At 54.6% G+C, this 134,614-nt stretch overlaps 8 protein-coding genes and 1 long non-coding RNA gene across 16 annotated transcripts in view; 4 read left to right on the forward strand and 5 right to left on the reverse strand.

Moving 5' to 3' along the window:
• The first annotated feature begins 4,502 nt into the window (after positions 1 to 4,502).
• EPHB4 (EPH receptor B4) lies at positions 4,503 to 21,375 on the forward strand. Its single transcript, XM_055561948.1, has 17 exons — positions 4,503 to 5,017; positions 7,554 to 7,624; positions 7,845 to 8,132; positions 8,862 to 9,258; positions 10,540 to 10,695; positions 10,877 to 11,209; positions 11,536 to 11,660; positions 12,342 to 12,507; positions 13,473 to 13,575; positions 13,797 to 13,861; positions 13,974 to 14,087; positions 14,204 to 14,451; positions 17,454 to 17,669; positions 17,966 to 18,115; positions 18,542 to 18,735; positions 18,937 to 19,092; positions 20,298 to 21,375. Exons 1-17 carry the CDS (start codon positions 4,966 to 4,968, stop codon positions 20,425 to 20,427), a joined length of 2,964 nt encoding a protein of 987 aa, XP_055417923.1. The 5' UTR covers positions 4,503 to 4,965; the 3' UTR covers positions 20,428 to 21,375.
• A 2,375-nt stretch (positions 21,376 to 23,750) lies between these two features.
• ZAN (zonadhesin) lies at positions 23,751 to 58,626 on the reverse strand. The gene is made up of 46 exons (XM_055561890.1): positions 58,563 to 58,626; positions 57,513 to 57,784; positions 57,260 to 57,347; positions 56,079 to 56,231; positions 54,051 to 54,263; positions 53,636 to 53,727; positions 53,038 to 53,116; positions 52,800 to 52,946; positions 51,989 to 52,260; positions 51,599 to 51,683; positions 50,182 to 50,690; positions 49,338 to 50,034; positions 48,421 to 48,605; positions 45,921 to 46,062; positions 45,644 to 45,760; positions 45,026 to 45,150; positions 44,682 to 44,827; positions 43,732 to 43,875; positions 43,267 to 43,374; positions 42,994 to 43,163; positions 41,737 to 41,939; positions 40,315 to 40,456; positions 39,793 to 40,040; positions 39,384 to 39,564; positions 39,027 to 39,138; positions 38,576 to 38,670; positions 38,095 to 38,271; positions 36,178 to 36,386; positions 35,773 to 35,917; positions 35,236 to 35,480; positions 34,980 to 35,144; positions 34,653 to 34,777; positions 34,048 to 34,337; positions 30,545 to 30,756; positions 29,941 to 30,082; positions 29,379 to 29,626; positions 28,187 to 28,316; positions 27,808 to 27,982; positions 27,323 to 27,499; positions 26,956 to 27,095; positions 26,379 to 26,578; positions 26,133 to 26,271; positions 25,490 to 25,630; positions 24,021 to 24,126; positions 23,881 to 23,933; positions 23,751 to 23,800 (listed from the first exon to the last, which is right to left on the reverse strand). Exons 1-46 carry the CDS (start codon positions 58,624 to 58,626, stop codon positions 23,760 to 23,762), a joined length of 8,049 nt encoding a protein of 2,682 aa, XP_055417865.1. The 3' UTR covers positions 23,751 to 23,759.
• Positions 58,627 to 67,322: 8,696 nt separating this feature from the next.
• On the reverse strand, positions 67,323 to 69,042 carry EPO (erythropoietin). Its single transcript, XM_055562611.1, has 5 exons — positions 69,030 to 69,042; positions 68,347 to 68,486; positions 68,025 to 68,111; positions 67,634 to 67,813; positions 67,323 to 67,481 (listed from the first exon to the last, which is right to left on the reverse strand). Exons 1-5 carry the CDS (start codon positions 69,040 to 69,042, stop codon positions 67,323 to 67,325), a joined length of 579 nt encoding a protein of 192 aa, XP_055418586.1.
• An 8,885-nt stretch (positions 69,043 to 77,927) lies between these two features.
• On the reverse strand, positions 77,928 to 79,569 carry POP7 (POP7 homolog, ribonuclease P/MRP subunit). 2 transcript variants are annotated; one of them, XM_055561152.1, is made up of 2 exons: positions 79,258 to 79,569; positions 77,928 to 79,034 (listed from the first exon to the last, which is right to left on the reverse strand). In XM_055561152.1, exon 2 carries the CDS (start codon positions 79,022 to 79,024, stop codon positions 78,602 to 78,604), a length of 423 nt encoding a protein of 140 aa, XP_055417127.1. In that variant the 5' UTR covers positions 79,025 to 79,034; positions 79,258 to 79,569; the 3' UTR covers positions 77,928 to 78,601. The 2 variants fall into 2 exon arrangements, with proteins under 2 accessions (XP_055417127.1, XP_055417126.1); XM_055561151.1 differs by having other exon boundaries at positions 79,304 to 79,559.
• Positions 79,570 to 91,402: 11,833 nt separating this feature from the next.
• Positions 91,403 to 103,088, forward strand: GIGYF1 (GRB10 interacting GYF protein 1). 7 transcript variants are annotated; one of them, XM_055561474.1, is made up of 31 exons: positions 91,403 to 91,533; positions 91,875 to 91,978; positions 92,420 to 92,663; positions 92,744 to 92,773; positions 92,877 to 92,942; positions 93,750 to 93,901; positions 93,982 to 94,042; positions 94,136 to 94,266; positions 94,361 to 94,490; positions 94,569 to 94,664; positions 94,802 to 94,913; positions 95,008 to 95,116; positions 95,414 to 95,454; positions 95,655 to 95,825; positions 95,943 to 96,196; positions 96,330 to 96,438; positions 96,880 to 97,017; positions 97,234 to 97,331; positions 97,551 to 97,722; positions 97,828 to 97,994; positions 98,112 to 98,212; positions 98,297 to 98,413; positions 98,555 to 98,655; positions 98,774 to 98,856; positions 98,944 to 99,090; positions 99,160 to 99,387; positions 99,604 to 99,788; positions 99,866 to 100,026; positions 100,113 to 100,276; positions 100,361 to 100,490; positions 100,578 to 103,088. In XM_055561474.1, exons 8-31 carry the CDS (start codon positions 94,232 to 94,234, stop codon positions 100,628 to 100,630), a joined length of 3,102 nt encoding a protein of 1,033 aa, XP_055417449.1. In that variant the 5' UTR covers positions 91,403 to 91,533; positions 91,875 to 91,978; positions 92,420 to 92,663; positions 92,744 to 92,773; positions 92,877 to 92,942; positions 93,750 to 93,901; positions 93,982 to 94,042; positions 94,136 to 94,231; the 3' UTR covers positions 100,631 to 103,088. The 7 variants fall into 7 exon arrangements, with proteins under 7 accessions (XP_055417449.1, XP_055417450.1, XP_055417444.1 ...); XM_055561475.1 differs by having other exon boundaries at positions 99,607 to 99,788; XM_055561469.1 differs by having other exon boundaries at positions 98,294 to 98,413; positions 98,944 to 99,387.
• Positions 103,089 to 103,224: 136 nt separating this feature from the next.
• On the reverse strand, positions 103,225 to 108,480 carry GNB2 (G protein subunit beta 2). Its single transcript, XM_055561476.1, has 10 exons — positions 108,323 to 108,480; positions 105,847 to 105,992; positions 105,595 to 105,633; positions 105,373 to 105,479; positions 105,003 to 105,066; positions 104,758 to 104,920; positions 104,612 to 104,678; positions 104,088 to 104,289; positions 103,783 to 103,999; positions 103,225 to 103,700 (listed from the first exon to the last, which is right to left on the reverse strand). Exons 2-10 carry the CDS (start codon positions 105,901 to 105,903, stop codon positions 103,594 to 103,596), a joined length of 1,023 nt encoding a protein of 340 aa, XP_055417451.1. The 5' UTR covers positions 105,904 to 105,992; positions 108,323 to 108,480; the 3' UTR covers positions 103,225 to 103,593.
• Positions 108,481 to 116,710: 8,230 nt separating this feature from the next.
• Positions 116,711 to 126,864, forward strand: ACTL6B (actin like 6B). The gene is made up of 14 exons (XM_055561731.1): positions 116,711 to 116,735; positions 117,180 to 117,256; positions 117,433 to 117,598; positions 117,898 to 117,998; positions 120,910 to 121,007; positions 121,658 to 121,752; positions 121,818 to 121,924; positions 122,625 to 122,714; positions 122,881 to 122,942; positions 123,057 to 123,171; positions 123,280 to 123,360; positions 123,466 to 123,561; positions 123,755 to 123,841; positions 126,591 to 126,864. Exons 1-14 carry the CDS (start codon positions 116,711 to 116,713, stop codon positions 126,669 to 126,671), a joined length of 1,281 nt encoding a protein of 426 aa, XP_055417706.1. The 3' UTR covers positions 126,672 to 126,864.
• Positions 125,593 to 127,363, reverse strand: LOC129637539 (uncharacterized). The gene is made up of 2 exons (XR_008707511.1): positions 126,959 to 127,363; positions 125,593 to 125,784 (listed from the first exon to the last, which is right to left on the reverse strand). It is a non-coding gene; the product is annotated as an uncharacterized LOC129637539 (long non-coding RNA).
• Positions 127,364 to 128,385: 1,022 nt separating this feature from the next.
• TFR2 (transferrin receptor 2) overlaps positions 128,386 to 134,614 on the forward strand; it is an 11,257-nt gene continuing 5,028 nt past the window's right edge. Inside the window, exons 1-10 of the mRNA XM_055561477.1 lie at positions 128,386 to 128,418; positions 128,629 to 128,881; positions 128,982 to 129,168; positions 131,693 to 131,833; positions 131,909 to 132,020; positions 132,104 to 132,226; positions 132,596 to 132,712; positions 132,842 to 132,981; positions 133,342 to 133,505; positions 134,186 to 134,305. Of these exons, the coding sequence (XP_055417452.1) occupies positions 128,386 to 128,418; positions 128,629 to 128,881; positions 128,982 to 129,168; positions 131,693 to 131,833; positions 131,909 to 132,020; positions 132,104 to 132,226; positions 132,596 to 132,712; positions 132,842 to 132,981; positions 133,342 to 133,505; positions 134,186 to 134,305 (1,390 nt within the window). The remainder of the gene's footprint in view (positions 128,419 to 128,628; positions 128,882 to 128,981; positions 129,169 to 131,692; positions 131,834 to 131,908; positions 132,021 to 132,103; positions 132,227 to 132,595; positions 132,713 to 132,841; positions 132,982 to 133,341; positions 133,506 to 134,185; positions 134,306 to 134,614) is intronic.

A 134,614-nucleotide genomic window follows, 5' to 3' on the forward strand; every position in this document is an offset into this window, starting at 1 on the left:
TTTCAATCCATTCTCCAAAGTTGTACAAACCAAGCAAGGACTTTCTATACTGATCTGACGATGTCACTTCTTTGCCTAAAATGCTTCTGGTTCGGGCTTCCCTGGCTGGCATTCAGGGTGGTTAAGACTCCCCACTTCCACTGCAGGGAGCTCGGGTCAGATCCCTGGTTGGGTAAATTACTGCCTTGAGGTTCAGCCAAAAAAGAAAAAGAAAGAAAGAAATTACAATATAATAGGATAATAAAAGTTTTTCATTAAAAAAGAATCTTCAGCTCCCCAGGTACTCAGGACAAGTGCACCCCTGGAAGGTTCCATAAAGATGGAGACTGGTTCTTGCTCACCTCCAGCTCATCCATTGTCACTGCCCTGACACCCCACACCAGGCATCGTGAACACTGACAGCTTGAGAACAATCTCACCACATCCATGCTTTTGTACTTGCTGCTCCTTCTGCCTTGAAAGCAACCTTTCCCACCAATCTCCTCCAGGACTCATTCAGACAGTGTTGTCTTCTCCAGACAACTCACCTTGAACTTGCCAGTTGGTTCCGTGTGCTTCCTCCATGATACCATAGGATCCTCTGCCTACCACCCTTTATGCTCAACACATAGCCTCCTGTGTTCTGTTGAGATTTTATGACAATTTCTACCCCTGGATTGTCAAGTCCTAGAAGGTAGAGAATCATACTGTGTCCCCAGTCCTGTTTCATAGTGATTGTTCTAAAAATAAGCATTGGGTAAATTAAAGATTAGGGTCTTCCCTGGTGGTCTAGTGGTTAGGAATCCACCTTCCAATGCAAGTTTGATCCCAGTTCAGGGAACTAGGATCCTACATGCCATGCCACGGGGCAACTAAGCCCCCACTGCAACTCCTGAGCCCACATGTTCTAGAAGCTGTGCAGTGCAGCTAGAGAAAGTCCACTCACAGCAAGGAAGACCCAGGGAAACAAACAAACCAAAAAAAAGACAAATAAGATAAACAGTCAACAAATATTTATTAGCATCTACTATGAGAGAGGCTTGCATGGGACTTCAAGTGAACACAACATGTAACCTTTTACGAAGCTTAGAGCCACATACAAGCAGATACACAGTCACTAATAAATTACATTAATAAAAGCACATGTCTATTACCACTTTGTATATGATGAGTTCAGGAAGGTTTGTGGTTGTCATGTAAGGAATGGATTCAGATTTTGTGGGCCCTGATGTTTTTACAATTTGGGGGAACCCGCTTTAAGAAAACAAAAATAAAACCATGAATATTAAATTAGGTGTAAGTTAAAGTTTACTTAGATTGAGCAATCACCACCGCCTGCAATGTTAAGATGACAGATACCATAAATATTGCAAAATCTAGAAAAGCAATACAATATTTGTAGTTAATAACTGCCAACACATCATTATAATTCTATCATGTCCTGTCTGTTAGATGACCATCTCATCATATTATGATTTTCTATTATTTTCTATTCTCTCTCTCTCTAGTATGGCTGATTGAATTTTTTTCTTTCATTATTGAGAATTTATAAAAATCTCATTGAGCTTTACAGCTTATTATTGTTACCATCAAAATCTCTATCAAATTCCTTTTGAGTAAGAGGTGTAAGATTTGGGGTCATTTCAAATGTTCTCCTGCTGTGACTAACCTTGAAAAACTGTTTAAATGGATGGTACTCATTAACTAGGGTGGTAGGAGGAGCCTGGAAGGTGAGAGATGCCTAAACTGAAAACTTTCTGAGCTCCCAGATAAACTTAACTCTAGACTTTGACAGTCAGGTGGACCTTACAAGGAGCGGCTGGGATATGGGAAAAGGAGAAACAATTTCTACAACCGATGTTGAAAGGGATGGCTTCCTTGTTGTTTGTTTAATACATAATGAAAAGAAAAAAAAAAAAAATCCTAACTCCAAGCCCACTCCAAACAACTGTAACCATGTGGCTAGCAAAAGAAAACCCTACCAGCTATTGAGGGTAGGGGGTGCCCCACACAGGTACTGCCACTGGCAGTATATCGATCATGGACAAGGAACAGGGGCAATAGCCTAATAGCCTAGTATCTGGGGTAGGAAAACAGCGAAGTACTCCAAGTGCCCTAATAATGAAGAAAGGTGGGCTTGAGACTTGAGGTCTGTGGACCCAGTGCCATGGATGCTCACCTGTGTAATTTAACTCGGTGGATACTGAATTAGCTTACCTCCAAAGTGGTTCTGAGTGGTTGGAAGCTGGAGGAAATGATCTCACACCCACAGACGAGATCAAGCATGGTTTTGATCATTTGAGTGTATCATCTCCACGGATGAGGGAAATAATGTGATTTCCACCAGAGCATAGATCTTTGAGGTCAGGAGCCCTGTTTTACAAACAAATCTTGCAAGTGGCAGAGTGATCACTTGGCACATAGTAGATGTTCAATAAAGGTTTCATTTTATTCACTCTTTGATTGGTAAACACTGGTGACTCAGTGGTAAAGAATCCCCCTGCCAATGCAGGAGACTTGGTTTCTTTCTATCCCTGGGTCAGGAAGATCCCTGGAGAAGGAAATGGCAACCCACTCCAGTATTTTTGCCTAGAGAATCCCATGGAGAGAGGACTGCAGTCCATGGGGTTGCAAAAGAATTGGACACAACACAGTGACTTAACAACAACAGGTATTAGGAACTGGATCACACGCTGTGCGATGAGGGCTGAGGACCCGGGATTGACTGTGTATTTTCTTCCCTGTGGCACTCTGCTCCCTGTCGCTGAGGGAATCCTGGTGCTCAAGGGTCAGAAATACAGGGTTTGAATCTGTGATGGGCTGTTGCATCTCTTCACCCCTCTGACTCATCAGCCCGTCACTCCATCCAGTCTCATTTCTCGGGGCACCTGGGTTTCCTTTCCATTCAGGCCATGCACCCCCCCTCATCTACCCCCACCATGATGATGAACTGGCTCTCCCATCAAAGGAGAGGAGTTAGGCAACCAAGAGCCTGAGGGGGATTGAGGGCAGAGCCCAGGAGGAGACACAAACATAACTTTTAGAGGCTGGAGAATCAGTGTAGACTGAGAGCAGAGTCAGAGGGTGTCGGGAGGAGATGGATACCCTGGAGGAGAGGCTGAGTAAGAAGGGAGACGGGGCTTGGATAGTGGAGGGAGGAGGGAATTCCCAGCTCTGACCTGGTCTGCCTGGCTCCAGCCAAGCCGGCTGTTTCCTGCCCTCCGTGACCCCCCACCCCGGAGCAGGACCCAGGCAGGGCCACGAGGAAGGGCAGGGGTGTGGGGAGCACCACTTGCAGCAGAAAGATAAGTGTGCTGGGACAAGAAGTCATTACAGGCCTGGCTGTCCTCACTGTGGGTTAGAGGGGCTTGGCAGCCCCCCAAACATCTAGGACTCCTCTCCTCTCCCTTGGTTCCTGGGCTCCTCAAGACTCTGTCCCCCTTAACTGCCTTCTGAGTCTAAGCTCTTTCCTTCCAGCTCTTCTACTGGCCGACTTCTGCAGTACTGTCTTGGTCTCCCTAAGACCCACCCCACGGGTGCCCAGACAGAACGGGGCTTGGGGGAGGAGCTGCTTTTCTGGGGCCCCCCTCTAACTGATGAGATGGAGGGGGAATGGCCACGAGAGGAACGGCCCTCCCAGACACGCGGAGGGCCCTCAGGAGCCAGACAGGAAACAGCTTCAGGAAAGACAGCATCAGACCCGGCCCGAGTCCCGGGGGTCAAGGCTGAGGGCGGCGCAGGAGCCCTCCTAAACGCGACAGTGGGAGAGTGAGGACCATGATTTGGGAATCTGGCCCTCCCTCTCTCGGATCCAAGTACCTTTTATTTACCCTTGCTTGCTCCCCATCTCAACCCAAATGACCCGTTCCTCCGCACGTTGTCAGAGCTAGGTTGTGCGCATAGTAGGTCCCCAATACTTAATGTTTGTTGAATGACTGTGTGAACGTTCGCTCCACGGTTATCTAAGCTGAGATCGCTGCCTCGGGGCCCGCTGGGCCACCCCTCCGTCCTCAAAAGTTTCCCTCCAAACACGGTCCCCTGCGCCAACTAGGGGGTGGTGGGCGAATCCAGGAGAAGAATCCGAAGTCCGCAGGAAGCATCCGACAGGGCTTGGCGTGTGCGGCCCTCCAAGCTGCTGGGTGCGTTTCTCCGCTCCCTGGTGTGTCTGCTGGGCTCAAGCCTGCCCGGGACGGGGGCGGGGGGCGGGCATCCCTGGGCCCCGGCCCCGACACGCGCGGTCCGGGCCAGGGCGCACTGCCTCGGTGCAGGTCCGGGCGGTCCCCAGCTCCTCGCCCGCCGCCCCTCCCCCTTCTCCAAACTTTCTCCCAACTTCCCGACCTCCTCCGCTCCGCGCCCCGCTCCGCTTCCCTCATGAATTATTCAGCAGGCGCGCTCCAATCAGCGCGCCCCGGCCCCCCTCGCCAAGCTACGGCTCGGGGTGCGGGAGCTCCCCCCGCCCCCCGCGCGCCCCTCCCTCCCGGCCAGGCGCCGCCCGGCCCAGTCCCCAGCCCGGCCCAGCCTCAGCCCGCCCGGCCCGCGCCGCAGTCTCCCTCCCTCCCGCTTCGCTCCTCGCTCGGCTCTCACCCTCCCCGCCGGCGCGGAGCGCACTCGGCCCGGCGGCACGAGCAGCGCCACTCCAGGGAGGGGGGGAGACCGCGAGCGGCCGGCCCACCCCCAGCAGCCTTCTGGGGCGGGACCCCGAGGCCCCGGAGGGACCCCGACTCCAGCCACGTCTAGCTCTGCGCCCGCCCGGGCGGCCGCTGCCAGGACGCCCCCCGCCTTCTCGTCTGCGCGCGCGGCCGGGACGCGGGGCCACACCTGGGCGCCGCCACCCGGTGCCCGGCGCGCCCACATGGGCCCGCGCTGAGGGCCCCGAGCGAGTCTCGCGCGCGGAGTTGGCGTCCACCCGCTCCGGCGGGGGTTCAGACCTGGGGGGGCTAGCGCCCCCCAAACTCGGATCGGATCCAACCAGAGTGAGGCGGCGCCATGGAGCTCCGGGCTCTGCTCTGCTGGGCTTCGCTTGCAGCCGCCCTAGAAGGTGAGTTCTCTTGGGGGCACCCCGGCCCTTCTGGGGCCCCCAAAGAGGGGCCTCGGAGTGGAAGGGCCGACCTCTCTCTCCCCCTAACCCGGCAGCCCAGCTCCGAACGCTCCGGACCAATAGTGCTAGCGCGGGAGGGGGGCGGGGAGGAGGCGGCTCAGCGGGGAGTGGAGTTTTCTTTTGTTTGGGAAAGACTTGGAGTCGAGCTCCGTCCCGGGACGGGCCCCGGTCCCGGCTTCCCGAACTGTTAAACTCGCGTCTCCAGACGCCCTTGGCAGCCTTTCGTTTCTCCCGACTCCAGCCTGCAGAGCTCTCTCCAGAGTTTCTGTCCCTCTTCCCACCTCCGCCAAACAGGAGGAAACATTTCTGGAGGAACAAGAGGACAGGCAGAACTTTGTGCTAGGCCATAAAACTCCGCCCGCCCCCCATTCCATAGCGTTCACACCTTGATCCTACAATTCCCCCCACCGCCGTCGGGGATGGCCGCCTTCTGCACTCAAGTCTCCAAACCTCCCAATCTCTCCCCAGTCCGCGGCCCCTGGAGCAGAGAGCCTCCCGCCCTGGCTTCCCCAGGCTGCACCCCAGCCCGTTAAATACAGCGTAGACCCTAGCCCTTGCCCCAACCCTACCAGAGTCCTTTTCTCTAACCCTAGCCTGCCTCTTGTCCCCTGAACTCAGCCTGACTTTTGTCTCCTAGGCTCTCTTAAATTTCTACTTTTTCTGCACAGTTCCAAATGTTACTTTATCCACGAGCCTCTGCCCTCCCCTCAACCTCTAGCGGGGAAGCAAGAGCCCTATAAACCCTCCTCCCACAGCCCTAATCTCCTTTCAATGAGTTGCCTCCTTCCCCTCCTTCCCTGCCTGCAATCAAAGGGGTCTCTGGGGAGTGGGCCATGGGGGGCTGCTGAGAAGAAGGAATCAAAGGCAGTTGGAAACGCGTCTTCTGCAGGCTGGGCAGTGCTGCTCTGGACTGGGGATCAAAGGCAGGGTGTAGGGGAGAAGGGAGACTTGCTGGGCTCAGGAAGTCCGAGAAAGAACCAGAGGGAGAGGGGGGGAAGGCGAAGCAGAGAGAAAACCCACCAGGATGACGTGTGGTGAGAGAGAAAGAAAGATGCCAAGGGGAACAGGGAGTAACTTTGAATTCCTGTTACCTAAGTGCTCGCCGAGCCCAAGGCCCGGTGCTGCGTGCTTTCAGTTTTCACGGTCCCGACAAGCCTGTGGTGGGAAGTATTGTTACCCCCCGTTTTACAGGTGAGCAGACTGAGACAGGCATTCAGTCTTTTATCTAAGGCCCTGTGCCCCAGTGAAGGTGAAAGATGGGAGACAGAAAGCAGAGTGACAGTCAGAGAGATGGAGGTGGCCGGAGAGCGGGGGAGAGGTGAAAGGCAAGAGAAGTGACGGCTCCAAGAAAGGGAGGCAGGCAGGACTGCGATAGGATGAGAGAAACGGGAGCCGCTTGGAGCGCCCAGGACAGCCTGAAACAGACAGTGTGTAAATTGGAGACAGGAAAACACTCTCCAGTCTGGAACAATGGAGGGTGGAGACGGCTGCCTCTATCCACCCGCTTCCCAGAACCCGGGCATCCTGTCCCCAGCGTGCCGGGCTGTCTCCTGCCACCCATGGGGGGCCCCGGGCCTCTCCTCGGGCTGGCCGGGCCTCCAGCTGACCCCTGGCCCTCAGTGGACATCACCTGGTCTCTGGGAGGAGGCCGTCCCACCCACCTGCTCTCCTGTCTCTCCTACAGTCCAGGGAGGCGGGACCTGGGCCCAGGTGTGCTGCAGGCTCCTCCCGGCCAGACCTGTAGCGTCCCCCTCCCCATGTCTCCCAGGGGATTCCCCTCCCCTGCCTCCACCCTCCTCCAGTGCAGTTCTCCTAATCCCCACCTTCCGCCAGAACCCCACCCTTCCCCTCCCCCGAGGCCAGAGCTGAGCCAGGTGTGCTCACCCCCCTACCCACACCCCTAAAATCCCCTCCCCTCTGCTTTCCCTTAAGCAAATCCAGACGTGAGGGCTCCCCAGACAGAGGCCGAGGGCAGGGAACCCCAGCGTCCTGGCCTCCAGGACGGCCTCCTCCGAGGACAGCTAGGCAGTGGGGAGGAGATGGGGGTCAGGGCTGGGGTGTTTGGTCTGAAGGATCAGGAGGTCGTATCTTTGCATTTGGGGGAGGGACTGCATAGGCGGAGGGAGACCCTGGTGGGAGGGGTGTCCCTACCCCATGTCAGGTCAGGGTCAGGTCTGGGCTCGAGTTTGGCCCTTTCTGAGCTGTTGCCCATTTTTACACTTTCAGCAGCTGTGTCTTCCCTTCTCTGGGGCACAGCAGTTCACAGAGGCCTGGCCCTGGGAGTCAGCTCCCTGCCTGCCAGCTGTTAGGAGCAGGGCTGGCGCTCAGAAAAGAGGCTTGAAACCTGGGGACGGGTGGGGGGGTGGGCAGAGGGCAGGGCAGGCTCCCCTCCTCGGCCTGTCTGTCTGTCTCAGCTCCCAGGTCTTCCTGTGTCTCTCCCAAGCTCCAACTGACTCTGTATGTGTGTCTGTCTCAGAGACCCTACTGAACACGAAATTGGAAACTGCCGATCTGAAGTGGGTGACATTCCCTCAGGTGGAGGGGCAGGTAAGAGCTGGGGCTCCGGAGGAAAGCCGATGGGGGTGGGGGGGCCACTGTGCTGCTGCTTCCTGTGCCATACACCCATCCCCCACATCTCAGCAGCCAGGGCAGGTGTCTTCTGAACCCTCGCCCCCCAAGGGTCCCCCAGCCTCCCTCCTGGCTTCATGGCAAAGACCCTGCAACTAACCCTCACCCACCGGCTCAGCAGCCCCCCTTCTCCCCACAGTGGGAGGAGCTGAGCGGCCTGGATGAGGAGCAGCACAGCGTCCGGACCTACGAGGTGTGTGACATGCAGCGGGCCCCAGGCCTGGCCCACTGGCTGCGCACCGGCTGGGTCCCCCGCCGTGGGGCCGTCCATGTGTACGCCACACTGCGCTTCACCATGCTGGAGTGCCTCTCCCTGCCGAGGGCCGGCCGCTCCTGCAAGGAGACCTTCACTGTCTTCTACTTCGAGAGCGACGCAGACACGGCCACGGCCCACACGCCAGCCTGGATGGAGAACCCCTACATCAAGGTACCCAGGTGCCCTGGGGTTGGGGGTACTGGCCTGGGGGATGGAAGCAGGAGGCCCCCGGCTTGAGGAGGGAAGCGGGTGATCTGCTAGGTGGAATGGCCAGTCTACTCCACTGGGCAAGTACACCTCGCCCCCCCCCCCCCACCTCATTTTTTGGCTGGGTCAGGACATCTTGCAGGATCTTAGTTCCCCTGCCAGAATTGAACGCATGCCCTTGTTAGTGAAAGTGTGAAGTGCTAACCAGTGAGTCACCAAGGAATTCCCTCCTCTCCCCTTCACAGCCTTTGCACCAGCTGATGCCTCAGCCCTGGAGTGCCTTCTCTCTGCCTCTCCCACCCAGCTCCTACCTGTCTTGTGATTCCAGCTCTGGGGTCCCGCCTGCCATCGCACTCATTATACTTTTAACTTTTCATTGACTTTTCATCATTTCCTTCCTTTCTGTTTCTTCGGCACAGAGTCCGGGGCCTGGCCTAGAACAGGTGTTGATAAGTGTCTGTAGGGTGAGTGAGTGCACAGCAAGGGGAGCCGGGACTCTTCATAGGAGCTTAACGAATGTTAATGGACAATGTTGGGGCCTGCAAGAAAGTGCACACTGGGAAGGGTGGAGAGAAAGTCCTGGAACAGGTGACTGAGCAGCTCACAGAGAGGGTGAGCCTGGGCAAAAGACAGTCCCGCGGGATCCTCGGGGAGTGGAAGACTGTGGCAGTGAGTCTCTTCCCACCCTGGCAGGTGGACACAGTAGCTGCTGAGCACCTCACCCGGAAGCGCCCAGGGGCTGAGGCCACAGGGAAGGTGAACATCAAGACGCTGCGCCTGGGCCCGCTCACCAAGGCCGGCTTCTACCTGGCCTTCCAGGACCAGGGTGCCTGCATGGCCCTGCTATCCCTGCACCTCTTCTACAAGAAGTGCGCCCAGCAGACCGTGAACCTCACCTACTTCCCGGAGACCGTGCCTCGGGAGCTGGTGGTGCCCGTGGCCGGCAGCTGTGTGGCCGACGCCATGCCTGCCCCCGGCCCCAGCCCCAGCCTGTACTGCCGGGAAGACGGCCAGTGGGCCGAGCAGCCGGTCACGGGCTGCAGCTGCAATGCGGGGTTCGAGGCCGCCGAGGGGAACACCAAGTGCCGAGGTGAGGGGAGGAGGCCAGTACCCTGATCAGGGACCCGCTTCTCAAGATTTCCAGTTTGAACGTTCTTTGCTTTCCTGGGCACTCAGTTACTGGAGGGTGTGTTTTCCGGGCCCCCAGCACCGTTCTGAGCTCTCCATCACTTCCATGCTCTTGCTTCTGACTCCACGCAGTTGCTCTCTGGACCTAACAGGTTCTCTTGGGCTAGGGGACCTTGTTGGACTCAGAGGCTTCGTGAACTCTGGTCCTGTTCATTATGGTTTCCTCTAATTTACTGATACTGAATTCTCACCTTATTCTTGAGAGCAGAGGTTCTTAACCTGGGGTTTGTGGATAGGACGAGGGAATCTGTGAACTTTGATGGAAGGAAAAAAAAAAAAGATGGCTTTTCCTTTTCACTCATCTCTACCTGAAACTGGTCACTCCTTTTATGGAGTGTCAGTCACAGCCCAGAGGTCAGAGCAAGACCTGAGATATGGGCCCCATTCAAATGCTGGTTTTCACAGCTCAATGGAGATGATTTGCAAGAAGGGCAAAATGTTGTTTTCCCTCTCTGTGACTTCAGAATTCCATTGGCTGTCAGTCCTGCCACTGTATCTCATTAATAGAGAAACACACCCTTTGCCATGTTGTAAACTTTTCTTCCTGTATATTTTTTTCCAAGTATCTTTATTCTTAATGTGTGTGTGTGCTTAGTCACTCAGTTGTATATGACTCTTTGCGACCCCATGGACTATAGCCCACCAGGCTCTTCTATCCATGGAATTCTCCAGGCCAGAATACTGGAGTCGGTTGCCATTCCCTTCTCCACCTGTTTTGATCTTGGGTTTTCACTTACTTGGTTTTATTGGTAATCTGTATATTTTATGGTGTACGTTTAAAATCATTATTCTGAGCAAGGGTCTTGAGTTTCACCAGGCTGCCATGGGGTAGTGAGGGGGGCACACCAGGGTTCAGACCCTTGATCTGGAGGAAAGTCTTCTCTTACAGGCCAGGTTTCTGAGCTTCTCACTCCCTGCTCCCCTCTTGGCACTTCATGCAACTTGATTTTATTTTTTTGGCCACACTATGTGGCATGTGGGACCCTCGTTTCCTGACCAGGGATCGAACTTGCACTCCCTGCAGTGGGAGCTCAGAGTCTTAATCATAGGACCACCAGGGAAGTCCCTCATGCACCTTTAATAACCACTGAATGTCATTTTTTTTTTCCCCCGGATCTCCACCCCCAACCCCACCGCTGAATGTCTTTGATGCGAGTTCTGATGGACACTTTCGCTCTCTCAGCCTGTGCTCAGGGCACCTTCAAGCCGCTGTCCGGGGAGGGGTCCTGCCAGCCGTGCCCAGCCAATAGCCACTCTAACGCCATTGGCTCGTCCATCTGCCAGTGTCGCATCGGATACTTCCGGGCCAGCACAGACCCCCGAAGTGCGCCCTGTACCAGTAAGTGGCCAGCGACCCCTGGGGTGGACCCCTCACCCCAGCCCCCATCCTCCCATGCCTTCCTCCTCTCAACCCTGGCCTGGTGCGTGACCAACGCAAGATGTCAGTGTAGCTGCCCATCTGTCCCCACAGCCCATGCCCAGCCATTTCAGCCTCTGCCTGACACCCTGGTCTCCCGCAGCACCCCCATCTGCCCCGAGAAGCGTGGTTCCCCGCCTGAACGGCTCCGCCCTGCGCTTGGAGTGGAGCGCGCCCCTCGAGTCAGGCGGCCGGGAGGACCTCACCTACGCGCTCCGCTGCCGGGAGTGCCGGCCCGGTGGGTCCTGCACGCCCTGCGGGGGAGACCTGACCTTCGACCCCGGCCCCCGGGACCTGGTGGAGCCCTGGGTGGCGATTCGCGGCCTGCGTCCTGACGTCACCTATACGTTCGAGGTCACCGCCTTGAATGGGGTGTCTTCTTTGGCCAGTGGGCCGGTCCCGTTTGAGGCTGTGAATGTCACCACGGACCGCGAGGGTGAGACTGGGGACTAGGGGCAGCCTGTGGTTGGATGGGAGAGGCCAGCGAGGAGGGTGGACAGTCTGAAGGCCTGAGGCAGGGAAAAGGCAGCAGCTGGGGAGTGGAGTTCCCAGGAAATACACTGGGTCAAGGCCTTTGGGGCAGGAGGCAGAAAGAGAGTGTTAAGTAGATGCAAAGGCGGGCTCCAGAGTCCAGAGAGAGCCGGGAGGAAATCCCGAAACAGCTGGAGGACCCAGACAAGTGTGGCCAGCAGAGGGAGAGCCAAGGAAGATAAGGGCCAGACCTGCCCCGCTCCAGGGCCCCAACGCATCTCTCTCTCACAGTGCCACCCCCAGTGTCTGACATCCGGGTGACTCGGTCATCACCCAGCAGCTTGAGCCTGGCATGGGCCGTTCCCCGGGCACCCAGCGGAGCAGTGCTGGACTACGAGGTCAAGTACCACGAGAAGGTGAGAACCAGGTCCCGCCCTGGGGGGTTGCAGTGAGCAGTGGGACCTGCTCCAGGGGCCGGGACATCTGGATTGTAGGCATCTGCCATATACCAGCTGAATGATCTTGTGTCAGCCTCTTGGCCTCTCTGAGCTTCGTGTCTTCCTTATAAAACTCTTAGGAAAAAATTTCCTGGTGGTCCAGTGGTTAGGACTCCATACTTCCCTGGTCAAGGAACTAAGATCTTGCATGGCAAGCAGGATGGCCCTCCCCTCCCCACAAAATGCTTTAGATAATGGAACCTACCCCACAGAATGGCTACCAAGACTAAACAATATAATTCATGCAATACACACAGCTCAGTGCATACATAGTGAAAATCACTCAGTCATGTCTGACTCTTAGTGACCCCATGGACTATACAGTCTGTGGAGTTCTCCAGGCCAGAATAGGTAGCCTTTCCCTTCTCCAGGGGATCTTCCCAACCCAGGGATCGAACCCGGGTCTCCCGCATTGCAGGCAATTCTTTACCAACTGCGCCGCAAGGGAAGCCCCAGTGCATACATAACCAAGCACAAAGGCCTCACCTGTCTCACAACAGGGTGGGGATGCTAGTGATGGAGGCCCAGGGCAGGGGAGGTGGGAAGAGCCATGGAATCTGGGGGCCCTGGCTTACGGCCAGCCCCTCTCCTCCGGAACAGGGCGCTGAGGGCCCCAGCAGCGTGCGGTTCCTGAAGACGTCAGAGAACCGGGCAGAGCTGCGGGGACTGAAGCGGGGAGCCAGCTACCTGGTCCAGGTGCGGGCGCGCTCCGAGGCCGGCTACGGGCCCTTTGGCCAGGAGCACCACAGCCAGACCCAGCTGGACGGTGAGTCTGGGGGGCAGGGCGTGCCTGGGGTTGGCTGTCCCCCCCCCAGGCAAGGAGGCCTTGGCTCTCCGGACCCCCAAAGTCACGTCCCTCTTGCTTCTCTTTCCACCACGAGGCATTCTGGCCTGGTGATGGGATATAGAAACTGAATCCAACAGCTGGGTGTGAAGGCCCGCTCAGCAGCTTTCCAGCTATGTGACCTTTAGCAAAAACTTGACCCCTGAGCCCTAGCTCTCTCATCCAACACTTGGAAATAGGAGGCCTCTCTCCCAGGGCTCCAAGGATTAAATGAGGTGACACTTTGATAGTTTTTATATGCTGGCTCAAGGGTTTTTGTCCTAAACCTTTTAATTTTTTTTTACAGTTTTATTGGGATATGATTCATCTACCTTATGATTCATCCATTTAAAATGTATAATTCATTGGCTTGTAATATATTCACAGAGTTGTGCAGCCATCCCCGTAATTAATTTTAGAACATTTCAGCACCTCAGAAAGACACATATACCCCTTCCATTACCTCTCAGCCCCCGGCAAACACTCATCTACCTTTTTTGTGTCTAGATTCGCCCATTCTGAATCTTTCATACACATGTTATCACACGATACAGTCTTGTGACTGGCTGCTGCTTCTCTCACGTGGCTTAATGTTTTCTAGGTTCAGCCGTATTGTAGAATATATCAGGACTTCATTCCTCCTCGTAGCCGAAAAATACTCTGTTGAGTGGCTATCGCATTTTTCTTCATCCACTCATCTGTTGATGGACGTTTAGGTTGTTTCCGCCTTTTCATATTTAGCCTTAGGTACCTCATATTCAAGTGAGACTTCTTTTGTGGTCACCAGTATTTATGACAGAACAGAATCAAACCCACTCAGGCCAGGAAACTTCTTCCCTGGCCCTGAGGGACTTGAGTGGAGCCCACGGGCCCTCGGGGTCTCCCTGATCTCAGTTCTTCTCCTCCAGAGAATGAGAGCTGGAGGGAGCAGCTGGCCCTGATTGCAGGCACCGCGGTTGTGGGTGTGGTGCTAGTGTTCGTGGTCATTGTCATCGCAGTTCTCTGCCTCAGGTGAGCATCCTGGGCACCTGGAGACCCTGATGAAACCCCCTGGGGCTGGCCGCCCGCCCTCTTGCTCCAGGTCGAGGCTCCCTGGATGTCCAGGGAAACTACCTGCTTTCACTTGGAATCCTCTCTGACTCCTGCTTCTCTCTTCCCATCCATTCCCTCTGGAACTCAGTTCCCTCTGGGACATGTGACTCAGTTTACCTTTTCTGTCCCATCCACTCCAGGAAGCAGAGCAATGGGAGAGAAGCTGAGTACTCAGACAAACACGCCCAGTATCTCATCGGGCATGGTGGGTACGCCCTTCCTGAAGGATTCGGGGCTGGGGCGAGAGCTGTGAGCCCAGGGCATCTGAGTGCAATGGGAGTCACCTCTTGGCTAACAGGCCCCATGTGATTCCCCAGGTACTAAGGTCTACATTGACCCCTTCACTTACGAAGACCCTAATGAGGCTGTCAGGGAGTTTGCAAAAGAGATCGATGTCTCCTATGTCAAGATTGAAGAGGTGATTGGTGCAGGTGAGCGGAAAACACCTGGGTGCCAGGGAAGAGGGTGGAGTTGGTGGTGGGGTGGACGGCAGGGCCAGCCAGACCCCCCGGGAGAGGAGAGCTGACCCGCAGCGTCCTTCCTGAAGGCGAGTTTGGTGAGGTGTGCCGGGGGCGCCTCAAGGCCCCTGGGAAGAAGGAGAGCTGCGTAGCCATCAAGACCCTGAAGGGCGGCTACACGGAGCGGCAGCGGCGGGAGTTCCTGAGCGAGGCCTCCATCATGGGCCAGTTTGAGCACCCCAATATCATCCGCCTGGAGGGCGTGGTCACCAACAGTGTGCCCGTCATGATCCTCACCGAGTTCATGGAGAACGGCGCCCTGGACTCCTTCCTGCGGGTGAGCCCCCCCACAACACCCCAGTCCACCCTGCCCTCCCCCAGCACAGCCCAGGACAGACGGTGGGCCCCGTGTTGCTGCCTGTCCGCCCGTCATCCTCCGCCAGGGAAGGCTGAGTCCTGGGACTGGTCTCCCTCTGGGGCCGGCCGACCCCAGGATCTGGAGGGGTTGTCAACTATCTTTGTGACAAATATTTACTGAGCATCTCCTTGTGCACCCGCCACTGTCCGGGGCCTCGGGAACTCGAGCCCTGAACATCTCTGCTCTTGGCGAGCTGCTGGTATAATGCGGGAGACTGAAAGTTAACAAGTACGAACAAGCTTTTATAGAAAGTAAACAAAATTTCAGATGTGAAAAAAATTAAACAGGCTTATAGAAATGAGAGGAAAGAGCTCATTTTTGCTACTTGAACAAAATTGTATGAAGTTTCATTATTTTTTTTAAACTTTACTAGGCATCTTTAAAAAAAAAAAAAAACACTTTTTTTTTTTTGGCTGCACCACACGGCCTGTGGCACTTCCCTGATCAGGGATCAAACCTGTGCCCCCTGCAGGGCAAGTGTGGAGTCTTAACCACTAGACCACCAGGGAAGTCCCCGAAAGGTTTTTCTACATAGCAAAGCAATGTTGCATTTAACAGAATGACAACAACCCCCTGGTATCACCTAATGCTTATGTGATACTCATATTTCTCCAGTTGTCCCCAACATGTCGCAGCATCCAGTTCAGGATCAAGCATTGCGCTGGTGGTTATTGTTTTGAGTCTTTTTACATCCCAGGACAGTCCTTTGTCTTTCTGATACGGCTCAAGGGCTGGGCCACTTGTCCATTCAAATGTCTTTTCTAGATTGATTGGATTCTTCCTCGCGGGGTCATTTAGCTTGTTTCTCTGTGTTTCCCATAAGGGAAGCTGTATCTAACATTGTGATAAGTTCAGAATTCTACGTCCGTGGCCAGCCTCCATCAGGCGGTGCGGTGTGCCTTCCACGGTACCGCATTGGGAAACACAGGCTGCCCGGCTCCCGTCATGAGGGATGCTGCGGCAGACACTGGGGCAGTGCCTTGTGGATGCGGGAGTTTGTTCCATCGTCTGGTTGCAGGAGACGGAAGGGGGTCTGTCTTAAAAGAGATGGCATCTGGGTAGATGAGAAAGCCAGCCGTAAGAAGATGGGGGCAGGGGGAAGCATACTGGGGACTGAAGAGCCCCCCAGGGTATACGGGATCTGGTGCGTTCAAGAAGCAGAAAGGCTGGTGAAGCTGAACCAGGTCAGCAGAGGAGCAATGGTGGATCACCTCGTAGTTGGCGGCTGGGTCTCGTGGTCTTAGAACTGGGGGTGTGATTAGAAGTCCAAAAGAGGAAGCTTTGGGGAGGATATCAGCAGGAGTGACAGTCGCTCAGTCGTGTATGACTCTTTGTGACCCCAAGGACTGTAGCCTGCCATGGAATTTTCCTCTGGCATGAGGAGGCAGAGAAGGACAGCCTCCTCTGTCCATGGAATTTTCCAGGCATGAATACTGGAGTGGGTTGCCTATCCCTTTTCCAGGGGATCTTCCCAATCCAGGGATTGAACCCAGGTTTCCCGCATCGCAGGTGGATTCTTTACTGCTGAGCCACCAGGGAAGCCTGCCAATGAGGAGACTGGCAGTCACTCAGGCCGTGGGGGGTGCAGTGGGTGTGGAGAAGCAGTTGGGTTTGGGGTGTGTTTTGGAGGCATAGCAGGCAGAACTTGCTGATGGATCATAGGCTGTGAACAGGGGAGAGAGAGGAATCGTGGAGACTCCGAGGTCTCTACCCTGAGTGCCTGGAAGTGAGGCCACCAACAGAGATGCAAGGTGTGAAGCAGGCGCAGGCTTGGAGGATGGGTTCAGAATTCAGTTTCTGGACTCAGCGTTGCTGGCCCTGCAGGGCTGCCAAGAATCCCCTGCGTGCTAGCTGAACCCAGAGGATGGGCTTAGTTAACCATTTGTGACTGGCAGGCTTACCTGGTGAGAGCAGACTCTATGAAGGTGAAGGTCGGGCTTTAGACCCTGGTTTTGGTGCTGCGGTTACCGAGCACACCTGACTCCTCACCATTCTCTTGCATCCTATATACAGTAGGTCCAAGAGGGCTGAGCGAGAGTGTGGCTGGATCAGTGCCAAGGCACACCTCTCCACCTGGAGACAGGTGTCTTCAGAGCACACTCGTAACTGTCATCGCTCCGTTGCTGTCAAATAAAAAGAACGTGTTAGATCCAAACTATTTGCCTAATATTTCCTGGATCGAATGCACTGTACTAGGTTAAATGGAAGAAAGTATAATCTTATTTAAATTTTCATTTTTATTATTTTTTTAACACCGAAACATTTTGTATTGAGGTATAGCCGATTAACAGTGTTGTGATAGTTTCAGGTAAACAACAAAGGGACTCAGCCATACATATACACGCACCCATTCTCCCCCAAACCGCCCTCCCATCCAGGCTGGCACATAACATTGAGCAGAGTTCCGTGTGCTATATAGTAGGTTCCCAGCTCCTTATAATTTAATTATGAGAGACTTGAGTGCATGTATTTGAAACAGGAACAGTTATAAGCATTGTGTCACGATACTGCAGAAAAGACTGAGAGAACTCAAGAGTGAAAGAAAGCAGAAGGGGTTTACCTAGGATGCTGGCAGGCCTGCCCTACAGGTGGACGTGAGATGGATCTGGAAGGGATAAATACGGTTTATTTTTTAATGTATTTGTTTTTATTGATTTATTTGGCTGTGCCGGATCTTAGTAGTGGCAGGCAGGATCTTTGCTCTTGGTTGCAGTTTTCAGAATCTTCAGTTGCAGCATGCGAACCCCTAGCTGTGGCTTTTGGGATCTTAGTTCCCCGACCAGGGATTGAAACCCAGGCCCTCTGTATTGGGAGTGCAGAGTCTCAGCCACTGGAGCACCGGGGAAGTCCCATAAATATAGTTTAGAATGTCGGGGAAAGGGGGGCGCCCTAACTGCGACCCCCACCGTGTCCATCTCCAGCTGAACGACGGCCAGTTCACCGTGATCCAGCTCGTGGGCATGCTACGGGGCATCGCCTCGGGCATGCGCTACCTCGCCGAGATGAGCTACGTCCACCGAGACCTGGCTGCCCGCAACATCCTGGTCAACAGCAACCTCGTCTGCAAGGTCTCAGACTTCGGCCTCTCCCGATTCCTGGAGGAGAACTCCTCTGACCCCACCTACACGAGCTCTCTGGTGAGGCTGGGGGACAACCGTGTGATCTAGGTTCTTAGGGCCGGGTTGGAAAGGTGGGAGACTGAGGGACTGACAGCTCTGGTCCAGGCCAGGATGTAGGAGCAGACCTACATTGTGGCGGACGTGGGGGCTGGGGGATCAGCTTAAGGAACCGGCTGCTAGGAGTCTGGGAAAAGAACAGAGTTGGGGAGCTGGCCATTTGGGGTGCCGAAAGAAAGGAGGCCTAAGCTGGGGGAGACGCAGAATGCCCGAGTCCTGGGAGTCCCTCAGCTCACCTTGTCCTCCCCTGTCTTTAGGGAGGAAAGATTCCCATCCGCTGGACAGCCCCCGAGGCCATTGCCTTCCGGAAGTTCACATCTGCCAGTGATGCCTGGAGCTACGGAATTGTCATGTGGGAGGTCATGTCATTTGGGGAGCGGCCATACTGGGATATGAGCAATCAGGATGTAAGTATCCTGTGGTCCCACCAACCTGCCCTGGAATGTCTTGTCTCTTGGGATGTGGGGCGGCGGGGTGGCAGGGGATCCTTCTTAGAGAGCTCATCACTGTTGAGTCCTTGAGGTGGTGAGAGTGGCATGGTGAGGAGGTGATCTGTGTTTAGAGTTTGATAACAGCTCATCTGGTCACAGACGGAGGCAGAGATGGAAGGCAGGCTTGGGAGGTTACATGTCTGGATCATAGCTCAAGAGCTTCTAGGACACTGAGCCACAGCCAGCTTGGGCCCTGGCAGGGAGGGCCACCCCTAGGTTAGCCCTTCTGGCCCGCAGCACCCATCCCGGCGTCTGTTAAGTCGCCATTTCAGTGGGGTCCTTCGGCAGCTTCGTTTTCCCCTTGACTCCCTCACCCAGTGCGTCTTCCACCCATCATTCCAGGTGATCAACGCCATTGAACAGGACTACCGGTTGCCCCCGCCCCCAGACTGCCCCACCTCCCTGCATCAGCTCATGCTGGACTGTTGGCAGAAAGACCGGAATGCGCGGCCCCGCTTCCCCCAGGTGGTCAGCGCCCTCGACAAGATGATCCGGAACCCTGCCAGCCTCAAAATCGTGGCCCGGGAGAACGGCGGGTGAGGACCCCAGAGGACAGGCCCTCTTTCCTGCTCTGTGCCACCCTGAGAACCTTGCTTCCTCCCCTCCGCCACCCCAGAAGTATCGGTCCTTTCGGTGGTATGTGGGATGTGCCCTTCCGCCTCTCCAGGCCTGGGCTCTGCGTCCTTACCCTGACACACGCTGGTGCTCAGGGTATCCTCCTCATCCTTGCCCCCCAGGGCCTCGCACCCCCTCCTGGATCAGCGGCAGCCTCACTACTCAGCTTTTGGCTCCGTGGGGGAGTGGCTTCGAGCCATCAAGATGGGAAGATACGAAGAAAGCTTTGCAGCTGCTGGGTTTGGCTCCTTTGAGCTGGTCAGCCAGATCTCCACTGAGTAAGTCATGGTGGGAGCTGGGGACCGGGAGGGCGGTGGTGAGGGCCAAGCAACCAGGAGGGGTGGAATCTGGGTGACCAGAGTCAGGCCCACAGTTTGAGCAGGGGCCTTTGAGGTCAACTTCTGGTGCCCGTTCTAGAGCCCCTCCCCCTGAAAACAGTAACAGCTGCAGGGACTGAGAGCTCGGGAATCTTCCAGGTCAGCTGTGCCTGCCTCACCCCCTTGCACCACCTCGGCCTTGGGCCATCTCGCTCCCGCCTTGAAATCTGTATCTATCTTTGTGCATCTATCTACATTCCAGACCCTGCTCTCACATTAACAACGTGTCAACTCTGGATGTTTTCCCACCCATAAAAGGAGAAGATTGGCCTGGGTTTTGGAAATCCTTTCCAGCTTTAATGTTAAATGGTTTTACAATTCCAGTGCCTTCCAAATACTGCTTTCCCCTAGTTGGCCTCTCCCTGGTCCTTCTTTCCACCTTTCCATTCCTCTCCCAAGGACTCCTCTCACCCTGGATTGGAATCACAGAAATAGGACTAGAAATCCAGACACAGAGGGTCCAAGAGGCCCTTTCCTTGGGAAGCCCGTCTTGTCCCAGCAGGTCTGGGCCCCTCCTGACTGGCTTGAGCCTTCCCTTGACATGGGTTCACTGACATGGGTTCTTGCCTTCCACTTCTCATCGCTTCTTTCTTACCTCAGCCTCCCTGCATCAGGACGGGGGCTGGGAGCAGTCTGTTTGTGTCCTCTCTCGCCCATTCCTTTCTCCACCCACCCAGCTCCTCTCTTTCTCCTTCCGATTTTTCCTTTTGATTCCTTTGTCTGGAAGACTTTTCCTTCTGACTTCTTTGTCCTCTGAAGCATTCTTTTGCCAACCTCATTTTATGGACTTTTCTCTCCCTTTCGTTCCTCCTCTTCCCTGATTCTCTGCCTTTCCTTCTAGTTTCAGCATCCAGGGCGAAGCCCTCCACCCCTTGTTTCTCTATCCCTGCGGGTACCTAGCCTCGCCCCCTACTGCGGCTGCACAGAACTGTGGTGTGCGCCTAAATCGGCCCCCACCCCCGGAAACTGCCCGACAACTGTTGACGTCTACCCGCTTCCCCGCTAGCCATTCTGATTGGCTGGCACGACCGAGGCGGGGACGGGTTTTTGAAGGAGAGATGTCCTGGGAGCTTAGTGGTCTCACCTAGCTGTTGATTCTTCCCCAGGGACCTGCTCCGAATCGGAGTCACTCTGGCGGGACACCAGAAGAAAATCCTGGCCAGTGTCCAGCACATGAAGTCCCAGGCCAAGCCTGGAGCCCCAGGCGGGTCGGGAGCACCGGCCCCCCAGTACTGAACTGCATCTGCACGCCTGGCTCCGTAGCTCTGGAGCGGCAGGGACTCCAGCGCCCGGGGATCCCTTTCTTCCTGGGGCAGAGTCGGGTAGGGGGCACTCAAGAGGCTCCCACCCCACGCCCCACTGACTGGATTGCACTTTGAACCCATGGGGGTGGGGAGCTGGCAGTTTGGAGAGAGAGGATTTGGGGATTCTGCAGTGTGGAATCATAACGCTCCCCCCGGGGGCTGGGGGGACCCCAAACCGAGGGTGCAGGAGCCTTTCCCTCAGGATTGGGTGTGACCGAAGGAAAAGGAGTCCCCGGAGTCGGCCAACATCCCAGGGCTAGTTGGGCACGATCTCCACAGCCTCCCTTGGATCCCCAATTAGGGCCCCCAGGTGCCCCTCCTCACCTTGAAGGGTAACAGCCCTGCAGACCAAAGAGAAGGGAGGACTAGCCTGCGAGCTCGGGAGGCGAGAAGGGGCATCATGGCCCAGTGACGAAATCATTGGACTTGGATGTCCCAACCTTGCTGCTGTCTCCACCGAACTCAGTTTTCCCTTGTAAATACCCCTCCCCCATCTGCTGCCTTCATATTGAAGGTTTTTGAGTTTTAATTTTTTGTTTTTGGTCTTATTTTTCCTTTTTTTTTTTTTTCAGTTTTTGTTGTTTTCTACAGTCCTTGTCATAACTTTTTGTGTTAGAGGGGACCTGTTTCATTATTGCCTCTTTGGCCCAAGTGGAAACAGGGACCCGTCGTTGTGTCTTGTTTCCAGAACAGTGCCTTGGTCACACCACAACCCCCCAACATTTCCCTGCCCCCCCAAGTACCCCCAAACTGTGTCCATGAGGGGGTGTCGGGCGGGGGGGAAGTGCTAGAAAGCAGAGACAGACACCGGTGCTTGGAGGGGTTCTTAAATTATATTTAAAATGATTGTTTTGTATAAATAAAAGAAAATGGGAAGTGCCTTCACTCTGGGGATGATTAGGAGTGGGAGGGAGGTGATAGAATAGACTTCTGTAGAGGGGGGCTCTGGTATGGAGGGGCTTTTGAGCCAGGCTGACTGAGGGGTCGGATGTGTGGAGATAGGGCTGTGGCAGGGGTGGGGGCTGGGTGCTTGGTTCCCAGCCCCAGGGTGTGTTTGAGGTGGTGGGGTGGGGGCACTGGAGATGAGTCATTGGCAGCTGCTTCTAACGGCTCCAGATGGCTCTGCCAAGAGCCTGGGGCACCTCCGGGGTGGGGCTGCCCTCCTTCCCCCCCACCGGCCCTGGTTTCTGAGCCCTGGCTGAGGGGCTCTATGAGACAGGGGAGGCCTATAGCTTGGGGCCATCGTCCTATAGCCCCCTGATGTGGGGAGGGGGATCTGCTGGGGTGGAGGCCCCGTCAGATGGGGGAGACAGATGTGGGCCAGATGTTGACAGCTGGGGTTGGTTTAGAGGCAGTGGGGGGAGTGTCTGCATTTGGTTGTGGGGGAGGGGCAGAGGCTGGTGTGGAGGACACGGACCCCCCATGTGTATGTACACACACACACATACGCTGGGCTGGGTCTGGAGGACAATTCCCCCTTTCAAGATGCTGCCCAGGCAGGTTCTCCCAGCCTCTTGGGAAGGGAAGGGAAACCACCTGAGTATCTTACCCCAACTTCCCCCTCCTGAGCAGGAAGACGAGGCTGGGGTCAATTCCCTGATGTCTTTCTCACCATCTTCAGTTTCTCGGCCTGCCCGCCCCAGGGGACACCTGCAGGGGCAGGCCTGGACCAGCTGCTTTGTCAAGCTGGTGCAGCCTTGCCATTTTTGCATCTCAGTTGCCCCCTGTTGTGCTGGGGTTGGTGTGTGTGAGTTGTTCAGTCATGTCCAACTCTGCGACCCCATGGACTGTAGCCCACCAGATGCCTCTGTCCATGGAATTTTCCAGGGAAGAATACTAGAGTGGGTTGCCATGCCCTTCTCCAAGGTGTCTTCCCAACTCAGGGATTGAACCTGGGTCTCCTGCATTGCGGGCACATTCTTTACCATCTGAGCCACCAGGGAAGCTTCGTCGGGGTTGATACAGGACCCCAAACCCCAGCTTCTGCCCCTCCCAGCCCAGGAAGCCTCCAGGAGTGGTCCCGTCCCCAGTTTCCTGCCTCTACTACTGCCTTTGGGAATCTCTAATGCTCTGGAATCGTCGCCTTCCTTGATGACATGGCTCATGTTTGTACCTCTAACAGGATGGGCGGGACTCTGTCCTGCCGAGGACTTAGGGAGGATGCTGGTCCAGGCCACCTCCTACCCCTGCCAACCAAACATCCAGGCTAGATAAGGAGACCTTAGGTGGGTCAGAGGTCAGGGGAGCCGGACACAGATGAAGAACAGAGAGGCAAAGGGTCAAAGAGCAGGAAAAGGGAGGTCAGTGCGCAGGGACAAGGGGTGGTGCCAGGCATGCAGCTGGGAGTCCTGTGATGCTCAGGTTAAACACAGCCAGCCCAGCTCCAGAGTGTGAGCTGCTTCCTCCAGCTGAGAGGCAGGGTGACCTGGCCGGGGGCATCCCTTCTTTCTTGGAGCCCTTTCCCCAACCAACTTGGGTCTTGCTTCCTTGGGTCAGCCACAGAAAGGTGGCCACTGGGCTCATTTGGAGGACAGAGTAAGGATTCCTCTCTAGAACCCAGGGTCCTGCCTGCTTTGGCGTCCCCTCTCCTTGGTATCTCACATCTGAGCCCAGTGGGCAGCCTTCCTTTTTTTCTTAGAGCCCGCGCAGGACGTCCCAGCCCCCTCCCCCAGGACCTGCCTGGTGGGAGGCACAAGGCGTGGGGCTAAGGGCAGGCATGTCTGCACTTTGGCCCTTGGCTGAGGTGAGCCGGTCACTCCTAGCAGGATGGAGCTCCAAGCTCCTCCCAAGCCGGGCCTCAGCCCCCACCCTCAGTTACCATAGCAACCCCAAGGCCTTTTGGGTCGCAGGCCAGTTCACCCTTTGGAAAAAGCCACATTTCCCATCCTGAGCCTCTGCCCAGAGCTTTAATCTCATCATTAGAAACATAAAACCTCAGGATCACCTTTCACTTACCCAAGTGGGAAGCTCAGAGGCCAAGACCTACAAGAACTAGGATTCCTGGGGTGCCCTCTTTTCTCCTGTATCCCTGAAGCCCTTCACGGGACTTTGTCTAAGGGACAGACAGCCCCTTACCTCCTCAGACCTCAGTTACTCTCCCTGTGGACACTTTCTGGAGCATCCAGCCTTAGGTCCCCGGGCCCGCATTTCCCTTCTGTCTCTCCCCACCACGGTCCACCTCACAGACCCTTCCTCCACCAGAATCATGTGGAAATTCACATCTCAAAAATAAATAATTTTATCTCTCTTTTTTCTGTGGACAACTCAGAACTGAGCGACTCTGAGGGCTTGCTCTGGACTAAAATCTGAAGAAAAAGAGAAAACATGGATAAGAGGCAGCCTCAGGCTGGGCGCCAAAGCTGTGGGCCGTGGGGCTGGGGCTCACCCGCATGTGGCAGCTTGCCTCTGGTCTGGCTCCGCATTTTCTCCCTAGAGGGCGAAACACACCGGTGATGACGGTCAGCACCCACTCCCCGTGTTTGCTCCCCCTAGCCGGCCCTCCTCTGCCCCTTTCCAGAAACTCACCTCCTCCCTTTCCTCCTGGAAATGCATCCTCTGGTCACCGCCGCTGGCACTATGACCACCATGGGCACCAGCAATGGCAACAGGATGGAGGCAAAGTTGGATGCTTCTGGGGTGCGGGGAACAGAAATAGAGGTGTGGGATAAGAGGTGAGGGGTATACTCCCTTCCGGTCCTCAGCTGCCACCCTGGATGGACTGCATTCCCTGCACATCTCTGGGTCCTGGCTCTCCCTCCAGGAAGCCACCGCTCCCAGGGCTTTCAAGACCTTGGTGCCACCCTCCTGCTCCCGGCGGACACACAACTCCCACAAACCCTTCAGGAGGATGTTCACCCAGCTGGTCCCCCAGAGTCCAGGGTATCAGCTGGGTCAGTGCTTCTCCAAGAGTAGCCCTGGTATCACTTCCATCAGTCACCTGGGAACTTGTGAAAAAATGCAGGCATCTTGAGGCCCCACGGAGACCTACCAAATCCATGTCTCTGGGGCTGAGTCCCAGAGACAACCTTGCCCCACCCTGATCTTAGGCACAAGGATACAGTCGGAGAATTGCTGGTGCAGAGGCACATGGGAATTATAGTTTGGGATGGAGAAAACTAATAAAAGGTACCAGGGAGGCTAAGCGGGCACAAGAGAGGGGAACAACAACAGGGTGAGGCATACAGATCATAGAAGTGGGGAGCTCAGGCTCAGAGAGAAGATTCCAGAGTGCTGGGTAGGGCATAGGGACTCTGAGATTCTTTGAAGATACTGATCTTGCTAATCTTTAGGGATCATATCCAAATATTATATTATTACATCTCATATAGTAATATAAGACATTGATAATATACTATCTACTATACATCTATGGGCTTCCTTGGTGGCTCAGAGGGTAAAGAATCTGCCTGTAATGAGGGACACCCAGGTTCGATCCCTGAGTTGGGAAGATTCCCTGGAGAAGGGAATGGCAACCCACTCCAGTATTCTTGCCTGAAGAATCCCATGGACAGAGGAGCCTGGTGAGCTATAATCCATGGGGTCACAAAGAGTTGGACACAACTGAGCAACTAAGACACACATACACACGCATACAACTATAATAGATACTGTAGGTTAATATTGGAGAAGGCAATGGCACCCCACTCCAGTACTTTTGCCTGGAAAATCCCATGGACAGAGGAGCCTGGTAGGCTGCAGTCCATGGGGTCGCTAGGAGTTGGACACGACTGAGCGACTTCACTTTCACTTTTCACTTTCATGCACTGGAGAAGGAAATGGCAACCCACTCCAGTGTTCCTGCCTGGAGAATCCCAGGGACGGGGGAGCCTGGTGGGCTTCCATCTATGGGGTTGCACAGAGTCGGACACGACTGAAGCGACTTAGCAGCAGCAGCAGCAGGTTAATATTATATACACGGACTTATTCTGTGGCCATTGTTGGGGCAGAAGGTGAGAGGAGCTTGTGAGGATACAGGTCTGGGGTGAAGTTCTTGCCTGGCTTTTCAGGGGGAGGTACATCCCGCGGCTCCATGCAACGGTCTCCCCCGTAACCAGGTTCGCACTCACAGGTGAAGTGGGTTCCCTGCTCCCGGCACCGCCCATCATTCTGACAGGGGTTCTGTAGGCATGGGCTGTCTGCAACGATGGAAGCAAGTGGGAGGGGGTTCTGGGAGGACACTCAGAGCCAGGAAGAGGGGCCTGGGGGCTGGGACACCAGGGAAGAATTTCTCCCAGAGACATTCACTGGGGTCCGCTGACCAGGCTTCCAATCCTGGTTCTATACCCCCGAGATCTGGGGAAATTGCTTACCCTCTTCTGAACTCCATTTTCTTTACCCTATAATGTGGGAATGCTATGCTCACCACCCCAAGTGCTGATTAAGGACTAAAGGAGATCTTGAGACACGAATGCAGAGCAGAGAGCAGAGGCTCAGAAGACAGGGCCTCTTCCTTGTCCCTCCCGAGAGACAGAGAGAGAGAGAGAGGGAAATGAAATGGCAGGAGCGTCCTGATCTTGATGAGATGGGCTCTTCCCAGGACTGAAAGGGCTGGTTTGTTCCAGGTCCAGGGACTTCCCCCTTCCCCCGCCCCCACAGGGGATAAGGGCAGCTGGAAGCTGAGGGCCCGTCCCGGCTCACCTCGGAAGCAGCCACGAGTGAGGTTCCCCAGGGTGCAGACCTCCCCAGGGCTGCAGCCGAGGGGCTCACATAGCAGGACCCCCGTGCGCGCGCAGGTGCAGCGCTGGGAGCAGTCGTCGTTCACGAAGCTGTCCCCCTGCTGGAGAGGGAAAAGGCCCGGGAAGCAGGGGCGCCTGCTTGACCTCCAGGGCTGGGCTGTCCTTTCGCGCCTGCGCTCCCCCGGGGCCTCCCACTTCCAGCCCTGACCTGGTAGTAGATGCCGTTCTCGGTGCAGCCGCAGTGGGCCAGGGGGAGGCTCTGGGCTCCGCTGTAGACGTAGCCCGGGAGGCTGGCACAGCCCTCCACACAGGGGCCCTTGCAGCCCCGGGGGGCTGCCAGCGTGGCACAGGAGGCCGGGCAGGGTGTCATACAGCTCTGGTAGACAGTATTGGCTGGACATGACAAGGCTGAGAGGACACAGTCATAGTCAGAGGTGGCTGAGCAGGGGTAGGTCCCCCCAGGGATGGAGAAGAAGGTCACCCAACAGAGCACAGAGCTTGCTAGAGGCAGGGAGGACCGGCTTCGTGAGTCTTTTTGTCTGTGGCACTAACTCATGAGGAGGATCAAAGGTGGGCCTTGGCAGAAAGGAGTGGGCAGGGGTGATGGGGGTTAGGGCAGGGAAGGGGTTTGGTCGGGAGGACATTGACAAGGGGGAGAGTCTAGGGCTGGGGGAACCAAGAGGGAAAGCCAAGGTGGGGGCAGCTGTGGTGACTCAGAGCAGAACAGGGGGTGGAAAGAGCCGAGGGGGTCAGGGGCCAGCTGCTGGGGCAGGTCAGGGCCTCACCGCAGTGGGTGTGGTCCCGCCAGCTGGCCGGGGTGGTGCCCGCCTCCTGGCAGATGCTGGCATACCCGCTGAGGACCTGGCAACGCAGCCCCTCCTGCTCCTTGGGGTCGCGGGCGGCACACAGGTCAGACACACAGTGCCTGGGGGACAGCAGGGACAGGTGGGGGGCTGTCAGACACGGGGAGGGAGGCCAGGAGACCCAGCCCTGCAGAAGAGGCCCTGGAAGCCCCATCAGAGAGTGGGCCGGTGCGCCGTGGGGATGTGTGTGCATGTGTGTGACAAGGTACTACGGACAGAATTGTGCCCAACAGAGAGCCAGAGAACAGGCCACAGGAGCTGGATAAAGGGTCTCGGGTCCCCGACTCACTCCAGGAAGGGCTCGGGGGCCACAGTCTGGTGACAGACAGCAAAGGGGCCCTCGGGGTCCGCCAGCACCCCACACGCCTGGGTGTGGTTGATGAGCTGCAGCTCCTCCAGGTGGCATCCCGACACACCAAGAAAGCCTAGCGCCGCTTCCTCTTTCACTTCCTCCTCCTGTACAGCCCTGGGCAGAGACAGTGAAGATCCAGGTGAGGCCCACAGGGCTGCGATTGAAGGAACCAGGGAGGGGAGGGCCCGGGAACAGGCTGAGATCCACAGGACGGGTGTCTCGCAGTTGGCGGGAGAGGAAAGATGTGATGGGATGAGAAGAATCAGGCCCATCTGAGCCCTCGGTCTCAGGGCTCCTCCTCTGCTGAGCAAGTGCAGGTGAGCTTGTGTGAACAGATTTTAGGTTGGTGCTCACGCCCACCCTGGCCAGCCGCCCCCCATCCCGGGTCAGGGCCTCCCTGCTTTGAGCCCCAGCCCTCTCACCTTGAGACGCGGGGCAAGCTTCCCTCGGTCATCTTTACCTCCCAGCTGTTGCCAAAAGCAAGGAGATTCTGGGTGACGGCCCCGTTGGGCAACATAAAGTCATTTCTCTTGTTCTGGTCGCAGTTGCCGCACAGGCCGAGCACAAGCTTCCGGTAAGTGAGGGGCAGGGAGATCACTGCGGGAGGAGGGGGCCCAGGAGTGAGACCCCCCTGCACCACACCTAGTCCCTCTCCACCCCTCCTGGGTCATCTCCTGGAGCTTGAGGCCTTGCTCGCAGGCAGGGGGCCGTCTCACGGAGCCCAGCCTGTCTAAGAGGCAGTTTTCCCTCCCCCGTCCCAGGAACACTCCCTTTGGCCCACTGGTTCCCACAGTCTGGCACCTGCATTGTTCTTTCCATTGAAGCTGACCACCAGCTCAAAGTCCGTGATCACGAACAGGCGATCGCTTCGTAGGGAGACCCGCAGCTGGTCGACGGGCTCATAGGGGGCAGTCACCTTCTGACCATTGACCTGGAGGAGGCAGATGGGAGCCACAGGGAAGCCTGAATCAAGGTGACTCTCAGGCTTCCCTGGTGGCTCAGTGGTAAAGAATCCACCTGCCAATGCAGGAATGCGTGCATGCTAAGTCGCTTCAGTCGTGTCCGACTCTGTGCGACCCTATGGACAGCAGCCCACCAGGCTCCTCAGTCCATGGGATTCTCCAGGCCAAGAATACTGGAGTGGATTGCCATGCCCTTCTCCAGGGGATCTTCCCGACCCAGGGATCAAACCCATGTCTCTTATGTCTACCTGCACTGGCAGGCAGGTTCTTTACCACAAGCGCCACGTGGGTTCAATTCCTGGTCTGGGAAGATCTCACATACCGTGGAGCAACTGAGCCCGTGCGCTGCAACTACTGAGCCTGAGCTCTAGAGCCCGGGAGCCGCAACTACCGCGTTCATGAGTGGCAGCTCCTGAAGCCCGAGCACCTGGAGCCTGTGCTCTTCAACAAGAGAAGCCACTGCAATGAGACGCCTGAGCACCGCAACAAAGAGTAGCCACGCTCACCACAACTAGACGAAGCCCGTGTGCAGCAACGAGGGCCCAGTGTGGCCAAAACTAAATGAATAAATAAAATTATATTTAAAAAGGTGACTCTCTGCTGCTTTGGCCTCCGCTTCTCTGCACATCTCCGGACCTTGTGGTTCCATCATTCTCTGCAACAGGATACTCCAGGAAGCTTTACTATCCCGAATGCCAAAAGCATCTCTGAGGTCTGCTCCTATTGCAGCCCCTTTCTTTGCAAAAAAAAGAAAACAACTGGCAGGTGGGCATCCCTGGTGCTTCTTCAGACTGCCTGTTGGATCTTCCCTTCTCCCCACTGCCCCACCTCTCCCCCACCTTACCTGAAATCCTCCTGCCCACCTTGGGCTCCCAAGGAGGTAAGTGCAGCACTGATTCTGATTTCTACAGCTAGGCAGCCTCTGCCAGGAACCTCCCAGGGAACGGGCAGCCCTGGCTCCACCTGCTCATGGTGGCCTCTCCTGGACCGACCTGCCTCCCCCGACCCACCCTGCCTGGCCCGGCTCTTACAACAAGCTCCAGTTCGTGCTGGAGCTGGACCGTGTAGCCGTAGACCATCACGATGATTTCATGCAGGAAAACGGGGTTGTGAGACGCATACATCTTGTTGCGTCCCTCCACGATGAAAGGCTCCACGCCAGTGGGGAGCACATCCACTGTCTTGACCAGATAGTAGGTCATGCGGCCCTGGAAACGGTAGCCGAGGCCATCAAACGTGCGGTAAGTGGGGTCCCCATAAACCGTGCATCGCTCTGACCCTGCCAAGAAGAGCCAGCACTGAGGAGGAATGGCCCTGCCCAGTGGAACGGCCCCAGGGCCCCTCACCCGCTTGCCCCCGGTGCCTCCTATTCCCTGAACTTGATATTTCCACCCTCTCCCTCTCCCAGCTTGAGAGGATCTCCCTTGCCTGGTTCGCTCTTTTTGCCCTGAAGGTAGATCCCAGAGAGAATCTGCAGGCGATCAGGGAGCTGGTAAGAGGTGAGAGCCCACCTCTGTCTATGTCAGCAGCTTCCTCTCCCCAGAGCCCCCAGCCTGGGTGTCCCCCGATTGCACCTCCCGAGGGCCCCCTTACTGTAGGGTTTGCAGATTTCTTTGTCGTCTTCGTTGATCTCGCACCGGGAGCCTGCAGGGCAGGCAAAGGGCCGGCACTGAATGGCTCCCGCCCCGCAGGTACACCTCTGGGAGCAGCTGCTGGAGAACCAGGCGTTACCCTCCTGCAGACAGCGCGGAAAGAGGAGGAGTGAGGAGGGAAGGGCCAGCTCTCTTTCCTCGACGACTTCAGTCTAAGCCCACAGTCTGACTGCTCACTTGGCACAGGCCAGAGGCAGTTCCAGTGCCATCGCACCCTATGTCCCTGTACCGCTCCCTAGAGGCACTGTGCTAAGTGTCTCAGGAGGTACAGCTGAACCCATCTTCCAGATGAGGAAACTGAGGTCACAGAAGCCCTGTGACTCATGAGGGGCACCACCAAGATCTTCAAACCAAGGCCACTCTACCATGCCTCAGTCCTCACATCCAAACCATACACCTTCTACCCCAGTCCTGGCAAGAGGCCACCCAGCCCAGCCACCAGCCTTCACACCCAGCGCCAGCCGCAGCAGCACAGGCCCGGGGAAGGCGGCATCCTGAAGGTGTGTGGGTGGCCCCCCCACCCCTACTTCCCATTCCCCACTCACAGGGAGGAATCTGCCCCGGGCATCCCGGCAGCCACACTGACTCCTGGGCACACACCGCCGCTCCTTGAGCACGTAGCCGGGCTCACAGACGCAGCCCTCCTGGCAGATGGAGGGACCGCTGGAGCCTTTGCACCGGCCTTCCGGGTTGTCGCAGGTGGGGGGGCAGTGGGGAAAGCAGTCGGTGTAGACGTAGTTGGGGGGGCAGTCCAGAGCTGGAAGGGTGGGGGAGAAACGCGGACTGAGCGTGGGCTCCATGGTGGGCCTGAGGACAGAATAGAGCAAGAATGGTCCTCCCATCTTGGCGTGCAAGCCTGTGGTCAGGCAGCACGTGCAGCGCGACCTTGGTGCATCTGGTCAGCAAGCATGTGACTGGCCTGTGTACCGGCATGACAGGAGCCCAGGGCAGGGAGGGACTCACTCTGCTGGGGGAGCTAAATAAAGCCCTTTGAGCAGAAGTTGTTGCAAACAAATGGAAACGTTCACAGACAGCAAGAGTCCACAACATGGAGATGTCAGTTCTCCCTAAATTAATTTTATTACCATTATTAGGTCGCGTGGGGCCACATTCAGGGTCTTAGTTCCCCAACTGGGGATCGAACCTGCGCACCCTGTAGTCCTAACCATTGGACTGCCCAGGAATTCCCTCCCTAAGATAATTTGTACATTTAATATGATAGCAATAAAATATACCAACAGGATTTTGTGTTTTTTATTTAAATAGGGAAAGATGACACTAAAGTGGAGATGAGGATATAAACAAACCAAAAAAGCTGGGAAAACTCTAAACCAAAACAAACAAACAAAAAAAACTAAATGTCCCTACCAGAAATCTAAACACTACTTAAACTCTATATGATCGCAACATTGTGTTGCTAGTAAATGAAGCTATATGGAGCAGTGGAAGAGGAGAAAAAGCCCAAAGAGGAACTCAAATACACATGGGAATTTAATATAAAATGTGACATCTGAGTCAGTGGAAAAAGAGACTGGTCATTTAATAATACTGGAAAAAAATAAACATGAAGTTGATTGAGTTCTCACCCTACACACCAGGATACATCCCCACGGATCAAAATATTTAATTATACAAAAAAAGAAACCATACAAATGCTAGAGCAAAATGTAGGCAAATTTTTTTAACTTCAGTAGGGAAGGCGTTTGTAACTGGGGCTCAAAATGCAGAAGCCATAAAACAAAGACTGTTATATCTGACCTCGTAAATACATACATACATATATATATTTCTGCATGGTAAAAAAATAAAAAGCCAAAGATGAAAAAAAAAAAAGACATGGAAAAAAATTTTTGACTCATAGCACTAATGAAGGGCTGGCTACTCTCTGTAGCAGACAAAGGACATCTATAAAATATTTCAATAAAGGGCAACAAACCAGTGGAAAAATGGTGAATAGGTAGGAAGAAATCACAGGAAGGGAAATCCAAACGGCTCCTAAATGTATGAAAGAATGCACAACCTCACTCATAATAGGAAAAATACAAATTAAGACTCTTTTTATCTTTCACTTATCAGATTGGCAAAAATCCAAAAGCATGATAATCCTCTGTGTTGGCGAGGCTGCGGGGAAATGGGCAGTCTCGTGTGTTGCTGGTGGGAATGTAAATGCCTCAACCTCTATGGAAGGCCATTTGGCAAAATCTCTCAAAAGCATAAATCCACACAATCCTCGATCCAACAATTCCACTGCTAGGAATTTATCCTACAGATAAGAGACACACACATAGAAACCTGCATCTGCGTAAGGTTATACATCGCAGCACTGCTTACAATAGCCAAAGACTGGAAACAACTAGGAAGTCCATCAATAGACACTAGTTAAATAAACCATGACAAATGAATTATGACGTGTCTGCAAAAGAGAGGAAGGATGCTTTTTACATATCTGACCAGGAAGGGCAGCCAAGTGAAAAATAATGAGGTACAAACGACTGTGTCCTGTCTGTTGTTGGTAAGAAAATATGGGAAATAAATTTGCATTTGTTTGTATGTGCAGATAGAAAAGACTTTTGGAAAAATACTCAGATGTGGATAAGAGCAGGCTGGGCCTGGGCCCCAGAGTCAGGATGAAAAGAGACTTTTCACTGGGAATCTTCTAATACTTTTAAAAATTTTGAACCATAGGAATGCAGCACATACGAAAAACACATTACTGTTTAAAAATTTTTAAAGTCCTGAAATTAAATAGCAGGGCTGGTTGTATAACCTTGTGAAGATACTGAAAATCCATGAGTTGTATACTTTTTTTTTTCCGAATCATGCAGCATGTAGGCTCTTAGTTCCCTGACCAGAGATCGAACCCACATTCCCTGCAGCGGAATCTTAACCCCTGAACCACTAGGGAAATCCCCAAATTGTATACCTTTAAAGGGTAGAAGAATATAGTACGTGAATAAGAATTTAAAAAAAATTTTTTTAAGGAAAGAGTTAGAGAAGAATGCCTTGGAATCTGCCAGGAGAGGAGAAGACAGAACTTTTGGGGTGCAAGGAAGGGTGTGTATGAAGGCAGGAAGGGGTGTGGGAAAGCGAGGCCCACGTGGGGAACAGGATGGTTTGTCACAGGTGATGCCGGTCACAAGGAACAGGGGGAGTTGGGGGTGGACAGCTCACAGGATCTCAAACATCGAGGAGAGGAGCGTGGACTTGCAGGCGCAATGGCTTGCGAGTGTAACATGATCACATATCCTTTGGAATGACAGTGCTAAGAAGCAGCCTGTGCCATCCTGCGATAGGGGGCACCGGCTAAGAGCTTACTGTAAATGGTCCACATTAGAGAAAATGAGACCAGAAATAGGTCTGCTGCTGCTGCTGCTAAGTCGCTTCAGTCGTGTCCGACTCTGTGCGACCCCACAGACGGCAGCCCACCAGGCTCCTCCATCCATGGGATTTTCCAGGCAAGAGTACTGGAGTAGGGTGCCATTGCCTTCTCCAGAAATAGGTCAGGAAACACCAAAAAGAAGAATGGAGGAGCTTTCAGGGCTCCACAGATGGGGGCCTTCCCTGCTGGTCCAGTGGCTAAGACTCCATTCTACCAGTGCAGGGGAGCTGGGGCCTGATCCCTGATTAGGGAGCTAGATCCCACATGTGTGTGTGTGCTTAGTCGCTCAGTCATGTCCAACTCTTTGAGACCCCATGGGCTGTAGCCCACCAGGCTCCTTTGTCCATGGGGATTCTCCAGGCAAGAATACTGGAGTGTGTTGTCATGCCCTCCTCCAGGGGATCTTCCCAAGCCAGGAATCGAACCCAGGTCTCCTGCACTGCAGGCGGATTCCTTACTGTCTGAGCCACCAGGGAAGCCCAGATCCCACGTGCTGCAGCTAAAGATCCAGCAGGCTGAAACTAAGACCTGGTGCAAACCAGATAAATAAAAATAAAAATAATTTTTTTTTAAAGAAGTACCAAACTCATATTTTTAAAAAGAGAGAGACACACACAGATGAAAAGAAGGTTTGGGAGCAGTCTAGGGGTGGCCAGAGGGGACACTCACGGCAGAAGCTGCTGTTTCTCCAGATGGGAGGCCTGATGCCCCGGGCTTGGCAGGCGGTCGCGAAGGCTTGCAGAGACTGGCAGAGGGTGCTGCTCAGGCCTCCAAACTCACAGAGGCTGTCGGTGCATCTGACCAAGAAGGGACTGAGGATCACCCGGCTGGCACACCTTGCCCAGCCTGGAGTCTGAAAGACTGCCTGGCATTGCTCCTTGGCTCTCTCCAGGTCAGCTGGCTGGCAGGTCATTTCTGGCTCCTCCGATTCTTCTTCGGCCTTGTCATCATCTTGGCAACTGGGAAGGGAAAGGGGGTCATCACAGGGACAGCCACGGCCTCATCTATGAAAACGACTTGGCGCTCCCAAACCGCCCTCTAGACCACCCCTGTCTTCACCTGGAAGCTGGCCTGGGCTCTGACCAGCTTTCCACGTGGCCCCCGTCACCTCCCACGTTTTGAAGCCAAGACGGGAAGACCCAGATGCCACCCCCTGTCAAGCGATACACATAGAGGACCACTCCAGTCTTTCCATCCTGGGTGGGCCATACGGTCTAGAATCCCAACTCGCATTCCTATGCCAACAAAGGGAGAGAGTCTTTGTGGACAATTACCTTGGGTCAATCTCCTTATCTTGCCAGCTGTCCACATACGTGATGTCATCTGGGGCTAGCTCGTCATTAGGCATCAGTAGTTCATCCTCTTCCTCACCGTTGAAGTTCCCGCACATGCCGCAGGTCTGGGTGGGCAGAGAGGAAAGAGGGATCTTCTGCACCGGGGATGGCAGAGGGCATTTGTGGTTGGCACCCCCTTTCCACTCCGAAGAGAAAGGCACCCCCCTCCCTGCAGCTTTTTCCCATTCTGGAGAGTGACTCTTCAGTCGGACACCCTGCTTCCTGCAGGCTGACGCCCCTACAAAGTGACCCAGATGTTTTCCTCACCTTTCCATAATAGGCTTTTGGGATTTCGATCTCAAGGAAACCACTGCCATCAAACTTGACTTCCACCCCAATGCTGATGGTGAGCACCATGTAGCCATCCCTGGAAATGACTTTGACCCCTCGGATCTGGGAGGTCGCGGGCAGGGGGACCCATGTGCCATTGATCTAGAGAGGAAGGCAGGACCCGTGAGCAGCAGGAAGGACCAGAGTCCCGTCCCCAGAGCCCACGTCCTTCCCCCACCACCGCCCCGCTCACCAGCACGTGGTCCTTCTTCAGGGTGACCAGAGTATTAAAGACGTGTACGTAGACCTTGCGGAGGTAGAAAGTGTGGGCTTGGTCTTGCTGCTTCCCATTCTTGCCACTGATCTTGAAGAAAGGCAGGTCCATGGTGGAGTGGCACGTTTTCGCCAAGACGTAAGTGCAGGCGCCCCGGACGGCATGGTAACTGCCATCGAAGCTTATGTACTGGGACCTGTCCTGGATCTGGCACACTCCCATCCCTGGAGGACAGAAAGGTGGCTGAGGAGTGGTCCAGCCTCCAGCAAGAACAGGCCTTCTCCCCACCTTCAAGGAAAGGATGTGGAGGAGAGGGAGCCTCAGAAGGGAAGGGGACAAAGAAAAGAGTCAAGACCCGAGGAGGTGGAGCAGGTGCCTCTCAGCCTGGGAGAGACTTATAACATCCCCAGTTCACGATTGCCATGGGAGCCATGAGTGAACCCCGAGGAGCCCTCCTGGACGGAGGGGCAGTTTTGGTGGCTGAAGGTCCTCCTCCACGCTCAGTGGGCCTCCTACCTGCCCCCCGGCACCGCATCAGCCCATCGCGGGGCCAGCACATCTGGCCAGGCTTGCAGGCGGTTTGGAGGCAGGAGATGTTGTTGTGGATGGAGCAGGTGCAGAGCCGGGAACACGTGCTGTCCGTGTACCATCTCTCCCCAACCTGTGGGGCGCGGACATCAGTGGAGCCGATAGAAACTTGGAAGCTGGAGAGGGATGGAGGCCTCCCCCACCCACCGCACCCCGGGGCCCCCAAGAGGTCGGCTTCGTTCGGCCTCCCACCTCCATCACCAGCCTTTCTCAAGCTCCAGGCTTCTGAATTTTGCTTCTCAGCCCCCAGCACTGCCCCTCCCCACCTCTTTGCAGGCTCTGAGCCCTCTGGCCCCCAACTCATGGAGGCCCCCTTGCAGTCTGGCTTCTCACCGGGTGGTAGGCGCCCCTGGGGCTGGTGCAGCCACATTCGCTGAGGGGCACACAGGTGGTCCCACTCAGGATGTGGCCTCTCTGACACTCGCAGCCCTCGGCACAGGGCAGTGAAGACGGGCAGTACGACGGGGTGCTCAGGCTGAGACAGGTGGCCGGGCAGGGGTCGGCGCAGGGGCTGTATCTGCTGCCTGACGGGCACTTCAGAGCTAAGAAGAGATTGGCGTGTAGGAAGGAAGAGTCATTTCCAGCTCTCTTGACCTTGGGGCCTGAAGAGCTCCTAAGGGCTTCCCTGGTGGTCCAGTGGTTAAGAATCCACCTGCCCATGCAGGAGACACGGGTTCTATCCCTGATGAGGGAAGACCCCACGTGCCGCGGAGCAATTAAGCCGGTGCGCCACAACTACTGAGCCTGTGCTCCAGAGCCTGGGAGCCGCAACTACTGAGCCCACCCACTACAACTACTGAAGCCCACGTGCCCTAGAGCCCGTGCTTTGCAACGAGAGAAGCCACCGCAAAGAGAAGCCCAAGCACCGAAACAAGAGAAGAACCTGCGCAGCCACGAAGACCCAGCACAGCCAAATTAAATAAATAAATTAAAATTTTTAAAAATGGATTAAAAAAAAAAGAATTCCTAAGAGAGAATTCCCTGGCAGTTCAGTGGTTAAGACTCCTCGCTTTCATGGCTGAGGGCACAGGTTCAACCCCTGGCGGGGGAACTAAGATCCTACAAACGACACAGGACAAAAAAATGTTTCAAGAGTGCTCCTGGAAGTGTCAGATGAACGGATTAACAAAAAGGGGTCCATCCATACAATGGAATATGATTCAGCCTTACAAAGAAGGAAACTCTGGTGCCCTCTGCAACATGGGTGAGCCTTGGGGACATTATACTAAGATAAGGTGAAGTCACTCGGCCATGTCTGACTCTTTGCGACCCCATGGACTGTAGTCTACCAGGTTCCTCCGTCCATGGGATTCTCCAGGCAAGAATACCGGAGTGGGTTGCCATTTCCTTCTTTAAGAGATCTTCCCACCGCAGGGATTGAACCCAGGTCTTCCCGCATTGTAGGCAGACGCTTTACTGTCAGAGCCACCAGGGAAGTCATACGAAGATAAGCTAGCCACAAAAAGATGAATACTGTGTGATTTCACTTAGATGAGGTCTCTAGAGTCCTCAAATGCATAGAGATAGAGAGTAGATGATGCTTGCCAGGGGCTGGGGGGAGAGGGATGGGGACCTGTGTTTAATGGGGACAGAGTTTCAGTTCGGGAAGAAGAAAAAGTTCTGGAAACAATGGTGACAATGGATGCATGACAAGGTGAATGCGCTTCATGTTGCTGAACCGGACACTTAAAAATTTGTTACAATAGTAATTTTTGTGTTCTGTATATTTTGCTACAATTAAAAGAAAACAAAAAGAGTTCCTGGGAAAGAAGAAGAAAGGTCATCACATGGGTGACCTGGGGAAGATGAGAAGGAGACAGTAGCCAAATGAGGTCAGAACTTTTTGGTGCTGGTAAGTCGCTTCAGGTCTGACTCTTTGTGACACTATGGACTATAGCTCTGTCCATGGGGATTCTCCAGGCAAGAACACTGGGGTGGGTTGCCATGCCCTTCTTCAGGGGGTCTTCTGACCCAGGTCTCTTAGGTCCCGACCTGCATCTCTTACGTCTCCTGCATTGACAGGCAGGTTCTTTCCCACTAGTGCCATTGGTGAGGTGAAAGTCAGACGGGGGCTCCCAGCGGAGGGAGTCGAGGGGAAGGTGGGGGCTGGGCTCCAAGTGACTGGAGAGTGGGGGACAGAGGGCGTCCCACATAGGGGCTGGGGGCCGGGCTGCGAAGGGGAGACAGAGGAGCAGAACTGAGGGAGACGGAGAGAGGGCAGGGCTCAGGGGACTCCGCTAGGTCACTCACGGCAGAAGGTGCTGCTCCGCCAGGTGAGGACCTGGCCGGCACGGGCGCACAGGGACGCGTAGGCCTGCAGGGAGCGGCACAGGGTGAAGGCATCGCCCTTGGTCCCACACTGGCCGTACACACAGCTGGCGAAGCTGGCCTGCGGGGACACCACCCTGTGGCATGTGGAGAAGGGTCCTGGTGGATGAAACGAGGTAGGTGAGAGTGAGCCTCGGGAGGAAGCGGAACCACAAGGCTGCTCTGGGGCAAAGTCTACATACATCCACTTCCATCCAAACCCGTGATTATTAAGAACCTACTGCCTGAGATGCAAAAAAACCCCACAGATCCATCAGTGCCCCCAGGTGACCACTGCCTCCGCATCCCCTCTGCTGTCTCAACTTCCTGTCTCACCTCCCTCCCTCAATGATCAGCCCCCCTCCTCTGTCTCCTGTCCTAGGGGGTGGAGGGGGAAGCAAACAGGGGCCCCTATATGGCTTACCCTGAGGATTCACTAAGATATCACAATTCTTACTCCAGGGGTCAGTTGCATTCTTTTCCAGGCACCTGGGGGGCCTGGCATCTGCAGCAAAGCAGCTAACAGAGGAGGAGGGGAAGGGACAGGAATTTAGGATCAGAGGACACTTCCCAAAAGCCAAAGCAGACATGGAGAGGGGAGCGGGAAGGGGAACCAGGGTGGAAGAGGAGAACAGAGTGAGGGCCTTGAGTGGTAAGGTCAGCAGATGCAGCAGGAAGGAGAAAGGTTAGATCTCAGGGTGGACTTCCCCAGAGACAGGTCAGGAAGCCTGGGAGAAATCAGCAGGCAGGGGTGTGGGAGGTCAGAACAACCTTCCATCAACTCCAGGAGAGACTGGGGACACCGCCAGGCTGCCTGCCAAGCAGGCAGCTCCCCCGCCCGGTCCAGCTCCCCGCTCTCCCCATTCCCAGCTCACCCAGATTCAGATAACTCATTTAGCTTCCAGGAGGCCCCCAAGCGCACGGAGTTGACAGCAGGTCGCTTATCAGGCTGCAGATTGTCGTCCAGGCTGTTGTTGTTGTAGTTCCCTGGGGGACCGAGCAGTCAGAGAGGCCGCAGGCTCGGTCCCAGGACCAAGAAGCCACGTTCTCTCCAAAAGAAGCCTTTTCTCTTCCTTCATCTTTGGCTTCCCTTCACGCATACCCTCACACACAATGCCCTCAACTGAGTAACAGATCGCCAAGCACTTGTTCACGTGTGGATGAGCAAGATCCCTGAGAGGCTCGGGTTGCCCGTGGTCCCCGCTTCGCCTGCATGTGCCCAGGGAACTCACCACACATCCCACAGAGCCGGCCGGCATAGGAGGAGGGAGCGGTCACTTCCACCAGGTGGTACCCGTCATAGCGAACTTGAAGCCCGAAGTCCGTGTAGAGGAGAATAAAGGAGCCACTGGACCTCACGGTCATCCGGCCGCGCGCAAACCACAGGGGCAGAGCCACCTGGCGACCGTCCAGCTACAGAGGTAGGGAGGACGAGGTAGGGAAAGGCTCCGGGGACAGGATAACAACGGGGCAGAGACCAGGGAGCAGGCGGGGGGTGGGGGCGGGTGGGGGGATGGCAGGTGTGTCTCAGAAACTGAGGTTTCGGTGTCTGCCGGACAGGTATAACTGCAGGCAAGGGGGAAGGGAAGAGATGCCGCGTGGGCTGGGGGTGGGGCCAGGGAGGCAGGCGCAGGCACGCACCATGACCTTGCGGCCTTTGAGCATCCAGACTCTGATGCCGAAGGCCTGCACCTGGACGGCTTTGACGTAGGAGGCCTCCAAGTTTCCTCCTCGGAACTCGTTGGTGGCGCTCACAAAGAAGTAATTCTCCAGGGACTTCAACAAGCAAGGCCGGGTCAGGATGTAGGTGCAGGTGCCCATGAAATGGTGCAGGGCTCCATCGAATGTCAGGTAGTGGGGATCCCCCCAGACAGTGCAGGTGGCTGACCCTGGGCACCAGGAGATGGCATTCAGGGATGCACTCACCTTGATCTGCCATCTTGGCCAGTCCACGTGGTGATGGTACCCATGGCTCATCGGGGTGGTCGGTGAGGCGTGGAGAGGGCAAGGTCAGGGACTGCTCCAGCCTCACTGTCTGGGCTCTTAAAGGCGTTGTTTTGACTCCGGGCAATCACCCCCCAGCCCCTGGTTATACCCCAGCTGTCTGCTTTAGGACAGGACCATGCCTCCGCTCCAGGTCACTTGGTCAGCCCCCAGGCTCACCTTGAGGGTGGCAGCCATAGGTGCCATCCTGCTGACCGCACATCTCCTGGGCCTGGCACTGCCACGGCACACAGCGAGTTCTGTTTGTGCCCTCACAGATGCAGAGCTGTCTGCAGCCTGGCTTGAACCACCGCTCCCCTACCTGAAAGGAAAAGACGTTGTCCCCTGGTCAGGACTTCCCTGATAGTCCAGTGGTTAAGAATCTGCCTTGCAATGCAGGAGAGAGACGCAGGTTGAATCCCAGTTTGGGGAACAGAGATCCCACATGTGGCAAAGCAACTAAGCCTGCGTGTAGCGACTACAAAGCCTGTACACACCGCAGCATGGGCACCGCAGCTAGAGTCGGTGTGCCGCCATGAATAGACAAACACGCGCTTTTTAAAAGAGAAAGTCATCTTAGCACTGCTATTCAGACCACTGCCTGCTCATTGGGAAGGTGTTCGTGTCATCCCAAAGCTCCAGGCTCAGCTCCATTCGCTCATTCATTCAGTCACTCCATTATTTGTCTGTCCACTGTTTCAACAGATAGTTATCATCTGCCTTGTGCCAGGCGTCAGGAATTCAGTAATGAACCAGATGGACGATGCCCCTGCCCTAACAGAACTCACAGTCCAGAGGGGACAGTCAACATGTAAACAAACAGATCCCGTGCCCCAGCCCGTTATGTACCCAGAGGTGACCATCAGGGCACCCAGGGTGTTTCCTGCCGTTGGCACTTGCTGCAAGAGTTTAGGGGTGCTTCTCAGGGTCCCATCAGGAGGGCTTCAAGGAGGAGGCAGCATTTCAACAGGACCTCAAAGGAGGAGAAGGTGGCTAACTCAGGTGGTGCCTGGGAGGCCGAGCAGGGGGAAAGGGGCTGCAAAGAAGGTGAAATTGAAAGAGTAAAATGGGGATAAGGAGTGTTCTGGGGGCCAGCCTGGAACACAGCTCTGAGTAGGGGAGAGCCCCGTGGACATCAGGTTGGGGAAGGCTTGGATGGATCTCATCCTCAGGCCTTGCAAAGAAGGAAGAGAGGTTTCACAGATCAGGGCCAGCTCCAAGCACTGCCTCTGAGAAGATGGTTCAGGTGAGGTCCAGGTAGCAACTGAGAAATGGACCCTCCATAGGCGAGAGAATGCGGGTGAGATGCAGACATGCCTGGGCTTTCAGAGGATGAGAAACAAGAGAAGTGACTCAGGGAAGTGATGGGCAGGGGAGACAGGAAGGGAGAGAACCGGGGGTCCCAGGTTCTGCTGGGGCCTGGGCTGACTCTGGTGAAAAGTATTGGAATTGAAGAAAGAAAAAGGGGAATTAGACCTAAGCGCTCCTCCTCCCCCTCCCCCCACCCCCAGTCTCCTGCCCACCAGCCGGTCAGGGACTTCAGAACCCGCACAAGTGCCTGCTGGCTGCAGCACTGAGAGCGGCCCAGCCCCGGCGGCCCACCTTGAAGTAGCCGGCCGTGAGGTCAAGGCAGCCACACTCGGACTGGGGGACGCACTGGAGCCCGCTGAGGACGAAGCCCTGGTTGCACTCGCAGCCCTCCACGCAGCGGTTCTGGCAGGCCATGCCCGAGAACGTGGAATGGCAGGTGTCAGGGCACAGCTTGGCACACAGGGTGTATCTGCTGTTGGGTGGGCAGGCCAGCGCTGGTGGAGGGGGGGCACAGGTGAGGCAGGGTTGGGAGAAAAGGAAAGAGGTAGTTCCCAACCTGGAGCTCGGAAGGCCCATGGCCAGAGGCTTCAGCCCGATCTCCAGAAGAGAGGAACTGGGAGAAACCACCAAGGAGCTCAGCCTCCACCCCCTGGGCCTGGAGGGGACCTTGCAGGGAGGTGCCAAGAGGCAGGACCCCGGGAGCAGACCCACCAGGAGCCTCAGCAGCTCTGCTGTGTAGGCAGGCCCCAGGGGAGCAATCAGAACCCATGTGGCCCTACCGAGGCGCTCAAGCAGGACCCCAGAGAGCTGGGCCAGGACTGGGAGCTGTGGGGCGCCCTCCCACCCAGCAGTCTGCATTTTACGTGTATATTGCTCCACCTGGTGTGCATTCACACACATGTGCATTGCTCTCACACCCATACCCTCAGGTCATTGGGAAGGCTTTCTTTTTCTCTTTTTCTTTTTAAAAAATCTTTTCCCAAAGAACTTTAATTAAGACTTTAACAGAAATAAAAAAGGTCAGAGTGTACTCAGGGCCCAGATCAGACGTAACAAAACCAAGCTGAACCCAGGGTGGAAATGCTGTTGTTGAGTCGCTAAGTCGTGTCAGACTCTTTGTGACCCTATGGACAGTAGCCCACCAGGCTCGTCCGTCCATGGGAATCTCCAGGCAAGAACACTGGAGTGGGTTGCCATTCCCTTCTCCAGGGGATCTTCCAGACCCAGGGATCAAACCCAGGTCTCCTGCATTGCAGGCAGAATCTTTACCGTCTGAGCCACCAGGGAAGCCCTAGAGTGAAAATACTGCCTGGAAAATCCACAGCTGGGAGGAAACCCTGGGAAGCCTTCCTGAGTGTGCAGGTGACCCTGTGATTTTCTCAGGGGAGGTTTCCGACCCTGCGGATTTCCTGGTCCTTGTGTAGGGGTGAAGGGGTTCCACCAGGCGCCGCCCCCTCACCCCCCGGCCTGTGCCACCATTCTCAGAAGCCACCAGCCCTCTGACGTGTGAGCATGAAGAAAGGGGTCCGGCATCTTCGCACGACTCACGGCAGAACTGGGGTCCCCTCCAGGGCTTCACCGCGTAGCCGGCTTCCTGGCAGGTCTCAGTCAAGGCCGACATGTGGCCACACAGTATCTGCTGCAGCCCCTGGAAGTTGCACATGTCAAGCATGCAGTTGTCGAAGAAGGAAGAGACCTTGAGGTGAGGCAGGCAGGCCCTATGGAGAGAGGCCAGGTCAGAAGGGATGAGAGGACAGAACCTCGTTCCTCCCATTTTGATGGGCCCGGGCATGGCCCCTCCTGCTCCTCTCCACTACGTACTGAAAGGCTCCGTAAGCAACCACGAGCCGTCCGCAGTGCTCTGGACTCGACAATGTGTTCTTCAAGTCAGTATCACAAGATGGGAGAGATACCTGGTTCTCCTGGCACCTGGAAGAGACTCACCCCCACAAGCCCTAAGGACCGAGGCTCGCCTCCATCCCCTCCCGGCCCGGGCGGTCTCCCCGCTCTCGACGCCCCCTAGTGGACAATATCTGAACGCCAAGAGGTGGGAAAACGGGGCCCGCCAGCAGGAGGCGGGGCTGCTCAGAATCGCCTGGGCACCACAGATGGTGAGGGTGGGGTAAACGTGGTGGCAGTGAACTTCGCAGGCAACCAGATCCAGGAGAAAGACAGACGTGGGGGCATACAGAGAGCGCAGAACAGGAGTGATGCCAGTCAGGGTTCTTGGCTCCTCAAAGGGGCAAAGGAGCAGGAGGGCGGAGTGGGGGGCAGGCAGGTCCTCACGCCTGGTCCTCATCGTCCGAGATCTGCCAGCTGTGACCCAGCTCCTTCTCATCTCGTGCTGGTCTGCCATCCGGCTTCTGGTTGTCGTTGCTACTGTCGCCGTCGTAGTTGCCACAGAAACCGCAGAGTTTGCTGGAGTAGGTGCTGCGAGGGGCGGACAAGGAAGGGTGTTCGTGGAGAGTAAGGGTCTCCATCATCTGAGGGACCACAGAGGGGCGGGGGTCGGGGGAGGCCATGGGCAGAGGCGGGCTGTGCACCAAGAGGTGCAGACAGGGAACCGGGGCTCCACGCCAGGCACCAGGCGCACCATGACCTCCAGCTCTCGCCCTTAAGCTATCTTCACGTCTCCACTCCTCCCTTTCTTCTGCTCACACCCCATCTTCCAGTCATGGCAAACTTCTTGCTGATCCTAAGACATTCCACTTTTCCCCTTGGAATTACTGTTCACTATTTCTTTTTTTTACTTAAAAATTTTTTTTTCAAATTTTTTGCCTGTACCATGCAGCATGCAGGATCTTAGTCCCCCAACCAGGGATTGAACCTGTGCCCCATGCATTGGAAGCGCAAAGTCTTCCCTGGACCACCAGGGAAGCCTCCACTATTTCTGTCAAGTCTTTCTTTCCCTTGTTTGGCCATCTGGGGATCTACTCATCCTTGAAGACTGCAGTCAAGAGGCCACTGTTTTGAAGGCTCCCACAGCTCATCAGCAACTCCTTCTAGAACATTCCCGAAGCCTTGTGTATATATCCTGCTATTATCCCACGGCCCTGAAAGCATTTCCTCCCCCTCCACAACCAAAGGGAGGCCTGCCGGTGGAGCTAGGTGTTTCCTACTCATGACTGAGAATGAATGCCCGGGATGGCAGGGGAAGGGGGATGGGAGAGTCCCCGAGAGGGAGGGAGGGGCCGAGTGGGAGGAGTGGCAGCCGCCTCACTGGGTCGCCCCCTCACCTGGGCACACGCACATACAGCTGCTGGTCACCATCCCATCTCACCCGCAGACCAAACGCCGTCTGCAGCTGCACAAACCGCCCGCTTGGAGTCAAGAAGACGCCTCCAGAAGGTATGGCCGGGAGGGTGACTCGCTGACCCCCAACCTGGAAGGTGGGGGTGGCCAAGGGAGGAGAGAGAGGAGAGACAGATCCGGGGGTCAAGGAGGACCCCACAGCTGACTCCCACAACCCCACGGCATGCTCATGACCTCTTCCGCTCCACATGGAACGCTCTGGGGGAGCTGGGCGGATGAGGAGCCCCCCCGCGGCAGCCCCAGGGGGCTGCGTGGAGGATGGCCTTACCAGCGTGTGTCTGCCCTTGAGCAGGGTGATGGTGGTCTCAGACAGAGTCACAGAGACCTTGCTCAGGCAGGACACGCCCTCCAGGCCTCGCTGCTCGTTCTTCACCGTTACCCTGAAAAACGGCTCTGGGCCAGGAGAATAGGGGTCAGGGGAGAACGTCAGGGGGCTCGCTCATTCCAGAAGTATTTCTGAGTGCCCACAGGGCGGGGGGCCCCACCTGACCCTGTGGGGATAAAGCCAGAGGGGAGGCAGGACCCCAGCAGGAGTGGGGGCGTCGTCCAGGACAGCCTGGGGCTGCGTGCCCCGAGAAGCCTTCCCCACCCCAGCCGAAGGGGGTGTCTGCTGCCAGGTATGCCCTCAGGCCAAGCAGGCCCAGGAAGCAACTGATGCCGAGAGGAGTCTTCACCTGCCTGGTCCCCATGGTCTGGTCCTGAGAAAGTCCTCTTTGCAGATGGACATGCCATCCCTCACTCTACAGTCGGTCCTCTCCCATCTTGCCCCGCCATCAGCTCTGGCCCTTCCCCACCAGCCCATGCGCGCCCAGGCCCAGCTTTCCCGACCTCAGACTCCAGGGCCAGGCCGTGGGGACAGGGAGGGGAGGCAGCTCCAGGGTCCTACCTGTCGAGTTGCCACAGGGTTGCGCCAAGAGGTAGGTGCATTTGCCCATGAAGTTAAAGTACCTCCCGTCGAAGGTTAAGTAATGAGGGTCTCCATAGACGAAGCAGGTGGCAGTGCCTGCCGAGGGGATACGGGGGACATGTGAAGCTGGGTTACCAGGCCAGGCACCATGGCCACCTCACCCACCTAGTGGTCCCAGCTCCCCTGGTCAAGGAAGGGATGGGGAACCCAGTGTCTCACCCATGGGGACAGGCGGGGAGAGCATGAGGGGTCTCACCATAGGGGTGGCATCTGTACTGGCCATGCTTCAGTTGGCACACTGTGTTTGTCCCACACTTGTAGGGCTGGCACTCTATCTGACTGCCAGGCTGGCAGCGGCATCGTTCTGTGCAGTTGGGGCTGAACCACTCTGTCCCTGACTGAGAGCGAGGAGGCTGGGGTCACAAGGGTACCACTCCCGAGCAGACTGTTTCATCCCATGGTCTCATCCCCTCCTTCTGCAGACCTCACCTTGTTCAGACTCCTCTCCCCATCGCCTAGCAGAGATTTCTGCTCATCCCAGGCCCTTTGCACATGCTGTGTCGGAGCCTGTCCTCCTTCCCCCCATCTAAACCATTCCCATACAACCAGCAGAGTTCAGCTCAAGGGTTGCTATCTTCTCAGGAAGACCTTCCAGACCACCCTGACTAGCTGTGGGTACTTCTCCTTCCTAGGACTTAACACAACCAAAATTTATATTAATTTTTGTGATTATTTGATAAGCTCCCCCACAAGGGAGTGTGTCTATCTTTATTCGCTATCTCAACAGCCCCAACACATAGCACAGTGCCTGGCAAAGAGTTCTTATTTAATGAATACTTCCTTATGTCTCCCCCAGAATGTGAACCTGCCCTATTCATGGTGACCCCAACGCCAAGAGGGTTGAAGGTACCCAATTACTTTTATTAAATTTATAAGTGAACATAAATCCATATGTGTTTCCCAGGGCAGAGGGAAGAGATGCCTGGCGCTGATGGTTCTGACATCAGCAGATGGTTCTATCCCAGCTACTGCTGAAGCTAATCCCAACACTGACACAGGGACACCCGGGAGACAGGTTAGGAGGGCTGGAGGAGGAAGTCACCCTCAAGGAGACAAGCAGGAACTCTGATGCTCCAGGGGAAGACCACCAGAGCTGAGAAGATGTACTAGTCAATAATGAATAGCTGACTGCACTTTTATTTAATAGGTTGACTATATTCATCATAAATTGCTAACAATAATAGTTAACATTTAAGTAACTGGTCTGTGTCGGGACCGAATTTCATCTTCACAGCAACCATATGAGGTAAAAAATCTTATTGTGCACGTTTTATAGATATGGAAACAGATTTGAAGAGGTCAAGAGAGAACCTTGCCCAGGGTCACTCAGCAAACAAGTGCCGGAGCCAGGTTGCAGCTCAGATCAGCCTGACTCTCCGCGGCTCTATTTAATTAATATAATGGCCAATAGCCGACATCTGGCCACTGAGCTCTTCAAATGTAGCCAGTGCAGACTGACATGGCTCTAAGTGTGAAATACACATTGGATTTTGAAGACTTCACTGGAAAAAAAAAAGTACATAAACAATCTCAATAATAACTATTAATTACCTTTTGAAATAGGTAGATGACTGGAGTTAATTTAACCTGTTTCCTTGTACCTTTGTTTTTTTTCAAGATTTTTTTTGATGTGGACCATTTTTAAAGTCTTTACTGAATTTGTTACAATATTCCTTTTTTATGTTTTGCTTTGGGTTTTTTTTTGGCCCCAAGGCTTGTGGGATCTTAGCTTCCTAACCAGGAATTGAACCTGCATCCCCCTGCATTGGAAGGTGAGTCTTAACCACTGGATCACCAGGGAAGTCCCATACTTTTTTTTAAGTGGCTATCAGGACACATAAGTGCCATATGAGGCTTGCCTCTGTCCCTTCTGGACAGCACTAGCCGGCAGGCAGCCTCCAGAAACTCTGGGGGCGCCCGGGGGGCAATCAACAAGGAGAGACAAGACTAGCATCACCTCCCCTTTGACGGAGCCTATCAGAATCTGCAAATTCCTTGTTTGTTTGTTTTGTTTTGGCTACATCTCTCAGCTTTCGAGATCTTAGTTCCCCAATGAGGGATTGAACCCAGGGCCCTGGCAGTGAAAGTGCCGAGTTCTAACCACTAATTCCCTGAAAGTTCCTTTGGAAGAAGGTTCTGGAATGCTTCATTCTGCCCTGAAAATGCCTGAATGTACTCCGTGTGCAGGGCTCTCTCTATACACAGGGACCCCTGACTTTCCTCAGGATGGAGATAAGGGCCCTGCAATACCTGGCTGGTTTAGGGTCTAGTGAGTCACAGCTGCCTGTATAGGATGGAGAAATACAAAAATTTCAAAGCTTCCAGGAGCACTGAGGACAGGGCCTCAGGACGGCAGGATCTTCCGCACTACCTAGAGTCAGGCTGGGCCAAAGTGACTGCTTAGCAAATATTCATTGTGTGAAGAGAGTGACCATCAAAAACCACACGCCGTGAGACTTCCCTGGCGGTCCAGTGGTTAAGACTCTGCGCCTCCACTGCAAGGGTTGAGGGTTCAATCCCAGGCCAGGGAACTATGAATGAAAGACTCCAGCACCAGGTCATCACTGCTCAAGAGCTGACCCCTTGAGAATGTCCCGTGGGTCCAAATTTATGCCATCTGGGGAGCAGGTGGCGCCAAACCCCAGGGGTTCGGCTCACAGTCCCCCTCTGGGGAAATGGACAGCCCTAGGTCTCACCTTGTAGTAATTTTCATTGTAGAAGCAATTGCAGGAAGAGGCATTGATGCAGCGGGAGTCGTGGAACAGAAAGCCTGAGTTGCAGACACAGCCAGGCTTGCAAAGGAGACCACAGGTGGGCTTGGGGCTCTGGCAGGATGCTGGGCAGGCACAGCGTTCATAGTGGGCATTCGGAGGGCACATGGCTGAGGGGAAACCAGCCTCCATTAAACCCCCAGCTTTTCTCCTGTCTCCCCTCTACCTGGCAACCCCCCACCCTGCCACCATTCTTCTCAAGGAAGTAGGCCCATGTTACTAAGCCATTCAAAGGAAGGAAGTCCTGACACAAACCACAACCTGGATAAACCACAACCCTGACAACAACACATGCTGAGAAAAAAGAAGCCAGTCACAAAAGACCACCTATTACATGATTCCCAGTGTATGAATTGTCCAGAACAGGCAAATCCAGAGAGAGAGAAAGCAGGTTTGTGGTGGTCAGGGGCTGAGGGGTTGGGGGGCAGGGAACGCCCACTGATGGATATGGGCTTTCTTTTTGAGGAGATGCAAAATGTCCTGAAATGGAAAAGGGAGGGTGGTTGCACAATTTTATGAACACACTAAAACCACCAAATCATACATTTTGAAAGGATGAACTTTGACGGCAGTGAATTATATCTCAGTAAAAGGAGAAGCACTAGTAAGTCTATAGGGGTTGGTTCACAACACCCACACTACCATCCCCCACCCCGCCCCACCCATCCCCCACCCCACCCCCACCATCCTTCTCAAGGTTGTCCCCATCTTTCTTTCTAAAGTCACCATGATTGGCTTCTCTTCCCTCTGAGACTGCGCTTTTCTACAGCATGCGTTTCCCCAGCCCTCTCCTCACCACTGTCTCTGACTTCCAGCTCTTTGTCCGAGGCTTCACCACGTACCGGGAGCAGGTCTCGGAGTTGTAGTGGTGGCCGGGGTCACAGGGGTCATGGAGGTACTTGGCATCGTGAAGACTGTCGGCTGAGTGGGTACAGGAGCTGGGCTGGGCTGGGGTGTCATGGGGGGTGTGGGCCTTTCAGTGGGGACAGTGGGCTTTTCTGTGGGGATGGTGGTCTTTTTAGTGGGAATGGTGGTCTTTTTGGTGGGGACAGTGGTTTTTTCTGTGGGAATGGTGGTCTTTTCAGTGGGAACAGTGGTTTTTTCTGTGAAGATGGTTGTTTTTTCAGTGGGAATGGTGGTTGTTTTGGTGGGGACAGTGGCTTTTTCTGTGGGAATGGTGGTCTTTTCAGTGGGAACAGTGGCTTTTTCTGTGGAGATGGTTGTTTTTTCAGTGGGAATGGTGGTCATTTTGGTGGGGACAGTGGCTTTTTCTGTGGGAATGGTGGTCTTTTCTGTGGGAACAGTGGCTTTTTCTGTGGAGATGGTTGTTTTTTCTGTGGGAATGGTGGTCTTTTCTGTGGGAACAGTGGCTTTTTCTCTGGAGATGGTTGTTTTTTCAGTGGGAATGGTGGTCTTTTCTGTGGGGACAGTGACTTTTTCTGTGGAGATGGTTGTTTTTTCAGTGGGAATGGTGGTCTTTTCTGTGGGGACAGTGGCTTTTTCTGTGGGAATGGTTGTTTTTTCAGTGGGAATGGTGGTCTTTTCTGTGGGGACAGTGACTTTTTCTGTGGAGATGGTTGTTTTTTCAGTGGGAATGGTGGTCTTTTCTGTGGCGACAGTGACTTTTTCTGTGGAAATGGTTGTTTTTTCTGTGGGAATGGTAGTCTTTTCTGTGGGGACAGTGACTTTTTCTGTGGGGATGGTTGTTTTTTCTGTGGGAATGGTGGTCTTTTCTGTGGGGACCATGGGTTTTTCTGTAGGGACAGGGGGCCATTCACTAGGGAAAAGGGGCCATTCAGGTAGGAAGGTGGGTTCTTCAGTGAGGATGGTGGGTTTTTCTGTGAGGATAGTGGTCTTTTTAGCGGGAATGGTGGTCTTTTCAGTGGGGACAGTGGGCTTTTCTGTGGGGATGGTGGTCTTTTTAGTGGGAATGGTGGTCTTTTCGGTGGGGACAGTGGGCTTTTCTGTGGGGATGGTGGGCCCTTCAGGAAGGAAGGTGGGTTCTTCAGGGAGGATGGTGGGCTTTTCTGTGGGAACTGTAGGTCTTTCTGTGGGAACAGTCAGCTTTTCTGCGGTAACCACAGGCTTTTCTGTGGGGACAATGGGTGTTTCACTGGGGACAGTTGGTTTTTCTGTGGCGGCCACAGGTTTTTCTGTGGGGACAGGGGATATTTCACTGGAGGTGGTGGATGTTTCTTCAGGGGTCACAGGGGTTTCAGAAGGGCCAGTAGGGGGACCTAGAGGTTTGGGAGGGAGCACTGTAGATGCCGGTCCTGCAAAGAAAAAAAATTCCTGGAGTTTAGTCAATATCACACCACCCCCATCTTGACCCCCATCTAATTGGAGTGGGTAACTTTGTCGCACCCCTTCTAATCCCTACCCCATCTCCACTCACTCAACGCTCAACAAAAACTGCCCCTAACATATGTCTGCTCTTGCGCTGGGTTCGGGAAACGAAACAAATGGGATGTCAGCCTTCCCTTCAGGCTCACCATTCACTAGGTAAGGGCTCCAACCACAGAAATCCATGGCACCAAAGTCATTCAAGCAAGCATTCCAATGGGGCCGGGAAGGTACAGGTGGGCAGAACACAGAAGACAAAGCTTGGTGAGGCCTCAGACACAAAAATGTTAGTCGCTCAGTTGTGTCCGACTCTTTGTGACCCCATGGACTGTAGCTCACAAAGCTCCTCCGTCCATGGAATTCTTCAGGCAAGAATACTGGAGTGGGTAGCCTATCCCTTCTCCAGGGGATCTTCCTGACTCAGGGATTGAACCTGGGTCTCCTGCATTGCAGGTGGATTGTTTACCAGCTGAGCCACCAGGACACAAAAGAGGACTTGTATTTTAACACATTACTGAAAGGGTAGCGGGGGTGGGGGTGTGGGGGGGGCGGTGTTGGTGTTTGCAGAAATGAATGCCTGTGGCCAGCAATTTGTTATGTAAGTGAATATGGAAACGTCTCCAGTCAGTAATGTTTGGGTGACAAAGGACGCGTTCATAAGTCTCTGATCAGTAAGTTGTGAACAGCGTGTGCAGAGAAGCCCAAGTGCTGTTCATCTCAGAGTGTGGCCCCCTTTCCAGGGCCTGGGGTCCTGTCTTACCTCGACAGGTCCCCTGACCGATGAAGATGAAACCCAAAGCAACGACGAAGGCAGCGTGGGAGCCCCTCTCGACCTCAAACATCAGCTGAAGGTCCGAGGGAGAAAAAAACAAGAGAAAAATAGAAGTGAAGGCCTGGCAAGGTGGTGACTCTCTCGGCAGAGGGTCTGTCTTCCACCAAGATGTCGCCTTATTCTGGCCTCAACAGTGCAATGTGGGCCCTGGCCTTCCCAGGGGATGGAGAGCCTGGTGGGGAACACAGAGTGCCCTCTGCTCCGCCCTTCCTCCAGAGATCCATCCTCACAGTCCTGGTGGTGCTCCCGGGCCCCAGCCGTTCACCCCCTCTCCAGCCCCGCAGCAACGCTCATACAGTGACTCTCCCTGTTTCTCACCTGCATAGGTTGTTGATGTCCCGAAGGGATGGTCATGGAGTCGTTCAGCCAGTCAGGGCCCTGAGACCCAACTCGTTCCCAGAGAGAACTTGGGGGGCTGCCCGCAGGGCTCCCCAGCAGAAGCCTGAGCTTCGTGCCCTTTCCACGGCCATCCATGTGGTAGGTGAACGCCACACAGATGGCACCCGGGGCACAGAAGGGCCGGCTCACCAGTTTGTAAGACTGGCCTTCCTGGGAGAACTTGTTAGCCTCAAGGTAGACGAAGTGACTTTCTGGGCATAAGAAGGGAACGGGCAAGGTGAGAAGCTGCCCCCGGACAAGGCCTGTGTTTCCTGAGCGACACCTTGCTTTCCAAATAGGGGTGAGACACAAACACCCACACTCCCCACATCGCAGCGGGTGTTTTTGTTTGTTTGTTGTTTTGTTTTGTTTCCTGCTGTTTGCAGACTTCTCACTGGAAGAAGGCAGGATCAGAAAGAAAGGGAAAACCAAACCAGCAACCCAGATTCCTGTACTGGCTGCATCAGTAAATGTCTTGACCGAAAATGACAGTGGATTTTGAGGCCTTGGGCTCAATGAGAAATGCGATGCCTAGATTTTTTAGGGGGTTTTCAAGTGAACCCAGAACATAATAACCCTCAACTCATTCTGCCTGTGTTGCCTCCAGAGCTCTGGCCCCATCACCGCTTTCCAGTAAACACCCCCTGGTTGATCCTCACCACCTACATCTGGTGTCAGTCACACCAGCCTGCCCACTAGCTGTGAGCAGATTCAGGAACTCGTTGCCTTGAGGGCTCCTCCATCTCCTCACCTCCACTGAGGGCGATTCCGAAGGGACCTGTGCCATGGATGAGCGTATTTGCACTTCCCTGGGTCCAGCGTCCGCCATCCTGTAATACCTGGACCCAGTCACAGAAGGGGTGGTCCTTGTCTTCAAAGTCACACTGAGGAAAGCTCTCTGGGGGATCAGAATGGGAGGTCTGAGAAATCTGCGCCATGCTCTGTGTTCCCTCCTCAACCCCTACCCCTGTTCTCCGAGCCCCTCTCACCCCCACAGGGAGCAATGCTGATTGCATCCACGGCCACCGCTGGCTCTGGGATCTTGGCAAATACGCCCATCAAGGTGAACTGAAGAGAGAGGGAGAAGGGGCCGGGAGTGAGAAAACAGCATAAATGCTCTGTGCTTAGTCGCTCGGTCGTGTCCAGCTCTGTGACTCCATAGGCTGTAGCTTGCCAGGTTCCTCTGTCCATAGGGATTCCTCAGGCAAGAATACTGGAGTGAGTTGCCATGCTCTCCTCCAGGGGATCTTCCCAACCCAGGGATTGAACCCAGGTCTCCTGCATTGCAGGTGGATTCTTTACTATCTGAACCAACAGGGAAGCCCAAGAATACTGGAGTGGGTAGCCTATCCCTTCTCCAGGGGATCTTCCAAACCCAGGGATCGAACTGGGCTCTCCTGCACTGCAGGCGGATTCTTTACCAGCTGAGCTTCCAAGGAAGCCCTGCCTAAAAGCTCAGCCCCCTCCATCTGGTTTTACTCTATGCAGGGACCCAGGCACCCGGCTTCCAGGGCCCAGACTCTCAATCCATGTCAATATCAAGCATGCCTCCCATAAAAGGAGACCTGATCCCTCGCTGGTCTATACCTGAATCTGTCCCTGGCCTGTGTAATTGACAGAGACAGGCTGCCAGTTGGGTCCAGGTTGTCCTGAGAAAATGGTGTGTTTCCGGATGCTGCCTACAATGGAAGGAACCCAAGAGAGCCATGAGATGAAGGGGGCTGGGAAATGACATCACACCGGTACTCAGAAGGATGAGTAGCCGAGGGAATACCTGGAGTAGGTTCTCAGCACATCCTTTTCTCTCACTCTCCTGGTTTTTTAAAATCTATTTTTCCAGAAGCCCATGCCTTTCCCGCTCCCAAATTCCACCCCACGGAATCATCTTGCCAGTATCTCAGATTTCCCTGGACCCTGGGGGATGCTCCCCGTTTCCTCATTAACCCAACCCTGGGAAAAGAGCCCCAGGACAGTGTGAATCCTGGGATGCTGTCATTCTTACCCAAGACAGACGCGTAGGCCGTGAAGCCTGCACCAGGAGACCGGCCATGGAGGAGGTAGTGAAAGGAGAGACTCAGGCAGCCGGAGGACTGGATCAGGGGGCTCAGGAGGACAGATTTCTGACTCGCTTTTGCATTCTTGGGGTCCAGGAGCATGTAATAGCCATCTGGGGAGGAAAAGATAAGTACAGTGGAGAGTGACCCAGGGCTAGGGGCTGCAGGGGCAGGGAGCCTGGCCCTGGGGAGCTTTAACAGCTGCCAAGGATAAGCCAGCACCGAGGTGAGCCTACACCCATCACACGAATGGCTGAGGCCTTGGATTCTTCCAGAAATGCTTGGCAGGTTGGGATGAGGATGCAGGAAACGTGGCATCTTGTCAGAAGCAACAGTCAGAGACTTGTCCTTTGGATTCTGATGTTTGAGGTCCCCTCAGAGTCACATCCTCTTCCTTTTCTTGAGCCACTGGATGTAAATGACTCACACAGCGTGGTGAGAGTGCAGGTATGATGCTGACTGATGGGGATGTCCTCACCCAACCACCCACCCCCACCAGCCCACCAGCTCAGGCAGCCAATTAGCCTGGACCTCGCTCCATGATGCAACTGGTAGGTAGCCTGGAAGCTGGGCTGCAGGAGGGGGGTGCCATGGAGGGGTGTGGATTAAGGAGGCATATGTCACAACACCCAAGGACGTCTACCTGGAGAGCACGCTTGGCCCAGGGAGCCCCCGAAAAAGGTGGGCTTTGTAGAGGAGAGAAGAAGGCTGAAATGGAGAGAATGGCAGGAAGCGAGCCTGAGAAAAGAAAGGAGCCAACAGGGAAGGAGGAGGGAAGGGGTAAAAGGGTGGAAGAAAGCAACAAGTGTTGATACTGGGACATCTAAGAAGTGGAGGAGAAGAAGGGAAGAACAATGGGAAAACATAAGGGAGCAAGATGGAAAAAGGAGGAGAGAAAAAATGGAAGGGAACCCCCGATAACATTTGCTGAAACTGCTGGCCATGAGGTATAGTGCTAAATGCTGAGGGAGATGTAGAGCTGGGCTGGCCCTGCTCTCCAGGGTCTTAGTATGAAGGTGAGGTGGGGTTTTCTCCAAGTCTTTCTAGAAGGCAAACCTCAGGCAGCAGAAAAGATCAGAGGAGGGGATCAGAGGGAAGGATGGAGAAGAATGGACTCTGCCCTTGCCCTGTCCCCTCAGTGGATTCTAGTACAAAAACAAGCTGGTGACCCTTTGAAATGTAAGAGCAGGCCACTCCCCTGCTCCCGCAATGGCCCCCGCATCCATGGAGAATGCAAGCCACAGTCAGTCCTGACAATGGCCTTCAGAGCTCCAAGTGGTCTGAACCTCCGAGGACCCATCTGGGCTCATCTTCTCCATCCCAGGCATGTGGCTCCTTGCTGTGCTTCAACACCCACCCCCAATCCACTGCCCCCTCAGGGTCTTTGCAAGACTGGCCCCTTTGCTTAGAATGTTCTTCCCCTCAATAATTTCGTGCCCCTCTCCCTCACCTCCTAAAAGTTTGTGCTCAAACATGACCTCTACAAGACCTCCTCTGACCACCCTATTTAAAACTTACATCCCAGCCTACCCTGCTCCCAATCCCCTTACTCTGTTCAACCTTTTTTTCCCCTGATAGTACTGGTCATCTTATAACTGTATAATTTACTTCTTCATTGTTTCAGGAACTGTCCCCCCGTCTCCTCCCACACCACCCTCTGGTGTGGGACAGTACCGGGCACATCGTAGGTGCTCAATAAATATTTGTTGGATGAATAAAGAAGGAAGGGTGACGGGGAAAAGAGGTGAGGAGAGGGTGGTGTTGGCTCTGCCGGGTAGAGCTTTGGGGGTGGCAATGGTGGGGAGCTGGCTGGGCACTTAGAGTTTGCTTTCTGCCCTGTAACTTAAGCTGATGGATGTTGGAGGTAACTCCATCCCAAGGGAGTTACTGTAGGGGGTCAGGCAGGCATTGTAAATGCCCGCAGAGGTCTCTAGAAGCTCAGAAAGTCAGAGGACAGAAGCGTGGCCATTACTCACCCCCAGGGCTAGAGAAGTCTCCCTCTGGCCCCACGTCCTGCACCCCCGTCGGCCCCTTCTTCTGGACCCACTTGGCCCCAGAGGCCGTCGAGATCCAGCTCCAGCCGCAGAGATCTTTTAGAGTGTCAAAGTTGCACGTCTGCATCATGCAGACTGAGAGGAAAGAAAGGAGGAAGGAGGCAGTTCAGAAAAGTATGCCTCAGACACAACATCATGAATCAGCTATACCCCCATGTGTGTGCGCGCATGCTCAGTCCCTTCAGTTGTATCTGACTCTGTGACTCTGTGGACTACAGCCCGCCAGGCTCCTCTGTCCATGGGATTCTCCAGGCAAGAATACTGGAGTGGGTTGCCATGCCCTCCTCCAGGGGATCTTCCCGACCCAGGTATCGAACCCATGTCTCTTATGTCTCCTGCATCGGCAGGTGGGTTCTTTACCACTACTGCCACCTGGGAAAGTCCAATACTCCCATATAAAATAAAAATTAAAAAAAAAAGAGAGAGAGAGAGAAAGAAGATTGCCTTAGTCTGGAGTCAGACTCCTGAGTCCCAACCTGGGTCCTGATGTTACCACTGCTGGCTTGCCAGGCAGATTCGGTCCCGCTCCCCAGCAGCTGTGTTCCCGCCACAGGTTATTTAAGCCATCCAAGCCTCAGTTTCCCCATAAATAAACTGGGAGCAAGAGCACCGGCCTGCTGTAAGTTACATCATATGCAGGAGTGTCTCGCACAGTGCCTATGCGCAGTAAGTGTTAGTTCCTTGCATGCACCTTCTGGAATATTCTTTCCTTTGAATTTAGTCCCCTTGAATCTCAAACATGAGCTTAGAGGGCCAATTCTGAATGGATCTCGGGTATTAATTACAGCCAGGTCGACCAGACACCCATGTTTGTCAGAGACTGAGGGTTTCCTGGGATGCAGGACTTTTTGCTAACATAGGCACAGCCCCAGGCAAACCAGAAAGGCCGGTCACTTTAGGACAGGTGTCGCCCCAGTTATGTGTTTCAGGAGAACCTGTCTTCAGACGTGGCAGCTTCAGGAATCAGGTGTGGGGTGTGGAGGCAGATGGAAGCAATTCGCCCTAAGCCTGGGAGAAGCCAGGGTCACGGTCCCTGAGCGAGTCCTGCCACCTGGGCACCTGCACAAAGGGTGGGGGGAGAGAGGAGGCGGACATGGGCTCACCCCGATTGCAGGAGCCCCGATGGATGGAGATAGCGTCCAGAGCGATGTCCAGATAAGTTGTGCTGCCCCACACGCCTTCGAATGTCAGCTGCGGGAGGGAGGAGGGGGCCACCCACCCCGTGAGCCTCTTTCCCTCGGGCTCCCACTTTCCTGCCTGAATTCAGAAGCTCCCCCAATCCCCGTGCCCCCTCCTGGACCCCCCGCCCAACACCCAGATTCCCATGGGGACCCCAGACTCTGCCTGCAGCCTCACCCGGCTGGGCAGGACGAGCCCCAGAGGCACTGTGATGGCGGTGGGGATCCAGGAGGGGCTTTGCGTGTTCACATGTTTCCACAGCAGGTTGGGGTGCTTGCCCTTGGCGCCTGAGGCCAGCCACAGCTTGAGTTGAGCACCCCACGACAGCCCAAACATGAAGTAGGCGAAGCGCACGCAGAGGGGGCCCTGCTCCCATATAGGGGGGCTTCGCAGGCGGGCCACCCCGCCTGGGTGGAAGGCGCTGGAGTCCATGTGCAGGTAGTAGCCCTCTGGGGGAGGCAGAGCCCTGAATGGTGAAGCCTTGCCCACCCCCACCCCACCCCCACCCCACCCCCACCAAGGGCTGCCCGCCCAGCCTCTTCCCAGGGCCCTAGCACCCACTTCCGGCCAGCTCCCTGCACCCAGATCTGCCCGTGTCCACCTTCCAGCTGCCTCCCTAAACCTTCAGCCTCCTCACCTCCACTGGGGTACCCCCCGGGAGGGGCAGTGCCGCTGGCGAGGAAGGGCCTGCTTTCTCGAGTCCAGTCTCCATCGTCTTTAGTCGCTTGGCTCCAATCACAGAGGGGTCTGGAGTCATCCTCAAAATCACACTGGGTGAGAATGGCTGGGGAGAGGAGAGGGGAGCCTGCATGCAGAGCCAACCCCAGGGTGTGTGCGGGGGTGGGCAGGATGTCTAGGTCGGGGGTGGCAATCTGAGGTCCCAGGCAGGCAGGCTTGTCTACGCAGCCTCCTCCCTTGCTGTTGTTCATTTGTATGTGAACCTTTCAGGCAAGGCTTGTTCTCGGCTCCTCCCCGGATCCCTCCACTCTGCATCCTCTGAAGGTTGCCCTTTACATATTTATTACATGTTTATGTCACCGCAGGGCCGAGGGCACCTGAGGTGGCCACCCCTGGGAGGGACAAGAGGCCGAGCAGCCCCAGGTGTCAACTCACAGTTTTCCCGCGAGCTGCGAGCAAGGGGCTTCCAGTCTGGAGGCTTCTCTTTCCTTGGTGTTGATTTGGAAAGAGAGAGAAAGAGGGGGAAAAAAATGTAGTTTTCATCATTACCAAGAACTGCTGAGCCTCCACGATTGTGAGCTTTCCGGAAGTTTGTTCCTTTCTTTTTATCCATATTGTATCAACGTGTATGCAAGGAACATACACTTACTTGAGGGTTTTCAAAAAGGTCACTCACAGCCTTCTCACCTTGTCATCTGTCTCCTGAAAAGCATCTCCCCTCCAAGTTCCTCACGTGCCCTCTGGTTCCCTCTACCCCTTGTGCCCTGGATGTCATGCGTGGTTCTCTAACATGAGAAGAGCCAGTTTCTCTGTGCAGGAATTCTCACACACCACCTGAGAGTTTACATCGGAGGCATCTCTTTCTTTCAGGTCAAGGTTTTCCTGTGCAGTTGCCCAAGTTTTCTCCACGGAGTAGGGACCATATGGGTCTGGTGTTGCCAGATGCGTGGCCGGGACGGTCCTGCCCTGACTGAACACACGGACCGGTGACACCTTACAGATTCCACAGAGAAGCCAGTGGCCTTTCCCAGGTGGCGTGGGCCACGTAGAACAGCTGTTTGTTTTAGTAGTTCAAGTCCTGCTTGTTCACATCCCTTCAAACATGGAACTTCCCGGTGGTTTAGTGGTTAAGAATCTGCCTTCCAATGCAGGGGACTAGGGTTCGATCCCTAGTTGGGGAAATAGATCCCACATGCCATGGGGCAACCATGTCTGCGTGTGGCAACGACCGAGCCCACATGCCACAATGACTGAGCCCGCATGACGCAACGAAAATCCCGAGTGCCACAACTAAGACCTGACACAGCCAAATCGATAAATGTTAAAAAAAAAAAATCCTCTCAAACAAACTCCAGGACACCAAGCCATCCATCACCTGTTGCTGCTGCCTACTTGCTGTGTCTCTGTCCACTGGCTCTGCCCTGGGTTTTGTCCATTTTCTGAGAACCACCCTCTTTGTCCTCCCCTGCCACCCCCAGACCCATCTCCCGAGCTCTGCATCTCCTCCCTGTCCCCTCACACTTCACCTCTGTCCTGCTTCTGCTCAGCGGTTCACACCCCCCAGGTCCAGGCTCAGCAGGCTGTTCCGAGCCTCCTAACATCCATCAGGGGGTCCCTCCTTCCTCCCCAGGGCCACACCGTTCATCACCAGCCCGCTTGTCCTTTCCAGCTTTGCCCCTTGTTCTCTTCCTCAGAGGCACCCCCAATACCCCCTGAGCCCAGCTTACCAGGTTGGGGCAGGCATGTGGCCCTGGCCCCAGGCAGCCCCCAGGAGCAGCACCAGAGTCCAGACTGGAGGAGCCATGCGGGACCTCAGAGGCAGCTCTCGGGGAGAGGAGGAAGCCAGAGTGAGGAGCCCAGGCCACCTTATCCCCCCCTGCCCCTCCTCGCTTGGCGTCCTACTGAGGAAGCCATGAAATCTGCACGGAGAACACAAGAACGCTCTGGGAAATGAAAACTACGAGAACCGAAACCTAAACCCTTACAGAAGAGTTAAACGTTGAAATCGAGAGAAATAAAATGAGAACAAGAGAGAGGAAAAGAAAGAGAGGGAGAAAAGCGAGAGAGAGACTCGGTCCAGGATGACTGACATTCAACCGGGAGAGTCCGGAAAAGAAATAACAAAGGAAAAGAAATTACTTAAGAAAAAACACAGAAGAAGATTCCCCAGAACTGACAAATGAGTCTCTTGATTAAAAGGGGTCCATTCCGACAAATGCAAAGAGACCCATGAAAGGTGTGTCATGAAATCTCAGACTGTCAGGGCTGAAGAGAACATTCCCAAACACTTTCAGACAGAAAAAAGCAGGTCACGTACTAAAGATCAGGAATCAGCATGGCACCAGAATTTTCAATAGTAACCATGGATTCTGAGATCCAGTGGAACACTGTCTGCGGAATTCCAACCATTTCAAACCTAAAGTTCTACATAGCTGGCAACAGGGGTGAAGGCAACAGAAAGATGGAGTGAAGTGAGGACTGAAATGCTTCCTGGCAAAGAATTGAAAAAGACAAGTCACAGAGGAAGACCTACAAGGAGCCAGGAAACATTGGAAAAGAGGTTCTGCTTCCGTCGTCATAAGGGAAATGCTGATCAAGACTACAATTTTCATGTTGGCAACAGTTCAAAGGATTGAAGCACTGAGCGTTGGTCACAGTACAGGTACTGTTCACACTCACATACATTGATGCTAAGACTATGCTCGAGAAAGCATCTTAGAAGGTAATTTTACAATGACTATTCTACTTTCAAATGTGTTTATCTTGGATCCAATTTATCTTTCTAGGAGTCTACCTGCAGAAATATGTGTGTATATTCACAAAGATGTACATGCCTTAAAGATGTCAATTGCAGCATCATTTACAATAGGAAGGAAAAGTCAAGGTTACCTAAATGTTTGCTGGGCTTCCCAGGTGGTGCTAGTGGTAAAGAATCTGCTTGCCAGTACAGGAGACCTAACAGATGCAAGAGATGTGGATTCAATCCCTGGATCAGGAAGATCCCCTAGAGGAGGACATGGCAACCCAGTCCAGTATTCTTGCCTGGAGAATCCCATGGACAGAGAAGCCTGGCGGGCTACAGTCCACAGGGTTGCAAAAAGTCAGACGTGAATGAAATGACTTAGTACGCACGCAAATGTTTGCCAGATGGATGGTTGGACTGTACTAAGAAGTATTATTTATATGAAGGAATATTTTGTGGCTGCACAGCAAAATGATTCAGTTATACATATATTCTTTTTCGTATTCTTTTCCATTATGGTTTATCATAAGATATTGAATATAGTTCCCTGTGCTATATGGTAGGATCCTGTTGTTTATCCATCCTTGTATCTGCTAACCCCAAACTCCCACTCCATTCCTCCCCCTACCTCCCCACTGGCAATCACAAATTTGTTCTCTATGTGCGTCTGTTTCATCTGTTTCTGTTTCACAAATGAGTTTATTTGTGTCATTTCTTTTGATTCTACATATAAATGATAGCATATGGTATCTGTCTTTCTCTTTCTGACTTTACTTTGTACTATAATCTCTAGGTTCATCCATGTTGCTGCAAATGGCATTATTTCATTCTTCTTTGTGGCTGAGTAGTATTCCGTTGTATATATGTACCACATCTTTTTTATCCATTCATCTATTGGTGGACATTCAAGTGGTTTCCGTGTCTTGGCTATTGTCACTAGGGCTGCTATAAACGTAGGCGTGCGTGTATCTTTTTGAGTTACGGTTTTGTCCAGATATATGTTCAGGAGTCGGATTGCTGGATGATATGGCAACTCTACTTTCAGTTTTTTGAGGAAACTCCACACTGGTTTCCATAGTGGCTGCCCCAGTTTACATTCCCACCAACAGTGTATGAGGATTCCCTTTTCTCCATGCCTTCTCCAGCATTTGCTATTTGTACATTTTTTTTAATGATGGCAATTCTGACTGGAGTGAAGTGTTACCTCGTTGTTTTGACTTGCATTTCTCTAATGATTAACGTTGCCGAGCATCTTTTCATGTGCTTGTTGGCTGTCTGTAGAATCTCATGTTCTGTTCATTGCAAAATTATTGTCCTCATTTTCCTCATGTGAAAACTGAACTCTAGAGAAATGATGTCAGTTGTCCAGCATTATACCTACTCAGTGTCCTGCCAAGTCCCATGGTTCCCAGAACTGTATTCCAACAGGGGGTGGAGTCACACCCAGTCAGAGCAGATCTACCTCCATCAGCTTCATCAACAGCAAGTCTACATGAGAATGCAGATAAGAGGGTGGCTTTGCCACTTTTTTAAAACCCCATTGACTCTCATGGCTGTATCTTGGCTGGAGGGCTGTCCAGAGCTCAACTCTCATGAGCCCGTGTTCCTGTATCCCACCCCCGGTGATCCTAGTAAACTTCAGTTTCATTCCTTCCGCCACTCCATACTATCAAATCTGTGTCCAGGGTGCCTGGCCTTGGCCCCTGACACATGACAGGGTTGCCTGGGCTGGCCATCCTCCTAAGCTGTCAGGGAGGGGCTGGTACTGCCCTGCTCCAGGTGTTGGAGAGGGAAGTCCCAACTCCCTTCAGAATTCCAGGGACTCCTTCTGCCTAAATGAGCACGCACAGGGCCCAACCCCAGAAAAGAGATCCTCTGTCCTTTTGCACCAAAGCTGGGGGTACAAAGAATGCCCAGCCCGAACACCGATCTCCCCTTCCTCCAGAGCAGCTTAGGAGAGGACTTCCCTGATGGTCCAGTGATTAAGACTCTGAGCTTCCACTGCAGGGGGCACTGGTCCAGTCGTTGGTTGGGGAAGTTCCTCATGTCTGGTGGTGCAGCCAAGACAAAACAAAACAAAAAACCAGAGCAGGTTGGGAAAATGATCAATAAGAGGGACAGAGCTAGGAAAGGGTTAATCCAAGGACAAGCAGCAGAAGCCCATTGACCCCCAGCCCCTCCAGGTTAGTCAATAAGTCCTCTGAGGGCTGCTCCTGCTGACCTCTCTTTGGCGCCACAGGGCTGGACGGTCACAGCTTCCAACCTGCCTGGGGTTGGGGGTTGGCGCTCAGGCAGGACAGGAAGGGATGGTGGTGTGTGAGGAGCTCTGCCTTTTGGGGAGTCGGAACGGGCAAGGCCCCAGGGCCCTTATCATCTGACAAGACTGGTTGTGGTAGGAATAGGTGTGGGTGACCTTGGGATGCGGAAGAACCCAGGAATAACTCCAGGGAATGCAGCCCCCCCTGGCTTCCCTGTGTGGCTTTGGACCCTTTGTTCACCCACTCTGGTCCTCAGTTTCCTCATCTGTAAGATAGAAAGACCAGCATAGCTCAGGTTTCCAAGAAACCAGAAAAAGAAAATCATTATTAAAAAAATCATGGCACTTTCCCAGAGCTCCAGTGGTTAAAGGCTCCATGCTTCTAATTCAAGGGGCACAGGTTTGATCCCTGGTTGGGAAATTAAGATCCCACATGCCGTGAGGCACAGCCAAAAAACAAAAACATCATTATAAAAAAACAGAAATTGTGTGTGGTTGGCATAATTTTTGATTTATAGACATTTGGACATGATTCACATAGGCAGGGAAACCATTTGGCTGTTTTTCTGTTGCCAATAATCTTTCACAGGGTCGAAGTTTTATGATGGAATTTTGGAGGAATGAGCCTTGACCAGCTGGGAATAACATAGTTAACCTTCAGCCTAGATTCCAGTGTCTAAGAGGCCCCGTTTTGCTAACTCAGCTCTAGCAGCAGTCACCTACTGGGGGAAGTCAGTAGACTGAGTAGAACCAGGAGAAACCCAGGTGGCCTGGGGGCCGGGGTCAGGCAGATGCATTTGGTCAGCCTGATGTGCAGGCCAAGAGGCTGCAGTCAAGGGTGGGAGCTGGGGCTGCAGGCGTGGGCCCCAGAGCTGGGAGACTTCGATGGTGGGAAGGGTGGTAGGCACTTTCGACTTAGGAATTCCTGGGAGGAAGTGGGCACCAGGGGCAGGGGATGGATCGGGAAAGAGTGGTAATAAGAAATGCCTGGGATTCCCAGCTCACTGACTGAAGCTGTTTTCTTCCCTCTGTCCATTCCCTCTACCCTTCTCCCCATGAAGCTTGCTTCTAGCAGAAGAGGGACCCAGAGTCCGAGAGCCTGGCTCCTGGTCCTGACACTTCCTCTCAGTATCTTATGACCGAAGCCAGACCCATCCATGATCTCTCCGGATCTCCGTGTCCTCCAGTCTCTGCCTTCCTCATCGGGTTAGGAGAGCAAAAGCGAGACTGCTTGGGACAGCACTTTGGAAGTGGCAAAGCCCTCTACAAACAGGAGGCATCTCCATGAAACAGTTATGTAACCCGCTGACTCAGAACTAGGCCGAGTTGGCGCCTGTCCCACCCGGAAGTTGGAAGAGCTGGCTCAATCACTCACCCGGAGGAACTTGGTTTTAGTTTCCCCGTCTGATGAATGGGGATGATGCCTGCTGTTCTCTTCCGTGGAATGATGGTGAGAATCACAGGGGATCTTGTAGGTGCCAGAGATTAATGTGCTGTTAATCATCAAATCATCATCATTATAATAGTGCAGAAGAAAGCGGGTCTTTTTGCCCCAAGGGGACTGTCCGCTCTAGGAGGACACCAGGCTGTGAGTAGCACAGACCGTAATTCTGCTTTTCCATGTACTTAGTCCAAAGGCTGGCACACAGTAGGAACTCCATAAATGTGAAACAAATTATGTTTTTAAATTATGTTCTTAACCTACTCGCCCATCACACCTGACTCAGGTCATACACTTCAGGTTCTGTTAATTCATTTCTTTTTTTTTTTAATTTTTAAATTTTATTTTTTGGCCATGCCATGCAGCATGTGGGATCTTAGTTCCCTGACCAGGGATCGAACCCGTGCCCCCTGAACTGGGAAGCACAAGAGTCTTAACCACTGGACCATTAGGGAAGTTCCTTCTTTCTTCTTCTTCTTTTTTTTTTTTTTTTTTTAATTGAAAGCAATAATAAGTCTGAAGCTAAGTGGACGAATAAGGTCAGGGGGAAGAAAGATCCAGGAGATGTTTAGGCAGCACTCAGGTCAGGAGACAGACAAGACTTTGCGGTTATGAATCCTAAATCTCAAGTTCAGTTCCCAGCAGTGACTTGCTAACTGGATTTCCTGGACTTCAAGATAAGTCTCTTTGCTTCATTTTTGCCAGCAAGAAAGAGAGATTTCATCCTTCCTGATTCATAGAGGTGGAGTAAGAACCAGATGGCATGTGTGGAAACCATAATATGAGTTTTTTTTCCGAAATGTGCAACGTCGGAGTCCTCAGGGTTCTATAGCTTGTAGGTTACCCTAGCATTTCCCAAGAGGGCCTGAAGAGGGCACTGTAGCCCAGGAGCCGCTTTGGGCAGAGTGAAAATTCTCGGGCTGACTCCTCCTACCGCAGCTTGGCCCCGACTCCACCCCCCACACACAGATATTTGGCAAATACCCTCCAACCCCTCAACCTGCTCATATTTTTCCTGCTGCAGATTGCAGAACATTCCCTCCCTTGAGCATATTTGCAAGGGTGCAGGCTAACTTCTCTGTGTTGCCATATAAGCAGAAAGAGCAATCCCCCTACCCCAAGTATGATAATGGTCAGGATCACTCCCCATCCGGTTTTGTGACATCTTTTGCGGTCTGCACAGGTCTTTCTCTGCCGTTTGCGGCTGAAACATTATTTCTGGGAAGGAATTTGAAGTTGACTGTCGGGGGAAAGGGTAAAATCAGAAGTAGAAATTCCCTGGAGGTCCACTGGTTAGATTAGGACTCCTCGCTTCCAGTGCAGGGGGCATGGGCTCTATCCTTGTTCAGTGAACTCAAGTCCCATATGTCATGTGGACAAAAAAAAAAAAGAAGAAGAAGAAAGAAGTGGGGATCAAGCGTGGAGGTTGAATGAGTTTGTTCCATGTCCCCATCCCAGAGGAGCTGAGAAGGCTTATGTGACAGGAATAAGGTTTAAGTAGTTTTACTTCTTGGTCTGCACCATGGAATGACCTCAGTGACATTCTCCCAGGGCCGTGTGAGGAATGCAACGAAGTCTATTAAGGGAACTACCTGCAGCAGCTCTGGGCAGTGACTGACCAATGAGATGGTTGTCCGGGAAATTGGTTCCCGCTGTACCCCCATCTACTGCCCCTTCTGCAAGTTTCAGGTTGGAGCATTAATGGTAACCATCCCCAGGCAAGAAAAGTTCTGCTGGACTTAGAGGGAGCTTGTACGCTGGGAAAGCCTGGTGCTGGGATGATAACATTAGAAGAAGGGGCCACAGAGAAGAGGCAGAAAAGAATAAAGTTCCAGCGGACAGTGTTGGCAGCTGCCAGCAACCCTCAAAAGGGCCCCTCCTCTTGGCACCTGTGTCCTTACTGGCCCTGAAACTCACTAAAGGTTTGCCCTGGGGAATTCCCTGGTGGTGCAGTGGTTAGGACTCCATGCTCTCACTGCCAAGGTCCAGGTTCAATCCCTGGTTAGGGAACTAAGAGCCCACAGGCTGTGCTGTGCAGCCAAAAAAAAAAAAAAAAGACTTATCCTGGGCCAGTTGGCAGCTACCTACTAAGGACTAGCCTTGAATGGAGCCACCTTATTGACAAGCGTGGGCAGAACTTGTGGCCTCAGGCCAGTGGGGTCAAGAGGTCAGACAGGCCATGCAAGGCAGCACGTAGCGCCCCACCCCCTCCACCTCTGGCTTCCCGGACCTGCCACCTACTGCCAAGATGGGGACAGACCCGGGAAAGTACGGGGCTCCCAGGAAAATAGGAAAAACCAAGAGCCAGGTTGTGGTTTCAGTTCTTGCCAGTGAGGTTGAAAAATACACAAGACTTGGACCCAGTGAGAACCAGGGGCCAGCCCCCATTCCATCTTCATGGCTCCCACCACCCTCCTTGTCCAGTGGACTCTGCTGTCACGGAGTCCCCACGAGACCCGGAGAATTCATGTCTTCCCCCTAAATTCTCCAGTCCATCCTGTCCCTGCTTGGTACATGTAAAAGGAGGTATCCATCCTCCAGCTGGTCCCGGCACTGCGGCTCGGCAGCATGCCAAGATGAGTCTCAGTGTCTCCGCAGCATGGTGCTGCCCCCAAGTTTAGGTTGAACTCTGAATTCCTCCAGCTTTGGGGCCTCAGACTGGCCCTGTGACATCCTTAGATCTGAGTTGAACTCTGGACAGTTCCTCTAGCCCCTGAGATGTTGCCGCTGGCCCTGGAGTGTCCGTGGGACAGGCTGGCACTGAGCTGGTGGCCCGTCGACAGGGGTTGGGAGTGGCGGCGTGGAAGGCATGGCGCAGGCAGTGATGGTGAGCGAGATGGTGGACGTGCCCGGGGTGATAGCACCAGGTCACCTGTCCCCTCTCCTGCAGGCCTCCCCTGTGTACAGAGTCAGCTTTCCCCGCAGGAAATTGGAGTAGATTCGGAAAAGCTTGGACAAAGCATCAACAGTGAATGCTCGGAGTGGGGCTGCGGAGGGGGTTGCATCTGGAAGGGAGATGGCTTCTTTCTGCAAAGAGAGGACTAAAGGTTAGTGCAGTGCCAGGGGCTCCGGCAGGAGATGGGTTTCGGGGTAGAATGGCTGGGGGGTTTCCTTGGCAGGGCCCTTCTCTCACTTTACAGAAACAGCAACCCCAGGGGCAAGGAAGGGGCCAGACACACCTGGGCTCCCAGCGCCCGAAGCAGGGAGGTGAGACTGCGGAGGCCGCTGACAGCTTTGTCCACGTGCAGCCGCAGGGCCCCGCATGGCTGGGATGCGTTGGTCAATAGGGCCTGGCCCTGCAGGATAGCTTCTGAGAGCAGGGCCAGGCCCTGCCAGACTTCCAGAGCCTGCTGCTGGACCTAAAGGGAGCAGAGACTTGGAGTCAGCAAGCCCAAGCCAGCCTCTCCCTCCTCCCTCTCAGCAGCCCCATGCAAACAGAAGTTTTTTAGAATGAATGAACATTCACCCTCATCTTTGCTGTTCCATTTCTTCTCTCTCTAGCATTCTCCTGACCATCCTATGAGGTTCCCAAAATGAGACTTCCCAAGAGGAAGGAACCTGTGAACTCACCTCCATCCTCTTCCAGGCATAGAAGTTAACCTTGGTGTCTGGCACAGTGATATTCTCACTGAAGCTGCAGCCTTCTGCACAGCCCATCTGAAATGCACAAGCCTGGAGTCAGGGGCCCCAGGGCCTCCATCCGGCTTAGCCCCTCATCTAGCTTCCACTTAGGCACTGGGGACTACCACTCCTAGGACTTTTACTGGGGACTTTGGCTCCTTGCTTCCACCCCTGAACCAAGCACCAGGTTCCTGGATCTTGGGGGGGGGGGGGGTTGACCCTGGAGCCCCAAGTGTGAGTTCTGTGGAAGGTCTTGGGGAGGGGACCTCACCGTGGCATTTTCGGCCTCCCTGGCCTCCAGGATGTACCTCTCCAGGACTCGGCTGTCACAGATGAGGCGTGGGGGGGCGCCCAGGACTGGGAGGCCCAGAGGAAACAGCAGAAAGGACAGCATCAGCAGCGGAGTACAGTCTAGGAAAGAGAGCCGGGCTGCGGATGAGGTGGATTGTCGCAGGAGAAGGGCTGGTTTGGACAGCAGGTTCACCCATCCCGCTGCGCAGCCCCCAGTGAGTCCTCCCCACCCCGACCTTGGGAGCGCTCAGGCTCTGCCTCCGCTTTCATTCAATCCCGCGGCCGCGTGCACACCCCACCCCCCCAGCTACCGGCATCCACTTCTCCCGGCCAAACTTCAATCCCGGTGTGACAGCGGCGTCCCTTCTCGCAGATCCGGGTTGTGGCTCCCAGACCCAGGTGTCTGAGTCTTTCTCGGCACCCACAGAGCCGCGCCTCTTCTCCCTGAACCCCCAGCCCTCCGCCCCGTCTCCGGCTCAGGTTCCGATTCTCCCCGGGGGACTCCTAGAGCCCGAAAGACCGGCAGGTGAAGGCTGCCCCACCCCCCTTGCCCTTCCGGGGTCCTTGGCAAGTCTCAAGTCCTTGAACCGGGCCAACTCGGGGCCAAGAGCCCCAGCGGTAAATTCCTCCTCAAACAGCGCTGCCCCGGCCGAGAGTACTCACCGCGCGCCCCCATCTCTGTGCCTCGCCTGGCCCCTCAGCGACCTGGGGCTCGGCGGGTGCCTGCGCCGCGGCCCCGCATCCCGGGAAGCTCGACGGGGCAGGGCCGCCCCGCCGGCCGAACGAGGGGGCCGCGGTCCCCGGGCGCCGAGCGGGGTCGGGGCAGAGCGCGCAGAGCCCGGGGCCAGGGTCTGGAGGACGGCGCGGCGAGGCGACCGGCGGGGTTGGCCCGGGGACTGTTGGCCCGGGGACTGCGGCGGCGGCCGGGGGTCGGGGCTGTTATCAGCTGTGTGCGTGCGGATGGGGGGTTGGGGAGAGGCTGTGTGCGTGAGGGGTCGCGGGAGGTGGGGACCGGAGGGGTCACAGCCGGGGCAGGACGCCTGGGTCGGGGGCTCGCCGGGGCGGAGCTGCCTGCCGTCCGACCCCCGGGTTCCAGGAGGTGCGGCTGGGTGCGCGCCGCGGGACGGGCACAAGGCTGCCCTGGGAGACCAGTGCCATTCTGCTGGGAGCGCCTGGGGACCCCGACATCCCCCCCACCCCCTAGAGACGGGCCTGTCTGGGTTCTTGCAAGGCAGGCAGGAAGGTGCTGGCTGGGCAAGTCAGTGGTGGCCTTCTCACGGTCCCAGTTCTTCTGGAAACCGGTGTTGTTCCAGTTGAGGGATTTAATACGGGTGGTGCACAGAGCAAGACATTTGGTGAGGTCTTCTCCTCCCACTCCTCACTTTTGAGGACCCTGAAAACCCAGAAATTGAACTTTTAGATCAGTGTGCCTGGCAAAATTCTTAAGAATCTGAAATACAACGAACCCCCAGAGGGATGGCACGGGGGTCTGCAGCTAAGCCTCTGTGGTTTCTAGGAAGCCCTGGGGCAGGGAGCGAACTCCAGGGAGCAGGAGTCCAAGGCTTGCTTGCCTCTCAAACCTTGGAAAGTGGCCTGAGTGTCTAGGCCTCAGTGCTCTAACCTGTCAAATGGGCCTCCTGAAAGCACAATCCCTGTTCATGTTGCTTTCACAAATGCGAAACCCTGACAAATGCTGGTGGTTATTTATATGTTCATTCACTCCCTCCCCAGTCCCATAATATTAGATCTATTTTATTCATGCATTTAGTCCCTTCTTTGTGCAAGTCAACTGACTACAAACTTTTCAGGACAGAAACATGCATTGAGACTTAACTCCTGCCTCCTGGAGTTTGTAGTTTACAGTAGATATTGGATGGGTACGTGGAGCCATGTGTGAGGACTGGGGTGTGCAGAACTGAGCTATGAGAGTTTGGAAGAGGGGGAGGTCACCTCTAGCTGGGGAATCAAGGAGGATTTGATGCAGGAGGTGAAAACAAGGTTAGCCTTGAAGGGCAGGCAGGATTTCACTGGGAAAAGATGTGAGGTGGATGGGGGAGGCGGATCTAGCCCTGTGTTGGTGGGTTAAGTGTTTTGGGGTGAAGGGTGGGGTGTGGGAGGGAGAGGTGGATATCAGGCTAGGGTGCTGCTTAGGGAGAGGTCATGTTGTGAAGGGCCTTGAGTGCCACTCTGAAGAATTGGGACTTTGGAACGAGTGGGAAATATTCATTCATTCAAGAAATATACATATAAAAGTACCTACTTGGACTTCCCTGGTGGCATAGTAGATAGTAATCCACCTGCCAGTGCTGGGGACACAGGTTCGATCCCTGGTCCGGGAAGCATGGAGCAACTGAGCCCGTGCACCGCAACTACTGAGCCCACGTGCTGCAACTACTTTTGAAGCCCTCACGACCTGGAGCCTCTGCTCCACAAGAGAAGCCACTGCAGCGAGAAGCCCACACACCACAACGAAGAGTAGCCCTGGCTCGCTGCAACTAGAAAAAGCCTGGGCAGCAATGAAGACCCGGGACAGCTGAGGAAAAAAAAAAAAAGAATACTTACTGTTGGCCAGGAACCTGGGGATAGAGCAGTGAATGAAATGGACAAGACTGCCTGCCCTGGTGGAGCTGACATTCTAGAGGAGAGATGGATGGCAAACACGAAAATGAATAAAAGATAGAGGCTCTCCAGTGGTAAAAAGCTTCAAAGGCCTAGGAATCTTGGAGGAGGTGGCAATTTTGGACGAGGCAGGCAGATTGCCTACTGAGAAGAAGGTGACAAAGTGAGGGAGATAAGGGGCGATCAGAGGGTTCAGACAGATGAATGGGAGGGGCGGGAGGCAGAGGCTTGCAGGTAATAATGAGGCCCCAACCTGCTCCCTTGCCCTCTGCTCACCTACGGCCTGCTCTCAGGGCCTCCCCCAAAACCTGGTGTGCTGGCTGCCAGTCTGCATACCCCACTGTGCCCCCTGATCCCGGTTTCCCCCTCAGCATCCAGGCGGCCTCCCAGCCCCACATGGCCCTCGGAGCCCAGCCCTGGGACAAGATCCCAGCTGTGGGACAAACACACGCACACTCACGTCCACACACGTCCGCACATGCGGTCTGTCCTGACTTCCCACATGCCTCAGCCTCTGCTCTCCGGGTCCCCAGACTCCTGCGTCACTGCCCTGACCTGACCACAGAGAGGGGGCCGGGGGGGTGGGGGATGGCGGGGAGTAGACACAGCCGGAGGAGAGGGAGGAGAGGAGGAGCCGTTCGGGCTGTGGGACCTGCCTCTCCCCTCACGCCAGCTTGGCAGAGGTTCCCCAGGCCCCTGCCTTTGAGAAAGGTAGATGGGCCCTGGGCAATAGCCCCTAGGTGCTGGGGCCTGCTGGACAAGGGTGACTTTGGCTCATCCGCTGGAGCATTTGGAAAGAGCTGCGATTGCAGCCCGGGAGAGAAGGCAGAGGAGACAAGGGGAGAGATGGAACCTCCATCCAATCCCTAAGCCGTAGTAATCCTACCAAGAAGGCAGAGGCTGATTTGGGGGCCAACTTCAACCCAGCTGTTGATGGATACCACCCAGCAGGGCCCATAAATCCAGCCTGGACAGCAGGGCACCCTGAGGAGCAGGAAGCTACCTGGGACTCCCCCTCCAATGCCTAGTGCCCCCCTGCCAGCGCCCCCTCCATCTGCCTGTTTATATTTCTCTGGCATGGTGCTGGCCCTGTGCCAGGGCAACTGCAGAAGGTCACCATGCTGTCCCCTCCAGATATCCCCAACTGGATGGCGGGGGTGGAGACAGGCTGGAGTCATCCTGGCAGCCACTAGAGTAACTTTCCCGCTGAACAAACAGCCTTATTCAGGGTATTACCCTGAGCACGAGCCTGCAGTGGCTCCCGGTTCCTCGGAACTAAGACCCTCTGTGCTCTGCCACCCACCCACGTTTCCAGCCTGTTCTCCCACTTCGTTTACCCCCCTGCCCACATCACAGGAGCTCACTGACATGATTTGCTGCCTCCTGCCTTTCGCTCACTCTCTGCCTTCCACCTGGATCACCCTCACCCTCCCACACTATCGCTCCCTTTCTTCAAGTGTTACCTCCTCTATGAAGCCTTCCCAGATGCCCCGGCAGAAAGCTGTCTCCCTGCTCTGGGCTGCCGTTTTTTATGTACATCTTTTATGTCTCAGCAATATGTGAACCGTGAACTTTCTGATGTTCAAGCTGGTTTTAGAAAAGGCAGAGGAACCAGAGATCAAATTGCCAATATCCGCTGGATCATGGAAAAAGCAAGAGAGTTCCAGAAAAACATCTATTTCTGCTTTATTGACTATGCCAAAGCCTCTGACTGTGTGGATCACAATAAACTGTGGAAAATTCTGAAAGAGATGGGAATACCAGACCACCTGATCTGCCTCTTGAGAAATCTGTATGCAGGTCAGGAAGCAACAGTTAGAACTGGACATGGAACAACAGACTGGTTCCAAATAGGAAAAGGAGTACGTCAAGGCTGTATATTGTCACCCTGCTTATTTAACTTATATGCAGAGTACATCATGAGAAACGCTGGGCTGGAAGAAACACAAGCTGGAATCAAGATTGCTGGGAGAAATATCATAACCTCAGATATGCAGATGACACCACCCTTATGGCAGAAAGTGAAGAGGAACTCAAAAGCCTCTTGATGAAAGTGAAAGTGGAGAGTGAAAAAGTTGGCTTAAAGCTCAACATTCAGAAAACAAAGATCATGGCATCCGGTCCCATCACTTCATGGGAAATAGATGGGGAAACAGTGGAAACAGTATCAGACTTTATTTTTTTGGGCTTGAAAATCACTGCAGATGGTGACTGCAGCCATGAAATTAAAAAACGCTTACTCCTTGGAAGGAAAATTATGACTAACCTAGATAGCATATTCAAAAGCAGAGACATTACTTTGCCAACAAAGGTCGGTCTAGTCGAGGCTATGGTTTTTCCTGTGGTCATGTATGGATGTGAGAGTTGGACTGTGAAGAAGGCTGAGCGCCGAAGAATTGATGCTTTTGAACTGTGGTGTTGGAGAAGACTCTTGAGAGTCCCTTGGACTGCAAGGAGATCCAACCAGTCCATTCTGAAGGAGATCAGCCCTGGGATTTCTTTGGAAGGAATGATGCTAAAGCTGAAACTCCAGTACTTTGGCCACCTCATGCAAAGAGTTGACTCATTGGAAAAGACTGTGATGCTGGGAGGGATTAGGGCAGGAGGAGAAGGGGTCGACAGAAGATGAGATGGCTGGATGGCATCACTGACTCGATGGACGTGAGTCTGAGTGAACTCCGGGAGTTGGTGATGGACAGAGAGGCCTGGCGTGCTGCAATTCCTGAGGTCGCGAAGAGTCGGACACGACTGAGTGACTGAACTTAACTTACTTACTTATGTCTCAGAGCTTCCCTGGTGAGGGAGACCTGAGTTTGACCCCTGGGTTGGGAAGATTGCCTGGAGAAGGGAATAGCAACCCACTCCCGTATTCTTGCCTGGAGAATTCCATGGAGAAAAGAGCCTGGTGGGCTACAGTCCATGGGGTCGCAAAGAGTCAGACATGACTGAGCGACTAAGACTTCTACTTTATGCCTCAAGCCTCCCCTCTTGGGGCCACCATGTACAGCTGTCAAGGTTGAGCACTGCACAGCTCCAGGAGCCGCCATTCATTTGGACCCTGATGAGAATGGTATTCTCTGGAGTCATGCAGCACACGTGCTCTGTTAATCGGAGGAGAGAGAAAAGGACAAAGCATAGGCAGGTTTTGTTCATCTTGGTGCCAGCGGGCACCTGGCCTGTTGCCTGTTTATGGTCCTCACTCAAGGGTGGCTTGCATAGTGTGCTCTGTCCACTCCAGATACCTCAACCAGAGGATGGGAGGCCTAGAGGGAGGAAGTGAGCCCCTCGTCTTCCGCATGCTTGCTGGAGCTGTTTCTGGACAACCTAGCTCTGGGTTTGCCGGGGCTTGGGAGGCCTTCATCTACTTCCTGAGCAGGGAGCCCCCAAGGAGAGGCCTGAAAAGGGACAGTCGTGACCACAGGATGGCGGGGGTGGAGACAAGCTGGAGTTGTCCCAGCAGCCGGTTCAGACTGAAACTCCAAGAAGCAAATTTACAGCCCCCCTGAGCTAGCGCAGACCCCCAGGAAGCACGAAGTCCCAGCTGCCTGGAGTCGTGTTGGGGCGGAGAAGGGGGGCCTCTGGACATTTCCGCCCTCCTCCTTTCCAATCAGTAGCTTCTCAGCCAGGCTTGGGAGCTCAGCCAGGGGCCCAGACCTTCTGTGCTGGGAAGTGGGGTGGCTCGGACCTCGGAGGGTATGATGGGGAGGGCTTCCTGATGCTTGGGGAACTGGGAAGTGAGTGAGGACTCTGAGTAGGGATCCCTGCTGGGAAGTCCTGTGAGGAGGTCAGCTTGGAGAAACGGAGGCAATCTCTGCTTACTTGGCCACAAGGTAGCCTCTAGGACCAGATGTTTGGGTTCTGTTCTCAGCGAGCAGCTCTGCCGCTTCAGGAGCCCAACGAGGCTTGTCTGATAAACAAGGGAGCCCAGATTTGGTGACCTGGTGAGCTCTGCCACTTACCAGCACCCAACGTGAACAGGTGACCTTATGTCCGAGCCTGGGGATGGCAGAAGAAACGATAGTAACTGCTTGCCAGGGCTGTTGTGTGATTATGTAATGCCCGGCACGAGGTAATCAATACGTGCTACCTATTATCACTGCACCCTTGGCTTTACTATCCCTGCTGTTTGTCCTCGCTTTGCAGGCCCGGAGACCAGATCGCCAACATACTCTTCAGCCTTCCTCCAGCGTCCGCCACTGCTCCTTCTGGGGAGGTGGGCATGGGTTCATGACACCTTATCCCTGGTGCTGTAGCTGCCTCACTAAGCCACCCACTGGCAAAGGTCACGGGGTCAGGGGGTGTCGATGGAGGATGGGAGTCTCTCTGGGTGGACACATCCACTGCTCTTTGGAGAAAGTTGCCGCCGAAACACAACTGATTGGAGCTGGGGGTGGGTCAAGACATAGACATCAAGGCAATGCTCACATTGAGTTTATTCAAAGCCTGGAGCCTTTCTGTGAAGTGTCAGCCGCACCCTAGGATCTCCTGTCCTCAGGTACGGCTGAACATTCCCAAGCTCCTTCACATGCCCTTTACTGGAAGGACGTCCTTTACCCACGTCCTTCCCATCATTTACCAGAAGACAGAGCTGCTAAATTGGCCGCAGTAGCTTTCCTGTCCAAACAAAAATAAAACATCAATTCAAAAGCACCCATAAATGTCATTTAGGAAGATGGAGTCTTAAGTGGTCATTTTCATAGACTTCTCTCTTGGTGGGATAACCTTTGCCTCATCCCCAAACCTGCAGTGGGTCATCTCTTCCCTTCAGAACTACATTTACACACGCCTCTGGTCCATCTTCTCCATAGGCTCCGGGGTTTGTTCTCCCGGCTCCTGACCAAGCACCAAGAACTCACCAGGACAGAGTGCAAGGAACTTCCTAGAAGGATCATCCACCCATCCAGACCAGTTCCTGGGTCCTGAGGGCCCGTCTTCTTTCCCGCCGCCAGTGCCACAAAAGTAAAAGCCAGCAGGACTAAGAACCCAGCCTTGTAGATCAAACACACACAAACCACCTTCCTTCCCCTCTCCCCATCCCCATGTAGAGGACCAAACTATTCCTTAGTAAAATGGCTCACACTACCAACAGTTTCCCCTCTTTCTGGAGCCCTTGCTAATGCCAGGCTCCAAGCACTATGTAAATTAATTGTCTTTCCAAATCTGTCTGTCCTTTTTTCTATTAGTTTTTAGAGGCCCAGGGGTTCGTACCTCTCTGGGTAGACCTGGTGCCTAACAGAGATTCCGCACAAGCAGTGAATTCTCAATAACACTAGAGATGAGGTCTACTCCCACCTCCAAGACAAGCATTTCAAATCTGACCTCGGGGAACTGTTTTTGAAGTAGGAGGTCATTTTGCATTCATTGTGGGCTCCATAGCTGTTGAGCAAAAAGAAGGGAGGGGAACTGCACCTGGACATCCTTTCTGCCCCCATCACCTTCCAGCTTCCCAAGCTGTGATGGAAGACACTGCAGAGAACCCGGAGAGGGAGGGGAGCAGAGGCGGCTGGTGGCCTCCCTGCAGAGCTCCCTGCCCCATCCACCAGGCGTGCACTCAGACAGATGCAGGGACTTTCCCCACACCCCCTACCTGCCCCCACACCCCCTCTTCTTTCGGTGGCAATGTCTAGGGGCTGTTTCTGCCACTGAGGGAAGCCCCACTGGCAAGCAGTGAGAGAATATGGAGCAGAAACAACAAATAAGCTGGAAGATGTGGCAGCCAAAACAAACCAAATGCAGAAGGGCTGCTGCTACCACCTCTGCTGGGCCTGGGCCAGGAGCACAGAGACCAGAGCACAGACGTGCAAGGACACACACAGTTCCCTCCAGGCTCCCCCGTTACTGGGGCCTCCTGGGCAAGGGAGCCTTGCAGTCAAGGCTGATAGGGAAATTGGGATGGGGGGGAATTGGGGGCATCCGATAGAATCATCTCCCTCAAATCTCCCCAATGCTTCCTACTTTGTAGCTGCCGAGTGACCCTCCAGTCCTACAACACACCCTGTCTGTTAGTGAATCCCCTTTGTACACACTGATGCCTTTGCCTGATGTGGCCTCTCTCCTCTTCTGCCTGGCAAACTCCTCTTCATACTTCAAAACCCAGGTCAAAGGTGAAACCATCTCAGACCTCAGCAGGAAGTTAGCCATTTCCTTCTCTGCACTTCTCTATTGTGGCTGTTCTTACCTCTTACATCACATATCTTATTCACTGCACGAAAACTGGTATATCCACCTTCCCAACTAAATGGTGAACTCCTTGAAGGCAGGGGTCATTTTATACCCACCTTTGTATCCCCAGGGCCCAGCCCAGGTCTGTGGCTCACAGAAGGCACTTGGGCTGTTTAGTCATTAGAACGAAGCCCCAGTCCTTCTGTGAAGTTTGCTTTCCTGTGCGACTGGCAGTCACTTCCACAGCATGAGTCCCTCCTCAGCAGGAACCCTCAAGCCAGAGGTAGAGGTTTTGCCAAATGAGAAGGCTGATTTTCAGAACCCCAAACCAAACTGCCTTCAAGCAAACTAGAACCAAATTCAGTTATTAACCTTTAAATCAAAGTCTTTCAAGCTCTTGTGACCTCCCCCAACAGTAAAATCGAAGTCATAACTAGCACACGTCTATATACGTATCTATAAAAGTGCCAACAAAATATTACCATGGAAGTTACTTTTTACTTGATTTTTAAAAAGGTTTTGACCTAGTAAATCAAGACCCACACATGGGTCATCAACTGCTCTGATAAACATTGCTTTAGATGACTCGTTTGGTAAATAGGAAAAATCAGATCCTCCTACAAATATCCAAGCACATAAGTGCTTATGACCTGTGTGCCCAGTCAGTCAGAGGGAAGGCTTTTCTTTCCCACTTAGAACAGCCCAGCCACAGGGTGTGAAGGGCTCTGAACCACAGCTGTTTAGAACACTTTGGATCCCCCAGGACCAGGGATCAGATGAAGCCGTGTCAATCCCTCCCACAACCTAATACAAAGGAGGCCCCATCTTTGTGTTTCTCTCTCCTTAAGCCCTCAACCTTCCTGTGCCCAGGAACTATCAACAGAGAAGCTGATAGTTTCCTCACACACAACTAGACCCCAGCTGCTTGCCAGCAGGCAGGAATATCTACTTGATTCTCTCTGCCTTCTTCTGCAAGGATGAAATATTTTAAAACAAACACTGGGGCTGTCAGGCTTCTGCACTGCACTAACGTTTGTCTTATGTTGCAGTATCTGTAGGACAATTTATGTTCTTTCTATGAAAGCAGGAAACACCAGGGTTCCCCTCCTATATCTAAATCTTTGTCAAGTTTCTTCCTACTCTCCTCTCCAGAATTTACACAGGGGAGAGGCAGTGCAGCGGGGTGGGTGGCCAGGCAGCAACGTAACTTGAAACTTTTTATTGTACAGGACAATGGCTACAGACCACAAAGATCCAGGAAGACCCACTGCTTGGGCCCAACAAAAGACGGTATTTGCCCTCTCAATTCAGAGTCCTCCGGGCTGCCAGGGGATGGGCTTTTTCCTACATGGCTCTGATTGAAAGATCCATGACAGTACTCAGGACAAGAAGAGCCACATATGAGCCCCAGCTGTATGGGGATGGGTGGATAAGGTGGGCCAGCTTCATCTCAGTTACTTGGGCGTGACCCTGAAGACACGGATGTGGATGGCAGAGTTGTTGCGGATCCGGGTCAGCGGCTCTCGTGAGTCACTCTCCGGTTCCAGCTCATCGACAAGCTCCACGGTGGAGGTATTGGCAGCCACTTGCAAGGACCCGAAGCTGCCCGCCTGCAGTTGTAGGGCAATGTTGATGGCCCGGTTGATGGCCAGGCCCAAGCCGTGAATGTAGATCTCACTGCATGCGTTCTGACCCCGCGCCCCTCCGTCCAACAGCTTCTGGCAGCGGGCCAACTGCGCCTTAAAGTCAGTCTTCATGTTGACATAGATGTCATTGGGCCTCCGGGGCAGGCGGTGGGGAAGCCGCTTCCGCAGGGTGTACTCCACCGGGTCCAGCTCCGCCTCGACGGTCCCGCGGGACTCTCGGTTTTCGGCCATGCTGTGTGCCCTGGCACGGGAAAGGGACGAGATCAACCAAGGGTGAGGAGCGACCCACGCTTCCTTCCCCACCCGGTTTCCAGCCCAAAGGGTGCACCCGGGCGGGGGCGCACTCGACGCCCCTCTTCCCTCCCACTCTCAGTCCCTTCCCACTCAACTCCAGCTCTCGCAGCTCCCCCACCCTGCAGCTCCCCCACCCTCAGTTCGCGGACATTCATTACAACGCTCCCCACCTCGGGTCCCTCCACCGCCCCCTTTCCCCAGCTCTCCAGCGCCTACTCTCTCCAGTCCCCGTGCTCTCCACGCGCACGCGGCCCGCTCCCCTGCCAGGCCAGTCGAGCGTTGCGCCGACTGGCCGGAGGAGGTGGCGCTGCCCGCGACCACCGGGACCCCAGCAGGGAAGAGGGGCCCGCCACACAGACACCGTAACGCTCAAGCCCAGTAGGCGCGGGGCGTCGGAAAAGGGTGCCCAGTGCGCACGCGCCGCCCGTCCCCTGCCGCGGCCAGGCCTGGGGGATTCACGAATCGCCTGCCCGGCCTCCGTTCTCCCCGCCCCTTTCCTCAGAGCTGGCAAAACCGCGCGATGTGTTTGAATAACGCGAGGCTTCCGGGGCTGACGGGATCTACCACGTGTACGCCTCCTAGGCGGGGCGCGGAGGCGTGTACCAAGTCCGAGTCCGGGGAGGATCTGGGTAGGGCAAGGTTTGGCTTTTTGCGGCCAGTCCAAGTCCCCGGTTCGCGGCGGGGGGGGGTGTGTGCCCAAGGGGAGAATAGAGGAGAGGAGACTATTGTGGGGACTTGGAGAATTTGGGAGTCAGGGCCTTCCAAAGATGGTAGGGAGGGCGCTGAGTTCCATAGAACGTGATCGGGAAGGTGTCTGCGTCCGTCGCAGTTCCTCGGGTCAGGAGGCGTGGCAGAGTTGGCAGAACCGACTTCCCGCCCACGGTTCGCGTCGCCCAAAGACCAAGAGCGGGTAAACGAGTACCGAAGCCCGGTCCTTGTGGGAGGACAGCGCTCTGACACCCCTCTGCAGTTCACGGGGAGCCGTCCTCCCATTCCTCTGGCAGGGCTGACTCTAAGGCCAATCGAGGGCTATGAGCCATTGTGGTTGAATCGCTATGAACTGCAGCTCGCTAGGCTTCCGTGTCCTTCACTATCTCCGAGGGCTTGCTCAAACTTATGTCCATTGAGTCGGTGATGCCATCCAATCATCTCATCCTCTGTTGGCCCCTTCTCCTGAGCCGTAGGCCTCCCCCTCCCAAGCCTTCACAACTTCCTTGTGGCCCCCCTGACCCACCCACTCGCACCCCTCAACTGCCTTCCAGCTCTTCGGTCACTGCGACCACTCGGGAGCTGGGACGTACGCCCTCTGGCGGGAAGGGCAGCGCAGCACTTGGGGGGATTGGTGGCTCTCCAAGACCACTGGGAAGGGGCTCTCTGCCCACATTGATTTAGCTTTTGGAGAATTCCATTCGCAAATGAGTCAGACCTGCATTGGAGACCTCAACTACTCTCCTCTGAAGTTTCCTCATCACTCAAATAGGGATGACAATTCCTATCTTGCTACCGAGTTTCAAAACCCAATATAACCGTATAAACTGTAAACCTACACATGTGAATTGGCATTTTTATGTCCCCCCAGACCGCTCTCTTATTGCCTAGGGTGGAGTTTGACCCCAAATGACTAAAGGTTGGAAAGAGGCCAGGCTCTTGCGAACTTAACCTGCCGGCACCATTTAAAGCCTGCACTTCTCCTTTTAAGCTTCAGATTCTTAGGTTTGGTGGCGTTTATTTGGGGGTGAAGAGGAAAGGCTGACTACAATGTCTCAGTAGTGACATCTGAACTGAATTTTATATCTATATCTATATCTATATCTATATATATATATATATATTTGGTTGCCTGGGTCTTAGTTGGGGCACATGGCTCTTTAGTTGCAGTATATGAGATCTAGTTACCTGCCTGCGGATGGAACCCAGGCTCCGTGCATTGGGAGTGTGGAGTCTTAGCCACTAGACATTCAGGGAAGTCCCTGAACTGAATTTTGATGGGCAAACAGGAGTTCAGGGAACCAAGGAGTTTTCTGGAATCACTGAACACTGTTTTTAAAAGAATGGCCACATAATCTGTTTTCACCTTAAGGAACTAGAAAAAGTAAAGCCAATGGGAAAAGATGGGAGGAAATAAAAAGAGCAAATGTCAATGAAACTGAACACAGAAGTAAACTCAAACTACAAGCTGGTTCTTTGCAAAGATCAATAAAATTAGTAAGCTTCTAGCAAGACTGACACAAAAGAAAGAACAAGAGAAGAACACTCAAATTACGATTCCCAGAAATGAAAGCGGGAATAGCTTTAAAAACTCCTCTCGTTATAATATACTTAGAGAATAATACTAACAACTCTACATAGATAAATTCCACAACGGAGATAAAATGGAGGCATCCCTGGTGGCTCAGACAGTAAATAACCTGCCTACAATGCAGGAGGCCTGGGTTCAATCCCTGGGTTGGGAAGATCCCCTGGAGAGGGCATGACAACCCACTCCAGTATTCTTGCCTGGAGAATCCCCATGGACAGAGGAGCCTGGCAGGGTACAGTCCATGGGGTCGCAGAGTCAGACATGACTGAGTGACCAAGCACATAGTGGCAATAAGCAATCAGAAGCCAAAATTTAAAATCATTTACAATCATTCCAGAGAGGGGGGAAGAGGGTGGAGGAAAGGAAGGAGAGGGAAAATATTTACGTATAAGTCTAACAAAAACATGTACAAAATGTGTATGCTAAAAAATACAAAATGCTAAAGCAATCAAAGAAGATCTAAATTAATGGAGAGATAGACCGTGTCCATCTATTGGAAGACCAAAATATGTCAGTTCTCCCAAAGTTTCATGCAATTCCTATGAAACCCCAGCCAAAAGTTTTATAGATGTAGATAAGTTTATTGTAAAATTTATATGGAAAGGCAAGGGAAGTTAAAGCAACTTTGAAAAATGAGAAGTTGGAATCACACTACCCGATTTTAAGACTTATTGTCTAAACACAGTATCAAGACAGTGTGGTATCTGCCAAGGGGCAGGCATAAAAGTCAATAAAATGGAGTAGAAAACCCAGAAACAGGTTCACACAAGTACAGCCAGCTGATTTTTGACAAAGATGCAAAAGCAGCTGTATGGGGAAAGAATGAGTCTTATCAGCAAGTAGTGCGAATTCAATAAATAGGCAAGGAATTGAAATTGAACCTCAGCCCAATGCAAAGAAATTAACATAAAATGCATGGTAGATCTAAACATAAAATGTAAAATTATAAAACAAGAAATATAGGGAAAAAAAAGTCTTCATGACATATAGTCAGGTAAAGAGTTCTTAGATACAACTTCAAGGGCACAATCCATTAAAGAAAAGAATTAATAAATTGTACTTCATCAGAATTAAAAATCTTTTCCTCTGTGAAAGGCCACCCAGCCACAGTCTGGGAGGAAAATACCCGCAAGTCACATATCCAACAATGGATTTGTCTCCAGATTAGAGAACTCTCTAAACTCAAGCATTTGAAAACAATTAGAAAATGGGCTTGAACAGAGGGTTCTTTAGCAAACAGATATAAGGATGACAAATAAGCACAAAAGATGTTCAACATCATTAGCCATGATGGAAATGCAATTAAAACCATGATGAGATGCCACTCCCCAGCTATTGTTTGTTCTGTTGTTTAGTCGCTAAGTCCTTTAGACTCTTTTGTGGCCCTATGGACTGTACCCTGCCAGGCTCCTCTGTCTATGGGATTTCCCAGGCAAAGATACTGGAGTGGGTTGCCATTTTCTTCTCCAGGGAATCTTCCTGCCCCTGGGATCAAACCCAAGTCTCCTGCATTGGCAGGCAGATTCTTTACCACTGAGCCACCAGGGAAGCCCTTACCCCCCTATTAAAATGTCTAAAATAAGAAATTTTGGACTTTCCTTATAATATCAATAACCTCAGATATGCAGATGACACCACCCTTATGGCAGAAAGCGAAGAGGAACTAAAGAGCCTCTTGATGAAAGTGAAAGAGCAGAGTGAAAAAGCTGGCTTAAAACTCAGCATTCAAAAAACGAAGATCAAAAAAAAAAAACCAAAAACCGAAGATCATGACATCCAGTCCCATCATTTCATGGCAAACAGATGGGAAACAATGGAAACAGTGACAGACTTTATTTTCTTGGGCTCCAAAATCACTGCAGATGGTGACTGCAGCCATGAAATTAAAAGACGCTTGCTCCTTGGAAGAAAAGCTATGACCAACCTAGACAGCATATTAAAAAGCAGAGACATTACTTTGCCAGCAAAGGTCTGTCTAGTCGAAGCTATGGTTTTTCCAGTGGTCATGTATGGATGTTGAGAATTGGACCATAAAGAAAGCTGAGCGCAGAAGAATTGATGCTTTTGAACTGTGGTGTTGGAGAAGACTCTTGAGAATCCTTTGGACTGCAAGGATATCAAACCAGTCCATCCTAAAGGAAATCAGTCCTGAATATTCATTGGAAGGACTGATGCTGAGGCTGAAGCTCCAATATTTTGGCCACCTGATGCAAAGAACTGACTCATTGGAAAAGACCCTGATGCTGGGCAAGATTGAAGGCAGGAGAAGGGGACGACAGAGGATGAGATGGTTGAATGGCATCGCCGATTCAATGGACATGAGTTTGAGCAAGCTCTGGGAGTTGGTGATGGACAGGGAAGCCTGGCGTGCTGCAGTCCATGGGGTCACAAAGAGTCGGACATGACTGAGCGACTGAACTGACTGTAGTCTAGTGGTTAAGAATCTGCCTGCCCATGCAGGGGACACAGGTTCAGTCTCTGGTCCGGGAAGATCCCGTGTGCCACAAGACAACTAAGCCCATGCACCACAACTACTGAAGCCCATTGGCTCTAGAGCCCATGTGCTGCAACTCCTGAAGCCAGCATGTCCGAGAGCCTGTGGTCTGCAACGAGAAGCCCCCACAATGAGAAGCCAAAGCACCACAACTAGAGAGGAGCCCCCACTCTGCAACTAGAGAAAGCCCGTACTCAGCAAAGAGGACCCAGTGCAACCCCAAATAAAAATAATTAAAAAAAATTTTTGACAATAGTGAGTGTTTATGAGAATGCAAAGAAATTGGATCTCTCATACACTGTGGAAATCTTCAATGGTCCAGTCACTCTGGAAAATAGTTTGGCAATTCCTTCTAACACTAAACTCACACTCACCACATGACCCAGCAAGAGCACTCACGGAAATTTACAAACTCGTACATGAATGTCCACAGCAGTTTTATTTGTAATAGCCCCAGATCTGAAACAACCCATGTGTTTTTAAATGGGTGACTGGTTCAAGTGTGATACATCCATATGATGGAATACTACTCGGCAATAAAGTTGGATCAAGGAGATTTGTTAGGCTGCTGGAAGACTAGAAACATCCTTGAACAATACTGGGCTGAGCAGTTCATGGTTTACTGTGAAAGGCCAACAAGATGAGCGAGACAGTGTGACCACTGCTCAGCAGGGAGCATGTAGAGGCTTCGGTGGACCCTCAAGGAGGCACAGCCAACATAACCTTGGGGGATGCAAGGTTTTCCAAAGGAAGCAACGTCTAAGGCGAGGCAGGAATATCTAGTAGTGGGGCACAGATCCTGTGCAGTTCCTGGAAGGTCTGAGCTCTAGGAGATGGGGAAGTCGAAGGAACCAGCAGAGGACTCAGAAAGAGAAGCTGGTGAAGTAGGAGGAAAACCAAAGGAGTATGGTGATATGGAAACCAGGTGAAGAAAGCATTTCCTGGAGGAGGTAGTGACCAGATTTATCAATGTGGTGATTTTGCATTGGTGACTTGACAAGCATTTACACTTGATCAACCAAAGAACTTTGCTTAGGGCAGCAAGTAATTTTGAATACAATAAATTAATTGTAAGGCCCATTTTGTCTGATAATTAACAATAAGCACTGTTAATGAGCTATCATTCCATTACTCAGGCTGCCTGTCTTTTCATGATATCTAAAATGTTTTCGAAACTCTGACATACGGACAAATATAAAGGCTTGCAACTTAGGTGGGTGAAGCCAGGTATTGTAACACACTGATTTGACACTAAGATGGTCCTTACATTTTTGCATTTCATGGAAGGCAAACACTGCAGGGGAATCTGCCATTAGGAAAAAAGGCAGAGAGGTTGGCTGTTCAGTCTTACTTGAGACCTCCCTGCCATCTTAATTAATCATCTAACCACATCTCTGTTTAGTTCAAAGCTTCCAAATTTAAAAAACACAAACCAAGATATTTCACAGCACAGTACCTGAATAAACAAAAATCTTAGGTCCAAGTGATTTCTTCATTCAAAAAATTTTCTTTAATTTTGTATAGAAAATTCACAGTTCCGATTTATGTCTTTTCGCAAAGAGGCTGCGTATACAATTCAACTTCCACAGTGTCACCAGCAGCAGAAGCATTCCCACTCTACAGCTGGGGCATAATTACTTGGCCAGGATCACAAGCTGGTACACAGGGAACCACTCCCAATTTTCCACCCTGGAGTCTGGCGTGCTCTCCCTAGCAAAGTACTCCTCCTCAATCAAAAGCATTTTCATGGGGACTTTCCTAGTGGTCTAGTGGTTAAGACTCTGCACTGCCAATGCAGGGCGCACAGGTTCGATCCCTGGGCAGGGAACTAAGATCCCACTTGCTGTGGGGTGAGGCCAAAAGATTAAAAAAATAAAATCATGCCAGCAGTCAAAGCCCTGAACTTTAAGTTCCTCTTTGCTTCTCATCCAACAGGCAATCCAGGCCCTCTTCTCCCATCATCCTGGACTGTCACTATTCTAAAGCCAATGCCCACTTTTCTCAAATCTACCCAAATCCTGCCCTTCCTGCTCGACACAAGTCACCACTTTCCCTGACTGCCTCCACTTCACAGGAATCCCTGTAATATTTCTCTACCATAACTGACAATCTCATGTTTGCTCATTAATAATTAAAACATGCTAAAACCTTACTCAGAGGGTAAGACACAATCTGGAAAAGTGAAGACACAACACAGCAACAACAAAAGTTTTGGACTAAGAAAAAACAGCTGCCATAATTGAGAACCTTTTTCTATGAGAACTTGACCTGAGATTGGATTCTGCTGATACATTTTCATACAGTATTAACAATTTGAATATCCTGGGCTCAGAAGGCCTTGCTGCTGCTAAGTCGCTTCAGTCATGTCCGACTCTGTGCGACCCCAGACGGCAGCCCACCAGGCTCCCCTGTCCCTGGGATTCTCCAGGCAAGAACACAGAAGTGGGTTGCCATTTCCTTCTACAATGCATGAAAGTGAAAAGTGAAAGTGAAGTCACTCAGTTGTGTCCGACTCTTCGCAACCCCACGAACTGCAGCCTACCAGGCTCTGGGATTTTCCAGGCAAGAGTACTGGAGTGGGTTGCCATTGCCTTCTCCAGTCAGAAGGCCCTACTAGCTAACATTTGTGAAGTGCTTGCCCTACACCAAGCATTGTGTTCCAGCGCTCTACCATACAATCCAGAGACTCACAGATTAGCAAAGTGCCCAAGGCCACAGTCTGGAATGGATGCAAGCCCTCACCTTTTATTAAAAAATATAGTTATTTATTATTTGGCTGCACCGGATTTGGGTTGCAGCCTGCTGAACCTTTAGTTGTCGCACGTGGGATCTAGTTCCCTGGCCAGGGAGTGAACCAAGGACCTCTGCATTGGGAGCAGGGAGTCGTAGCCACTGGACCACCAGTGAAGTCCCAACAAGCCCTCGCTTTAAACAGTTGGATTTTCCAGCCTCTGAGCAAGCAGCTTCACTGACTACACTGAGACAGGAATCCTGATTGCAAGAAAGTCAAGGGAACTGAAATAAGCGATCATGAAAACTCCAAGTGCATAAAAGCCTGGGGTGTACTCCGTGCAAGAACAAAGGGCCTTCCTGGTAGCTCCCGAGGTCCGCAATCCGTTTTGGCACAAGACAGAGGGCTCAAGTTCCAAGTTTGAATTTACCTTTCCCGGTCCTGAGGATTACATTGTTTTTGGTAACGGCTGTTTTAGAAAGCTGGTAAGTAAGAGTATACATTCTGGAGTAACTTCCAAAGAAAACGGTGAAAACACACACAAAACTTTTTCATCCTAAAAAAAGTTCAGGAATCGGAAAAGTCATTCTTTAAAACCTCCTTTTTAAACAAAGACGGTGTCAATCTACTTCTTGTATTTGCATAGTAGTTTCTCTCCTGCCAAAGCCTCTCACACGCACCTATTTTAATTCTTTCAGCACTCTGGAAAGATAGTGGAATGGGGGCAGGGGATAGGGCAGAGAAGAGCCTCAATACCTTACTATATAATAGAATCTGAGGCCCGATAGCGTTAAAGCGTTAAATCCTTTGCCCCCGGGGTCTAGGAGGCCACTCAGTGGAGGAGTCAGATACAAACTCCAGATCTCACCAGCCAGCGCTGCCGCGGACAGTTTCTAAATCATTCGGCTCCTCGTTTACTTCATACACCCCGGGATAGCTGATGAACACACCTCCGGGTTGCATGTGGTCTCCCTCAACCCAGGCGGGCTTCCCGGAGGAAGCCGACCGTCCGAAGAGTGGCGATGCCGCCAGCGGCGGCCTTCGTCGCGATGGTCGCGCGTCACGTGCCGGGGGCTGCCGGGGAGCACCCCCCCGGGACACTCTCACCCCCCCCCAACCCTGGTCCGCGGCAGGCCGAGTCACGTGAGGAACCGGGCTCCCGGGTCACGTGCCGGGGTCGGGGGGGTCCGGGGGCGGCGGGCGTCCGGGCCGTGCCCGCCGGGCAGGCGGGGAGCGCGCCAGGTCGTGCGGGTCGGAGCGGGCCGGAGCCGCAGAGGGGGGCTGTGGCGGCGGCGGCGGCTGCGGCGGCGGCGGCGGCGGCGGCGGGGGCGGCCCCGCGTCCGCGTCACGTGGTGCGAGGCGGGCAGCCATCTTGCTACAAACACAAACAGAGAGGAGCGGCCGCCGCGGGAGCGCCAGCGCCCCCACCCCCGCCGCCGCCGCCCCCCGGCCCGCCGCGCGTCGCCAACGCCCTGGGACCGGAGCCTCCGCCGCCCGCCCGCCGCGGTAAGCGCCCGGCGGCCCCGCGGACCCCCAGCCCGCGGCCGGGCCTGGGCCAGGCCCGCCCCCGACGCCGAGGCGGCCGCGCCGAGCCTGCGAGAGCCAGAGCGGGAGCGCGGGCCGCCGGCACGGACCCTCCCCCGTCTCCTCCCGAGGCCGCCGCCCCCGCCGTCGGGTGCGCCCGCCTCCCGAGCCTCCCCGCCGGTCCCTCCCCCACCCCCGCGCGGCCTGGGCCCCCGCGCCGCCCCGAGGAAGGCTGGCTCCCTCCCGGGGGCGGCCGCCGGCGCCCCCGCACCTGGCGCCCCCTCCCTGAAGGGCACGCCGTCCTCCCGGGCCGGCCCGCCTGCTTCCCACCCCCGCGCTCCTAACGGTCGCCCTTCGGCCCCTCGGAACCCCGGTCTGGCTTCCCACCTCCCTCCGCCTGCATCCTCCGCCCGGGGGCCCGGGACCCTAATGCCCGGCGCTCCCCGGAGGTTTCTCCCAATGTGCCTCCGGGTTCTCGGCCTGAGCTGGGCCCGGCGGGTCTTAAAGTGCAAGCGATCCGTGACTTTGGCTAACGTCGAAGCCTCTTCTGTTAACCACAGTACCTCGACTGGGTCTGCGCCTACATTTCAGCGAGCGACATTAGTGCTTGGTCATTGGGGTCTCTTTCCTCCCGCTTGCCCAGCCGAGTGAAACACCTTAGTCTGTCCTGTGGCCGGGCTGGGCCCTTCCCAGCCCATCTCTCCTGATGCAGCAGCTCCCCAGTCACGGCCCCACACACTTTGACTGTTTTTTATTTTTTCAAGTTAACTTTAAAGAGACCCTCACCTCGCAGGTCGTACGCAGTCACTATTAGAATTCCCAGTAAGAGTCCAGGTCTGGTCCATCACAGCGCTGGGCCTGGCCCGGGGAAATAGATGCTCAGCCAGTAATTGTTAGCCCAGCTCTTTCCTCCATTCACCCCAGTCTCACTCCCCTCTTGCTTCTCATCTCTGCTTTTCCAATAATCAGCCTTCACAGTCTCTCTGCTGCTCCTGGGAGCTGACACTCGGTTGCAGTTTAGCCCCCGCCTCCTGGCTTTGCACCTGGAACACCTTGGGTACTAACAGGCTGGTCCCCTTAGCTTCTGACGGTGTGGGAGTTTGCTCTCTGGTCCTTCATCTGTACCGTTTTCTATGCTGTCCCAAGCCACCCACCCTCATGCCAGCCTCAGTCTTAGTTCCTAGATGGCAGGTCCATCGTGTCATCAGGCAGGGTTGAAACAGATCTGGGCTTTGAGTTGCTGCCATGGCAGGGACCAGGGACCTCGAGGGTCCCATATGGTGGTGATACTCAAGTGAGTTCTGTTCTTTGACTCCTGGCCTGGGTTTCTCAGCCAGTGGATGTGTCAGTATTGTGTGTGATTTGATGGATGAAGGACCCCGGTTTGTGCTGGTTTCTACATCTGTGATTGGAGTTTGGGATAGGGAAAAAAAAAAAAAAAAGGCCCCACTTTCAAGCAGAGGAAGTGAGAAGAGGTGGCTCTGGGAATGATTTTTTAAATGCTAATGACAAAAATGGTTTAAAACTCACAAAGTATGCTTGTGAGTTTGGGGTGGTTCCCGCCGAGTGTGTTCTCCTTCTCCAGGCTTGGGTAGCGTGTCAAAGACATCGGGGTCTCCTGTCAGGGCAGCTACAGCATCCCTTCCTTGTTTTCCCTGGCTGGAGCCCAAGCCTCAGCAAGTGGGCAGAAGGGATCAAATGAGGTAAAGTGTGAAAGTGCTTTGAAAGCTGTTAACTACTAGACTCCTCAGGGCATTGTCCTGACGGCTCAGAGGGCAGAGCTGGGTTAACATACCTGCCGGGAGGAACACAGGCTTGCACCTCTTTTTAAGCCTCCGAGTTCCCTTCCTACCATGCGTGGAGAATCTTTCTTTCCACCCTGAGTAAGGGCGGAGCCACCTCCAACAAGCTTGGGGCTGGGCGCTTGCTCAAATGTTGGGGAATTTGGGATTCTACTTCTGTTAATGGTGGTGCCTTCCTGTGCCAAGGCGCATTGCTCTGGATTGGGGCTAATTTTAGGGGTGATGGAATGAGGAAATAATGTTCTTAACTTAGTGTGTACTGGGACCGCCTAGTCTCTGGATCTTTTCCTTCTCCTGTGATTTTGGAACGCGGGAGAACAGGCTCCCCTCCTGTTCCTCAAGCCTGTTGTGCACACCAGGATCAGTGTTCTCGCCCCTGGATTCCAGTAGGGGGCAGCCTTTTAATGGCAATAATTCAGATGCCCCAGGGAGGAAGGGTATAGTGAGGGTTGAGGAGAAGGGGGAGGAGGGGTTGTGGATTGATGAGGCGCACAGATGCTGAGAGGTGGGGGCTAAGCAGGACACCCTTAGATCAGATAGCCAGGGAGGGAGGCTGTCTCTAGTCCCCTGCCTGCTGCCTCCTGCTCTTTCCTTCACTGGAAAGGGATCCAAATGCAGGGCTTTGAAAGTTCGTGATAGACTTAGGACAATTTTGTTTAATGTGTTCTTTTCTGGAGGATTTCCCTCCTGGCGAGATTTCAGATTTCTCTCATGGGACAGTGTAATTAGGGGATGATTCCCTCACTCCTCAGAGAGGGGAATGAACTGGAGTAAATTTGATTTCCTTGTCTTCCATTCTTCCCCCTAAACAGACAGTGGGTGTGGTTATCCTCTGCCCGAGGTGTACAGAAGGGGTTCTTTGCCACTATTGTTAATCTGTGTGAGTGTGTGTATGTGAGTCGCTCAGTCGTGTCTGACTCTCTGCGAACCCATGGACTGTAGCCCGCCAGGCTCCTCTCTCCATGGGATTCTCCAGGCAAGAATACTGGAGTGGGTTGCCATTCCTTTCTCCAGGGGACCTTCCTGACCCAGGGATCGAACCTGGGTCTCCTGCATTGCCGGCAGATTCTTTACCGCCTGAGCCATCAGGGAAGCCCCTGGGTATTGATAATCTGGGTCCAGATGATTCTTTGTTGTGGGGGGAGTCCTGTGCATCGTAGGATTTTTAGTAGTGTTGCTGACCTCTGCTCGTGAGAGGCTGGTCGCATTTCCCAGTCATGCCTACCAGAAATGTCCCCCAAGATGTGCCGTGGGGAGCAGCATTGCCCCCAGTTGAGAAGCAGTGGCAAAGGTGTGCGCCTGTTTGGCACTAGAAGCCACGGGGCGCTTGTGTGCTGCTTGCGGTCAGAAGAGGGGCCCCGGAGCCACCTGCTCTCGAGACCCAGACCTCCCCTGGCTGGGCCCACCCAGACACTCTACTTTTCTCACCCGCCACTCCTCTGCTTCCTCTCATCTCTGCAGTTTCCCTGCTTCTCAGCCCGGAGCCAGCCGCTTTTCCTCAGTTCGCTCCTTCAAACCACGACAGAAAGGTGACGGCCCGAAGAGGAAGGCACCTGGCGGCCAGCCGCCTTCGCCACTCCCTGGACGGGTGGGAGGGTGAGTCGTCCCTTTTCTGTCTCCTGCCCCACCGCGGGCTCTTCGGCCTGTCCATCTGGGAGATGGGGCTCTTCTGGGGTGGCTTGGAAGAGGCTCAGAACAGCCTCTCCTGAGTTTGTTAGGAAGTGGGGTGTTTTTCTTGGAGTGGAGAAGACTTAGGTATGGGAGAGCTATCCCCAAATGTCTTCTTTTTCCCTTAGCTCTTTTTTAAGTGGTGGTCAGATATAACATACAGCATTTTAACCATTTTTAAGGATACAGTTCTGCAGCATTACATACATTCATGTTGTTGTGCAGCCATCCACCTCATCCCTGCAACTTTTTCCTCTGCCCCATTTCAGCTGAAACTGTCCCCACTAAAAAACAACTCCCACTCCTTGCCTCCCAGCCCTGGCACCACTGTTCTTCTCTGTCCCTCTGAATTTGACTCACCTCGACATCTCAGGTGAGAGGAATTATCCAGTATCTGTTCATTTGTGACTGGCATGTTTCACTTAGCTAATGTTTTCAAGATTCATCCATTGGGTGAATTCCATAAGGCTTGTAGAATCCACAGATTTAACCGGCCTCCACCGTTCTGGGAGGCTGAGTCGAACTGAGTGATGGGAAGAACTTTGCAACAGGCTTGTCTTCTGACAGCCGTGTTCGCCAGGGCGTGCTCCATCTCTGGAAAGGGCCAGCTGAGGCTGATGCAGAGGAGATGCCTGAGCTGGGGGAGGTCAGCCCTGCTCTGGGCGGTGTCCAGCGCTGCATCTCAACCCAGGCTGCTGGGATTCTGGGGTGGGTCCTGTGTCTCGGGTGGACTTTGCTTCTTCTGGCCTGCAGCTGTGGTCGAGAGCCGCTTCCCATGGCCCCTCTGGTGGAAACCCTTCTTCCCCCTTCCCAGAGCGGTGGAGTCTCGGAGTTGGTGGGAACTGCGGAGGCGCTCCGGTCCAGCCCCCGCCCCAGCCAGTGAGGGAGGCCCTTGCACACGGCTCCCTGAGACCTTGCCTGCCTGCCCCGTGTTCAGAAGCACCAGGGATGAGCCACCTCCTGACAGCCTCTTCTGCTGTTCCTTAGAGGGACGGGCCACTGCCGCCTCCCCCACACTTCTGTCAGCCCAGTGACTCTGACCTTATTTCCGCTTTATGGTGAGGGAGCCTTCTTCCTAGCTTACAGTAGCACCGTTCCCTTCTTGGCTCTTTGCACTTATCAGGCTTTCTGATCCCAGGGAAAGGACCTCGGTGTTGATCCTTGTTTGGTGAGTGAGTCCTGGGCACGCTGGCCAGACTTGCCTGCCTGCAGCCTTTGGTGTGCCCCCCACCTCTGGCTTGGGAATAGCCCCCCTGCTCCCCTTGTACCAGGTTTCTCCCCAAGCTGAGTCTCAGGATTCGGAGCCAAGCACCCAGACCTGAGTCTTCAGGGGAGAGGTAATTTTGCTCCCACATAAATTTTTTTCTTTTTTTTTTAATATCTATTTATTTATTTATTTGGCTGCACCAGGTCTTAGTTAGCAGCATGTGGGATCTATTTCCCTGACTATGGATCGAACCCCAGGCTCCTTGCATTGGGAGTGCAGTGTCTTAGCCTCTGGACCACCAAGGAAGTAACCCTCAGATAAATTTCTAATTCTCTTAAGCAGCCTTTTCTCTCTCTAGAACATTTTTGATTCCAGTGGGTTTTTTGCTGGTTTGTGTGTGTTTTATCATGTGTGAGCTTCCCGGGTGGCTCAGATGGTTAAAAAAAAAAAAAAAAAAAAGTCCACCTGCAATGCAGGAGACCCAGTTTGTATCCCTAGGTCAGGGAGATCCCCTGGAGAAGGGAATGGCAACCCACTCTGGTATTTTTGCCTGGAATCCTGGACAGAATCCCATGGACAGAGGAGCCTGGCGGTCTACAGTCCATGGGGTCGCAAAGAGTCGGCCACGACTGAGCAGATGACATGAACATCACATGTACCCCAGCCCCCTTTACTGAATGCTGCGGCCCTTGGCATCCTCTGCCGCACCTCCAGCTCCTCCTTCAGGCTCTGCTGAGTCAACTCACTGCCTGGGAGGCCTGCTGAGCAGAGGGCAGAGATGAGGAGGAGCCAGGGCTGTGGCCCCCTGTGCTCCCTAACCAGCAGCTTCCAGGCACTTGTGGGCCTTCCTATTATGTGAGACGGAGGAGGGCTGGAGGCAGGGAGGTCTGTCTGACTGTTCATTTAACCCACTTTATTCTTTTTGCACCTCGTTAAGGATCTTACCCAGATGTGAAGGTCCCTCCTTGGGCACTGCTCTGCTCAGACCAACATCTGGTTGCCCGGGGATCCTGGTTCACTCCAGCACAGGCTCTTGCCTGGAGAGGGCCCGGCCCCTGCCTTACCCACTTCCCCGGGGAAGGCTGCCAGGTGAGTCTGGGCCAGAGGGAGGGCATCCCCCTGCGGAAGCTGGCAGGGGCTCTAGCTGCCTGTCTCCTCCCCTCCCCCAGGCCTTCCTCCAGCGTGACTCTTTGGGTAACTCATGGTGTGAGTGGCACGTGGCTGGCTTAGGTGAGTCTTTAGTGAGACCGTTACTGTGTCCACCTAGGTGGCAGCCTAGTACTCACCCTCTCGGGCTCTGGGTGTGCCATCCCCAATTCCTAGTATCCCCCGTGCCTCCACAGGTGTTTGGAGAGTGAACGCCAGGTACCGCCTCCCCTGCTCCTCCCCACCGACCTCTGGGACACGCCCAGCTCCACAATGGCAGCGGAGACCCTCAACTTTGGGCCTGAGTGGTGAGTCAGGTGTGCTTAGAGGGGCATGGAGAAGCCCGGGAAGAACAGGGCTGCTCAGATTCCCATCTCTTCCCTTTGCGTGTCCCTCCTCCAGGCTGAGGGCTCTTTCCAGTGGTGGCAGTGTGGCCTCCCCACCCCCGTCCCCCGCCATGCCCAAGTACAAGCTGGCGGACTATCGCTACGGGCGCGAGGAGATGCTGGCCCTCTACGTCAAGGAGAGCAAGGTAGGCGCAGGCGGGGGTGCGGGGCCTCGGCTGGCGGAGAGGGCCCAGGAGCACGCCTACCTCCCGCCCAATCCACAGGTCCCTGACGAGCTGCAGGACAAGGAGTTTGCTGCCTTGCTGCAGGAGGAGCCACTGCAGCCCCTCGCGCTGGAGCCGCTGACTGAGGAGGAGCAGGTGGGGCCCGGCCCAGGCAGCCGCCAGCGGGGGTGGCGGGGCTGGGGTTGGAGAGGTGGGGGTGGAGGCTGTGTGGTTCTGGACGGGGGTTGCTCGGGCGCCTGGGTCCTCACTCCCACCCCTGGCTCCCTCCTCAGAGAAACTTCTCCCTGTCAGTGAACAGCGTGGCCGTGCTGAGGCTGATGGGGAAAGGGGCTGGGCCCCCCCTAGGTGGCGCCTCCCGTGGCAGGGGCAGCACACGGAGCCGAGGTAGAGGGGGTGATGGCGTGCTCCGGGGCAGGCGGTCTTGAGGACTTGGGGAGGTGATCCGGCAGGTTTTCCCACGTGCCCCTCACTCCTCCAGGCCGTGGCCGTGGTGACAGTTGCTTTTACCAAAGAAGCATTGAAGAAGGTGATGGGGCCTTTGGCCGAAACCCCCGGGAGATCCAGCGTAGCCAGAGTTGGGATGACAGGTGCAGGCTGGGACGGGGTGGCAGAGAGGGCCCCAGGGAGGGAGGCTTGGGTCTTTGTCATCAGAGGACTCCGGGAGACCTGCCAGATTAGCCCTGGTCAGAGAGCTCTGTCCATCCCCTCTGACCCCTGTGGCCCTGCCCTGTCCTTCGGAGTCTCTGGGCTTGCCCTTGGGCTCCCTTCCAAGCCCTGTCTCCCTCCCGCCCCCCACTTCTCTTAGGGCAGAATGGACAAGGTGAGCTGAGATCCTGTAGGTAGGGAGGGACTGGTCTTCTGACCCACACCTTTCCCTCCCACAGAGGCGAGAGGCGGTTTGAGAAATCGGCCAGGAGAGATGGAGGTACGGAGAGGGGCAGGGGTGGTGGCTGGGCCCTGCAGGTTATTGAGAGGGGGCGGGGGGCTGCTTCCTGGGGGAGGTGGTGGGGGCAGGAGAGCCCAAAGCTGGGCTCTTTTTTCCCCACAAGGTGTCTGATAAGAGTCTTACAGGAACCGTGGCCGCTGTCCACTGACTGTGTGTCCCCCTCCTGCTCTGCCCCCAAGCACGCTCCGGGTTTGATGAGGGAGGGGCTGGCCCGAGGAAGGAGCATGCCCGCTCAGATAGCGAAAACTGGCGTTCTCTCCGAGAGGAGCAAGAGGAAGAAGAGGAAGGCAGCTGGAGACTCGGGGCAGGACCCCGGCGAGACGGTGACCGCTGGCGCTCCACCAGCCCTGGTGAGATGGGGGTCAGATGGGCGTTGAGGGGGCTGGGGGGTCCTGGTGGGCAGCAGAAGGGTGGAGACTCTGGCTTGACTGGGTACTGACTCTTCTTCCCCCAATTTTCCTGCCCAGATGGTGGCCCCCGCTCTGCTGGCTGGCGGGAACATGGGGACCGGCGTCGCAAGTTTGAATTTGATTTGCGAGGGGATCGAGGAGGGTGTGGTGAAGAGGAGGGGCGGGGTGGGGGGGGTAGCTCTCACCTCCGGAGGTGCCGGGGGCCTGACGGCTTCGATGATGACAAGGATGGGCTCCCGGAGTGGTGCCTGGACGATGAGGACGAAGAAATGGGCACCTTCGATGCCTCCGGGGCCTTCTTGCCTCTCAAGGTATCTGCAAGGAGACAAGGGGGAGATTTTGTTAGAGGTTGGTGGGCACCTGCCTGCCTCAAAGCGGGGGTCCTTTCACGGCACTCTATTCTCTGCCACTCATCTCCCCGTCGTATCCCCCCGCCCCATGCAGAAGGGCCCCAAGGAGCCCATTCCTGAGGAGCAGGAGCTCGACTTCCAGGGCCTGGAGGAAGAGGAGGAAGAACCTTCCGAAGGGCTGGACGAGGAGGGGCCCGAGGCGGGTAAGCCTGTGGGGTGGACGCCTGCGGCCTTCAGCTGAGTCTGCGTAGAAAGGCTGGTGCAGATGGGGTGTGTGGAGGAGCCTGGAAACAGCAGGCCTCTGTCCAAAAGGCCAAGTGTCAGATGAAAATCAAAGCAGAATCAAAACGACCTTTGGAAATCCCTTGAGGAATCTGTCGAGCACGGTGCTGAGTCAGTGGTGGTGCGTCCGCAGCCCTGGACGGTGTTGCGGATGCACGGCCTCACTGTAGGAGCAGAAAGGGAAGTGTGCAGAGCAGGCTCTGTGGTGTCAGTTCACCAAACCTTAGTCGTGTTGACCAGAGTTGTGTGGGTGGACTCAATACCCAGAGGCTCTTCTGGCCACAATAATACAATCTCTGCTTAATCACTTTTCAGGCCTTCCGGCTTGGTTTTGAGTTCTGGTAATTACCCTTGGTTTTCAGGTGGGAAGGAACTGACCCCACTGCCTCCTCAGGAGGAGAAGTCCAGCTCTCCGTCCCCACTGCCCACCTTGGGCCCACTCTGGGGAGCTAACGGGGAAGGCGATGACCCAGTGGAGAAAGACCTGCCTGCAGCTGAAGGTAGCCCGAGGGCAGAACCACCCTCTCCCTGGAGCCTGGAGCTGTGGGGAAAGGGGTCCCCATCCCTGTGGGAAGGAGGCTGCAGGGGAGTTGGTCAGGAGGTGGCAGGAGTGCAGAGTTAGCACCCACCTTCCTGGAGTAAGAGTGGAGGATGGGCTCTGTCTTGCCCCCTTCTCTGACTGCCCTGCCCCACCTTCCCTTCTTGGCTCCTTCTAGGAGATGACATGAGGGGAATGCAGCTAAGTCCTGGGGCGGGCTCACCGCCTGGCCCACCAGACCTGGAAGATGATGAAGGCTTGAAGCACCTGCAGCAGGTGTGGGGCGGGGGGTGGGGGTGGGCTGTGAAGACTGTAGGAACCCTCCCCTGCAGGAGAGAGAGCCTTGGTTCTGTCTGTCCTCGATCAGGTTCCCACCTTCTCCCCATCTTGCCCTCCATGTTCAGACCTCATCTTCTGACCCCCCCCTCAGCCCCAGCCCCCTCTGTGTTGATGGAAGTGGCCAGTTGAACCTTCCCTCTTCCCTTGGGCTCCCAGGAGGCAGAGAAGCTCGTGGCCTCCCTGCAGGACAGCTCCCTGGAGGAGGAGCAGTTCACGGCCGCCATCCAGGCCCAGGGCCTGCGCCACTCTGCAGCCGCCACTGCCCTCCCCCTCAGCCACGGTGCGGCCCGGAAGTGGTTCTACAAGGACCCGCAGGGCGAGATCCAAGGTGAGCAGGGTGGGGGGTGCAGGTGGGGCTCGGGGACAGCACCATCCTCGTCGAGGTCTTCTCTGGCACACCTCTGTGACCGCAGCTGCCCTTCCCTTGGCCCAGGCCCCTTCACGACCCAGGAGATGGCAGAGTGGTTCCAGGCGGGCTACTTCTCCATGGCCCTGCTGGTGAAGCGGGGCTGTGACGAGGGCTTCCAGCCGCTGGGTGAGGTGATCAAGATGTGGGGTCGCGTACCCTTCGCCCCTGGGCCCTCACCTCCCCCGCTGCTGGTGAGTGTACCCCCTTTGGTGTGGAACAGGGAAGGGAGGCAGGAGCCTGGCAGAGGGCAGCGGTGGGTGCAGAGCCAGACAGGGGCAAAGCCACGGGAACGCTGTGGCCTCACTCAGGGAAACATGGACCAGGAGCGGCTGAAGAAGCAACAGGAGCTGGCAGCAGCCGCCTTGTACCAGCAGCTGCAGCACCAGCAGTTTCTTCAGCTGGTCGGCAGGTACGGGGGGCCTAGCAGGGCTGGTCAGCAGGACCCATGCTGACGCGGGGCTGGCCCGCCTCACACCTGCGCACTCCTCAGCAGCCGCCAGCTCCCGCAGTGCGTGCTCCGGGAAAAGGCAGCTCTGGGAGACCTGCCGCCGCCGCAGCAGCAGCAGCTCACTGCGTTCCTGCAGCAGCTCCAAGCTCTCAAACCCCCCAGGTGTGTGGGCCACCGTCCTCGCTGTGTGCCCGTGGCCAAGCGTGTGTGGTGTGTCTGTACGTGACAGCCCTCGGGTGGTGTGGGGAGAGGGGCAGACGGGAGGTGGCTTCAGGGCGCTGAGCCTCAGTGCTTTCTCCTCAGGGGCGGGGACCAGAACTTGCTCCCGACGATGAACCGGTCCTTGTCGGTGCCAGACTCGGGTCCCCTCTGGGACATACATACCTCAGCCTCACCACAGTCAGGTGTGTGGCCCGCAGCTGCCCGCCTGGCCTGTCCCAGGTCTGGGAGTCCCCTCCACCCCCGGTGGGTAGGGGAGCTGGGGGCCGGAGCTCCCCTCTGCAGCTGCCTTTGCCCCCACAGGCGGTGAGGCCAGTCTTTGGGATATACCAATTAACTCTTCGACTCAGGGTCCAATTCTAGAACAACTCCAGCTGCAACACAAGGTGAGTGGACCCCTGGGGCTGGAGTCCTTGGGTGTCAGGGGCCAGGCCACACCCGGGACGGTCTGGCGTCGGATCTCGACCCTCCAGTTCCAGGAGCGCAGAGAAGTGGAGCTCAGGGTGAAGCGGGAGGAGGAGGAGCGGAAGCGCCGGGAGGAGAAGCGCCGCCAGCAGCAGCAGCAGCAGGAGGAGCAGAAGCGGCGGCAGGAGGAAGAGGAGCTGTTCCGGCGCAAGCAGGTGGGGCCCGGCCCACCGCTGGCTTGGGGTGGGCACGGGGGCGGCCCTCACAGCGGCTTCTCTCTCCAGGCGCGGCAGCAGGAGCTGCTGCTGAAGCTGCTGCAGCAGCAGCAGGCGGTGGCCGCCGTCCCCGCGCCTCCTGCACCCAGTTCCCCGCCTCCGCTATGGGCTGGCCTGGCCAAGCAGGGCCTGTCCATGAAGACGCTGCTGGAGCTGCAGCTGGAGGGCGAGCGGCACCTGCATAAGCAGCCCCCGCCTCGGGAGCCATCGCGGGCCCAGGCCCCCAACCACCGCGTGGTGAGCAGGCTGGCGGGCACCTTCTGCTCAGCTCCCAGGGTGAACCGGGGTGGGGAGGGGGTGGGGCGCGCTGGTCCCTGTCGGACTCCGGAGGTGCTCTCTGCCGTGAGGCCCTCACCTCACCCTGCCTTTGCCACTTGAACGCACCTCCCCGCTCAGCACCCCTGAGCATGTGCCCTCCTATATGGGTCACCCTTGACTTCCTGCCATCTGCAGCAGCTCGGGGGCCTGGGCTCCGCCCCCCTGAACCAGTGGGTATCTGAGGCCGGGCCGCTGTGGGGCGGGCCCGACAAGAGTGGGGGCAGCAGCAGCTTGGGACTCTGGGAAGACACCCTCAAGAGCAGTGGGAGCCTGGCCCGGAGCCTGGGCCTGAAGAACAGCCGCAGCAGCCCATCTCTCAGGTGGGTGCCAGGCCACTGGGGGGGTCGGGAGCAGGCCTCCTGAGGGGACACCTCTTGACTCACCGCATCCTGCGCAGTGACTCGTACAGCCACTTGTCCGGTCGGCCTGTGCGCAAAAAGACGGAGGAGGAAGAGAAGCTGCTGAAGCTGCTGCAGGGCATCCCCCGGCCCCAGGATGGCTTCACCCAGTGGTGTGAGCAGATGCTGCACACGCTGAGCACCACGGGCAGCCTGGACGGTATAGGCGGCGTACCTACCCCAGGAGGCCGGGCCAGGGGTTCCAGATGCCGTCCCGTGGGTCCTGACCCCCATCCTGCCCCGCAGTACCCATGGCTGTAGCGATCCTCAAGGAGGTAGAATCCCCCTATGACGTCCACGACTATATCCGTTCCTGCCTGGGGGACACGCTGGAAGCCAAAGAATTTGCCAAACAATTCCTGGAGCGGAGGGCCAAGCAGAAGGCCAGCCAGCAGCGGCAGCAGCAGCAGGTGGGTTTCACAGAGTCCTGGCTGGAGGGGGTGAGGGCGCCCAGAGTCCCCTGACCCCTCTCTTTCCTCTCTGTTGCCTTGCAGGAGGCTTGGCTGAGCAGCGGCTCCCTGCAGACAGCCTTTCAGACCAACCACAGCACCAAGCTCGGCCCCGGGGAGGGCAGCAAGGCCAAGAGGCGGGCACTGATGCTGCACTCGGACCCCAGCATCTTGGGTGAGTGTGGAGCGGGGAGGCGGCTCCTTCCTCAGAACCGGGCAGGAGCGGGTGGGCGAGTTCAAACCCAGCTTCCCCTGGCTTCAGGGTACTCCCTGCACGGACCTTCTGGTGAGATCGAGAGCGTGGATGACTACTGACCAGCCCGTCCCACCAGCGCCCTGGGCTGTAGGCCAGGGGCAGCAGCAGCGGCTTGGACCCCTGGGTCCCCAGCCTACAGGCTCCCCACGGGGAGCATAGGAGGAAGCAGGGGCAGGGTCCCCAGCACTTGTTACAAACCACACGATGCACCTTAACTCACCCACCACGAGGCACTTTACAGATTGAGGGGGGAAGGGTTTCATTTTTGTTTTTTTTGGTTTTAATTTTAAACGACATTGAAGGAAACATAGGAGAGACAAAAAAAAAAAAATGGTTAAAAAGTAGACTCTAACCACTCCCCTTCCCTTTGTTGGATAGTGGGAGTGATAATGGACGATCCACAGAGGTTTTTGTTTTTGGGTTTTTTGTTTTTTTTTGTTTTTTTTTTTAGAAAAAAAGAAAAACAACAACAAAAAAAAATGGTTAGGAGACTGAAAGTAAAAACACACTGTTATTTGGGGCAGTGGGGACATGGGCCCCACGGACCTGTCCTGCCTGGCCCCCGAGGCTGCACTTACCCTCCCCACCCCACGAGGTGGGCCACTGGGGTAACTGGAAGCTGGGGCGCCAGCAGTTTGCACAGCGAGGCCCCCTCAGCCCCGCCGGCCGGACCCGCTGTGAACGGCCCCCTTGTGCTGTGACTGTGGCAGAGGGGTCTGGGGCCGGGGGGCCTGGCCCGAGTAGCCCCTTGGCTTTGCTGCTTCGGGGAAAGTTGCACAAATGCGCGAGGCCGCCTCAGCGCCCCAGGCAGCCATCCTGCGCCGGCTGACGGAGTGAATGGGAGAGGGCCTGCGGTGCCAACCTCATCTGGCTGTCATCAGGCCAGCAGAACTTCCACTCTGGCCCTGGTGAGGGGCTTCCCCCGCGCTGCCATTCAGGGGGCCGGCTTGGGTATGAAGCTGAAAGGCCCAGCTCCCTGCCTTGCCACATGAATGTATTCTCTGGGCCACGAGCCCCTGCTGCGCCCCCTGCCTCAACCCTGAGCAAGGCTGGGGCAGAGCAGTTTCTCCAGGAGCTGGAGAGAGAGGCACCACTTAACCGACTGTTGTTTCTCCTGTGAAGGGGGCAGAGGAGGGGCCAAGGAGGCCACAGGAGTGGGCCGTTGGGGGCTTCGGGCTGCAGCGCGGGGCTGTTAGGAGGGAGCCCCCCATCTGCAGCCGCGTGTGTGGGATGTGGACCACCCAGCTCTGCCCTGACCCCTCTGTTGACCAAATGGGAGAGGAGCAAGTGGCCTCTCCCCTCCCTGCTCCCCTGATGTTTTTAAATGTTGGGTAAGGGTGGGGTGTCAAGAATGGGAGTGTCTGTCTCTCCTGGGTCGGGGTAGGCTGCCCTTCACCAACTTCTTATTCCCAATCACCTACCTAGGTTTGTCTCCATTTGTGGGTTTGTTGTATCTTTTGAGTTTCTCATCTAACTTCTCCCATGGACCTCATTGCTCAGAGCGCAGTATTAGGGCAAGATTCTGCCACTGCCTCCCCTCCATGAATGTATTTATCCTTCCTGTCCTGGGGAAATGGGGAGTGGCCCCTGTTTTCTTTCCCCATCTATCCCCAGAGAGACGACCTTTTTTTCTTTTTCTTTTTTTTTTTTTTTTTTTGCACCAAAGTGGCAACTGGGTCAGTGTTGGGGGATAAAGCTGGCCTCGGGGGTGGAGGGGCCCCCTCCACCTGCTTCTCCCTGGTTTCAACAGTGTTAGCATCCGTGAAAAGACAATATTGTATTCTCTCTAAAGCAATAAGGGGGTGATGGGCCAGGGGGAAACGTCTTGCTGCTGCTGGCCCCCCAGCTCCCCCTCTCCTCAAGCCAGTGTTTGGCGGCATTAGAGGTGTTGGGGGGGAGTACTGTCTTGACTGAATGTAACTGCCCCCGCCCCTGCCGCAGCCAATGCAGGGGAGGGGGGGTGACACTCTTCCCCGTCTCTACCTTCCCCTCCCCCCCAGCTAAAGAGGCTTTGAATTTAGGGGGCCCTTGAGCCTGGAGAGGCCTTAACCCTGTGAGGAAGTGTAGGGGGAGCCCTCTCCCACCCCCATCCCCTTCTGAGAGTGGTCAATGTTTACAAGCCCCTGAGCCCCCCAGCCCAGGGACTCAGCCCCTTGCTGTCCTCCCCTAGCCCGTCTTCCTGGGCCCCAGCTGCTCTCCCGCCCTTCCTGGGGTTGGGGTGGGTGCAGGGGTCATCCTGTATCCCATCGTCTGCCTTGTACCCACAATCTCCCCCACCCCATGTGACCCTTCTCTTCTACCTGCCTCTGTAAATACTGCCCCCCCCCCCCCCAATAAAACTTGGTGTGTGTTCTCCCCGGCTGCCTCTTGAGTTTTTTTCTTGGGGGAAGGGGACGCTGGGAATGACAGACACAACTCAAAGAGCTGGGAACTGAGCCATGGGTAGGGGGCAGCCAGACCAGAAACGGGAGGGCTGTGCCTGTGGGATGCCTGTGACCTTTGACCCAGAAGAGGTGGTCCTGCCTGTGATCCGGCATCTGACTGAGGGAGCGAGCAAGGGAGCTTGTTATCCCTACTTGGGGGGTCCCCCAGCCACTCTGCCACTGGGAACAGAGACTAGACTGAGAAAGAACAAGCAAGGGTGGAGACCAGGTACAGAGTTGGAATTGGTTCCTTTATGGAAAAACTGAAAATATAATAAAAATTAAAATAAAACCAGTTTTAAAAAAGCCAGCCCCTGGAGTTTCCACCTCCTGCCTCTGGCCCTCCAGCGGGATGAGGCCCCAACCCCAGGGCAGCAAAAGGATGAGGGCCTTCTGCCCCTCTTTCCCCATTCTATCCCCATCTTAATCTCCACAGTGGGGGCCCCGGGAGGAACCAAACCTGGGTAGGGGAGCAGGGACCCAAGGCCCTGTGGCCCGGGGAGGGAGGCTCGGTGTGCACCCAGCCCCAGAGCTCCCGGCCTGTAGTGTGGGCACGGGCAGGGCCCCTCCTAGCCTGGGCCCAGTTGGGGTCGGGGCTGTTAGTTCCAGATCTTGAGGAAGGAGTCCCAGGAACCTGTGGCCACAGCCATGCCATCGTCAGTGACCCCGAGGCAGCTCACACGGTTGTCATGGCCCGCGAGGACACCTGGGGGGGAAGGGGGCATCAGAACCCCTCCGGCCCGGTTCCCCTGTCCCTGCCTGGCCCCCTGCTCAACTCCCGGTCTCACCTGCACGGTCGCCCTTCATGGCATCCCAGATGTTGCAGTTGAAGTCGTCGTAGCCCGCGAGCAGCAGCCTGCCGCTGCGCGAGAAGGCAACAGAGGTGATGCCGCAGATGATGTTGTCGTGCGAATACATGAGGAGCTCCTGGTCGGCCCGCAAGTCAAAGAGGCGGCATGTGGCGTCATCAGAGCCCGTGGTGAAGGCGTAGCCATTGGGGAAGAACTGCAGGACATGCGACCAGAGGGGTGAGGCCACAGGGAGGGCCAGGAGCCTGGCAGAGAGGGGCCGTCCCAGCTCGCCCAGAACTTACAGCCACGGCGTTGATGTCGGATTCGTGGCCGATGAAGGTCTGTCGGCACATGGAGTCCCGCACGTCCCACAGCTTGATGGAGGCGTCGCAGGCGCCTGACACAAAGGTGCGGCCATCAGGGGCCAGGGACAGGGACATCACATCACCACTGTGTCCAGCGAAGCCCACCGTCTGCTGGCCGGTCTCAATGTCCCACAGGGCACTGCAGAGGTGACGGAAGGAAGGAAAGGGTCAGAGAGGGGTTAGGATAGATACCCTCTGCCCTACTCCTCCACTGCGTGAGCCCAGGCCCGAGCCCATCTCCATGCTGGGAGCACTGGCAGCCAGCGCCTGCTCCTGCCCCACCCTCATCCCTCCTTCCTGCCACCAGAACAAAAGGCTGAAGGGTTTGCAAGGTGGGCGCTGCCGCTCCTGGAGCAGGGGGTGACTACCTGCCGCGTGAGCCCTGAGGCGGTGTTCCCCCTGCCCCGCCCCAGCAGAAAGTGTGGGTGAGCCCCGCCTGCCTGGCGCTGGCAGGCCCTCACCAGGTGGTGTCCCCAGAGCTGGTGATGATTTGGTTGTCATCCAGGAAGCGGCAGCACGACAGGTACCCTGGGGGAAGGGGCTGGTCAGCGGGGGCTGTCAGCACAGCCGGTGCAGCCCCTGCCCCCGCCATAGGGCCCAGGCTCACCGGTGTGGCCAGGCAGCTCCCGGCTGACCCTGACGTTGCCCTCACGGGTCTTGAGGCTGTAGATGGAGCAGATGTTGTCCAGTCCCCCACAGGCCACGAAGTTCCCTGAGGGCGCGTAGGCACAGGTCATGACCCAGGAGGAGCGCAGCGGGATGGCGTGGACCTGGGGGCAAGGGGTAGTGCCCGGGGTGAGAGCAGGCTGGGCGCTGCAGCCCTGCCCCGGCAGCCGCAGGCGCTGCCCCTACCTTGTTGGTGGTGTAGCTGTCCCAGATGATGAGCTTGCCATCCTGGGAGGCGCTGACCAGCAGCCTGCGGGAGTGAGACAGGAGAGCCAGAGGGGTCTGGGTGGGAAGGCCCCTCTGGAGGCAGGACACCCTTCCACTCCCATCTGGTGAGACACAACTTCCGGTAGCAGCCCGGAGGTTCCCACTAGCTCGGTTTGGTCCTGTTTCCTGGGCCCCTGGGGGGGGGGGTCTGGAAGTCAGGTCTTCCCACACTCACTTGCCAACGTGAGCATCCTGTTTGAGGCACCCAATGTGCAAGGCGGCCCCTGCCCACCCTGCCTCAGCCCAGGGTGAACACAATGGTTCAGCACACAGCCTCGACCTCACCCACCTTGAGTCTGTCCCCCAGTGCATGGCATAGATTTTGGCCAGGTGCCCACGGAGGGTCCTCCGTGTCCTCATCTGGATTCTCCCCACTGGGTCCAGCCCAGCTGTGATCTGGAGGTGGAGGCAGAATGGGCTCAGAAAGGTTCGGGCGGCAGGGCCCGCGGAGAAATACGCCTCCCACCCGAGCTCCTTCCCTAAAGCCAAGTCCAGCCCTGATTCCTCTCACCTGGGTCAGTGTTGAATCCCCACATGCTTTTCGGGCATCCTATAAGAGATGGCAGAGCCCGTCAGAGGGGCAGGGAAGAAGATGGGGAGGAGAGGAAAGAGAACGGAAAACAGAGGAGTGGAAAGGATGAGACAGGAAGAGATTAGGGTACTGCCCCCCACCACGCACACACACCCCCCTCCCCTGCCTCCCCTAGCCCGGTACACACAAGCCACCGGGTCCTGCCCGCTCAGCCGCCCGCCAGGCCCTCACCCGGATCTGGTTCCGGAGCTGCTCAGCCTCCTGTCTCAGTTGCTCCAGCTCACTCATGGCGCCGGGCCCGTGGGGCGGGGTTGGGGGCGGCTGGGGGCCGCGGGACGGGGGCTGGGGGAGGCAGCTCCTCGCCGCTGGCCCGAGGCCTAGGGGATGCAGGGCTGACGTCAGGCCCAAGGCCGCCGGGGAAGCAGGGGTAAAGGCGGGGCCGAAGCGCGGCCCGGAAGGGGTAAGCACCGGGGGGAGGGGGAGGGGCGCCAGCAGTGGCCGCGGTTCCCCCGGGCACAGCCCGGGTCTCTGGCCCGGAGAGACGTAGCCGTGACCCAAACAACAGCTGACTTCCCCAATCTTTCTCCCGCCCCCCGGAAACGGAGCGAGAAGTGCAAGAGGAAGCGCAGGGGAAACCCCTCCCTCGGACAGCAGCCCGGGCGGGACACCCGTGGCAGGAACTGGGGGGCTGGCGGAAGGGGGGGTGCCGGGGAGAGTCCCTTAGAAAACAGACCCTGCGTCCGCCCCGGCCGCACAGGCACCGCCCTCCTAGCACCTAATTTTAAAAGGGGCGGTGCCTCGTTAAATTCACCCCCATACGCCGCTCACCCCCATACGCCGCACACCACACACACACACCCCCAGCTTCGATTGGGGGTGGGGGAGCCCACAGGGCAAAGCTGGTCTGTTCGTGGGGTTGCCTAGGCAACCGTCACCCGGACTGAGAGCACCTCATTGGTGAAGTGCCCCCACCCTAGCCCGGTTGCCAGGGCAACCGCATCCACGGCTCAAACCTGTAGGGTGGGTGACCCCACCCCCGGCCCCATCGCCCCCGCCCGACCCAGCCTCCTGCCCCTCCCCAGAGCCGGCCAAGGTGGCTGTTTACAGGATTTGGGAAAAGCCGATTGGGCACTAATAGGTTCGGGACGGCTCACCCCGGATTATCCCTGGGCCGGCTGCGCCCCATTAGCCGCCCGTCGGCGGGTGGAGGCGAGGGTGGCGGGGAAGGCAGCCCCAAGCCGCTGCTCCCTCCAGCGCCGAGGCCGCCCGCCCCGGCGCGCCCGCAGAATGCCCGTGGGAGCCGCTCTCCAGTAATTAGGTCTCCGAAGAGAGGTCCCGGGCCCAGAAGCGCGGAGCTGCTCTCTCCCAGGCGCCGGCGGGCGGGCTTAGCGGGCAGCCCCAGGCGGCCTAGCCCCTGCGCCCTCCGCTCCCGCAGAGCCCTGCCGCGGGCTCGGCGCAGGGGCCCTCGGGGCCTGGCTGGCTCCGCTCCAGGGCCCGGAGTCCTGCCCCCCCACTTTGAACACCTGTGTGATCTGCCCATGCACACTGCACTCTGCCGACCCAGGCGTCCCCCCAACCCGCTCCCCCCCGGTCCCACTTCCCCCAGGCCCTGGGCGTTCCTCTTCCCCACTGACATTTCCCCTTGGTCTGTTCAGATTTCTACGCCAGCGCCAGAGGACGCCCCTCCAAAGAAAGGAGGGGGGCAGAGCTCCCCACCCTACTTCCCCAGCTCCGGACAAAGCCCCTTCCTTCCAGCTGCCGGCAGCCCAGGCCGGGCGGCAACGCCAGACGCCCGGGGCAGAAGGAAGCAGCAGGCCAGGAGGAAGCCGCTGGGGGCGGGGGCGACGCTCCCAGCCCTCATTCCCCATCACCTTCCAGAGCCCCCCTCAGCGGCCCCGGACTCTGGGCATACAGCAGCCGGGGTCCCAACGAGAAATGTGGGTGCCACCGCCTCCGCAGGTCTGGCGGGGCGAAGGGGAGGGGACAAGGGAGGGTCCCCGGATCTGGCAGCTGGAAGGCGCGGGCCGGTACCGCGCTGCGAAGCGCAGTGGGCCTGGCCCTCCGGCCCCCACGACCTCCATTTTGCCCAAAAGATAGCTAAGTGTGTGTGTATAGGGGGGCGCCTGGGAGCCAAGCGTGGGGTCAGGACTATTAAAGGGAATGGGGTGACGAGGCCTCTGGTCCCGGGTAATGAGGCCAGAAAAGACGGGGCAGAACCCAAATCGAGGAGAGACGAAGGGAGGGACAGCCTCGCGGCCTTGCCTGCCTCTCTGAGGATTCTGGAGTTTTGCAAGACGAACGCTGGCTGGGGTGCGAAAGGCGAGGACACGACGGGTGCTACTCAGGGGCCGGCAGGAGGGTGGTAGTGGTGGGGTAGGGGGCGGGACGGGGCCTAGATGAAGCCCCGAATTTAGACCCCCAACTTCTCAGGGAGCAAGAAGCAGGTGGGGCTAGGATGGGGCCTGGGGCCAGGCGAAACACCTCCCCCCGATGGTGCAGGGAGCGCGTGCGTTAATTGGGGGCGAGGGTCCCCCTCTTCCCCTTCCGGGTTTGGAAGCGACGGGGCCAAAAGAAGGGAGGGGAGGTCTGGAGAGTTACGTCCGCTCCCGAGAGGCCAGACCGGGGAGACAGACGGAAGAGAGGTTCCCCGATGGGAATTTGGGGCTTGCGGGGGGGGGATGAGGACTCCTTTTATCAGCGGAGGTACCTGTGGCGGTGGGAGTCTGCGAAGGGTCGCTAGAGGAGCGCGGGAGGTCCTGTCTTCCTCCGCGGCGGAGGCGGCAGCGGCGACGCGGATGGATTTCCTCAGTCACCCCAACTCAACCGTCCAGCGCTGCTCTCCCCAGAGCGGAGGGATCCCGCCCGCCAGTGACGCGGCCGTCGCCGCCGCGCCCAGGGCCCGGCTGGGCGAGACCAACTGCTCGGTGGGGGGAGGCAGGAAGGGAAAATACCACTTAAGGGGCAAAGATTGACCCTGTCACATCAAAGATAGTTCTCCCAGCTATTTCCAAGCAAAACGGGCCGAAATAAATTGCTTTGCTTCCCGAAAAGACGCAAGACATTCCCCCTGGGGCTGGCAGAGGTGGTACCGGCAGAGGGGAGGGTGAAACCGCTGGTTGGTCACGTGACCCGCCCTCCCGGATTGGGCGGCTCCAGACTGGGAAGGGGAGCTCGACGCCCCAGTTCTCCGCCTTGGCTCCGCCCCTGTTAGTGAGGCCACGCCCCTGTGCAGGGGCGGGGTTAGAGAGATTCAGACCCGCGCTGGGCAGCGGGTCTCTGAGGTGGTAGAGGAAAGGGCGGCCATTCCGAAGGTAACCGAGCAGGAAGGAGTAGGGGCCAGGCCAGTTCCTGGGAGTTCAGGTGTACTGTGAAAAAACTCCTGCCCAGGCAATGTCCCCGCGTTGTCCAGTGGGCTGCATGACACTGTAATAACAACTCGTATTTATTGATTTCCATGCTTATTTAATCTTCACGAAAATATTATGAAGTACTGGCACTGTTCCCATTTAAAATAGTGGAAACAGATTCCTAGGGCTGCAGAGTTGAGACATGAACCAGGGCAGCTTTATCGACTTTATTGTGTGCGATGCTAGCCTCTTGATGAACCCTGCTCTGGACCATCCCTGCAAAAGGCTGAGAATGTAAGTGCCTCAGCTTCCCAATTTACAAAATGAGACTATTGATAGCTACCTCCTCTGCAAGTCACCTTGGTTAGTTATGAGATCCTGACGGATTGGGAAAATGTTCTGGTAGGTCAATGAAGAGCTTTCATTGAGTCCTCATGCAATTTAAAAGTATCAAACTTTTCATGTAGCCTCTGGTAAAGGCATTACAGATAGTTTTCAAAGCACTCCTCTGTCCAAGGGATTCTCCAAGCAGGAGTACTAGAGTGGGTAGCCAGTCCCTTCTCCAGGGGATCTTCCCAACCCAGGGATGGAACTCGGTCTCCTGCATTGCAGACAGATTCTTTACCATCTGAACCATGGGGGAAGCACGTTAGTTCCTCAACCAGAGATTAAACCTGGGCCCCAGCAGTGAAAGCACGGAGTCCTAACCCACTGGACCACCAGAGAATTCCCATCAAAGCACCAATTTTTAAAGAAAAATTTTTTTAAAGTCATTCTTAGTTATGCACAAATTCTGTTTATGTGCACTCACCAATTCAGTGATATATTAACAGTAGATAATAGATGTCAATTACAATTTGGAAGGGACCTTATAATTTACTTCTATTTCCTCTTAATCTACATGTGGGCAAAGAGACTTCCCTAGAGTCATTTAGAAAACTAGCAGCCTCAGACTAGAACCCAATTTTGTTTATCTCTATAAGGCATCTGACACTGCTTCCTCTCACTTTGGTTTCTGTGCTAATATGCTTCCTTACTTTAACACAGTCAGCAAATATTTATGAGTCCCAGTGATGTGTTAGGCCCTGGTGATACACCCTTGAGTTTGTGTGCCTTCCTCTGCCTGCAGGGAGCTTAGTGTATACAGAAGAGACAATGGCAGACAACCACGTGCATGGCTGTCAGTACTGGCAGCTTGGAAGTGCCATTTACTGAGAGCAGAGCAGTTGGGAGAGGATATATTTGGGGAGGAAGATCAAGAGTTTTTGTTTTGTTTTTAACATTTATTTATTTTATTTGGCTGTATCGTGTCTTGGTTGGGGCATGCAGGCTTCTCTCTAGTTATAGCACATGGGCTTAGTTGCTTGGTGGCACGTGGAATCTTAGTCACCCGACCAGAGATCGAACCTGCGTCCCCTGCTTTGGAAGGCATATTCTTAACCACTGGATCAGCAGAGAAGTCCCAAGATCAAGAGTTTTAAGTTGGGGCGTGTTAGGCTTGAGGTGCCTAGGAGAGGTGCAAGGCAGAATGCTCAGCAGTGGCAGTCTAAGTAGGTCTGGGGCTCAGCAGGAATCTGGGTTGGAATAGAGCCTTGAGAATGAGTGGCATTTTAGAGCAGATGAAGTCATAAAGAGGTTCAGGGAAAAGACAAGATGGCCTCAGACCAAGCCCTGAGGAACTCCAACATTTAAAGGTCAGGCAGAGGAGAACAAGCTGCCAAAGGAGAAGCCAGCTAAGAAGAAAATCAGGAGAAGGTGGAATTCTGGAACACAAAAGAAAAGAGTGTTCCAAAAAGGAATGGTACATGTTATTGAATGCTGCAGAGAGGTGAGATAAGGCTGAACTGGGAAGCGGGCATAGGTTTGACCACTGTGGAGGCTGATCCTGGCTCTGTGTGGAGCTTTTGCACTGGATGCTCTGCTTGCAGCGGCCTGAGGGCAAGTGAGAAATGAGGTAGTAGAGATGACCAAGGTGGCCAAAACTTTGGGAGTCTTGGCTGGGAGGGGGTGTAGGAAGGTGCAGCAGTAGTGGGAGAATGTGGAATCAAGATATTTGTGTTTTGATGGGAACTTCTAGAGCTTGTTTAGATAATAATGTGAAGGACAATGAGGAGAGAGAGGTGAAGATACAGACAGGTAGGGGATGACCAGTGGATGGCCAGTTTCTGTGAGAAGGCAGAAGCTTTGGAGCACATGTGGAAAATCTGGCCCCGATGTGGGACACTTCGTCCTCCCTCTGACTGTTCTTTCTCAGGCTTCTCCTCCGCCTTTGCCGCCTTTCAGGATCTTCTATAAACACTGATTTTCTGGGATCCCGACTTTAGCCTCTTCTCACTCCAAGTTATTCACTCCAATCACTACTGGGACTTTCATTACCCACTGATTGCTCATCACTCTCAAATCTCTATCTTCTCTTTCAGATTTGTTGTCTGTCCAACTGCAGATTGAACATCTCCACCTGGATGTTTTTGGACAGTGGTGCTCTGTTGGAGTCAGCTAGTGCCAGCTTGGACCAGCTCACAAGAGCCTACTGTATCCCTCTCTTCCCAACTCCTTGTTCAATGAGGTCATGTTGATAGTAGTAACATCATCATCATGGTGGGAATGTTTACACCATGAAAGTCAGCAAATGCTTGAGATCGAGGTTCCCCTTCCCTGCAGAGTTGGTTGTTAAAACCATGACTACACTCCACTTGTTTATAGATGTCTCACACTCAACATATTCAAAACTAAAGTAATCTTCTTCCACCCCACCCCATCCTGCCCAGCTCTGCCCCTCCTTTGAGTCTCTTGGCCCAGTTAACAGCACCACCATCCACCCAGGAGCTTCTCGCTTCCTCATGCCCCATATCCAAAGGATAGTCAATTAGTTAGACTACAGTCCAAGCTGCTAGAATGAAGAGTCCTCAAAACTTAGTGCCTTAAGCAACAACCCCAAACTAGATCCTTCAGGATTCTGGGACATCTTGGCCCTCCTCAACCTGTGGCTTCCACCTCTGTGTCCAGTGCGGCCCAGGCATTTCCCACTACTGTATCTGAATCTCGTCTCTCAGGAAGGGTGGGGGGGAGGTGGCATGGAAGCACAAGTTCTTTTCTGTTTAAGGACACCACAAACTTCTACTCAGAAGTTGGCCAGATGCAAGGAAGGCTGGGAAATGAAGTCTGTAGCCATATACCCAGCTAAAACATTGCTCATAAAGAAAGAAGGGACATGGCGATTGAGGTAAGGCTGGCATCAATGTCATCTGTAGATACAGCTTATCAATGCTGCTGCTGCTGCTAAGTCACTTCAGTCGTGTCCCACTCTGTGCGACCCCATAGATGGCAGCCCACCAGGCTCCCCCGTCCCTGGGATTCTCCAGGCAAGAACACTGGAGTGGGTTGCCATTTCCTTCTCCAATGCATGAAAGTGAAAAGTGAAAGTGAAGTCACTCAGTCGTGTCTGACTCCTAGAGACCCCATGGACTGCAGCCTACTGGGTTCCTCCATCCATGGGATTTTCCAGGCAAGAGTACTGGAGTGGGGTGCCATTGCCTTCTCCACTTATCAATGCTACTTCTCCAGTATTGCTTAAATCTATCCCTTCTACAGTATGCCAACAGCTATTACTTTGGTTCTTGCCTGTTTCCTAGTCTTTTAGGATAGTCCCTCTCTAATCAACCTACCAAATAGCTGCTAGAAGATATCTTTCTACAGTGCAAGTTGGATCATATAACTTTGCTGTTCAGAACTACGCAGGGTCCAGTGGTTAAGAATCTGCAGCCAATGCAAGAAACACAGGTTCAGTCCCTGGTCTGGGAACTAAAGATTCCACATGCCGCCAGGCAACTGAGCCTGTGCACCACAACTACTGAGCCCATGTGTGGCAACTACTGAAGCCCACACGCCCTAGAGCCTGCACTCCGCAACTAGAGAAGCCTGTGTACTACGACTAGAGAAAGCCCATGCACAACAATAAAGACCCAGAGCAGCCAAAAATACATAAATAAATAAAAATTATATATATAAACCATGCAGTAGTGCCCAACTGACTCCATGAGAAGGGCCAAACTTCTTTGCAAGATACACAGGCTGGGGCTTGTCCTGTCTACTAAGAATGCCTTCCACCCCAACTCCCCTTCCACTTCCTTGTCAACTGGGAAATTTTTCATTTTCTCATTCTTAATTTAAATATTGCCTTCCTGACTACACTGTTGTTTGTGCCCCACTGCAATGCTGGCTCCATGCCAGTTGCAGCCTTCACTGGACTATTTCTTTCTGGGCACTTGCCACCTGTACTGGGGGTTCCCTGGGAAGCCAGGGCACTTGGTTTGTCTGGCAGAGGACTGGGTGAGAGCTCATCAAGCAATGAACGGACCCTCACAAGATGCCAAATCATATTCAAGGTGTGGGGCCTAGGGGTCATGACCCTACCACCTTTGTTGTTATTAGCAGCCGCTCAGGTTTAGCCGATGTGAGAACCGTTAGATGACTTTATTGAGCTAATCATTTAATCATCCATCTTCCAAAACAGACATTAAACTCAGTGAGAGTCACATCAAGTTATGTGAGTCATTTTATTCTCAGTGCCTATCAGATACCTGGAGAACATCAAACATCTAAGAAATGAATAGAAGCATGACAACATTTTCCCAGGATCAATACTCTTCACATACCACAGTTCAAATCTCAACTCTGGTCCAGTAGCTAAGACCCTGAGCTCCCAAAGCAGGAGACTGGGGTTTGATCCCTGGTCGGGGAACTAGATCCCACATGCCAAACTAAGAGTTCGCATGCTGCAACTAGAACGGAAAAAAAAAGAATCCTGAGTGCTGCAACTAAGACCTGGCATAGCCAAATATATATATATAAAATCTCAGCTGTGTCCCTTTACCAGCTGAGTGACTTTGGGCCAGTCACTTACATTTCCATGCCTCTGTTTCCCCTGCAAAATGAGGATGATGATCAGATCATTATGAGGATTAAATTACTTAATATTTGTAAAGCATTTATAACAGTGCCTGGCACATAGCAGATGCTTTGTATTTGCTAAGTAAAAATAGAGTTCAGGGATGAATGTGTCGGTCTTTGGCTATTTTTGTAGTTTCATCTTCCCCTGACACTGGTCTCTGCCACCAGCTCACATCCAACTCTCCTATTTCCACATATGCCAGAAATGTCCACCTCCCTAGACCTTTGCTCACAGTGTTCTCTGGGTAGAAGACCTTGTCCACCTCGTTCACCAGTGACGCCTATTTATCCTTCACAGTTCAGCTCAAACTTCACTTTTGGAAGTCTCCCTGGACTCTCAGAGACAGGTAGCCCCTCCCTCCTCTGAGCCTCCATTTCACTGCATTTTCATGCACATCTGAGATCCCCATTGCACTCAAACTCCTTGAGAGCAGGGATATATTTTATGCACCTTGGTGTTCCCATAGCTTGCACAATGCCTGGGACACTATAGGCATAAAGGATGTTTGTTGAATGAATGAATGGATGGATGAAATACATTAATAAACTTTAACCACTTGCATCATGCAATAGAGTATCATGTCAGATCCTATGACAAATGAATATTGGCCACAGTTGACTGGGAGATAAGTCTAGTCCTGTAGTTCACTGTAGCTTTTGTACCAACCATGAGAGGAAAAGTCACCTTACTAGACAGACTACAGATTTCTATGAATATGTGGATGATAATATTAAAGGCTCAAAAACACCCAGGGATTTTCTTAAGACCCAATGTTTGCTGAATAGTCCTGTATCCCTAGCACTTAGCCAGGAGTGAAGCAAGCCAGGAACTTGATTCTAGCATTGGATTGAATCCTCACCTCCAGCTGTTCTACAGATGGGGACAGTGAAACTTGCAGAGGGATACAGAATCATCTGTCAACTGGCTGATGAGAGATGTGAGTTCTAGTCCTGGCTCTGCCCCAGTGAACTGTGTGACCCAAGATAGAGCCCTTCTTGTATCTGGAAAAATCCCAATAAAATCTAGACCTTATTTTCATGATCAGTAAAGTTTCCCCTGACTGGGATAGTTTCTGAATCTGTGGTCCAGACTGGGATAGGGAAGGGAATAGTGGCAATTGACAAGACGAATTTAAAGGGGAAGTGAAGCAGCATCATTCAATGACAACCAAAAGGAGAGGTACAGGTCATGAATAGAATCACTTCTCATCCAGTGTCTTCCTTTAATTCTCACCTCAGCATTTTGAAAGATTAAGAAATGAGGCACTGAGAGGTTAAGTAAGGGGCTGTTCCAGTTCATCCAGACCACAGTTTATAGAGGCGGATGACTGAGCCTAGGCTCACTTTGGACTATTTCAGTTTCCCAGCTCCTGAGTCAGCTCTCTCCTACAGCTCACCACTCCCACCGAAGCCTCCAGTCGAGGGAGCCAGGTCCGGACTCAGAACAAACCCTGGGAATGTGAAATGCCACTGTTGCCAGTGGATAACGGAGGAGCCAGCTCAAACCATCTGTCCTCTGGCTAAGGAAAGGTGGAGCCCTTACAGAGTGAGTATCTGGTAAGCAGAGAACTTCAGGGGCATTCAGTCATCACACAGAATCCTCTTCCTCTGCTATCTCTGGTCTTAATGCTCCACTCACCCCTAAACAAGTAGGTGGGAGTGCTCCCCACACAAGCATGTATTCATATGCACATATGTACACACATATGCATGTGCACAAGGGCTTCCTTGGTAGCTCTGGCGGTAAAGAATCTGCCTGCCTGCGATGCAGGAGACCCAGGTTTGATCCCTGGGCCCGGAAGATCCCCTGGAGAAGGGATTGGCAACCCACTCCAGTATTCTTGCCTGGAGAATCCCATGGACAGAGGAACCTAGAGGGCTACAGTCCACAGAGCCACAAAGAATTGGACATGACTGAAAATGACTAACATACACATACATGTGCTCACATATGCTGACACACTCAAACACATACATACAGACAAACACCTACACACATGCTCACATAAGAGTCTCTCCGCTGACCCAGGCTGTCAGAACTGCTCCTTCCCCTTCTCTATCAAAACTGCTGTGGGGGTGGCCTCATACTGGAAGCCCAGAAGGACTTAGTAGCCTACTAGGGGAAAACCTACTTGCTTCATAAATAACTCCTGAGAAAAACAGATGAAAGAGAGGTGAATGTTAGCTGAGAGCCATGTGTGTACATGTGTGTATGTATGCCAACAGGGACCAACGAGGAAAAGAGGGTCCATCAGAAAGACAAAGATGGAAAGAAACAGGGAGAAAATGGAGACACACCCCCTCCCGTACCTCTCCCTCCCTTCTTCCCTTCCCTGTCTCCCCGAGGTTTCATTCAGTCCTGGGTATGGCAGAACCTTGCTCAAGAGCCTGAGAATGGCCACGTCTCCAAGAGTATGGCGCCCTCTCCTAGATCCTATTTGTAAAAGTAAAGGAGCACGCCTTCAAGCACCCCCAGGTCTTCGAATGGACAAGGAATCTCTTGTGTAGTCCTGCTCTCTTCCAGCCTGTCCCTTAGGACCAGCCTCGAGGTCTTCGCTCCCCTCAATCCCCTCCCCGCCACCTAAGGTTGAGGTGTCTGGCCCTTTAAAGCAGCAGCCCCCGGCCGGGTTATTGTCTCTCCTCTCAGCCAATCGGCGGCGCCATTGGGGGCGGGGGACCTGGCCTCCCGATTGGCGGTCCGCGCGCCCCGCCCCGCCCGGGATCCCGGGAGCTGTCCGGCCGCCTCGGTGCTGATCCTGCCGCCGCCCACGGGCCGCGAGCAGCGCTGAGAGGGCACTATGAGCGGGGGCGTCTACGGCGGAGGTGAGCGAGCCTCGGGCTTCGGGATCTCCAGCCTGGCGCGGCCTCGCCCGAATCCAAGCGCCCCGAACCCACGCAACCCAAGCTCTGGGCACCCTGGGGCCTGTCACCTCTGCGCTCGAGCGGTTCCAGCCCCGGGTTTGGGTCCTGCATCACTCCAACCTTCGACCCTCCTCAGAATGCTTGCGCGTACCCGGCCCAACCTCTCCACCATTCAACCTGTCTCCGCCCGGCCTCTAGCCAGGCAAGGAGAGTGGCCTGAACAGGGCCACTGGGCAGAAAGGGACTTTGGAGTCTTGATCTCCCACTCCCAGGACCCTGAACTCCTGGCCGAGCTCCCACCTGACCCTTCTGGGTTGAAGGTGGCTCTACCGGGATCTCCTCTCAGAGCAATCCATGGAGAGAGAGTTTGGGAGATAACCCCTCACAAGTTTGTCTCCCGCACAGATGAGGTGGGGGCGCTGGTCTTTGACATTGGCTCCTTCTCAGTCCGCGCTGGGTACGCTGGGGAGGACTGCCCCAAGGTGAGCCTTCCAGCCCCCTGCCCAAATCCTAGGGCTCCCCTCCAGGCTTCCCAGTCATCCAGGGCTCTCAGCGCCCAGAGAAAAGCTCTGCTAAGCGGGAATATGGAGTAAACCCAGGGGGTGGGCTGAGGGCCCTGCAAGATATGGCTTTCTCTCCTGTCCATGCCCCGCTCCAGGCTGACTTCCCCACCACGGTGGGGCTGCTGGCCGCGGAGGAGGGGGGCGGGCTGGAGTTGGAGGGGGAGAAAGAGAAGAAAGGGAAAATCTTTCACATCGACACCAACGCCCTCCACGTGCCTCGAGATGGAGCGGAAGTCATGTCTCCCCTCAAGAATGGCATGAGTATGGGGCCCCCACTACCTGCTCCTGACACAGACCCAGAACCCACACCCCACAACCCGGGGCACAGGGCCCCACATTCACGGAGTATTCCTTGCAGCTGCCCAAGTCCCAGGGATGCCCTTACTACTTCCCAAAGCTGCCTGGTTTCTCACAAGGGTCCACCAGATTCCTGGGAAAGGGGGGATTTCTGCTGGACCTTGTCTCACTTCCCCTCCCCTGGACTTGGCTTCCCTCCTTCCTTCCTGTTTCTGGACCCCTGCCTACCCACCCTCATGTCTCCACTGATGTCCTGGCCCCAGTTGAGGACTGGGAGTGCTTCCGTGCAATCCTGGATCACACCTACAGCAAGCATGTCAAGTCTGAGCCAAACCTGCACCCAGTGCTCATGTCAGAGGCCCCGGTAAGTGCATAGTCCAGTCCCTTGTCCAGCCCTGGGGTGGAACATTCACCTCTCCTCAAGCCATTAGTCACTCCTCTTTCTTTGTTTTTCAAACTTTCCTTCCAACTCTGTCAGGTTCAACCACTTTCCTTCCTCCCTGTGTTAGTCTCCATGCCTCCTTCTCTTCTCCTGCTCTCTCCACTTGCCTTTCCCGCAGTCATCCTTACACAATGCCCCACCCCCCAAGTCCCTGTGTGACCTTTTAACTGAAATTTTTGGTCAATGTTATATACACCTATATAGAATCAATTTTATCTATAAACTGCCATGCATAGCCTCTTCCTTCTATTATCCCTTTTCCAGAGACAATTGCTTTTCTCTCTTTTAGCTTTTTTTTTTTTTTTGCCATTACCTTTTATATCTCTAAATATAATAAATCACTGATTGTGAATTTTTCTAGCTCTAGGTATTATCTATGGGTTTCCCACTATAGAAAATGAGCACTTAGCTCTCTTTCCTCCCCAACCCACACCACACACATTTTTTTTTCTTACTAGAAATACTGTTGCAGTTTAGGGTGTTTTTTTTGTTTTTTGTTTTTTGTTTTTAAGATTCAGTATTTATACTCTTATTATTATATATGCTAATCAGGCCTGAGACAGGCAATAAACTATTTATTTTCCTCTCTTGTGCAATTATTTGTTTTCTCTAGCACTGAAAATTTTCTTTGTTTTTCTTCATTTTATATCTACTTAATAATGTGACCTGAAATTATTCATCAGTTATCTTTATCTTTCCTCAAGATATTAATTGCTTTAGGTGTTCCATCAATTTCATCTTCAAGAAATCTCTCCAGGAGCCTACTGACCTGCTCTGTTGTAGACTAGTTAGCTTCTATGCAGAAGGTGTAGCTATAATCCTGACATCTCCCTTCACCTTCATCTTAAGAAAACACTGCCCCTCTCTCCTGTATTACAAGTCCTGTTTCCTGTGGATCATGACTCTTTTCTTGATTTTTTCCCTTGTTTTCATGGAGCACATCTTCCAGTAACTGCTTTAGAAAGGACATAAGAAGTAACCTTTTTGAGACTTTGCATGTCTAACCTTGGATGTATAGGTTAGCTAGGTATAATGCTCCAGTTGGAAATAATTTTTCTTTGGAACTTTTTTATTAAAAAATTATTTACTTGGCTGTGCTAGGTCTTAGTTGTGCCACATGGAATCTTCAGTCTTTGTTGTGGCATGCAGGATCTTTAGTTGTGGCAGGCATTTACCAGAGATTGAACCCGGTCTCCCGGAATTGGGAGTGCAGAGTCTTAGCCACTGGACCACCAGGGAAATCCCTTTTTATGGAATCTTGAAGGCACTTCTTCAATGCCTTCCAACATCTACTGTTGCCATCAAGAAAGCCAAGGTCATTTACTTCCTGATCCTTTGATGTAACTTATTTTTGTTTCTGAGAGTTTATAAAAGTTTCACTTTGTCCTCAGTGTTTTACAGTTTCACAATATAATATTGGTTTATTTTTGTTCATGGCTCTGGACACTCAATGTGTCTCTTTAATTTGGAAACTTATGTCTTTCAATTCAATTAAAAATTTAATTACTTATTTGTTGATTTATTTCTTTCAATTTTCTCTGTTCTCTCTTAGGAAATCCTATTATTTGGATTTTGTACCTCCTAAACTGGTCTTCTTCTAATGTTTTCATCTTTTATATTTTATGTATCTCTTTCCTCTAATTTCCAAGATATTCCCTCAATTTATTTTTTAACTCTTCTATAAAGCTTTTAATTTCTGCTCCTCTATTTTTATTCTCTTTCCTCTAATTTCCAAGATATTCCCTCAATTTATTTTTCAACTCTTCTATAAAGCTTTTAATTTCTGCTCCTCTATTTTTATTTTCCAGGAGCTCTTTCCTGTCCCATGAATGTTACTTTTTATTCATCTTTAAAAAATATTTATCTGTTTGGCTGTGTCAGGTCTTAGTTTGTAGCACATGTTACAACATGTGGGATTTTTAGTTGTGGCATATAGAATCCAGTTCCCTGACCAGGGATTGAACCCAGGTCCCCTGCACTGGGAGTGCTGAGTCTTAGCCACCGGACCGTGAGGGAAGTCCCTCATTGTGCTTTTGATTTGCGTTTCCCTAATGACCAAAAATGTTGAGCATCTTTTTATGTGCCTGTTGACTTTTGTGGGTTTCTGGTTTTCTTCTTTTCTAATTCTCCCTTTATTATAATTTTGCTGGGATCTTGGGAGAGAATAAGGGCTTCCCAGGTGGCACTAGTGGTAAGGCAGGAGACTATATTACCAATGCAGGAGACTTAAGAGTTGCAGGTTCAATCCCTGGGTCAGGAAGATTCCCCTAAAAAAGGAAATGGCAACCCACTCCAGTATTCTTGCCTGGAAAATCCCATGAACAGAAGAGACTTGTAGGCTACAATCCATGGGGTCATAAAGAGTCAAACACGACTGCCTGCATAGCCTGGGAGAGAATAAAAGTAAATGTTTGTATTCAATCCAACATTTTTACCCAGAAAGATGTTCTTTTTCAGCTTTCTTATCTCTGAGAGGATTAGAGTGGGAAAGAGGGATGTACTGGGGTCTTGGTGGGGGGGTTGGCCTGAAGTGTGTATTGCACAGTAGAAAGCATTGTGCTAGGAGTCAAAAGACTGTGACTCTAGACCCAGCTCTACCAAGAGCTTTCTGTGTGATCTTGGCCAACTTCCTTCGCTGAGTTTTATTTTCTTCAGTTGGGTTTTAATTGTGATATTTCAAATTCTTTCTAGTTTCAACATTCTAAAGACCTATGAGGGTCAGGGGACCTGACCTCTGTCCTCAGTGCAAAACAGGTCTGTGTATGTGGAAGGTGTATACATAGATTGGTGCCTTTCATTTCCTGAAACTTCCCCTCTTGCACTTTCTCCCCAGTGGAACACACGGGCCAAACGGGAGAAGCTGACAGAGCTGATGTTTGAGCAGTACAACATTCCTGCTTTCTTCTTATGCAAGACAGCTGTGCTTACTGCGTATCCTCTGGGTTAAGCTGCTCTGTGAGAATGGAGAGTCAGGGTGGAGTTTGTGGTGCATTGAGATGGAGGCTGGGCCTGATTCTATGGAGATAAATATCCTAGATGGGCAGACACCCCCCATCCCCAAGCCCCATTAGTGCAAAGAGCCCTTGGGAGCTGAGTGCTTTGTATCTTGGGGTGGCCAGACCAGTGGTCCTTTCCCATTCCTTGGATCAGGCTGAACATGGAGAGTTGGGACAAGTAGACAATGGGGGCTGGGGCTGGAGAGAGAAGGGAAGGGTATATGACACTGAGATGTTCCCTTCCCATTTATTTTTCTAAAAGGATCTGCTTTCCATAGTACCCTGTGCCAGGCACTGGGGCCATATAGACCCTCATTTCAGGGATCCCATGGGACATAGAACTAAGACTAAAAAGAGAGGCTGGATATTCATAAGAAAGGAATAGAGGAAGAAAGTGTGATTCAGATAAGAAAAAAGTGGCAAAGGGTCTCAGCTGCCTTTCTCTAGCAAATGAGTCACAAGCCAGAGGGAGAGATTTGCAGACTGGGATTGGGCTGGACCTAGGAAAGTAGAGAGTAGGCCAGATCAGCTTCCAGCCTCCTTGTTCACTGCTGCTGGCTCTTTGACCCACCCCTCCCGTACCAGCTTTGCAAATGGACGCTCCACAGGTCTGGTGCTGGACAGTGGGGCCACCCACACGACAGCCATTCCAGTGCATGATGGCTACGTCCTGCAGCAAGGTGGGGCCTCGATAGGGGTCGGGGGCACCTTGAGGGACCAGGCAATGACACCCCCTCCTTTCCAGGCATTGTCAAGTCACCCCTGGCAGGGGACTTCATCTCCATGCAGTGCCGAGAGCTCTTCCAGGAAATGGCCATTGACATCATCCCACCTTACATGATCGCAGCCAAGGTGGAGCCTCTGGGATGTCCTGGGCACTGACCCTATGACAGTCAGCCCCCTGACCCATCAGATATCAGGGTGGGGAGCAGCCAGGCCCCAAGAGGATCCTAGGCCCTCAATTTGCAATTGAGGCATCAGAGATCCGGACAGGCTGAGGGACATGGCCAAGGTCCCACAGCCAACTGCTAGAAGGATGTGTGTATGAGGGCCAGTGTGGTGGGTTCTGGGCTCCAAGAGACGCAGGTTGAAGGTCTGCTTCTGCCACAGAAGAACTGTGTGACCTACAGCCTGAGACTAAAGCTCCTGAACCTCAGTTTCCTCCCCTGCAAAGTGGAAAAACCGCATGTAGGGCTGCCGCAAGTATTAAATGAGACCCTGCATGCAAGGGATCCGCACGTGGAACATGGGTCAGTAAAAGGCTGTTTCCTTAAGGTCTGGCTTCCTACTGGAATCTCCAAGCCATCGATGTTCTCTGACCAAGGCCTTTTAGATCTCTGTACCGACTGCGTGCACAGCATCCATGGGGTGGGCTCTCCCCATTCTTTCTCCTCTAATAGGGAAGGGGGAGAAACACCTTTTCTGGGCAATAGAACAGAGAACCCGGTGCCCATTAGCTGCAGAGCTGGCAAGTGCTGGGGAGGCAGGTGTGGACAGGGCAGGTTGGGCCAGTATGGGATGCAAAGGGTGATCGCAGGCTGTACCCCTACAGGAGCCTGTACGGGAGGGCGCACCCCCAAACTGGAAGAAGAAGGAGAAGTTACCCCAGGTTTCCAAGTCCTGGCATAACTACATGTGCAATGTGAGGCACTGGAGAGGGTCCCAGGAAACCACCCCTCCAGCTCCTAATCCCTCCCTCACAGCCCTTCCCCACCATAAGCAGAGGGGAGGGACAGAGGCCCTGCAGGTGGGGTGGGAGTGGGGCCTGAGAAGGGAGCCCAGCCCTCACCACGTCCCTGGGCTCTTAGGAGGTGATCCAGGACTTCCAGGCCTCCGTGCTGCAGGTCTCAGACTCTCCCTACGATGAGCAGTGAGTGGGGCCCACGGCTGGGGTAGGGGGTGAGAAAGGGGAAGGCCTGAGGCTCGGGGGGTCCTCTGGTCCTTCGGGAGCACCCCAAGAAGAGTCTCACTCCTTCCTGGGCAGGGTGGCTGCACAGATGCCCACAGTGCACTACGAGATGCCCAACGGCTACAACACAGACTACGGCGCGGAGCGGCTCCGCATCCCTGAGGGCCTGTTCGATCCCTCCAATGTCAAGGTGGGGCTGGCTGGAGTCCTGGGTCCCGGGGCTGGGGGGAAGCTTAGGATGACAGGGGTCTGGGGCGAGGGGACAGAGGGCCCAAAGCCCAGTCACCTTTCTCCACAGGGCCTGTCGGGGAACACCATGTTAGGGGTGGGCCACGTGGTGACCACCAGCATCGGCATGTGCGACATTGACATTCGTCCGGTGAGGCCCAAGCCTGCATCTGGGTGGAGGGGTCCAGGAGAAGCGGGGGTGTGGGGGCAGGGCAGGGCCGCGCCCTGCCTGTTCACTCCTCCTCCCTGCTCTCAGGGCCTCTACGGCAGTGTCATTGTCACGGGTGGGAACACGCTCCTGCAGGGCTTCACTGACAGACTCAATCGAGAGCTTTCCCAGAAGACTCCACCGGTAGGAGCCCACCCTTGGCCAGGGCCCTGGGCCAGCCCTTCAGCACCAAGTCCTTCCTCCTTCCCACACATTGAGCCAGTATTCTGGCCACCAAAGCGGCTCCTTCCCGCTATGGCCTCCCCACTCCGAGCCCTGTCCCTTCCCACTTCCTAGAACCAGGTGTCTGCTTCCCCCAGCCCTTCTTTCTTCCCAGAGCATGAGACTGAAGCTCATCGCCAGCAACAGCACCATGGAGCGCAAGTTCAGCCCCTGGATCGGGGGCTCCATCCTGGCCTCACTGGTGAGAGGGGAGGGCCCTGGCCTACTGCCTAATGTGGGGTAGATCCAGACCGCCCCACCGCCTTGCCTACCGCCTCATTCGCTCATTGTTTATGAAAGGGCAGTCAGTGCTCCCAGAAAGGTGAATGCGATCTCAGGACACAAAGCAGGGAGTGGAGGACAGGAAGCTGGACAGGTTGGCTGGGATGAGATTGTGGTGGTCTGTGTGCCAGGGTGAGCCCCTAGAGGTTTGGGGCAAGGTGATCTGACGGCCACAGGCATGTCTGGGAAGGTTATGTCCGACCTGAGTCTTTGGGGATGGGGGTATGAGCTGAATTCAAGGGGACCTTGACGGGAGGCTCTTTCTATTGTCCTAGAGTCACGGGATGGGTAGCAGTGGGCATAGGGTGGTGAGCAAGGGACAAACCGAAGGCAGCAGTCAGGGTGGTTCTGCAGCGGTAGGTGGGGAATTCAGTCTGGAGCAGCTGCTGGGGCGGGGGCAAGACATTGAGCAGAGAGGTAAAGATGCAAACTGCATCTGCCGGATGTCAGCCACACAGAGGGGGACAGCAGGGTCATGACAGGACAAGGAGGGTATTGGCTAGAGGCAGTGCCCCCAAAGGGACAGAAGCAAGGGTCAGACTACAGAAGACTGACCCCCTGAAGATAGCTCGGGGTTGGCAGAGTGTCAGTTGCACAGCCGTGGCAAGCCTCCTGTGCACCTGGGCAGACAGCCCGACCTAGTCCCTGCCTTCGTGCATGGGGACAGCCGGGAAGCCAAGACAATCAAACAGGAGGTCACCACAATGTGTGGGGTGTTCCTTCAAAGGAAGACTTGATCTCATTCAGGGATCAGGAGGGGTCTCTAAGGAGACTTCAAGCTGAGATGGAAGAGTGAGAACTCAGGAGGCAAAGCAGGAGAGAGGGTGTGTGGCCCCAGGGGAGAGCCAGGCAAGGCCACAGGCAGGGGGTAGGTGCTGTGGGGCCAGAGTTGAGGAAGCTCGCCTGGGCTTCCCTGGTGGCACAGACGGCAAAGAATCTGCCTGCAATGTGGGAGACCTAGGTGTGATCCCTGTGTTGGGAAGATCCCCTGGTGGAGGGCATGGCAACCCATTCTAGTATTCTTGCCTGGAGAATCCCCATGGACAGGGGAGCCTGGAAGGCTACAGTCCATGGAGTCACACAGAGTCGGACACGACTCAGAGACTAAGCACACAACCCGGGCTGCAGAGCAGAGAGTGGGTTGGAGAGGGCTACAGTGGTCTCCACTGTGACCCGGGGTTGCCAGCAGAGTGGATGTGGGGAAGAGAGGGTTGGGAGCTTATCAGAGGTCTGACTGAGAATGTGGGCACTGTTTGGATACGAGAGGTAAGAAGGAAAGGGGTCAAGGATGAGACCCAGGATGCTGGCCGCTGACAGTGCTATCCAAGAGGAATGTAACATGAGTCATGTATGTCATTCAAAATTGCTTAGTAGCCATATTTTTTAAAAGTCCAAAGAAACACATTAAGTTTTAAGAATATATTGTATTTAATCCAATATGTTCAAAGTATTGGCTTCCCTTGTAGCTCAGTTGGTAAAGAATCTGCCTGCAGTGCAGGAGACCTGGATTCAATCCTTGGGTTGGGAAGATCCCCTGGAGAAGGAAATGGTGACCCACTCCAGTATCCTTGCCTGGAAAATCTCATGGACAGAGGAGCCTGGTGGGCTGCAGTCCATGGGTTTGCAAAGAGTCGGGCACGACTGAGCGACTAACACACTTACTTATTCAAAGTATTATCATTTCAATATGTCATCAATATAAAATTTGAGACGTTTTACATCCTTTGGATTTAGTCTTCAATATCCAGTGCAGATTTGACACCGAGAGCACATTTCATCTTGGATTAGCTGCATTTCAAGTGCTCGATAGCTCCATTGCAAGTGTTCCACGTGGCAAGGGGCCACTGGATTTGGACAGGGCAACTGTAGAAGGCGAGAAAGACCAAAGAAGCAGATTTGAGCCAGGGCTGGGCGAAGATGGTGACAGCAGTCATGGATACGTTGAGTGTGTGAGGTTCCAGGAGACACTGAGAACCAGGTGTCCGGAAGACAGTTGAGAATTTGGGTCCGGCACTCAGCACGGAGCTCTGCACTGGAAACTGGAGATGGTGGGAAGGGTGGGGCTTTGGCACAGTAAGCAGACGCCAAAGGAGAGGTGACATGGTCCAGGAAGGTGTGTCCAGAAACAAGACACACACACTAACTTTCAGGCAGACGAAAGTAATCATAGAGACGGTACAGTCTAAAGTGCCAGGGCTGGCGGACCGTATTTCAACGTGGGGTGGTGTGGGGTGCCAGAGTAAAGACATCATCCCCACCTTGATGTTAGGTGGTGTCGGAATGGTGAGGAGGGTGGAGGAAAGATTTTTCTTGGGAAGGAGGGAGACTTGGCATGTAAGGCCTGATGGAGTGACAGGGTATCTAGTGGAGAGGGGATATGGAGTGTTGGAGCGCAGGTTCGCTGGCCTGCGGCTGAAGGTCCACCTCCCAGCTCGAACCGCAGGTGCTCAGTAAATGCTCAGTGAATGCATCGGTGATTGAACGGTATGAAGCGGGTATCCGCCCTCTGAATACGAAGGAGGGGACAGGGAGATGGGGCAAGTTGGTGGTTGCAGGGGGAATGTGGGCTTGGGGGGGGAAAATTCCGAACCTCCACGGGTGGAGTGTGGGGATCCTGCTCTCCCTCCCTCCTGGGCCTCCCTGACCGCCCTCCCGCCCCACCCACCCAGGGCACTTTCCAGCAAATGTGGATCTCCAAGCAGGAATATGAGGAGGGCGGGAAGCAGTGCGTGGAGCGGAAGTGCCCCTGAGGGCGCCCCCCTCCCCACCCACAGGCCGGCCCGCAGCGGTGGGGGATGGAAAGCGAACGGAAAGAGACGGTTTCCCCCACCTCGGCTCTGCAAGCGCAGGATCGACAGCCACCCCCCCAACGCTCCCATCGCCCCCCTTTTGTTCCCCTCCCCACTTGTCCTCTTGATTGTGAAGTTTCTGGGTTAAATGGAGTAAACATGTTTTAAGAAAAAAAAAGTTTGGCCTCTTTGGGGGTGGGCAGTTGGAGCAGGAGTCTGGAGAGAGGAGAGGGGAGGGCCACACCTACCTCCATTCAGAATTACACGGTGGACACCGGGGCTAAGTCTGCGGGCGAGGGCAGAGCCGCGGGATCCCGGAGGCCTCGGGTGTCAGAGGGTCCGCAATCCAGGGACGATCACGAAGCGAGTACGGTTAGAGACACTCAATGAGGCCGCAGAGGGAAGCCGAGTTGGGGGAGGAGGCAGCCGGGGCGTGACGGAGCCGCGAGGCAGCCCCGGGGGCAGGGCGGGGCGGGGCCGGAGGAGGGCCCCGGGGTGCGGCGAGGCCGCGATTAAGCTCCCCTGGACCCACAGCTCAGGTGAGCCGGTCAGCGCCGTCTTTTCCCGGGGAGTTAGGTGGTGACAAGTGTGGGGCAGGGACTGGGGCACTGGTTCGCCCCAGCAGCAACTTAGAACTTCTCTCCCAGCTTGGGTAGGAACCGAGGTTCCCAGGGAGACCCACACACCGGCTCCTTGAACGCTATTCCAGATCCCGTCGTGCTGGGTTCCTCCGCGGGGCTGGGGGACCTGCGCTCTCGGCCTGGAATTGTAGGTAAAATTTAGCAGTTTGTGTCTGTGATGTGTGTTCTGAGGCCTCCAGGCCCCAAAAAGATGGAAACCCGTGTGGTCCAAGTCCTTTGGCCGCCAAAGAGGCGCGGGTGCCCACGGAGGACCATAAGTTGTCCAACGTCACCCAGCCCTGCCCACGTCTCGGTCAGGACTCTTTCCACCGATGCCTGATGGGGCATCGATCCCCGACTCCAGGCAGGACCCCCATCCTGGAACACTCTCTGGTCCTGCCTGACCATGTGCTCCTACCTATGCACCCCACTCCCCAGCAGCTGGCAGGAGCCTAGGGCCCCCTTTCAGACAGACAATGGGACAGACCAAACCCCAGGTCACACTTCTGTAGCCCCTTCAGCTGGGGATCCCTTGAGTCCAAACAGGGAGAGCAGCTAATGTGTTCAGGGCGTGGGTATTGGGGAGCCTGTGAGGCCAGTGAGGAAGGGGCAGAGGTGTTCCTGGTAAGGAGCTTAGGAGAGTCCCCTAGGACACTGGGAGGGGAAGAAGCAGGAGGGGGGAGGGACCATCCATAACTCCACCCTCCCTTGGCCATCAGCCTCCCTCCCCCAGCCCTGATGGGAACTAAAGGCCAAAGTCTGCCCCAAGGTCAAAAAATTGATTGTTTTGCAACAAAGGGGCAGGAGTGGGACTGTGGAAGGATTGGCAGGGGAGGGCAGAGCCCCACGTCCGTCCTTTAGCCTGGGCCGGGGAGCCATGTCTGGAAGGCTGGACTAAAGCCAGAACTGTGCCCCCACCCTGCAAGGGGGGGAGGTGAAGAAGGGCCTGGGCTCAGGCTGCCTGCCAGGACCGATAAGGGGCCTCTTGGGGCTCCCACAAACGGTTTATCACTGGGGTGGGGGACAGCCTCCAGGGCTCAAGAGGGGGCACGAGCATGGAGCAGCTTGGGGGTCTACTCCGAAGAGCGGTAAGATCGGGCGCGGTTGGGAGACCCTTGGCCTTCTCTCCAGGTCCTCCAGCCCCTTCCCCAACTCCTCCCATTCCCATCTCTAACTCTGCCCTCCAGCCTGCCTCTCAGGACCCTCTTCCCTGCCTTGTGTTCATGGCACCCCAAAGTCACTATTATTGCCAGATTACTCCCCTTCCCCAATTTCATGCACACCACGCCCCCCCACAGCAAAGGTTGTCCCCAGGACCCTCTCAGACCATCTACAAGCGTGTGGAGGGCAGCCAGCAGGGACGCCTGGAGGAGGAAGAGGAAGAGGGGGAGGAGGGGACTGAACCACCGGCCCACTTCTTCCCCATGGAGCTGAGGGGCCCTGAGCCCGTGGGCTCTCGACCAGCTCGGCAAAAGCCTGGACTCTGGGCAGCAGCAGGACGGAGAGCGGCCCCCTACCTGGTCCTGACAGCCCTCCTGATCTTCACTGGGGGTGAGAGTCACCCCCACTCCCACTGGAGGGTCTGGGCTTGGGGCGATGTCTGGGGTCCAGGGAAGGGCACAAGGAGAATCTCCATCTTGCCACCCACCAGCCTTCCTCCTGGGCTACGTGGCCTTCCGGGGGTCGTGCCAGGCATGCGGGGATGACGTCATGGTGGTCAGCGAGGACATAAATGATGAGCTGAGCCCAGACTCTCACCAGGGCACGTTGTACTGGAGTGACCTCCAGGCCATGTTCCTGCGGTTCCTGGGGGAGGGTCGTCTGGAAGACACCATCAGGTGAGGATCAGCTTGTCCCGTTCGGCCCTCAAAAACCATCATCCGCTCATCTCGAGTCCTCCTCGCCCAGGACCTTGAGTCCTGCCACCTGCCCCCCTGACCTCCCTGTTCAGTGGTCCTGGGAAGGGTGGCAGGCATTGGGGGGTGGGGGTGGGGGCTTCCAGAAATGAGACTGCAGAGGGCATATTTAGGAGCCGAGGGAGCTGACTGAATAAGCACAGGAGGGGTCCAGCCTCCACCTATGCTGTGGGACAGACCCAGGAAAATCTTGAACAACACACTGAGGAGGTTTTGACCTGTGGCAGTGGGGAGCTCTGGGGGCTCAGAGAAATTGGGGTTTAGGGAACCAGAAAAAGAAGCAAATGCATTTGTGGGGAGAGACTGTCTCTCAATCTGGTGGGGATGCCATCTCTTGTCCTGCTGAGGTCAACTTTTCGTACTGGGAAGGACCTGCCACCCGGTAGGTCCAGAGAAGATGTCAGGAATCATTTTTTCAGTAGATTCTCCTGAGTTATCCAAGTTGAAGATCATGTAATCTATATTTAGTGAGAGATGCATAGCTTCTTTTCAAAAGGCTTATATCTTTTAGGTCTTTTTCATTTCTTACTGCATTGGAGAAGATATGAATTTAGGTAATGATGATAATACACACCCTTACCTATTTCCTAACTTTCATGGGAATGTTTTTCTAATACGTTGTCACTGTGTCCATGGCGCACTGGCTTAAGGGCTCTTAGTTCCCTGACTAAGGGGAACTGAGGGGTTGAACCTGGGCCCTCAGCAGTGAAAGCAGAGTCTCAACCACTGGACCACTGGGGAATCCCCCCAGTCAGCTTTTTAAAAGTGAATTAAGGAAGTATCCTTCTATTCCTAGCTTACTGAGACTTTTTTTTTAATGATCAGAAAAGAGGAACAAGAATCAAAAATTTTTTCAAACATTTTTCCAGAATGTATTGCAGCGATCACATGATTTTTCTTATCTAATGTTTATGTAGTCATTTGTATTAATAGATTTCTTTGTCTTCGTGAGATCAACATAAACTTGATCGAGGTGTATCATTATTTGTTGATACATTGCTGGATCCATTTTGCTTGAAGATCTTAAATCTATGGCATCAGCAACATGCATGGACTTTTTTTTTCTTGAGCAACACTTGGTAGTCTGGGTACAGCCTGAGTAAGTGGATGGTTTGACAGGTCTAGGGTGGGGTGTGGCACTGTGGATGCCATCAAAGGGCAGGGAAGCAAGAGGAAGGCAGTGAGAGGGAGCAGGCAATAGGTGATGTATGCCTCTAGGCTGGGGAAGGAGGGAAGCCGGGGAAGAACTGATAGATAAGGAGAAATCAGACAGCATGCAGTGTCCAATGGGGTTGAAGAGCAGGTATGGTGATGCTAAGAGAGTGAGCTTCAAGCTGAAAAGCTCCAGTCAAAGAGTGAGATTTTGTGTCCTATTTATCCTGGAGTCTCCAGCACTGACCACTCTGCCTGGCACTTAGTAGGTGTTCAGTAAATCAGATCAATATTCCAAAGATGGACTTCTGGGGACAAGACTCAGGATGTGGCCGGGGAAGTGGCTGGCCAGATGCCAGAGTTCTCACTGACAGTGGATAAGTGACCAACTGGCTAGAAGATAAGAGCCGTAGTGAGGAGGGACAAGGGATGGGGTTACTGGATGGCACAGGCTTCAAAGGAAGAGAGTTTCACCTGTGGAGAAATGGCCAGAAATGTGTGCGGTGGAGCCAGGAGCATGCGTCCTCTCTGGGCTCTGGTGGTATGAAAGCCTGGGCTGCCTTCTTCAAGTGTTCCGCAGGAGATGTGGCTCCCCAGGGGACAGCCAGGTTTCTGCCAAGGCGAAAGGTAGAAGGGGCGCTCAGTCTGATCCTGAGGAGGGAGGACTTTGTTTGCCAGGGAAAGAGCTCAGGTGGAGCTGGTTTAGAGAGAGCTCACGTAGGGTGTTGGGGGTGGAGGTGGCCCTGGCACAGCTGGGATGGACGATCAGGGAGCATTCAGGTGACGGCAGGCTGGCTAGCTAAGTGATGACTGTGGAAGAAGACAGGGTGAGGTCTCCAAGACAAGTGACCCCAGCTTCTACCGGCAACCGTGGTAGAAGGTGTCCCCACGAGGCCCAGCTGGAGGAGGAGAGGGGAGCAGGACCCTCACCTCTGCCTGGAGAGGCCTTTGGAAGAAAAGTGTTTTCACGCCAGGGGCAAAGCGCAGACCAGTGCGTGTACATGTGGAGGGGACAGTAGATAGATTGGTGGTGTGGGTCATTTGGCCTGCCCCAGGGAGAACCTCAGGGATGGTGGAGAGGACCCCTGACCATCAGAAGCTGAGGCGTAAGCAGAAGGAAGTCCTGGAGACCCTGGTAGTCATGGCAGGAGAGATTTAAGAGCCCCTCACTGCCCAGGGCTGGGGCCACCCTGCACCTCTGGCATCTTTCCCTGCCCCAGCCCTCTCCTCCAGGCACTCAGATGTCCCAGCCCCTGCCTCCTCCAGCACCTCAATCCCCGTTCTCCCTGCACAGGCAGACCAGTCTTCGGGAAAGGGTAGCCGGGTCGGCCGGAATGGCAGCCCTGGCTCAGGACATTCGCGCTGAGCTCTTGCGCCGGAGGCTGGACCACGTGTGGATGGATACGCACTACGTGGGCCTGCAGTTCCCAGATCCGTGAGTGCTGGGCTGGGGCGTGGCGGGGTGGGGGGTGGGGCTGTCGGTGGGGCGCTCACCACCCCGACTTCTCAGGGCTCGCCCCAACACCCTGCACTGGGTTGATGCCTCCGGGAAGCACGGGGAGCAGCTGCCACTGGAGGACCCCGACGTCTACTGCCCCTACAGCGCCACGGGCAACGCCACGGTGAGCCTGCCCGGTCCCCAGGATGGGGCGGCCTGTCCTCTCCCTGGACGCGCCTCACGGCCTCCCCATCCTCCTTTCCCCAGGGAAAGCTGGTGTACGCCCACTACGGGCGGCCGGAGGACCTGCAGGAGCTGCGGGCTCGGGGTGTGGAGCCGGCAGGGCGCCTCCTGCTGGTGCGCTTGGGAGTGATCAACTTTGCCCAGAAGGTGAGGGCTCCCGGAGGATGGAACCTGGGGCAGTGGAACGGGGAGGGTGCCCGCTGGGGAGCCCGAGCATCGGATGGCGGCAAATGGGAAGCGTCCAGGAGGCTGTCCGAGGGAGAAAAGGGAGAACCAAATGGGCTGTAAGAAACTCGGTGGGAACAGAATCAGGAGGTTGGGGTGGGGAACAGAAACAGGAGGGAATACGGGGCTTGGGGAATGCCAAGGCACTGAGGGAGCGCGGAAGGTGAGGTCTGCCCGGTGCCCACAGCTATAGATCAGAGGCCCTGCCATTCCACTTTTATTTGCATTTTCTTCCCTTCTAAATCTGCTTTTTCTGGGAGAAGGGGTCCTTTAGTCACGTGCCTTCCCCAGGTGGCCAGTGCCCAGGACTTTGGGGCCCAAGGAGTGCTCATATATCCGGACCCGGCAGACTTCTCCCAGGGCCCACACAAGCTCAGCCTGTCCAGTCACCGGGCTGTGTATGGACATGTGAGTCTTGGGGGAGCTGTAGTGCCTTCCTGGGGTCCCTGGGCTGTAGGGCCCTGCCTAGGATGAGGCTGGCATGCTGTTCTGGGAGCTTGGCTTCCAGTTTCAGTTTGGGCACCCCTCTCCCAACAGGTGCACCTGGGGACGGGGGACCCCTATACGCCTGGCTTCCCTTCCTTCAATCAGACCCAGTTCCCTCCAGTCCAGTCCTCGGGTCTCCCAAGCATCCCAGCCCAGCCCATCAGTGCGGACATTGCCTCCCTCCTTCTGAGGTGAGGACCATGTGGGGACCAGGAGGGGAGGAGGCAGGGAGAGGTAGGCTGAAGCTAGCTCATAAGGTGTCTTGGGTGAGCTAGAACAAGACGGCTCTTCTGGGTGGGCACAGCCTCCTGCCAGGGGCCACTCTTTGGTGAGTGGAACTCCAGGTCATATGACACCCTGTGCTGGGCACCCTTGAGCAGGATACAAGCTGCACAACTGTCCAAGGCAGCCCTGGCCCCTCAGCCAGGGCACAGATGCAGAGAGCTGGAGCCAGAGGGTGGGAGGGAGAGAAGGAGTGAAGGGGGAACTTTGGACTCATCTATAGCCTGGGCCTCTCTGCCACTAATTCCTTCTGTCCCACCCCTTTCCAGGAAGCTTGAAGGCCCTGTGGCCCCCCAGGAATGGCAGGGACACCTACCAGTCTCCCCTTATCGCCTGGGCCCTGGGCCAGGCCTGCATCTGGGGGTCAGCAACCACAGGGCCTCCACCCCAATCAGTAACATATTTGGCTGCATCGAGGGCCGCTCGGAGCCAGGTGTGCTCGCTTGCCCAGCATCACACGCACCCTGCCGGAGAGGGGGAGGAGGCTGGCAAGTTGGCCCCGGGCTGGGACTGAGGGGGTGGGTGGGTGGCATAAGACCTCATGGTCAAAGCTGTCTAGAGACAGAACAGGCAGCTCTGCACAGTAGTGAGTTCCCTAGCACCAGAGGTGAACAAGCCTAAGTTGGATGATGTTAGAGCATAAAAGGGAGGTCAGACCACAAAAGACAAGCCTTTCAAACATAACTTGATGTGGATAACAGTGAGGAATCAGAGTTCTTGAGCTGAGGAGTGTGGTACCTAGAAGCACTGGAGGAGCGGCACATGGAGGCCTGTGATGAGGCTCCGATGAGGATGCTGGTGGTGGGAGTGTGAGTGGGAAGGGTCAGAGAGAGATTTAAAAGGGGAAAACTCTATCAGGACTCAGTGAGGGACAGAGGGACATGCTGATCAGGGAGATAATGGAGTCCAGAATGACCCCAGGCACCTCGATGAAGGAGCAGACCAGCCGGGAAGGGCCAAGGGGAGGAGAGGCACTCTTTAGGGACAGCCAGGATTGCAGGCTGGGGCTGCAGAGATCTGAGGGTCCTCGAGAAAGGGACACTCCCAAGGTCGAGGGAGAAGAATCTGGGTTCTGCCCACGTAACAGGTGGGCCCCCAACACCCCTCCCCCAGATCAGTATGTGGTCATCGGGGCCCAGAGGGATGCGTGGGGCCCAGGAGCGGCCAAGTCCGCTGTGGGGACCGCCATACTGCTGGAGCTGGTGCGGACCTTTTCCTCCATGGTGAGCAATGGTAAGGTCAGGACCTGGACCTGGGCTGGGCAGCTGGGGCTGTGTGGCCTGAGCCAGGACGGGGCAGAGAGGCAGTTAGGAGCACAGGCTGGAGGGTGGCCACTGAGACCTGGGCTCCAAACCTGGCTTCCTCCATGTCCTGGCTGCTTGGCCCCAGGCAAGTCACTTCACCTCCATCTCTTCACTTAAATATGAAAGTACTAATAGTCCTTAGCGAAGACTAATCCGGAGATGCCTTATGCAAGCAATCCCCATCACTGATACAGCTGAGTCAGGGCAGACCCAGGTTAGATGGGCTGGGATGGGGGCT

Source organism: Bubalus kerabau, chromosome 23, assembly GCF_029407905.1.
Source record: "Bubalus kerabau isolate K-KA32 ecotype Philippines breed swamp buffalo chromosome 23, PCC_UOA_SB_1v2, whole genome shotgun sequence".
Lineage (NCBI taxonomy): Eukaryota > Metazoa > Chordata > Mammalia > Artiodactyla > Bovidae > Bubalus > Bubalus kerabau.

What these genes read in the sequence shown, in the direction of transcription:
- EPHB4 (XM_055561948.1), top strand. Translation starts at nt 4,966, where the DNA reads ATGGAGCTCCGGGCTCTGCTCTGCTGGGCTTCGCTTGCAGCCGCCCTA. An exon ending in TCCCTCAGGTGGAGGGGCAG is followed by an intron (nt 7,625 to 7,844) that starts GTAAGAGCTGGG and finishes TTCTCCCCACAG; the next exon opens with TGGGAGGAGCTGAGCGGCCT. An exon ending in GTCAGCCAGATCTCCACTGA is followed by an intron (nt 19,093 to 20,297) that starts GTAAGTCATGGT and finishes ATTCTTCCCCAG; the next exon opens with GGACCTGCTCCGAATCGGAG.
- ZAN (XM_055561890.1), bottom strand. Translation starts at nt 58,626, where the DNA reads ATGGATAAAAAGAAAGGAACAAACTTCCGGAAAGCTCACAATCGTGGA. An exon ending in CAGGCCAGGGACAGATTCAG is followed by an intron (nt 53,117 to 53,635) that starts GTATAGACCAGC and finishes CTCTCTCTTCAG; the next exon opens with TTCACCTTGATGGGCGTATT. An exon ending in TCAAAGGCCGCAAGGTCATG is followed by an intron (nt 39,565 to 39,792) that starts GTGCGTGCCTGC and finishes CTACCTCTGTAG; the next exon opens with CTGGACGGTCGCCAGGTGGC.
- EPO (XM_055562611.1), bottom strand. An exon ending in GGGAGGCCGAAAATGCCACG is followed by an intron (nt 68,112 to 68,346) that starts GTGAGGTCCCCT and finishes TGTGCATTTCAG; the next exon opens with ATGGGCTGTGCAGAAGGCTG. An exon ending in TTCGGGCGCTGGGAGCCCAG is followed by an intron (nt 67,482 to 67,633) that starts GTGTGTCTGGCC and finishes CTCTCTTTGCAG; the next exon opens with AAAGAAGCCATCTCCCTTCC.
- POP7 (XM_055561152.1), bottom strand. Translation starts at nt 79,024, where the DNA reads ATGGCCGAAAACCGAGAGTCCCGCGGGACCGTCGAGGCGGAGCTGGAC.
- GIGYF1 (XM_055561469.1), top strand. Translation starts at nt 94,232, where the DNA reads ATGGCAGCGGAGACCCTCAACTTTGGGCCTGAGTG. An exon ending in CAAGCTCTCAAACCCCCCAG is followed by an intron (nt 98,414 to 98,554) that starts GTGTGTGGGCCA and finishes CTTTCTCCTCAG; the next exon opens with GGGCGGGGACCAGAACTTGC. An exon ending in AACTCCAGCTGCAACACAAG is followed by an intron (nt 98,857 to 98,943) that starts GTGAGTGGACCC and finishes TCGACCCTCCAG; the next exon opens with TTCCAGGAGCGCAGAGAAGT.
- GNB2 (XM_055561476.1), bottom strand. Translation starts at nt 105,903, where the DNA reads ATGAGTGAGCTGGAGCAACTGAGACAGGAGGCTGAGCAGCTCCGGAAC. An exon ending in ACAGCTACACCACCAACAAG is followed by an intron (nt 104,921 to 105,002) that starts GTAGGGGCAGCG and finishes CCTTGCCCCCAG; the next exon opens with GTCCACGCCATCCCGCTGCG. An exon ending in GGAGCTGCCTGGCCACACCG is followed by an intron (nt 104,679 to 104,757) that starts GTGAGCCTGGGC and finishes CCCTTCCCCCAG; the next exon opens with GGTACCTGTCGTGCTGCCGC.
- ACTL6B (XM_055561731.1), top strand. Translation starts at nt 116,711, where the DNA reads ATGAGCGGGGGCGTCTACGGCGGAG. An exon ending in CGGGGGCGTCTACGGCGGAG is followed by an intron (nt 116,736 to 117,179) that starts GTGAGCGAGCCT and finishes TCTCCCGCACAG; the next exon opens with ATGAGGTGGGGGCGCTGGTC. An exon ending in AAGACAGCTGTGCTTACTGC is followed by an intron (nt 121,008 to 121,657) that starts GTATCCTCTGGG and finishes CTCCCGTACCAG; the next exon opens with CTTTGCAAATGGACGCTCCA.